This window comes from Gymnoscopelus microlampas, assembly GCF_963454915.1.
Source record: "Gymnoscopelus microlampas genome assembly, chromosome: 13".
Taxonomy (NCBI): Eukaryota; Metazoa; Chordata; class Actinopteri; order Myctophiformes; family Myctophidae; genus Gymnoscopelus; species Gymnoscopelus microlampas.
In genome coordinates, this window is record NC_139950.1 from 38850656 (window position 1) to 38994834 (window position 144179).

Here is a 144179-nt window from a genome sequence, read left to right on the forward strand (position 1 = left end):
AGTCACAGCTCCACGGTCTGAGGGAATCCCTCTCGGCGGTGTTGGACACATTGTCCGAGAAAAAACGAAATCATATGCTTCCCCTGGGAGTTTTGCGAGAACTCTGTGTTCAAAAGGTTATCCCTCTATGGAAAATAAAAGCCATTTTCTTTATTCTTCTGAGAAGATTTACATTATACATTCAGTTTTACATTCATACCTGCGCGCGCACGCACGCACGCACGCACGCACGCACGCACGCACACACACACACACACACACACACACACACACACACACACACACACACACACACACACACACACACACACACACACACACACACACACACACACACACACACACACACACACACACACACACACACACCATTTAACTGCCCCCTCCTCGCCACCATTTCCCACCACCAGCGCCCGTCTCCAGTTCCGCCCACTTCGACTCACGCACACTGCATTTAGCAGAGAGAGCACGAATGCACGCTTGAGGCGACCCTCTAATTCCCAGTGAATCCACATTTCCTTCATTAAGATCTACTTCTCTGGCGCAGGCACCCTGGCTGCAGCCTGTTTCAATAAGACCCCAACAGGCTCACGCCTGGCTCATTCATCACCATAAAGGAAGTGGAAGGGAGCCCCGGACAGGTGCTGAAACCTGCTTAAAAGAAACCGTACCGGTATTTTGACAACAAAACACCATCACATCACACTATGATGCACTGAGTGTGACAGAGTACGTTCTGATCTGAAGGTACCATGCAGGATGCAGCAGTATATCGTTGCTGTCTGTATAATGTATAATGTATAATAATGATATTATACATGTGCTCATTTCCTCTCACCAGTTCATTTCTGTTTCTATACACCACCATGGAGTGGCTTCACGTCAGTGGTAGGAAGTACTGTAACTAAATACATTTACTGAAGTACTGCACTTACGGTATACTATATTTTACTTGAGTATTTTTTTTCTTTTTTCAATACTTTTATACATCTACTCCACTACATCTCTTTACTTTACTTAGTTTGCAAATTTAGATTACAAAACCCTATGTTATACCATGGCTATTCGGAAATAGCTGATCTACAAGGCAGCTATTTTCAACGTGTCACACATTGTGACGGAGTAGCCTACTTTTACTTTGGTACTGTAAGTACATCTTGATGCCTATACTTTTGTACTTTTACTCAAGTAACATTTTGAATGCAGGACTTTTGCTTTTACATTGCGATATCACTACTTTTACTTAAGTAAAAAAAAATAGTAGGTTTCCCCCCACTGTTTCACATCATCCATCACCACTTGGGCTCCTCTGCCTTCTCCCTCTCTAGGGTCAGGCTGCAGCATGTCGTCTGATCCACTGGGAGGATTACTGGCTGTCAGCAACCCTCTCTACCCTCCATCAAGACACAGTGCAACTGCCCCCCCCCCCCACCCCCCCCCCCCCAGACACCAGTGAAAGAAGTACCCAGATTTTTTACTTAAACAGGGCTAGACCACACAGATAGGTAGAGGTTTGGGTTTAGGGCTGTAACGATTATGAAGTTTTACTTGACGATTAATTGTCATACAAATAATTGCGATTAACCATTTAACTGTGTGGCTTTTACCGAAAAAAACGTAGATACACAAAGAAATGACTGACAATGGTCAATACCAATAATCAAAATAAATGATGTATTATGGCCAAAATACGGAATATTTGATATTTTATACAAAAGATTTGTAACACAATAGTTGAAATAGACTATCTACAAGCTCACAACGAGTCGCATCACAACGCGTTGTGAGCTTGGACCAAAGTTTTCATGTGTAGAAAGTTTTGTGCACATTGCTAAAAATAATCCTAGGAATAGATGCAATTACCGTATATTGGTTTTTCATATAATTCAAAATGGTGGGAGATCTAAGGGTCAGAGGTCATATGTCAAAGTGACAAATTTGTTCTTCATAAGGAGACACATACAGTATGTGTATTGAAGGTTTATTGCTGTCGGTCAAACGGTTCATGAGCTATGCCTGTTCAAAGTTTGCATTTTTCAATTGATTGCTATAGCGCCACCCTTTGGCCAATGGTTGTGAGTTTCGTGTCTTCGCCGTTTAGCATAGCCCTCTACCATATTGCTGGGTTTTGTAAAAAACGACTGCACGGTTAGGACAGAACTGCAAAAAGTGCCGGAAGAATACAAATAAATAAAATCAATAAGCGGAAGGGACCACGGCACAACGTGCTTGGCCCCTTATAGTAATTACAGTCATTTTGAACTAGATTCCGTACACGTGTGACAAAAAGTGTATTTTCCGATAAGAATCTGACCCATTTAAGACTGCAGGCAGGTTAAGAAAATACACACAAAAAAAGAGACTGTTTATAAAAACTCCTGACCTGGGTCTGTTTCATTGTCTCACACACTAACACATGTATACACACTCAAATGCTTGGAAAATGAAGAGCAACCTGTTTTCCATTTAGCCACTTAATTTAACTACTTAATGGTTCCTGGATGTTTGAATCATCTCTGCGTACATTTCTCTGTTACTCACATCGCCAAACGGCCCCTTTCCTCTGACATTCCCTAACAGGCGTTAAGCTGAACGTTTGGCCTCTGCCTTTCTAAAGTCTGATCGATTGACAGCATTTAGAGGCCAGTCAAGGAAGTAAAAGCCGGAGACATCTAAAAGCTAAGGGTTCCTGTCACAACTTGCGCCCTGTCTGAATTCTCATTATCCTGATGAGGAAAAGTGATTGCAATGTTTGCTCTGTTTTCTTTTATTTGAGTCGACTTGTTGAAAAGCCTAAACTTGCTATAATACCCTCAGCAGACAGTCTGTGTTTGTGTGTGCGCGCATGTGTACACAAGTCTGTCTGTGCGTGTGTGTGTGTGCATGTATGTATGTGCAACTGCAAATGTGAGTGTTTGTGTGTGTATGATGTGGGGCCCTGGGGGTTTGCTCCTGGGTTGAATGCATGGAATCCACCACCCTCTAGAGGTAAACTTGAACCCGGCGCCCTTTCTCCATGGCAAAACCCTCACCTGGACCAGGTGTGCTTTCCTCCGGGGTCACTGCTTAAACCCGGCATGGGGAGGAGTGCTCGGGGGTTCAGGACGGCTATGGGTCACCCATGCAGCCACCCGGTTCTGCTCCATTGCTTATCTGGTCCTTGGCCTCTCCACTACCCCCCCTCCCCCCTCCCCCCTGAGCAGGCAGCCATGTAATGAAGCCCTAATGAGCCTGTCACTCCAACTGTCACTTATCTCTGCCTCTCACCTGGGGGGTGAGGTGAGAGAGAAGGCAGGTTGAGAAAGAGGGCAAAGAGTCTGGAGAGATATGTATGTCACTATAGAACTATGGATTCATAACAGTTAGGTAGTAGCCTATGTTTCTTTAGGTGACACATTTTTTAACCTGCCATTTTGTATGCTATATCTGCCACACAGAAACGCACAATTGTATTAGAGGGCCACAATGGAAATCAGCCTGTGACTTTATTGTGTTCATCCTCAAGTTTCGAATCATGATCGCATTGAGTATGTGGTCTTGTTTTTAAACAGTAAAATAAAGAAAAAAACAAAATGAACACTCAGGATCTTACTGTGTCGGTAGATAGAGGACAAAATCTGTATCAGTGTGAGGCAAAGTGCAATCAGGTTTGTATATACATCTCTACCACTATGGGGAGCCAGTCAGCATTCTTTCGTTGAGAGGAAATGTTTAGAATGGAGGAAAAGCAGTGGGGTGGGAGAAGACAACGAGGGGCGCGATGCAGCCATCTGACGAAGGCCGAGCATGGTTGATTAAAAGCATGTGTGAACCCCCACATTCACGAGCTAGACAGACAGACCGACCGACCACGTCCGACTCACAGACAAAGACAAAGAAGCAAGGACCTCTAGCTCCCTATATGAACATGTACAGTGCATGCACACTTTTGGGAATACACACATGCTTGCCGAAAAAACACATTTGGAAATGATAGACGAAGTAAGGGGCCGTTCACGGGTGAGTTGTTAAAATGTTCATACTGTACCTCAGCAGGGCTACAATTGTTCACACCGAACCGTCAATTTAGAATAACAACCTATGAAAAGCCCTGGATAAATTAGTTACTTGTACCATGTGTGCCACACATATAGGATTTAGATCCTGTTCTTTCTCAGACACCCACTGAAACGCACACAGACGTTTTCAACAAGGAGCAGGACCCCTGTTTGGAGAGTTGGTTAATGATAACAAACACACTCTTGAGAGTGAAAAGACGAGCGAGGAGGAGCAAAGGTGTGTGTGTGTGTGTGTGTGTGTGTGTGTGTGTGTGTTTGTGTGTGTGTGTAACACGTAGGACCTCCAGCGGCCCGTGACGCTTGCAGCTGAACCGAGCCAGGAGAAAGCAAACAGGCAGAGAGGTGGAGGGGATCGAGACCCAGAAAGAACAGCAAACTTCCAGGCCAAAGAGAAAATAGACATTACAGAGGGCTCCACATAAAATAATAATATCTCAACAAACACAGGGCCGGGCAGAAAACCCTAGTTACACAATGACAACATGCATGACTCTTATGGAGCTTGGCTCCAACGCCGAGGCTTTGAAGCTGACAATTGATGAATAACAAAAAAGATGGGGGGAAAAAATCATGACCATTATAAAATAAATTGTTTTTTCCCCCCTCTTTATTTACAGTTTGCATGCACTTTCTATTTCCCTCTGCTTGGTCTTTGGTGTGGCCTGGCGATGGAATATCAAATATTTATCCATTCCAAGAAGCAAATCGTTCACACTCTTTTCTCACTGGTGTGGGTTTCAAAAACACATGCAGATGAGTTTAATGTATTTTTACATGCCCCCCCACCCCCTTCCCCCACCTCCACCAAAAATAAAGGTCAATCTCAGAAAGTCAGCGGTGCCTTGACACAACAGGAATTTCAAACGCTGCAAAACATTTTGCCAACAGCACCAGGAGGAGCTTTCTACAGGGTCTGTCTCTCTGCCCAGGCCCAGAGTAGTGACGACTGGGGCCCAGGAGTCGCTTCTGAACAGCCCAGTCTGGTTCTCCCCCTTATCATTTTTATCCGTTTCCCAGAATCTAGTGCCAGCAGTCACGGAGAATGTTACAGTCCCCCTGTCACATCTTATTTACACTAACTTTGATTAATAGCCCGTGCATTCGCAATGAGAGGCAAGTTGGTCGAAAGGGGAAAAAATCCTTGACTTGTTTAATTTGAAATGGGCTCTAATTCATTCCCACTCATGTTGGGGAGTTTTCCGTCCAGCGCCACATGGATGGCGGAGGACGCCAAGGCGTCCAGCCTGTATACATCTGCAAACAAACGCAGTTCCAGCTGCTTAGTGGGGAGATCTTAAAAAGATCCTTTAAAATCCTCAGTCATCTATTGATTTGTCAAAAATCCAATAAAAAACACCAAAGGAAAATGCATGTTGAGAGCTATTTTCCCAGAGAGAGAGAAGCTATTTCTCCAAATCTTGACATTTTTCCAAATTGAACAAAATTATGTCTGGGGGATCGTTCAACATACATTACTGTACTATGTCTCAAAGAAACAAAAGCTAAAACTAAATGTGATTCCATACATTATTCACCATGGTATGCATTGATTGAAACCATACCATATAACCATAATTGTATTATTGATATCGTGATCTACAGTATTGTGATTTTTACTTGTGATCTGTTGTTGCGATCTATATTTTTCAAAGCAAACCACAACAATGAGAGGAAAGGCAGTAATAAAAGTATAACAAAACTAAAAATACATGAATTAAATTAAATAAATAAGTAAGTAAGTAATTGGCGTATTATATACACACGGTGTAACAGTTAATTAATTATTTACACACAAGATATGCAAAATAAGTACACATACAGGATAAATAATCCATATCCAGTTATTAGGGTCCGGGCAGCTAAACTGATTTTGCCTACAGGGCATCAAAAGGTTTTACTGTAAACTTTACTGTAAACAACTACAGCAAATCCTCACTAAGGAAAGCTCCAATATTCATTAAACAAATTTCATATCATGGTAGATGCAGTGTGCCGAGAATTATAACTACAGTATTTGAATTATATTCTCAGGTAGACAATTGCAGTCAATGCATTATATAGCATCTTAAACATCAGTTTTCTTTCTTATAGAGCAATCAATCTTCGTACAAATGAATTACAGACATGTCTACAGTGTATGTTATCTACAAAAATGGTCACAATTTTGTCTTGATAACAGATTTTTTACACTAGTTTGAAATCTGCCATTACATGCAACATAATAGAGAGTGAGGTATTAGCGTTTCCCAGTCTTATTTGTCTTTACCTTGGCCAGATCATTCATGTGCCTGGTTGTACAGGGGAAGAATCTATTTAGCAATCTACTGCCAATGGCCTTGTGGCAGCGGAGGCACTTTCCATGTGGGATTGTGGCATCATCTGAACCATTTCGTGGCTAGAATGACAATGATCTTTGATGATTCTGCAAGCTTTGCTGACACTACGGTGTTTGGAAAAAGGATCAGGCCATGACACATTCGTATGCCAGGGGAACACACTGTTTACTCTCTGCTTGCCTCACACTCATACACACAGAGCAATCGATCCCAGAACTTTAAGACATAAGCAATAGAATGCAACACTAACAACACTATAGGCATGGCACGATTGCAGCACAATATAACAAAACACTGCAATAGCTCAATGTATCACTGATGACCCAGTGTGCAGACATAAGACACAACGCCCTCCGTATGTCTTGGATGGAGAGAAGCTCACATCCACTGATGTGCTTGGCTGTCCGCATGGCCATTTGTATCGCCTTGCGGTTGAGGTCAGTGCAGTTTCCATACTAGGCAGTGATGTAGGCCAGTCAGGAGGCGGTGGCACCTCTGTAGAAGGACCTTGGGATCCATGCCGAACTTCTCAACTCGTCTGGGAAGCAGAGGCATTGTTGTGCTTTCTTCACCACCCATCAGTGTGTACTAGGGATGCCAAAAAACGATCTAAATCTTTTCTATATTCTACTGCGGATTTTTCGACGATTAGACCCCCCACAGGGAAAAAAAGGTCTATTTATTTTTATTATTATATTTTCTTTCCCTCCATTCCAGTAAACAGAATGCATTTTTTTCCAGTAAAAAGAATACTGTTTACTGGAATGGATTGTTAAAATGAAAGGGTACTGCACAAAAATAGGCAGTTCAGAGTAATCCTTCATGACGTTGATTGGCTCAGTTGTCCGGGCAATAAATCAAAATATACTCACAAGTCATGGTGACATAATATTAAGTGTTGAGTGCTGTCAATGCGCCTGTGGTTAGAGCTGTGGGACAGTTGATTAAACTTATGTGGAGTTTTAGTCTCCTAGACTGTTTAGAGCCAATCCTACTCTAACTCTAGAGCTTTTCAATTTGAGTGGTAACGTTTTATGGAACCGGGTTGTGTATTCCATGGTTCCATCTAGCATGTTTGTGATTAGTGGTAGCACCGTTGTTCCACATGCACGTTTCAACACAGCGAACCCGCAGTGAATTAATGCATGGCTGGATGTTTCGTGTCACACTGCTTAAAATTTGACTTTGTTTTTTATTGCAGGTTGCAGCGCTTTCTGTGCAATTTTGCCTAGAGGTCTCGATTGGGGAGACAAGCATAAATGAGAGGCGGGTCTACAGCATGTTGTGGGCACAGGTGTCTGTGTTGACTGTGGAGAGACTACGACGAATATTCAGTATTTCTAAATTCCGTTGGCATCCCTAGTGTACTGTGTACGTCCCAGGTGGGTTTCTCAGTCATGACTCATGTGGAGTGGACTCCAAGGAATTGGAAGTCACTGACCCTCTCCACTGCAGCGCGTGGAGTGGGTGTACACGTAGAGAAGGGGGCTTTAATGGTTTAATGAAAATTTTGATCCAGACACTTCTACTGATCTACCCCCCTGTATTTCTCATTTGTCTTCCTTCATCTTGCTATTCCATATTTCTTATTTTCCCCTTTTTTCCCCACTTCCACTTCCAAGTACCACCAGGCCCGACCATTGCTGCGCAGACAGCTACAATTTATGAGTTGTTCTCACGTTGCTCTTGTGCAACAGAGGCTTAAAGCTTGTAGCTGAGGGCTTTGCATCCAACGGTACACTGTAAAATCCCGAGTGCTCCTTTAACTTTGAGAGTGTACAGATGGACCCGTTTGCAGAGTAGGAGAGAAAGGCAAATCGTGCCGGAGTCATAAAACAAAGACCTGTGCTCGGTTCAGATGCATTTCAACAGAGGCCTCTCCTATTCAGAAGCCTTGCTCAACTCCTTGTGTAAACTTTGCAACAATCACACGAGGCAGAGGCGTTTGCGCCATAAAGCATAGGTGTACCAGTCCCAGCATGAATTGCAATGAGAACATCAGATAATGCGGGGGGGGATGTGTGACTTAATCTGGCTTTAGGGGGTTGCTATAAATACTCTACCAATACATTTCGTTACCAAGCGTTTGAGCATGTAGACACTGGAGGCATACAGTAAAACTAATTGCCTGGTAGAGCAGATACTGTACAGGCTGGGTGTATCCTGCTCCGACATGCTACATTTTACAGAGAAGTTCAAAACACACTGTTGCACAAGAACAAAAAAGTATTCAGTATACATCGCTCCCATTAGCAGTAGATCCAGTCCAGACTACAGTGGCTGGCTGTGCATATAGGTGGAACTATGGCGGTCAGTGCAGCTGTATGCAATGCTCTAGTTTAGCCCCTCATGACTGCTTTGCATTAGGGTATTCCCTCATTCCCTGCAGTGAAATTTGCTATCTATCATGTGACTGCCTGGGTTCCATTAGGCCTCACACCTTCATCCAACGTTCCCCCCCCCCCGCACACTTTCCCATCTCTCTCGATTTCTCCCGCACTGGCTGGCGGGAGGCTGTCGGGGAGGTGGGGGTGAGGGTGGTTCTGATAGATGTTGTTTCTCTGCATGTTTAGCTTTGTGTGCTGAGGTCCTGGCCTGGTGTTTATTTGCACAGGCTCGAGCTCAGCAGGGGCCTAGCTCTGTCCCATTGGCACCACCTCCAATAAAATGAGGGTAGTGTGTGTGTGTTGGGGTGGGGGACTTCCAAGACATTAAGAAGAATCACTTTACTGTCCAATTTGAGTACATATACATACAGTTTTTGGGGTGAATGCCTTGCTCAAGGGCATAGTAGCAGAGTTGGTTGGGCCCCTATGGATATACAGTTATATACAGTATGTACCAGCCGCCCTCCTGTCACCTGCTGGAACACCCCCTCCTGTCAGTGCGAAAGGATCAAACTAGTTACCGTTGCGTCACTGGTCGGCCTCACTACGCCGGGACATTATCCAAAATATCCAATAAAATCAGAACTTTGGCTGTCCACATCACAGGTAATCCCCCTGTGAGCTCAGCCAAGTCATACTGTAGGTATGTGTAGTATTGCACATGCATGATAACCCCAATGTGCACGAAACCTATCAGCCTCCATGGGCCTGATAAGAGCTTGGCGCCACTGGAGCGCTGATATCACATGACGGAGTGAGTGAATGAGAGAGAGAGAGAAAGCATGTGAACCAGCTAGAGAGAGAGAAGAGAGAGCCCGAGGAGAGTGAGAGAGAGATAGTCTGTCAAACATCTGACTAAAACCAATTACCCCACCTCTCTCCTCTACCTCCATCATTCACTCTTACTGTCCAGCCCTCTAACCCCTACAGTTTATCTTCTCTCTACATATAGCCACCTCCACCCCCCCTCCCTCTCTCTGTTCTTCTTCTTCTCCCCCCCTCTTCCCACCTCCTCCCCAGTTTGGGGGTGAATGCTCCACTGGGCTGTGGCTGCGTCCAGATGGGCCCTGGGTTTGGCTCTGTTCTTGTCTTGAGTGTCAGGGTGATGGAGTGGGGTTATCAACTCAGACACCTCCACTCCCCTTCGCTCCTCAGGCCTCGCCTCCCCTGGAACGAGGCCTGCATGGGCCTGGGAAGGGAGTCACGAGTAGAGGGAAGGAGCTCTTTACCCTGCTGGTGTGAATAAAAGCAAAGCCGTCGGGCCCGATGGTAGAATGGAAGAATGAGCTGTTTCTCTGTGAATGAGTCTAATCTAGCTGGCTGTTAGAGTGTTAGAGTGAGACAGGGTCAGATATGGGCATCGGTCCGACGAGTGCTGGATGTTCTCAGACAGGTCGTTTATAACAGCGATGTGTTATGTTTTTACAGGATGGTATTAGTGGCATGCTACAGTGGTTTTTTACAGGTTTACACCTGAGACATGAAATACTTAGTACTTATTGTAATAATACACCATCAAGACACAATAGATTGACACCAGGATCTTGATACTAAACGGTCTAAACTAATTGTACAAACAGCTTGCAGGTTTCCTCTGTCACAAAGGCAGTAGAAGGAGGAGCTGCTTGGTGTTTATAGACTTTATTTTAGACTCATTTGTTTTCAGTTACGTAGTTAGCTCAAACTGAGGGATCACCGTTGTACCCTCGGAAAGTCCAAGAATAATCACCCATTCATGTTCATATCCACACACACACACACACACACACACACAAATAGGTCACCCAGCTGTGAAAAGAAGCCCTGCAGTAGTGAGCGCCAAAAGTTTTCCAAAATACACTTAACTAATCTGCTTCATCTAGCAATTTATTGACGATGAAAACTTCAAAAGGTCTGAAACTCGAGCCGCTTGCGTCTCTTAAAGCATGGCCAATGCAATTTCCATGAGCGGGCATTGGGGGTGGGGTGGGCAAGGGCTGGGTGGGAAGGGTCTGGACGGTAGATGGGGCTTTATTGGCTGTATTCACCTCAGCATAAAACTAATTCACCCTCGATGACAACCCATGGCAAGAGGCGAAAGACGAGATGCATTCTTTTTGCCCCCCCGCCCCTCCATCTCAACTACCCACTTTATTAGCCGGCCTCTCTGTGACAGAGCTATTCATTCTCTGCTTTCCCCTCCAACACACACACACACACACACACACACACACACACACAAAGACATGTATAGACAAAATGCATACACACACGCAGTCACATTATAGTCTTTCCCTCTCACATACATACACGCACGCATGCACACACACGTGCACACACACACACGTGTGCGCACAGACGGACACACGCACATGCACGCACACACACACGCAACCTAAACATTTTATATTACCGCCAGACTGGGGAATTTATATGGCTTTCGGAGTGAAATAGCAACTATGCTTCAGACGGGGCCAGGGCTCCATCCCTCATCTGGAGTGAGGCTGGCCTTTATACATGCACACACAGTAGTGAGGTACACCTCATACACACCGGAGCTTAAAGCACACTCTACAGCCGTGAGACACACACTGGGAATTTCTGAGGGGTTGCAACCATGAATTATCACACGTCATCTTCTGCACACACTTGGAATAAAGAACTCTTTATGTGGCTTTCCCTGTGCATTGGATGAATGGATGAATGAATGAATGAATGGTGTGATTGGATGGGAGTGAGTGAGACTTCCACGTTGCACAGAAAGCAGGGATATACTCTTTTCTTTTTCTCTCACACTAAACAAACATTTATCGCGGAGCAAAGTTAAAAAGCAGCCAGCCTTCAATAAGTTGTGCCTCGATTTCCCTTGACTTCGTTTAAGACCATCAAGTCCAGGGAATAAAGCTTTAATGTGTTATATAACATTAGGCTTAATGACGAAAGAAATATTAAGAGCTGGCAGGTAGCCATGCTGGACTTCAATAAGAGTTTCTTTATCTCCAGCAGCCACCCTGCCACGTCTGTATAGCAGCCACATGCCACTCTCTCTCCATCACTCTCCCCCAGGGTCCGCCTGAAGGCCAAGAATGTTGACCTGCCACAGATCTCCAAGCATTGCAATGAGCTCCACATTATGCTGGGGGTGAAGGTACCCGTGGGTCCAGCTGGGCTTTACTAGCGGCCTTGCCTGCGGCTAGGCTCTGCTGTCCTATCAAGTTACCACCATTCTGGGTCAACAAAAGCCCCCCCACCCCCCTCCTGGTTCTACTTAAGAGCTCTGTTTCATTATTTCAGATTTATCACTGCTATGTTTGCCAGTTGTCATGTTTTTCTTACATACGTCCCACAGTGTAATTCATAGCATCTAATAATGCACAAAAACCCAGACGTTTTAAGTGACTGTGGGCTGGAGTTGTTCCCAGGCTGGTCGGTGGAAGGGATAAGGGGGTCCCCCCAGGGAGGTAACAGGGGTTAAGCTGTGGCTCGGGGCCCAAAGGAGAGACAGACAAAGTCCCTGGAGAAAGGACACTTCAGGACCTGATACCCAGTGTGGTAGCACGGCCTTATATTGGCACGGGTCCAACCTGGCGTCTAGTACAGTAGATATCTTGGCACACACCGGCAGAGTGGCACTGTGGCAATGCTGACCGAGTCCCTTAGGGACACGTAATGGCCCAAAGCAGTGGCATGGATGATTTCAAGATCCTCTCGGATCTTCAATGACTATAAACAAAGTATAATATCCATAAGCAAATCACAAAACTGTCATAACACATTTAAACTACTGTGCAGATGTAAGTAAACATGAGAGGAAGATAAAACAAAACCCCATGTCATTTCACCTTTGAGCCTTCTCTCTTGAGTAATGTCTTTAATCTCCCAGGGTTCTCAAAGGGGGGTCCAGGGACCCTCAGAGTTCCTTGAGGGGGTGTGTCCGAGTGTGTTGGTAGGGGGTCGGCAACCTTTTTGACATGAAGTGCCATGTTTTAATGTTCTTAATAGTGAGTGTGCCATGTCATTAATTATGACACCACATAAAAATGTTATATTGCCAACTGATTTTGATTGTCCATAGGCTATATACCATAACACCCTTTTTTTTCTTCTTCTTAGAAATATTTCTTTTACATAAGGGTTTAATGATCATTAGACTCAACAACCCACCTATATCCCAGACTCCCCCCCAGTCAGAGTTATCAGTTTGAATGAATGTAGAATAATGTGCAGGATGTAATTTGTATATAGATGTGAGTGGACATAATTTAACTGACTGACATTTCTTGAATATTGAATTTTAAAAGAAAAAACCTCTCTCTCACACTTATGCCAGTGTGCCAGTGATAACCCTCCCCTGTGCCAATGTTGGCACCCGTGCCTATAAGGTTACCTACCCCTGGTATAGCTACAGGCGTGTTACAGCACAGGTCTTTAACTCTGAGAGTGTACAAATGGAACCCAATGGGTCATTTGGTTCCATTTGTACACTCAGTTATGGGGGGCATTGAAGTGAAAAGTTTGAGAACCACTGCTCTGCTCTAGGTGCCATTTTTATTTAGCTGTTGTGTTGCGGGATTGGAAGCTGTGGGGTGATTGTGGTGGGGGTGGATGGGAGGAGAGTTGTGGGGGTGGGGGTGGTAGGGAGGAGAGGGATGGGGGGGTGGGGGGTGGATGGGAGGAGAGGGGTGGGGGTGGTTGGGAGGAGAGGCGGGGGGTGGATGAGAGGAGAGGGGTGGATGGGAGGGGAGAGGGGCTGGGCAGTGAACAGGAGATTCAAAACTAGGATGTGGAGCAAGGAGGGATAGAAAGCTGGGATTCATCCCCACATTACCATAATAGAATTAGCCTGGCGAACAAAGCAGGCATTAGTGCACCCATGGTGGCATTTGGAGAAGATCCATCTCTCTTTCCTCCGTGGGCCTGCCTGCCCTCAGAGCTCAAAGGAAAAGGCCAAATCTACTCTTTGTTCGCCCTTTTATGGCTCTCGCAGGATTGCAACAAGCGGCTCGACAGACACCCGTACACATAGACACCGTACACATAGACACGCACAGACTCACGTACGACTCTGTGCTGCCACACACTTGTCTGTATACGCGTGCATGGCATGCCTATAGCCCTGTGCTTTGGGTGTACTTTGGTGGTGCCGACAGCTTGACCTGCCCAACAGAGGGGATTACATCTACATATCTCTAACAGGACACCATGAGCACTTAACAAGCTACTCACCATCCCCTCTCTCCTTCACCCCCCGATTACCTGCCTCTCCTCTCTTTTGAGTGTGCCGGTCCCCCTTCTCTCCTCTCTCCATCCCAACTTTCAAATCCCACCCCTCACCTCCCACCCTCTGCTCTTCTCTCTTCTGCCCGTCTATTACTGTAGGTCTGCTGTCTGCTCTGATGTAATACAGTTCATTTTGACTGTGCTAGCGTTTCCCCCAGCTGTGCTGCATCAAGCAAACAGCACGCCATGCCCCCCCCCACCCACCGCCCAAAGACATCAGGCAAAGCTGGCTAACAATGAGTTACAAATATGCAACGTCACACACTTATAATCCTGAATGTTAACTTAAATCAGTGTAAAAACGAACACTGAGATTTTTTCTTTTCTTTTCACACAGCATCCCTGGAGACCAAATCATTTACAGTATGTGTGTGTGACTGCATGAGAATGAATGCATGGTGGACTGGATGCAAGCGTGTGCCTATAAGAGGTAGTCGCTTCACACTGATTCCCTGATTAGGCTGTGTGCAGTAGCGCTGGTGTCAGATTGTCTCGGCGATAGAGGCAAATGTGGCGCCGACATGGATAAACACAGCAGGCTGTTATGACATGGACCTGCAGTCTCTCTGTATGGCTCTCTCACTGCATGACGTGACACCCCCCCCCCCCCCCCCCAAACACACACACACACACACACACACACACACACACACCTCAGCCACTGACAGCACACCACAGCAACCAGGATCCAGCAGTTACACTGGAATGTGGAGTCTCTTTCAGTGGGATGCAACTTTGTAATCCATTTAATCAAGGTCCTGGAAGAGAAACTTAACTTGGTGTAACTTGATGTACCTAATATTGGCTAATGATTTAATTTCTTTGACCATCATGACTATTCAAGAGCATTAGGTATTCCCACACAAATGCAATGCATTCTTAAGCAGAAACCCCGTCTCTGCAATCTCATTATTACAGAGTAGAGTGCTGAGTGGTCCCTGAATAAAGAGGAAAACTCACACTCACTCCTTCACCACTATCATCCCCAGACCTCTGCTGCCCCCTAGTGGAATAACAGCACAAGTCTCGTCTCGACAACAGAATCCAATCCAGCCATCGAATTCTCTGAGAAATACTCCACAAGTATGCACACTTGCATATATGATTGATGACCATCTTGACCGTATTGTGCCAAGGATGTTTTCCTTTGAAAACCACGGGAGAATGGCCAGGCCCCGGACCCCCGTCCCCTTTGGCAGAGTAGCACGTGCATTTCCCCAGGAGGGAGGCTCTAGTGCTGGGCCACGGCGGAACGGCTCACCACTCCTGGGCCCCGCAGTGCGTCCCCCAAGGTCCCTCCTCGCGCACACAGCGCTGGTGCGTCCGGCCGCCTGCACATAGAGGAAACACACATACTCCGCTTGACTAGAAACAAAAACATGCCGCTCGGCAAGAGACCGCCCGCTCCACAGGATACTCACCCTGCGCTAACACAGGAAAGAGGCCAGTGCAGCCAGACAAGGCTCATATGGACCAATTGTGCACACGCGCGCGCACACACACCATAGTCACGGAACATATGTTCGTACAGTCACATGCAATGATACACAAACACATCCATGTAGCACCCACATTAAGGTACATACCCTGCGCGCACGCGCACGTGCACACACACACACACACACACACACACACACACACACACACACACACACACACACAGGAAACAGGTCAGCTGCAGCCATTGGTATCCCATACAATCTCCCTTGGCTCCTGTTGTGTACCACTGTAAGGGAATACTGCCTTCTTTCCACCCCTGGGCTTAGCTGGTCGGGCTTACAGCAGCCTTTAAGAGGCCATTTCCTTCATAATCATCCCTGCCTTCCCCTGGCCTAATCTCCCAAAGGACAGTGGCAATTAGCCCAGGGGGGCCCTCTCTGCAACAGGGACATCTCTGGCATCTCCGTTACCTCACAAGCAGCCACTGTGACCAACTGGCTGACCAGCATCCAAGGGGAATGCTTGACCATGCTTGAAGAATCATTATACGCTAACCATTGTATTAAATTGGCTAGATAAACCAGTTAATCAGTTAGGGGCACATTTTCACTATGAACGGGTATTCCCTTTTATTTGGACTTTTCCTTTAGCGCTTTGGTTTAGCCTGTGTAAAGATACCTTTTGATATGACTACTACAATTTGTTTGGATGATAGAATAAAACAAAATAAAGAGATAAGAAGGTCCTTACTTGCAAAAAGTGAAACTGCAGGTATGCATACCAGAATATTTAATATGTAGCCATCTACAGCATTATGTTTGTCACCTTCTCTACATGCAGATATTGCGATATGTGCACTCTTTCACAGCTTATTTTTCTTGTACCCATTACACTTTTATAAACAATTAATAATGAATAACCATATAACCTATATCCCATCATAATAACAAACTAAATATACTTTTAAATCGTCTGTATGCTAATGATGAAATCAACACTGACATTGGTATTTGACTCTTACTTGCACTATTATGCCTGAACGGCACCCACTGTACCCAATCTGCTGTATGTAGAATTAACTGTGAAGTTGTTTACACAAAGTTAGGTGGCAGCTACTAAAGGACAAATGCTGTTGGTGTGTACAACCAAGTTTTTTTCTTTTTATGCACATGTAGATTTGATGATGCTCTTTTCATTCTCTTCTCGCTCTTTTTGCAGTCTTTTCTTTAAATCTTTTTAGTTTTCTATCATTATTCTATTGTTATTACCAATGCTGCTGCATTGTCTGAGGGACATTTTTATTTTTTGCTTTAATTGGTTTCGTAACTGTTTTATTTTCACCATGCTGGGTAGTTGGCCCTGCGATGGCTAGTCAGCTGGTGAGGCTGAAAATGAGATGCCGCAAGGGGTTATTCCTAATAAAGAATTTCTATAATTAATATATATATATATATATATATATATATATATATATATATATATATATATATATATATATATATATATATATATATATATATATAATATATATATATATATATAGTTTCATTTTTTTGCAATCAAGGACCTACCAATCTCTTATCTTTTATTTTGTATTATACTCAGGGCCACTTTGGATATTTGGATTCTACCATGCATGCATTTCCTTTACCCCTTCACCCTCCATTCCCAGTTTGCTTGCTGCCAGCTTAGTTTAACTGTTTGTTCATGTGTTTTTTTCCCTCTCTCTCTTCCTGTCTCTACCTCTTTGTCTGCTTGTTATTAATTCACCTCACAGTCTTTAATGGGAACCCTCTGTGTCAACTTCTTGTTTTCACATAGACATGCACACACACATCCAGAGGGGAATGAAAATGTGTTGTTTACAGATAAAAAATGCATGCACATGCACACACACACACACACACACACACACACACACACACACACACAAATGCACCATCGCGTGCACACAGCCAGACACACACAGAGGGTTCTGGCAATGGTGTAAGCTCAGTAAGTGAGAACAGTTAAGGTGGGGATCTTTCAACCGTGAGACTGTGTCGGGACTGTTGACGGAGCAGCTAGGATTCCTCTTTGTATGCGGCATTAGCATCATTAGAGGTGGCAAAAGCTGCTACACTGCCGTGTCTGGAAATTTCTCTCCCGCCGCATTAATCTGTCCGATGCAGTCTGCACATCTCCAGTGTCTGAGGGAGAATTAGCCTGGGTTGGATAACCCTTTGTGTCGCCAACACAAACACACACACACACACACACACACACACACACTCATACAAGCATATACAAAAAAAGAAACAGTCCCTCTCTCTCACACACAGATCATTCTGTGGAGGGATTAGCTGTGTAGAATCAGGTAAAAGCATGCCTTGGAGCCATAGACCACACTACAGTAATTGACACAGGCGGCTCACATGCTCTTGACACAATGTGTACATTGATTCGCCCCGTGCTTCTGTAAATAACGGTTGTGACCGCAGCATGCAGGCGTGGAGGGCCACAGAGGAGCTGTTTTAGAGACAGCGCACAGGACACTTTTTTTCCTTAAAAAAAAAAAAAAAAAGATTATCCTGTCCTCGAGTCATTATGGGGAGTCGATAACAGCATGTCATCGCACGGTAATGTTCCAGAGATCCTGTTGTTCCCCTATGCTGCCCCCCCCCCCCCCCCCTCTCTCAGGTCTTGTTTTAACCCATTTAGACCGGGAACGCATCTGTGTCATTTTAAGATTTCTTTGGGCTATTAAAAAATAGCAGATATACAAGCTTGTTGCGCGGCACTCTATTTTTGGGGAAAAATCTTGGAAAATGTATGCAAATCTTTGAATATATATATTTTTAAAGCGAACATTTGTAACTCAAATCTTTGCTTCTGGGGATTCTAATGTCTTCTAAATCCTAATAGTTGTTTTGAAAATGTATTTGGCCGTGGACCCCAATCTCAAAATATTTTGTTCGAGGGACCCCCAGAAGTTGCAAAAGAGTAAAAATGTTCGCTTTAAGAAAATACATATTCAAAGATTTGAACAAATGTGTTCCTGGTCTTAAAGGGTTAAATAGATCCAGTGTGGTGCTGTGCTGTGCTGTGCCGCGGTGAGGTGAGGCCATGGTCTGCCGAGTACTGTGACATTCATCTAAATGGAATCAGATAAAGCCGGGGGGACCTGAATACCTTCAACATAAACATCACCTGGGGGCCCCTCGCCGGCGCACAGCCCTGAACCGAGTCACAGCCAACCGGAGACGGCGAATGCTGGGGGCAGCCAGGCAATAGCCAATAGCAGAGCAGCGGAGTGGAGAGAGCGATGTCAATCCCGGCCAATCGGAAGAGAGGTTTGGGGCTGCGGGTGTATCAGATGAGATCAGGCCTGTGGGCCCTGGTTTCCTGCCATGCCAAACGATACCCCCAGATGTGGGCGACGGGAGGTGATGTGGCGGTGAGGCCGATAGAGTGTGAGAAACGGATATGACCTTTACATGTGTGGATCAGGTTCCCCTGCAGAGAGGCTGGGGAGGAGTGAAGAAATGTTGATGGAACTGGTGAAAAGAGAGAGACACACACAACTACATTGACGGGCAAAAGATTGATTGATGTTTAGGTTTTTTGCACTGAAAAGGAACAAGAAACACGATAAGATGTGGGTCAATTTGGAGGATAGATAGCACAGGGAAGCAAAACTTACCCGTTTTGCCTAATACAGTTAACAAGACAAGCTAAAAAGTACAGGATATTGTTATAGCCCTAGTCAATTCAGTGAAAACATCAGAGAACATTTTCTGTGTGGTGTATTATATGCATCTTATTGACAGCAATGTACTCGGGGCTCATAATGTGGTCCTACCGTACCACGTTTTATAAGTTATAATAATAATAATAAACTTTATTTGTATAGCACCTTTCACGACATGAAATGCAACTCAAAGTGCTTTACAGAGCAATAATAAAGCACAGAAAATGGTTAATGTGAAGTGTTACAGTATGTTTTTATGAAACGTTTTTTTATATAACGATTTAACCGTACATCACTTCTCCAAAGTGTTGTGGCTGTAGTACTATCGCCTATCGGTGCTGTCTAGTGGGAGCCTCGTATGTCGGAAAGCATAGAAAAATAGGGAAAATAACCTACAAGCTTGGCTCGAGATGTGAGCTTGTAGATCTGCCATTTCTCACTATTTTTGTGCGATACTCTTGTATGATGAAGTAGGGCCTTAATTTACACAACAACATAAAAAGTTGAAATATGGAGATACGAGGTTTCTGCCAGGCAACAACGTTATAAGCTGCAGAGGTGAAATGGGCTCAAATGAGGGGTTGCAATGAATACAGTGCACGAGGGGATAATTAGAGACAGAATGAGGAATAGGGCGATTGGTGGCAACCCTCGCTGAGAATGAACACGCACACAAATGAAGAACGCTAGCTCAGAAGGGGAGAGTGGGATTCCTTCCCATGTTGTGGGAGGCAGGCTTCGACTTGTCCATTCTTAGATAAAGCCATCTGTCAACAGCAGAGGAGAGACTCCTGTATGGGAACTGCATGATCGACTGCACTCAATGACTTTACCACATAAACTGGGTAGTGTGGGCCGTGCCTCTGCTTGCCATAAACAGGAGCCTGTGTGTGGATGGCTCAATCGTACAGGTGACTGAGGTTACACGACTGCAAGCACACTATGTTGCTTGAAATGAAGCCGTTTGCCTTCAAATAAGAAAAAGTGCCGCACACACAGTCCATGACCCAAATGCATTTAAATCTGTATTATTGGATAGACCCGAATGGAGTCTGTGGCCGTGGGGGTACCGAGAGGTTAAAACCAAGAAGCAGATGAATGGGTTTCTTTAGATGTCTGTATTACAAAGTCTTCCAAAAAACAAGCAAAGGGAAAATAAAACCCAATTAAAGGTATTGTACGGCAGAACAGTGTGTTGGCCCCATGCCTCCCAGCTGTCCTCCAGTATGAAATAGGCAGATATTGGAACACAGAGTGAGGCTAGGGAACCAACGAGCTGGAATAGCTGGGGAACAGTTAAATCCAATTCATCATAGACTACTCCATCGCACGACCGTGTCGCTCAATGTGAATGACTGATTTTCAAGTAAAAAAAACGCAAAGGACCATTTGTTTTTGTTTTACTTAAAAAACGCAACAGACCATTGTTTTTTCTTTTACTTAAATACTGGGCTTTAATACAAGGGTGATTTGGCTTAGATGGGAGGCGCTGTCCAAACTAAAAGGCACAGACTTGAACTGCTGGGGTTCGGCCCCTGCAAACTCCATGCATACTGATGTCCTGGCTGTTAACGGCTGGACCTGAGCTCCGGCAGTCATTCATTAAAAGCCATTAGAAAGAACACAATCGGCCCATTTGACTGGCCTTCTGTTTCAGCCTGCTCACCCCCCCTCCCTCCCTCCCTCCCTCTCTTTGTGTACTGGCTTTCGTGAAAGGGAGAACGGAACAGAATGGACGTCAGTGAATAAATCTGAGGGTAACTGTTAAAGCGCGATTCATGCTTCGGCGTAAGACGGCGCCGCGCGGCAAAAACAGCAGATCTACAAGCTCACAACACGTCACATCCGCAACGCACTGTATGCTTGTAAATCGGCCATTTTGCGTGAGAGACACAGTCGTACGATGGGAGCATGAATTGGGCATTAAAGACCTGGGCAGTGAGCTGTTGGGCCAGCTGTTGGCCGTCCCACCGGGCAGGAAAGGAGTAATTCATTCTTGGAACAGGTCAAGCGGGCAGGAACCAATTCACTACTTCTGGGACAGTTTGATAAATGGATCTCCATTCCCCCATTCAGTCTACCTGGCCTGAAATTAAAAGAGCATAACTCCACACAACACTTGATATAATGTGTGTTTTTTAGCAGAGCTGCCGTCACTGAAAAGCTTTGTCAGGGTTTACAAGGCAAAGATCTGCACTGCAGCCACACTGTCTTCTGCTTCTTGTATTTTAAGAGCAGGAGCGACATCTTGTGGTGAGATTATTAGATAGGAAAAAACACACCCCAGTGTATATGCATAAGTAGTTTAAGATTTTGTTTTATTGCTATCCATATATACATATATCTTTTCCCCCCAGAATATTTATAAAGCTGAAAGCAGGCATATGGGTCACTGTGTAAACAATAACATCAAAAAAAGACACTGAAAAAGGTCAAATCGTTTTTTGTTTTTGGACCCCATTACAGCAATTTGCTGTATTTTTTTTCTGTATTTTTTTTTCATCATCTAACTACAAAGCGAAGCAAAACAATATGATCAAAAACAGTGACTAATGATTAGGAAGGAGCACAGTACACATTGCTTTTACAATACTGCACAATATGATTGAGGCTGAAGGTATACAGTGACATGTACACAGTACTTGATTGGATTAACAGTTGGATAGTGTGAAACTATTCTAGGCCTCGTGGAAATCCTGTGTTACAGAAAACATTATAGGAAATGGGTATATGGGCTAGGGCTGCTATGGTAACACCGCCTGGGGGTCACAACAGTATTATAGAGAAGAATAGGTGTTTCTGGAACAGAACACACTGAGGTCCCATGGATAAGGAGGATGCACTTACAATCTGAATGCACAACAACAACTTAACATCTTAATTATGCATTTAAACACACAATCCACCATTCACAAAATATTATTCACATTGCCTGGTCCAACAGAGATAAGTTTTCTTTTTTTATCTTTAGATATTTTCCATGTTAATTCTATACAACACAGAGCAGAGGAAACGTTGGCTCCAGTTTGTTCATTGTGTTGACTATGGATATGATTTTGCTTATGTAAATTGTAGCTCAGTGGTCTGATAAAAAAAAGAAAAGACATTACAACAACTTTCCTCAGGACGCACGCACACACGCACACGCTCTCACACGCTCTCACACACACACGCTCTCTCTCACTCACACACACACACACACACACACACACCACAGAAGTGCATTATTCTTTTTTAACCAGCATTTCTAATAAAAATGTAAAAACTAAATTAACAATGACAACAACGAAACCCTCCACAGCTAAACAAAATAATGTGATTGTTCATGGTGCTTTTCCACTGCAGGCTACCGGCTCAACTAAACCCAACTCTACTTGCCCTTTTTGGTTTTCCATCGGGCAAAAGTTGTACCAGGTACTTTTTTCTGTTTTAGAAAACAGCGGTCCCTCTCCCCTGTGTGTGTGTGCATGCGTGTGTGTGTTTTGTGTTTGTACAGCGGAGCCAGGCTGAATAGAGGACATTGCGCTGCATTACCAAAGTAACGGCTGCAGCAACCATGCTGTGGTCCCTCACATGTAGATATAATGTATACAGTACTAACTACTACTATAGATCAAATGTTATGCCTGATCTATACTTAGTTGGGTGTGGGTGTCGCACACTGAAAATAGCTCTACCAGCACACAATGCCGTGTTGTAAGCTTGTAGAGGGGCTATTTTCAGTGCGCGACACCCGGGCACAACTAAGTACAAATCGAGCCGTATGGTCCGCCTGGGCAACATCGTTCATTGTCATTCAAACAATGTGGATGTGCATTTGGTTAAAATAAATGTGCAAAAAAATATAAATTCTCTTTCAAATTCAGTCACGACGTAGGCTAGTGATCACACTAGAAGGGAGTGCATTTACAAAATGAAAAGGGAGGTGGTAATAGAACTTTTGGGGTTGAAAATCAGGGCACAACATGACCAAGTGAATACACATCTACACAACAAGCAAACAGTAGCACTTTGGAAATATTTTTTCACACAGTGGCAAGATATTTAAGTGAATAAACTTTGAACATAAAGCTTACAAACAGACCATTTTAAAATGTCAAACGACTTTGCACAAATCCACAAACAGACACTGGATAGTGTAAGGGTCCATTTTAACACTCATGATTTTACAGTATGTGTGTGTGTGTGTGTGTGTGTGTGTGTGTGTGTGTGTGTGTGTGTGTGTATATGTTGCCATATATATATATATATATATATATATATATATATATATATATATATATATACACATACACATACACATACACACACACACACTGAGGAAATGATCCGTTTCGTTTTGATGGACACCACTGGGGACACTGTTCAAATCAAACATCAAAAAAACATCAAGCTCATTAAAAGCCACAGGCAGACTCCAGTGACAGACTGACAAGTCAACATGAAGGAAATCCCTCCTCAGCCATCTCCTTCCTCTCTTGATATAAAGATGAAGATCACATTGCCCTCCCCGATGAGGATATCACTGACGACACAATGCACATTTCTACGCTCTTCCTCTTCTAACGGCCGAGGCAAGGATGGAAAAGGATGATTAACCTACGCCCTGATCCGCAAAACACCCAACTGCATATCGTTCACTTCTCCTTCCAAAACCTACCCAACACCACCTTGTGGTCACTCGATGCTCTCTGGGCACGGCTCGGCGTCCTTTTCTCCGGACACGGCCTCAGGCGTGACCGCCTCTCCTTGGAACAGCTCTTCCATGAGCTTCTCCCCTGCTTCGCCGGCCCGCGACGCCCACAGCGCGGCGCCCTCCCTCAGGCCCAGGGTGCGTAACAGGCGGGCGTAGTCCACGAATGCCGCGCCTATGAGCTTATGTGCACGAGTGTGTCAAGGAGAATAGATAGTGACGGATAAACACGCACACAGTACATCCTCAAACAAAAACATTTGCTAGATTCTTTTTGCTAGATATCAGTTAAGGCTTCATTAAACTATATTTTATGAGGCGTTGCTCACCAAAAAAAGCAGATCTATAAGCTCGCAACGCATTACGCTGCGACGCGTTGTGAGCTTGTAGATCAGCTATTTGCTGTGCGTGACACCATCACACAGCTAAGTATAAATCAGGCTTAAGAATGAGCTAGCTTTCACAATTGAAAAAGCACCCCTATTTCATGCTTTCAATCTCACTTGAACACATGATGGAACTTAAGAGCTTTGATGACACTGCGCTATTGGGCTGAAATAGATTTTTATTATACATTGCACTCTGGGGAAATGATAGCGATAGTGAGACAGGGGAGGTGTATTGTGCATTGTGCAGGCTAGGAATGGACCTTGGGGTCCAGTAATGGGTTTGCTAAAAAGGATATTGGAGGAATCATTGGCCTCCATCACCCCATACTTCAGGCAGGCTTCGATGAAGAGCGCAGCGCGATCAAAGTACCTCATGCTGCCCATGGGACGGAGGGAGCGGAAGACAGAGATGGAGGGAGAAAATGAGAAAGCTATTGTCAGAGTTTGGCATCATCCCTTGCATTTTACCCGAGAACCCTAAGGCATATACATCAGCCCTGCTCTTCAATTCACCATGAAAGCAAGTCTTTCTGCTGCCAAGGGCTTTTCAGAAGGAGAGCTGTCAAGATGCAGCACACACAAGACACTAGGGATGAAAACGTTAAGTCATTTACGTGTTCAAGTACTCAAACTCAAGAAACAGATATGATTCTTTGTGCGATGTCAGCTCTGATTTGGTGTCTGTGCAGTAGGCTGGCCTAGGCTGTGTGCCACCCGCCTTGCTCAAGTGTGCTGCTGTGTAAGTCTGCCTATACATACAAATGTTTTATTAATTATTTTGCTATATGGATCAGTCATAGATAGCAGATACAGCAATGTGTCTCACTTTTAATATAGAACAGTGTTGTTTAACATTTAGTTCACATTTAGATTTATGTTTTTTATTTTTATTTTCAACAAAAGAGATAAGGAAGCGTTTACTCCATACATTGAACAAACACCGACGTCTAAATCGAGCACTCATGCCCATCCCTAGTTGATGCACACGCACGCACACACACACACACACACACACACACACACACACACACACACACACACACACACACACACACACACACACACACACACACACACACACACACACACACACACAGGCACAATGTGAAGCTGAAGGACATCACGTAGGACTCGTTTATGGTTGCGTGTGTGATGAGGGCCAGAGGTGACAGAAGGAGGAAAAATCAATCAGCGGAAGGACGAAGAGTTTCAACAAAGGTTTACTATGAATGAGTGAATAGAAAAATGTGTGCCGTTGTAAAGAGCAGAGAGAGATGATCAGGGCATCGGAGTGATAAAAAGCGTGAGAGGGATGGATACAGCAGCCAGGGACACAGAGAGAGACAGAGAGAGAGAGATGGATATTACCTGTGCAGCATCTCTCCTACTTTGTGAAAGCATCCCAGGGACAGGAGGACCAGGATAGCCTTGGACTTCTGGTTGACCTGAGGGGAGCAGAGGTGCTCCGCCCAGCGCTTCAACACGTCCGAGCTCTCCGCTGGGTTCAGTCGAACCTGGAGCACATGTACACACACACATAAGCATCAAGGGCTCAGCAAACACACGCACACCCCCCCCCCCCCACACAGACACACACACACCAATGCGATACGTACCTTGGCCAGCCACGCAGCACGGTTCCATTCCCCGTAGGTCTGCAGGTAGCGACACGCGTCTACCGCCTTGTCGATCAAACACAACAGCTGTACACCCTCTGACAGAGAGAGAGAAAGATAGAGAAAGAACGAGGCCTGTCACAATTATTACATAATCGCCTAATTGCAATTATTTGAGATGATCGCAATTATTTTGCATAATCGTCACAATCGTTTCCATGTTGAGAAAGGTTCATAACTTTTGAAACATTTTCTAAAATAGTGTAAATAGCCGATCTACAAGCTCACGTGTCGCATCGCGACGCGTTGTGAGCTTGTAGATCGGCTATTTACACTATTCTATAACAAGTATTGAGTATAAAATATTGAATATGCTGTATTTTGGTAATAATACAATAATTGTGTATTTAAGTTCTTGTCATATCTGCCCCCGTGCATCTCTTGTTTACAAGGCCTAAATGCCACACAATTAAATCGTTAATCGCAATTATTTGTATGGCAATTAATCGTCAAGTAAAATGTCATAATCGTGACAGCCCTCGAGATAACACACACATGATGAATAGCTGATGTCTGAACGCAGATGACGGTAACTAACTCTGTGGATATTTAGACCCCCCTCCCCCCCACCCTGTTGCACCCCTATAATTGAAAGAACTGTACGGTACCTGCCAGCTTGCCGTTAGCGATCATGTTGGTGGCCACCAGTTTGATGGTGGACTGGGAGGGCCCTGAGGAGGTGATGGTGGTCACCAGGCAGGCCTTCAGCGAGTCACAGTAGTAGCTGCTGTTGTCGGCGCTCGTCTCCAGAAGCAGCTGCACTGCCCGGTCCGTCTATAATAATAATAATCATAATCTTTATTAGTAGAGCACTTCTTTAAAACAGCTACTGTACAAAGCATCCTACTATTAAAGCTGAGCTGCAATGGTTTTTTGTAACCTTTATTGTGATTTTCTAAAAACTTTTGACATGAAAATACAAAATACAATTCTTTCTTTTGGCATCTATTGTTAATTATATCTCCATTGTGGCCCTCTATGCCCTATGTGTGAAAAACATGTTTATTTCAGCTTTAAATAAACAAAACTCTCAGTGGGTTGACCAGTTTATCTGAAATTGTACACGGGCATTGACCATTGGCATATGCAGGAAGTGAGGAAGCCGATTCTTCACTTTAACAAACTTTAAGCCCTTTATTAGCATATCGGCCACAGGCTATTGGATCTGTAGTTGTTGCAGGAACAATTGAAGAAAACAAGCAGTACAATTTGATGAAAATATTAAGATGAACCAAAGAATAGTAAAAACTAACAACACTTTAAAACAGGGCTGATAGGCTGTTAGACTTGTTTTAAAGCTTTGTTCTTTGTTTTAGCCGTTATGGTTGTGCTATTCCCAACACCCCAGATACAGTAGCAGTTTTCGAGATATCTTGTGTGTGACCAAAGGGTTGGATAGGAAAGTGTCATGGCACTCTGCCCATTCCATTCTAGATACAGTGTCTTTCGTGCAGAGATGACATTTTGGCCTGAGGCTGGTGCTAAAGGAAAGGTCTTGGGGTCACTCAAATCAATATGGTTTATTCTCCAGGGAGCATGGATACACTAGTTTCATGGCAATCCGCACAATACATTTTGAGATATTGTTTGGGACAAAACTGCTGTATTGACCGACTGACTGACAGACAAACTGACTGACCTCACCACCCTTGAGGGGGCTTACAGTATGGGTCCCCACACATTTTTAGCAATGAATTTCCAAAACTTTTCCAAAACTTTTCCAGAATATTTAGCCCAATTTCCAGGCCTATATAACAATCATTCGGCGCAATAATGTGTCTCTTACTCCTATGTAGAATGCCCAAAGATAGGCAGTGTAGCAAAAATAAAGTTTGAGACATACATTAGGCTGCCGTCACACAGCCCGTTCGGCGAAAAACTACTTATGTTACATATTTCGTGTAATATTATTCATGTTTATGAAAATGTTTTGTTTTAACAAAATCAATAGCCAAAAACAATGCATAGCCAAATATTTTTCCAGGACCCTTGATAAATTCCAGGACCTTTGATGATGTTTGATCAATTTCAAACCTTTTCCAGTACTGGATTTTTTTATTTTTTTTTCCAAAATATTTCCAGGAATTTCATGACCGTGGGGACCCTGAGTATAATAAGTTGCGTGCTGGTGTCGCACACCGATATTATCTCACAATGCATCAAGCTTGAAGAACAGCTATTTTTGGTGTGTGACACAGCGAGCAACCGAGTATAAAATAAGACATTAGAGCCTCGCTGCTAGCTAAGGGTAAGACAAGTAAATAAGTAAAGATAAGTAAAAAAAAAGATAAAATCAGGTGAAATCAAGTCTATGAAACTGGGTCTCAAAAAGCGATTTTAAAAGTTTTGACACTGAAAGAGAAAGATTTAATTAGGAGAGCAGTGGGAGAAATAAGAGTTGAGGTACACAGGGAGTGGGACACACATGGAACCATATGGTTCAAATGATGATGTTGTTGTTGATGTGTTGTGGAGTGAGGGCAGAGGGACAGGTTCACGGAGGGCCCGCTGTGCACACTGGCCCCGAACAGGCTGCCCATTAACCCTTTAAAACCGGGGACGGCATGCATCTCGGTCATTTTAGATTTTTTAGCTATAACCATTATTTTATACTTTGGGCTATTCAAAAATAGGAGATATACGAGCTCATAGCGCAACTTGTAGATCTGCTATTTTTTGAAAAATCTTGTGGTTTTTTTTGAAAAACATTTTGTGCAAATCTTATTTTGAATACATATATTTTTTCAAACAACATTTTTAACTCAAATCTTTGCTTCTGGAGGTCCCTGGAACAAAATATTTCACAAATGTTCGCTTATATTCAAAGATTTGCACAAATCTTCACGCTTTTTCAAAAATAGCAGATCTACAAGCTCATAGCGTGGCACTCGGTGCTACACTATGAGCTTGTAGATCTGCTATTTTTGAATAGCCAAAGAACAAAATAATAGTTATAACTAGAAAATGTGCTCCTCGGAGCACAGGTCTCCTCCGCCAGGCGAGGTGGTAAAACTGTTCCTGATTAATTCTGTCTTACCAATTTATATTACATATTGTGATGTCACGTGAAGCTTGACCAATATTAGGTGTTCACAGACCATGTGCCCATGTATGGAGCTGGACGGACACACGGACGGACAAAGCTGGACGGACACACACACGGACGGACAAAGTGAAAACATACTCTCCACCATGCCTCAGCCTGGCGGAGACAAAAAATCGAATCTAAAATGACAGACGCTTTCCCGGTCTTACTGGGTTAAGGGGACTGCACTCTTCAGCTTTTTGCTGTGGCTGACCTATCCTCCTCTCTGCTGTTAACAGGTCCCTCTGAACCCAGACGGCCTGCTGACTGCAGCAGTGATTAGGAGGGATGGCAATGAGATGGGTGAGAGGACAGTGAGTGACTCCATTCTCTATGGGAGTGAATTACAGGAGAGTATAGAGGGGGCAGCATTCACTCCCCCATAATAGGATGGGGTCTTATTATATTGCTATCACAAGGCTCTCATGATACACAGCTGAGGAGGTTGGATGTGTGTGTGTGTGTGTGTGTGTGTGTGTGTGTGTGTGTGTGTGTGTGTGTGTGTGTGTGTGTGCGCGCGCGCAGAGAGAGAGAGAGAGAGAGAGAGCGAGAGAAAAAGAGAAGCATTATTTCCATATGTAGCCGGCCTTCATTTGAAATATTTATGTGTTCAAACAGTCATGTAAGAAGTTTGTGAATACATCCTCCGTACATTCCTTATCCGTCTCTGTAAATACAGTAATATCCAAATAGGGCTCCCAGCGCGCTGTCGTGGAATTCTGGATCAATCAGCATTTAGTGGGGCACATAGGAGTCGAGACAATACTCTAGGTGGTGATGATTATGCTTTATGTACATGATATCATGGTCAGAAGTACATTAACACTCATGTCAGTGGTACGGTAGTTCTGCCTCAGGCACAGGGCAGAGATCATAGTTATACTGTATCTGCCTGAAGGACAAACTGAACCATAACAAGATAGGCTGTACCAAGACAATAGGCCTAGTAGGCCTAGTGGAGACATTTAGGCTCTTAAGCTGTCAAATATCATAATGCATTGTAGAAGTATTATAAGTGATGGTAACATATAAAGGTTAGATATAAGCAGCCATGAAATTTCTTCCTCAGCCCGTTCCTGGCATGCATGAAGAAGTAAAAAAGCAACAACACCTGCTCAACCCGTTTCAATCCATCTGATCTGAACACAACACTTACTGTATGCTCAGCAATAGAGGTGGCATTTCAAGCACTTAATGCTTCATTAATCCTATGAAATAACAGAAAAGGTTACCGCCGTTATGCCTGTTAGACGAGCAGTATGGAGCGCCTCTATTATAGTAGTTTGTGTGCCGTGCGCATGAAAATATCTGATCTCCAAGCTCAAAAAGCATCGCGGAGCAATGCGTTGCAAGTCTGGAGATCAGATATATTTGTGCAGCAGTAGCGCCCAACTAAGTGAAACATACAAATGTCTCTCAACTCGGTGTGCTTTTGGAGAGCTCTGTCAGGCTGTCACGGTGAGGAAAGAGAAAGGGGGAGAAACATAACACATTGGGATGCTTTAATATATAATAGCCAACTGAGAATGTGAATATTAGTTGATATGTCAAGATATCACAGATGTCTACTGAACATGAGGCATTAGGGCGGGCCATACTCAGGTGCTAAAATGAATATTAAGGAAATCCAAAAAAGAGGGGTGTCTATTTTATGTGTTTTTTGATGGAGAGTTCAAATATGACATAATTTTTTGGATAGGACAACTCTTACCTACATTTTTTTGCATTTTTATATCGCTAATTGTACCCGTTCTAATTAATTTATAAGATATTAAAATCCAAAGGAAATCCTAACATGTGGGGTGTCTAAATGATGTGTTTTTATATGGGGAATTCAAATGTGACATTATTTTTTAGGTGGAATAACTCTAACCTACATTATTTTGTACTTCAAAATGACTAATTTTGCCCTTTTTAGCCTCATTTTAGGATATTAAAAGACATAAGGAAAATACTTTATATTGACAAAGCCAAATCAAACTTACATATTTATTCACAATGGAAGTGCATGTATATCACTGGATACAATTATGAAGATCAATTATCACTTCCTGAACTTTGCTAGGTTGTACAAGTCCTGCTTTGACGCTTTGCCTTAGACATCAGTCTCCTGCTGGTCTCCTGAGTCCTGATCCCTCCATCCCTCTTTTCCTTAGAGAAGTATGTAGAAGAAGCCTCAGTCACCATTTTGACAACCCTCTCAATGCTCTGAGTGTGGCAGGGCCAGTTGGGCACCTCCATGGGATGACAATGAAGTTTTTCATCTCCGATGTGTTCAGTATGCAAGTGAGAGGTGGCTCTGACACACCTTCTGACCAGCTAATCAATCCACCAATGCTGGAAGCATCATAATTGATCTCAGTTGTCCCTATGGTTCTTACAGAGGAGTCCCCCAGCTGAGTGTCTGGGTCTCCTTCTCCCCTGATGGCCAGGATTCCCTCCACCCCCTCAATCCTCTCCTTCTGATCCTTAGCGCTCAGCAGTGTTTGGAGGGTGGATTCATTATGGGCATACCAAGCAGATCTTCTAACAGTTGGCATCACAATGTCCAGTACCTACTTCCTCTGGGACTTCAGGCAGTCCAGCTGAAACAGGATGTGCCTAGGCCCTTCAATCCAGGACTCCTTGATCTTCACATTGAACCAACATGGATAATACACTCCAATGATGTATTCCACAATGAACTGCAGATTTTTCTGATTCTTTCCTCTCAGTCCATGCTTTGACACCAAGAGCCTGAGAAGTCTGTTTGCTGTGGTGAGCCGGTGGCTGTGGTTTACTGGCCCATTGTGGCCCAATATCCAACAGATCCAGCCTTGTAGGAACCACTCTGTCTCCGAATGCACAAACAATTTGATAGCCATAGTGTTGATCAGTCGAGAAATCTTGAATGACCTTGTAAGGCAGCTTGATCAGTGAAGGGCCATCAGAGATCCTGGTAAATTTTGGATTGATATCCAACTCTGTAGCTGAATCAAGGAGCTTTAGTATTGGTCCAGATAATTTGTTGACAGAGTAGGACCTTCAAGTTCAACAATGAGCCAGCGGAGGGGCAGTTCACCAGTGTGTAAGTTGCACACCAACCAGACCAGGTGTCTTCCCATGTGCAGCTCCAGCTTCCTCACAATACTCCAGCTTTTACACCACTGTTGACATTTGTTGAGTCTCCTCCAATGGCCCACAAGGTCTTATGAAAACCTTTCTCTCTCAGCCAAGCAAAAAGGACCTTAGCAATCTGCACTGCATGTGACTCCTCTTTAGTTGCTGTTTCTGGGGTAAAATGGAACATATAGTTGCTGCCAGGCTCACTGACAACACTATGTTCTTCCCTCATCTTTGCAGGAAAAGATTGGTCACTGCCCTCAGCTTCCATCATTACATTGGTCAGGTCAATCCGTCCATCAAAGAGGATGCAGGACTCACACGCCCCCCCCCCTCCTTCCTGCACTTCTCCTCAAATTCATCCCCCAGCTCTCGTATCAACTTCTCCTGTGCTATCTTGACCTTGTTTTTATCAATCACTTTTCATAGGGTGTCTTCTGTGATGATTCAATCAGAGCCGCAGTTGCTATTGCTGCAGTTGGCCTGAGCGAATTAATTACAAATTAATAAAACAATAATCAACTGCAAATGTATGTAGGTTAGGTTTATCAGAATTGAAACATTTCTTCAGATTTGTGTTTTACACACAAACATCTGTTATTTGAACAGGAATTCTTTATAAAAGCCTCCCATCTTAAGTTCTGTCTTCGAGAAGAAAATCGCTAATTAATCAAAGAAATGGACAATAATCAATTGCAAATTGATGTAGGTTAGGTTTATCAGAATTGGAAAATTTCTTCAGATTTGTGTTTTACATGCCAACATCTGTTATTTTGAACAGGAATTCTTTATAAAAGCCTCCCAAAATATTTTTTTCTTCTAGAAGAAAATCGCAAATTAATCAAAAAATTTACAATAATCAACTGCAAAAAAATGTAGGTTAGGTTTATCAGAATTGAAACATTTCTTCAGATTTGTGTTCTACATGCCAAAATCTGTCATTTGAACACCCCTCTTTTTTGATTTTCAAAAAAAAAAAAGTATGGCCCGCCCTAATGAGGCATGCCGATACGACTGCTCCCGCTCGTATGCTTTCACAAGGATGCTAGGAAAGCATTCTGTGCTCCTTTGAGCTCGCCACTTAACCCATTAAGACCTGGAACTGTGTGTCATTTTTAGATTTGAGCTAAAAAGCATTATTTTACACTTTGGGCTATTCAAAAATAGCAGATATACAAGCTCATAGCGCGGCACCGAGTGCCGCGCTACGAGCTTGTATATCTGCTATTTTTGAAAAATCGTGAAAATGTGTGCAAATCTTCTGAATATATATATTTTTAAAGCGAACATTTTTAACTCAAATCTTTGCTTCTGGGGGTCTCTGGAACAAAATATTTTGATGGGGGTCCGCGGCCAAAAACATGTAATTTTGGGGGTCCTTGACATGAAAAAGATTGAGCACCACTGATATAGAAACATACGTTTTTCAGAATACTGTTGAGATTTAGGGACGCGTAGAATCGGCTTCAGGTCTCAATGGGTTAAATGCACGAAAGATAGCACTGCATCTCGTTGTTCTTAAAGGTAGGGGCGGTCAACACTCTGACTGGTTTGATTAATGTAATGCCCAAACCACACCTATGAATAATCCAGGGCTGTTTAGCGTCTAGCACCGGTGTTGCGATTGGCGCATGATAGCTAAATAGCGCTGGGACACACCCACCATGGCACAAGGTAAGACATAGCGCCAGACGCTAAGTTGCGTCCTGAAAATAGGGCCCCTTGTGTCTATAAGGATTAAGGAAGGAGCATGGGTAGTGTGGTACCAACCTGGCCCAGAAGGAGGAGCTGGTCAGCACATTTCTTGGTGTGTTCATAACTGGACCTTTTCACCTCCTGCAGGTGAACTCGATCCAACTGGAATTTCTGCAAAACGGGAGTTAATCAAGATGATGTCACTTCACACTCAAAACTAGTCACTTCACACTCAACACTTTGTCACTCAAAACTAAGCATTTCTAGACACATGCCTGTTTTTTCACCCAAATTTGGTATCACCAAGGACTTAACAAAAAAAAAAAAACATTAATAGAGACATATGATCAAAGGTGCGTGCTTGGTTGAGGGAATGATCACATGTGTCAAGGTATAGAGGTGTGTGTGTGTGTGTGTGTGTGTGTGTGTGTGTGTGTGTGTGTGTGTGTGTGTGTGTGTGAGAGAGAGGGAGAGATATTTGAATGAATATCTTTTGAATATTTTTTTTGGGGCATGTGCCTGCGGTAAGAGGGGAGACTTTTATTATTTTCAGTATTCTACAGTATTGCGTGTCGACATAATCACATTTCCTATTCCCTCCTGCTAGAGAGCGGATGGAATTCAAACAAATGAGTGAACGATGATTTCACACAACAAAGCAAAACAATAGTACTGTAACAAAATAAAACTGCAGATTTTTACAAAGCGTGAAGTTCATGACAGGACTGGGGCAAAGACATAAAAGAGAAGTATGTGTGTGTGTGTGTGTGTGTGTGTGTGTGTGTGTGTGTGTGTGTGTGTGTGTGTGTGTGTGGGTTAAGAGTAAACTTTGCCAAAGACACCAACACCCCAATTAAGGGGGTGAGAGACAGGCAGGCCCTATTTTTTGTTTGTTTGTGTTTGCTTGTGTGTGTGTGTGTGTATGTGTGTGTGTGTGTGTGTATGTGTGTGTGTGTGTGTGTGTGTGTGTGTGTGTGTGTGTGTGTGTGTGTGTGTGTGTGTTCATTTGAAAATCATGAAGCAGAAATGCGTTATTATTTTGTGAAGATGAATTCTCCTCTGAGGCACAGCCATTGTAATAAATCCTCACAGAGATACCAAATGAACTTAGTTTAACTTTGGAGCAGCTTGTATTGAAAACTTGTGTTAGTTAAAACGCTAGTGTGTGTGTGTGTGTGTGTGTGTGTGTGTGTGTGTGTGTGTGTGTGTGTGTGTGTGTGTGTGTGTGTGTGTGTGTGTGTGTGTGTGTGTGTGTGTGTGTGTGGAGACTGCCATCACTGACAGCATTCTGGGTAGCTCTTTGCTAAATACATGTTTCTGTTCACTGCATGTTCCCTCATTAACAGGGAGCAGAACATTCAGGAGGAATAAAGTACAGCGCAAACACTTCAAGTTTTGAAAGGCCAGAGAATCTTTTTACAAAGAATAAAACACTATTATTTTAGAACATCCATTAACAGAAAGACCTCTAAAAGCTTAAAGAAATCAAGTGGTCCCTTCGCTGTGAATTGGAAATTTGAGTGTTTCGAAGCAACTAAAAGTAACATTTCTTATTCATGGCCATCCTTTCTCATGAAAAAAAAGATAATAATCAAAATGCTCTTTCCTAGAAAACCAGGGTATGCTGATGGGCGTCTGGTGGAACAAAAGCCTAGACCAACTAGAAACCACGGAACATTCGAAAAATGTGAACTTAATTATTGGTACATTGTTCAATTTCTTTCTGAAAGGGAGCCGCAATGACACTGCATATTGAAGAATGTGGGGTTCATCAAGACTTACGACAGCTCCACCAACCCTCAGATCTTTGATTAAAAGCCTCCACTGTCACCTAGGCAACAAACAGGGTGGAAGTGTCCTGTCTCCACTTGGTTGGCTGCGTGGCTGCCATGCCAACAGGCAGTCTAAGGCAGAGAGACAAAACTGAGGAAGGGCCAATCAATCGAGTGTTCTATTAAGGTAAACTTTTGCCAACACAGTGTACGGGGGGAGCTGCTGTGGTCGATATTAAGTTTGAAAAAGTCACGCTGCATTGTTTATCGAAGCTCTACACTCTACCAGCCTCTCTCTCCCCATTTCCAAGCCGACACAGCTGTGTCATCGATGAGGGACATTGATCTTTACAATGACGAAACCCTGCACAAACAAGGACATTTCTTGTTCTTTTTGTTTCATTGCTGCGACCATAGCTGGGTATTGACTTGGGTCAGCGTGACAAGGGAACAAATTTGGTGGGAGTATGGAGGGAGATGAAATGCTAAATTTGACCGCAAAAGGCTCCTTCAAGAACTGGGCTTAGTGAGAGACTAGGAGAAAAGCAGAACCACTTTCAACCTGGCGTCCCTATTTTGGGCATGTCATTATAGGAGAAAGATTTCAAAACATTGAAATAGGTTTTGAAATAGGGCTTAAGTAGTTACGCCACATACACAAACCAGGTATACCTGAATGCGCAAACGCACACACACACACACACACACACACACACACACACACACACACACACACACACACACACACACACACACACACACACACACACTCTCTCTGCTTACTTGGAAGTAGGAGCTCTCGCACAAGGTGTCATGGCAGATATCCAGATGGCTCTGGTTGACAGGTTGGGTTCCTTCACCCTGGCGTTCTGCCGTGGGTACGCTCAGTTGTTGAGCCTGGGCAAATGACTGAAGGTAGTGGGCTGCCACCGTCCAGAACTGGAGGTCTGACTCATCCCCGAACAGCCTGCGGGGTGCATACACAACCACCACAGCAAGGCTTTAGTTGAACCCAGTGTGGATAATGATCTCCATTAAATCAGTTAGCTACTGTACTGTAAGTATAGGCTGCATTTTTGTTGTCGTGCTGTGTTGTGTTGTACCATAGCGCTTTGTTCTCTAATGACCACAGATCCCCACACGTCCATTGTCCAAGCCCACGCCTTGCCCCTGGCATCATGCTAGCTTTAGTTTGGACGGACCTTTTATTCCTTTGGTAATTGTCAGAGTTTGCAGATTACACAAAGCTGTTGCTTGGTTACCTTTTTCGATCGAAAGAAAGGCAAGGAAGTCCAAATGGGTAGATGGGGTGACGTCGCAAGAGCTTTCCGAAGACAAATCGAAAGTGTTATTCTGTACAAAGAAGGACCTTGGGTGTTCTCAGGTAAATTAAGGGTTTAATAATGCAATGAAAAAAACAGGGAGAAATTACAGTTCAGCTCAGAATAGCTCTTCTAGGCATATGTGCATGCCCGGTGGGAAATTAAAACTGGGGCGCAGACGCAAGAAATGAGGGCTTGCTGACATTTCCTCGCCTGTCACGCATTGTGTTGAGATGCAGAAGAGTGGTGTACCACCACGTCTAGTTTATTACATCCCAATCTGTCAGGCAAAACAAAGCAACTGACAAGTGACTAGGCTTGAAAAAGTACATTATAACTGCCGCACTTCTCAAAACAGACAGCCCAGCCAGTCAGCCAAACAGGAGGACAGCAGAACACAAATCACTCAAGTCACTGTCAGACATCGCAATGTCATGCTTTCTGACCGCCCAGAGAGTTGTTTGTGCCACACCGTGACCTGACACGAGGCGGTGCGTGAAGCGGGATTGACACTTGGTGTCTCATATAGCAGATCTACAAGCTCACTACGTATCACGGTGCGATACGCTGTGAGCTTGTAGATCTACTATTTTCGTGAACAACACTGGTGTGCAACCAAGTGTAAATCAGGCATTATTGTGCTGTCTTACCTTCATGGCAGTGGTGTAAAGTACATTTACTCTAGTATTGTACTTAAGTACAATTTTGAGGTATTTTTACTTTACTGGAGTATTTACAATTTTCAATAGTTTTACTTCTACTCCACTATATCTCAGAGACAAATATTGTACTTTTACTCCACTACAATTATTTGAAAACTTTAGTTACTAGTTACTTTGTCGATTTTTATTATTATTGCAAAACATAGATTACCACTTCAGCCCTATATATATTTTTGTCATTTGAAAATAGCAGATCTACAAGCTCACAATGCGTCGCATTGCGAGCTTGTAGGTCTGCTATTTTCAAAAGATATTCTTATACATTTTGAACTTGTGTGAAATGGGACATTCTGCACATTGAGTAATTTTACTTTTGGTACTTTAAGTGTATTTTGATGCCAATACTTTTGTACTTTTACAAGTCAATTTTGATTACTGGAATTTTACTTGTAACCGAGTGTTTCTACATTACAGTATTGATACTTTTACTTAAGTAAGAAATGTGCGTACTTTTTCCCACCACTGCTTCATGGTGTCATGTGCTTCAATGTCAACTGGCCCAATCATTTCACACACAATTACCCATGAGGCCCCATATACTGTAAGGGACAACGACTCACCGTGAGACGAGCAAGCAGCGCTGCAGCAGGTTGAGCTCGGGGTCCTGCAGCACGCTCTTCAAGTCGCTGGGGAGCCAATCAGAGTCACGCAGTCACAACATGGTTACAGCCAATTACGCTTCTTGCACACACAGCACATACAGATGCCGATGCTGGGAGGGGGTCCGCTTATCTGTCAGCTGCCTGCAGAGCTCATGCTCAGCGGGCATCGTCGCTGTCTAAAGACAAAGGATTGCTGGGGAGGGAGCCTAGGACACCCGTCTGGAAGGCATGAGTTGTGAATGCAAAAGGACACAGCTTCTATCACACTTCTATGCCCATGCACAGTACACCTACCGCAGACAGACACCCTGTGAAGGCACGTGCTTGCATGGTTGCATACCTGTGCATGCATGCTTGTTTGAATTTACTAAAGCAAATACACAACCACAAGCATACAGTAAGCAGGGGTAGGCAGCCTTAGGCAGGGGCGCCACTGGCATAAGTGTGAGAGAAAAAAAATCAATATTCAAAAAAGGTTTACTCACATCTATGTGCAAATTACATCCTGCACATAATTCTACATTCATTCAAACTGATAACTCTGACTGGGGAGGGAGTCTGGGAGATAGGTGGGTTATTGAGTCTAATGATCATTACACCCTTATGTAAAAGAAAATATTTCTAAAGAAAAAAAGGTTGTTGTGTTATATAGCCTATGGGCAATCAAAATCTGTTGGCAATATACAATTTTGATGTGGTGTCGTAATTAAGCTTAATGTGGATATGGCACACTGACTATCAAGAAAATGAAAACATGCCACTTTGTGTCAAAAAGGTTGCCAACCCCTGCAATACTATAACCAAACGTACATAAACCCACATTAACCCAATGTGCACACACACGCACGCGCGCACACACACACACACACAATCGACAAACACACCAACTCATGCTGTCACATTCTGGCCAGCTCTGAACAAACAAGGCACAATCAGACTCCTCTCCTAGCGTGCGCCAAGAAGCCCTTGTGCTGCAAGAAGACAACGGAGTCATAACTCACTTAGACATAGCGTTGAGCTGCTCCTGGATCAGGCCCTTTATCTCATCTTTTTCAATGTAGTCCCTGGAACAAAGAGAGGGATCAATCTCAGCACATGATTAGAGAGACAAAGCCCATCCCGTGCTCCCTAGCATGTAAACCGTGGGCAGAGGTTCGTTCCATAGGCAGCTCAGAGCCTTTTCTCTGTCAGAAATAAGTCAAACTGAGGTGGTGAGAAGTAATAGATAGCTCTCATCTCATATTTATGTTGAGGTTAGGAGGCATCCACAGAGCGCTGGTAATATAACTTAGATCTTCATTATAAGCTAGATATTGGGCAGGAGGGTGTGTGGTTAAGGAAGGAAACGCTCAGTAATGCAAAAGGTCTGCTAAATGGGGATAATACGTCAAGTTGCAGTTAAACAGTGAGGCATCTCTCTCTGAGAACCCCAAAAGCCCAGACCTCTTCAGCGTAATGTTTTTTTTGTATTCCCATGATGACCTAGCTTTATGGAGGTGAGCGCTTCACACTGGTAATTGGTATTTCCTTTATGGCCGCATTAAACTGAGTGTTAGGGTGTGTAGCATGGCACCATCTCATCTCATTTGATAGCCCATGACGGCCGTGACATCAATACTGATGTTGAGATTGAAGACACTTAACCGCTTCCTGGTTCACAGGTCCCAAGTGTCTGCGTTTTTAATTGTAAAATAACAAATAAAAACAGAAGAACTATTCGTTTGTTTCCCAGTGGGTGGGGGTGGGTCACTAATCAATAATATGGTAAATTATTAGTGAAACACTTGAGTAGGTGGGGGACTGTCTGTCCATGTTAAGAGGTTATACGTACACTTGAGTGATGTCCATGGTGAAGGATCCAGACCATGGCTGTAGCAGCAGGAATGCCTTGAGGGTGAGGGCAGCTCGGGGGAGCAGAAGGTAGGGACACCATACTGGGTCTGGCAGAGGTCCCCAGACGCAGCAACGATTAAAAGCATTAGTCGATGGCTCGTTAATGTCTCCTTCAGTGATAATTGCATGTTAACTTAATCAATTTTAATTGCGTCTAATGCAGGGGTCTTCAACAGGGGGTCCAGAACCCCTAGGGGGTCCTCAGAGTTACTACAGGGGGTCCGCCAAATCTTTGTGTGATATGATTTTTTTTTTACCTTAACCACTTGAACCCTAGCATCCCTTTTCTGAGAACTTTAGCCAAAAATAGCCGATCTGCAGCGCGAGGCGTTGTGAGCTTGTAGATCGGCTATTTTTTGGCAAAGTGGTATAGTTGTAGAGGGAAAAAAGAGCAGACCATGTAAACAAAAAAAGTTGAATCTGAAACACAATTTTACACAATATAGAGGGGGGTCCCTGCTTCATCTCTCTCTCAGCTAGGGGGTCCTTGGGCTGAAAACGTTGAAGACCCCTGGTCTAATGTACAATGCCATTGTACACACACACACACACACACACACACACACACACACACACACACACACACACACACACACACACACACAGAGCTATCGATTGGTATCGATCCCTCTTCCCGTCCACTGCCATTTTACCGGTGAGGTCCTGTTCGTCCATGCGGTAGCTGGCAGACTTCATGGCCATCTCTAGCACTCGGATGCAGCCGTCGTCTGAGGCCAGCACCACCTTGTCCGACGTGCACCAGTCTATGTCCAGGATGCGGTAGTTGACGTTCCGACCAATCCTGATGCTGCTCACCATCTGCACCTGCAGGAGGGAGGAGGGGAGGGGGAGGGATGGGGCGTGGCGTTAAAACCACTAAATCCATCTTATGTGACGTGACCCCAATCAACTCCTGCTACAACCCCTTTAAAAAAATCAGATAAAATGACAACGATAATGATTTTGATTGAATACAAGTGGGCGGTGCGGGTTGATTCATTGAATGGAGCGTTAATGCTGGACGGCAGGAGAACACCTTGTCCAACACGCACTGCCAAAATTCTGGGGCTTACGGTGCAAAAAGAGCCGCAGTGGAGCAAACAGGTCTCCACAATGACAATTATCTTTCTCTGCATCGCCTCAGGGGAGCCAGTATCCCAACAGAAGACCTTGTTGGCTGTCTATACAGGATATCTGAGACCCAGCCTGGAATGCACTGATTTAGCACAATAAAACTCAAGACGATAAATCAAAACAAACTTTGAATCCCATCAGAGTGAACTGATCGATATAAAAGATCCATGGTCCGTTTCATCACATTTCTCATGAACAACTGGGTGAAAATGGACTGACGCACTGCGGAAGCCTTTTTTAAACATATTTTAACTGTTGATACACTGCCTTAGAGTTAGGAATTGTTGGACTATTTATTTATTAAGTTATTTAATTTATTTAGACTTTTAAATAACCAATGACACTGCTAGCAATCATAAAATGTATTTATGCATATCTATGCGTTTCCTGTAAAAACATGAAGCTAGATAGGCAGGACATATCATGGATGTTGATTGGCATTTACAGTAGCCAATGGGACTCCATAAAACCAGGTGTTTCACCAGGGGGTGGTGCCTTACAACTCGCTGTTGGTTGTCTTGTCATGCACACTAAGCTGACAAAACCAGAAGCAAAAACCTTGCTTAATAACCCAATCTTTGCTTTAACCCATGTTTAAACCTACAGGAGACACCACATGTTTTTATGGGTGGGATAATAAATTGACAAGTAACACTTCTCCTCCTTGTATCCTACTGCTGCAGCCTGGTGTCATTGTAGATGTGTTTATGCAAACCACAGATCTCTTCCTGTACAGAGGGGCCACTGGCAAATGCATTAACTAAAATCTATAATACCATTACAGATACCCGAAAAACTACTTAAACATACATTTTACTATACTGTATGTAATGCCCATGCATTGAGTCTAATGATGTGTACCTCTACCATGTGGGTAATAATAAACCTAAAGACAAGCTCCTTGTGGACAAACAGTCATTCAGAATGACATTTTCAAAGCCCCTTTCTCTGGCTTATTTAGGGGGCTGTATGGGAGACATTACAATGCAGCTGTCAGCGAAGCACTGGTGCATTTCAGATATCTCTCCATTTGATTCTCTTGCTCTCCCTTTCCCCGCTTTTGGCTGTCGCTCTCTACTTTTCTCTCGGCAGCTTGCCCACATCTGTTGTCTGCTTTTACCACAGGGGAGAGGAGATCTCATCCCGGCTCCCCATAGAAATTCATTTCTCCCTTCATACGGCACGACTCCATAGGGTACTCCCAACACACCCACCCCAGCCCCCATTTCTTTATTTTCCCCACCTCCGTGCTTTGCTAGTCATCCACCAGAGCATCCATCTTCGTCCAGGCTCATCTGTGCCTCCATATATTTTAAGTGTTCTCTAAGCTTCAGGGTAAGCTCGCCTCTTAACTGGGTTTGTTGTTTAGCATGTGAGGGAACAGGGAGAGAGCCTGGGCTATATTAGATATTAGATCGAGTGATGAGTTGGAGAGCCTGGAATACAAGGTAGAAATGTACTTAAGTGAGGTATAATGAAGGCTGTGCCGAGAAAGAAGTCTTTCCTGAGAGAAAAAGACCATTGAGGTAAACAAATTTAACCCATTAAGACCAGGAAGGGAACGCATCTGTGTGTCATTTTAAGATAAAAAAATAGCAGATACACTGTACAAGCTCATAGCACGGCACCGAGTGCCGCGCTATGAAATAAATATACATTTCTAAAAACTGTTTTTATTTTTTTATTGGATTTAGAAGACATTTGTAAGCAAAATATTTAGCAAAGATTTGAGTTACAAACGTTCGCTTTAAAAATATATATATTCAAAGACCCACAATTGTCCACGATTTTTCCAAAAAATAGCAGATTTACAAGCTCATTAATGAGCTTGTATATCTGCAATTTTTGAATAGCCCAAAGAAAAAAAAATGACAGAGATGCGTTCCCGGTTTGAATGGGTTAAAGAGAGAGAGTGTATAGCCCTATCTATTCTTGTTATGGATAATTCTATGAGTGTCCGCGGAAACAGTTTAACCTTTAGCGTGAGAGCTTTTGTGACATACTGACATTGCTGTTTAGGGACGATTACAGTCCCACCGAGAAACATCCAACAAATACAAATCCATACATCCTGAAAAGAAAGAGCAAGAAACTTTCCAGACCATTTTTGTTTCATCTGAGTTATGTGGCACTGCTCTGCTAGAATGTATCAATTATGCAGGGGGTGGGGGTGTCTGTCAATGCCCCAGGCTATCAAGTAATTACACATTCTTTTTTTATTTTAATCCCGTTGATTTAGGGTCTGTTCATTATTTAAATTAGAATGAGGGGTCATTGGAGGAAGTTAAAGCACTCTGAAATAAAACGTTTTGACCCTCCTGACAGAAATATATTTTCACTTTCTTCAAGTGAATGAACAAAAGAAGAGAGTGACCCTCCCCAACCAAACAATAAAAAAAACAACGGTATAATAAATAGCATTTTCAGAGCATGTTACGATTTATCAATACAGGAGTAGATTGTGTTCCGAATTGGATATACTTTAAGTTCCTATTTAGCAGGATCACAATGAAAATGTACTTTTCAAGGCTTTAAAGAAGATGTTTTATTATCATTAAAAGCTTAGTGTTTTGGCCTAGGCCGTGGCGTTGCGGTCTAGGCACCCTTGGTTGAAATCCCTTAACAGACAGCGTGCCGCGGGTTCGCGTCCCGTTCCCGACAGCCTTTGCTGCGTGTCTTCCCCCATCTCTCTCCCCATTTCCTGTCAGACTACTTTCTCTGTCCCTCTCCAAATAAAGCAATAAAAGCCCCAAAAAAAATCTTAAAAAAAAAAAAAAAAGCTTAGTGTTTTATCAAATATTTGGGGGCACACTTGCAATATCCTCACCGGCCACCAGTGGGCCCGGGGCCTACAGGTTGAGAACAACTGAAATGGATAACTTGAGCCATCCACATGGTTTGTGGCCATTGCTGTGAGACAGCAGCAACTCATCCGACACTCATTTTATTCATCTCAGAATATAAAATAGTTGTCTTCCGTTCTCTCCAAATAATTTTCAATTTTCAAGAGACTTTCTTCAGCAGAGAGAGACTGCAGCACAGTGCGGCGCCAGGATTGTCATTTTGGATGGCCACGTCAAAGTGGTGGGTGGGCGGGCAGAGTATGTGTGCATGACTCAGACCAAACCCCCTGTAATGTACTGTAGTTCTGTATGGCTGCACTATCATAGCCAGCATGACACGGACCACTACTGCTGCGGGAAGTCAGAGGAGAAGGCACTTCCACAGTGCAAGGTTTTCACTTCGCCTAAAAGTTCAGCCAAAATCTAGCTTTCAGTCCAGTATTTCTTCTGTTCTCTTTCCACCAAAATAAAGAGAACTGCAGTCAAATTGGACTTCCTGTAGATAGTAGTCAGACTTGATGAATAGGTATGAATAAGACTTCTATTTTGTGGGTTCTACTGTATTATCTGAACTGGGCCATGATTCAGAGGGACGGCTGGAAGGATTTGTATTGCACCGTTGGAGATGAAATTCTCTGAAAAAACAGACATCGGTCCCAAATGCCTTACACCGCTGGCATTGAGGGCTCTAGCTCTACATGTTTTTGATTAGCAACGACTTTTAATGGAGGAAACAATCTATAATCACAACCAGCAGCGAGCCGCCGTACGTGGAGAGGACACTGCTTCAAAATGCTGAACATCACCTCTAACTCAAAATGAATTTCCTATGAAGTCACTGTGCATACCTGTATGAGCACACAGCAGAGCTTAATTACCAGAAATGGTGGAATATTAGGTTTACATTTCTTAAAACTTTAAGTTATCTAGCTAACGTGTAAGCAGTTAGCTCGATAACTCCCCATCATCCCGCCCAGGTTCCCCCAAAGCGGTACATCTAGGGGGAAACACAAACTATTGGGAGAGAAATATACTGTACACATTGCACTGGTACCCCTAGGCAGTGGACCATCCCATACGTTCAAACTGTCCCTTAGTGCTATTGGACTGTGTTTTGTATGGTTCTCTGCTAATGTACCTCTTTGGTGTCCCAGACTTCTGCCCCATCTGTGTACATGACCAGCAGCTTCTGGTTGCCCTTTCCTGGGGCAAAGCGGATTTTCTTTACCCAGCCACGGTGAGTAGGGATCCCCCTGGAATAATAAGTCAAGTTAGTCAAAGCTATTTGTTTACATTTCATACAACAATTGAGGGAAACTCAATTTGTAAAACAAAAAACAACAAAAAACAACTGCACTAGTTAACCTTCTTTATTGTTTTTATATAATTTATTTTCTATTTGTTTGCCTTCTTTTGCTCAGAAGCGGACATGATGAAAACAGACATTGTACACTGGAGAAAAGACTGATTACGTGAGCTGAGTACATGGGAGCTTAACTCCCATGTATCCTATTTTAAAATCCGCCGATCCATATCCAACCAATATGCCCATATATGGGCATATACTGATGACATCAGGGATCACCATATATGGGCATACAAGGGACAAGGAACGACAACGAAACAAACATCTCCACATCTGGGCACAAAAGGGACGGGTACAACGGGTACTCTGACAAAGCCCCCAACACTATGACTCAGACACATTAGTCGAAAGTGTGACGTAGGTGTGAGCCTGAACCTCTAGGGTGCGTTCGGAAATTGCGCACTGGAGCGCACTCACACATTAGTTTGTATTGGCCAGTGCGCTCAGTGCTGTATTTCCGAACACACCCGTAGTGTTTTACATTTGAACAAGCTTGTTGTGTCCTGGAACAAGTCACTGAACCCCTAACGGATCATGACGAGCAAGTTGGTGCTTTGCTGTCGACGCCATCCGTGTGTAAAAAGAATGTGTGTGTGAATGTGAAATGTAAAGCGCATTGGGAAACGGTGCTATAAATGCAGACCATTTATAATTAGACTGCTTGGCTGACAGTCAATCGGCCCTCTATGAGATCAATTAATAACTGGTGTTAGCTACTACATAGCTCCTCCATAGATCTCCACCTGCAGCCTACAATGTTTATAGAACATATAAACCACATAACAAGACCACAATGGAACAATTTTGTGTTTCATATTTTTGTCAAATATTTGAAAATATATGATTATGTACAGCAGTGATTCTCAAACTTTTTCATGTCAAGGACCCCCAAAATGTATTCGGCCACGGACCCCCATCTAAAAATATTTTGTTCCAGGGACCCCCCTGAAGCAAAGATTTGAGTTACAAATGTTCGCTTTAAAAGATATATATTCAAAGATTTGCACAAATTTTCTCGATTTTTCAAAAATAGCAGATCTACAAGCTCATAGCGCGGCATTCGGTGCCGCGCTATGAGCTTGTATATCTGCTATTTTTGAATAGCCAAAGTGTAAAAAGTCATAATTATTCTGATGCTATATTTACACATTTTTCTGGGTACCCCCTGGAACACCCTCAAGTACCCCTGAGGGTCCCCGGACCCCACTTTGAGAACCAATGATGTACAGTATATGCAGTGTATGACAATAAAAACAAATACACACACACAAAGTGTTTGTGTGCATGTGGTGTGGATATGAACCCTGGCATTGGTAAGATGATGCTGCAATTAACCCAGCTAAATGTAGTAACGCTGATTTGGGTTAAAGTCAAAACCATTAATCACTCATGGCAGGGACATCAATTCTTATCATTTCTAAAAAAAAATAGACGCATGAGCTGTTACCTGGACAAACGGGCCTTGAGGTCCCAGAAGTTCAGATTGCCATCCACATCTCCAAGAACCAGTGTGTCACCTTTCCAGGCAATGCATGCAATGCTGCCCATGCTGCCCTGCAATACAGGAAGAGATTACAGACACGATGAAGGGGCATACAATAAGCCAGGGACGTGCACAGATAGACTCTAGATGGAGCTAGAGCACCTGCCCTTTGCCCTCTTGACCAGAAGTGCCCTTTTGAAAAAAAGGAAAAAAAAGTTGTTGTTTTTTTCAGTTTACAGCAGGGGTCTTCAACAGGGGGTCCGGGACCCCTAGGGGGTCCTCAGAGTTACTACAGGGGGTCCGCCAAATCTTTATGTGATATGATTTTTCTTTTTACCATAACCACTCGAAACCAAGCATCCCTTTTCTGAGGAGAACTTTAGCCAAAAATAGCAGATCTACAAGCTCACAACGCTTGTAGATCGGCTATTTTTGGCAAAGAGGTATAGGTGTAGAGGGAAAAAAGAGCAGACCAAATAAACAAAAAAAAGTAAAATTTACTTGAGCACCTGCCCCTCAAAATGTCTGTGCACGCCACTGCAATAAGCCATCAAAGAAGGGGAAGCCCACTAGCAGTACACTCTCTCACATTCCCATTCAGCCCACATCATGTTAAACTGTTAACGAGCCCACCCAAAAAGTCTGTTTTGTTGGCCATCTTTTACCGTTTTGTTTTCTCTGCCTGTCAACACGCTGCATGACAACAGGAATTTAAAACGTGCATCAACTGCAGACTGGAAGACAATCCGAGACATCCCGGCTAAAACCCTAAAACTGCCGGTGCGTATCTAGGTAGACCGTGATCCTGAGGGAAATTCAGGTGTCATGGCAGCAATGCAGTAGGGATGAAATGCAGATACAGGTAAGAGTAGAGAGATACACAAGAAGTCATAAGGCAACAATAAATAAATAATACAAATGTATTTAGATAATTAAGCATGATCCATTAACACATTGAGTGCCAAAAACGGTCTGGACCGTTTTTCATAATCCAAACAAGGTGTGCCAAAAACGGTTATGGCCGTTTTTGAAAAAAAAAAAAAAAAAAAAACATTTTTTTTTTTTTTTTTCTCCTTCACAGCACCAGGAGATATCATTTTACGAAGATTTAGACTCCAATCCACTTCCTGGTTAAGTTATGACTTCAAAAGCCTGTATCTCGGCTCCTGTGTACTTTTTGTTTTTACGATGTATTTTCGACTATTTTCAACTGGCTGCAACTATGGAACGGATTACCGAATGTTTTTAATCTTTTTCCCCGGATTGTACGAGACCTCTATGTGTGTAATGAGGGTATCACCGTGAGGACGCCAGGACTGTGATCACTGAAAATATTTTGTGACTACTTGAAAAAGGTCCAAAAATGGTTAAAATTCCAGGCACTGGAGGTACCCTGTTTTGAAAAACCCCTGGCACTCAATGTGTTAATAGATACAAATATATATGCATAAGTATCATGTACAAACAATCACCAGTAATATGGGCATATAAAATAGAAGACTTAAGTCTGAACTGGACATCTACATTGGACTGAGCGGGTTGGCAATTAGTAGATATACAATAGTATAATCTAATTGATAAAATTATAATATAGTGTCATGTACAGTCAATCACCAGTAATATGGGCTTAAGTGGATATATACTGTATGTACAGACTATCGGCAGTGATGTGAAGCTGATGTGTGCATAGTGTCAGCCAACTAGAATACAGATACAAATTCATAAATATTTACAGTCAATCAGCAGTGAATATATATATATATATATATATAGTGAACAATACCTCATCTATTGATGGTATCTATCAACAACCCATGATTATGTATAAAACAAAAGATCATCCCCATATTGTGGGCAAACCACCACAAATACTGATGTTCTCAAGTTTACAATGCAGTCAGTAGAGGCCAATAATTGCATTCGTTCCAAAACAAATCTCAGCCCATAAAACAGCTATTCCTGATTACATAAATAACAAACCATCCCCACAACATTTGATGTTTGTTGTGTCTGGATGTGAACGGGAAAAGGAATAAACGCCAAGTGGTAAAAACATCAGAATAAGTCAAAGCGATAGCAGCAGGGAAAGACAAAGTGCTGGTGTGACATTATATGTCAGATCACCTTCAGAGCACTACTGGTGCTGAATGATGCGATAGAACTTTAAGGGAGCAATTTCATCAGTTCCCTGACAGAGATATGAAGATCCTACATCACCCGGCTACAAAACCTATTGGGATATGCAAATCTTTTCAGCGTAGAAACTTCGTCCGTTTCACTAATAACGCTTTAACCCATTTAGAACGGGAACGCATCTGTGTAATTTTTTGATTATTGAATAGCCAAATATATCTAAAATGACAGAGATGCGTTCCCGGATTGAATGGGTTAAATCCCCCAGGTACACCTTCCCTGTCAGCCTGATAGGCTAAGAGGGCATGCAAGCGGCGCAGCTAGTGGAATAGACTTTTAATCAATATAAGCGAATGCTCAGAAAAGGACAACTTCATATAATTGCCTACACAGTGCAGTGATTCAGTACTCTGTCGGAATGACACTGAAGACTGAAAGACTACTTGTTCATGGATGTTTTCCAACCAAAAGCGTGTGTGTGTGTGTGTGTGTGTGTGTGTGTGTGTGTGTGTGTGTGTGTGTGTGTGTGTGTGTGGGGGGGGGGTAAGGGGGTTGTGAGCGAAATTGTGTTGTATGGTAGTCAACAACATACCACCATATGTGATGACTCTAACAAAGGCAAGGTGATGAAACACAAAGGACACAAAGAGTCAGTAAATGTTCAATTAAATGCCTTGTTGTATCTAATTACAGCCATGAACAATAGGTTGGCAGAGAGACTGACGAGTGATGACATCTGCCTATAATAAATATAAAGTCACAAACACCAGGTGTGCGACCATCATAATGTCATGTATGTACATGCATGCATGCATGTATCATGGTAATAATACTCAATTATTGAGGTTACTTAGTATCCCTTCTTGTCAGAATGTTATTTGGATAGCATGTTATTTAGAGCAGATAAAAGCACTGCATTCAAATGTAACTAAGCTGTGCAAGTTGTTGCTGTGTAGTCATCTTGACCAACCAAAAGCCCAAAAATGTATCCTTAATGTCAGACGGTTGATGAAATCCTGATGCTAGGTTCGTTGATAACCTGGTATCCTAGTTTCACAAGGCACTAAATTGTTCTCCCTGCACTGATCTCGCACTTGCAAGTCGCTCTGGAGAAAAGCATCTGCTAAATGCCTAAATTGTAAAATGTAATTTAAATTATTGGTGAGTTACTGGCAAAGTTATTATAATGAATACAACATTAATTAAACCAATCATGTAACTCAGCATGGCACATAAGGTCTTGTTGTTGTGCTGTAACATTGCCCCCTCCCCCACACAAAAAAAATCCACGAAAACACCTAATGTAGCCTGGCTGATGCTTTTCATTTTTTGCAGATGAGGCACATGTGTCTCCGAGGATAAAGAAAATGAGCGGTGCGACGAGAACAAAAACCTAAAAGGTGTCATTCATATGACACCTTTTAGGCACGAATTTCTTTCAAGGTAGTAAACATTTGGAACGTATCAGCAGCACACCTGTGTGTCACATAAATGTACCGGCACAGTGGGACACTGGTGAAACCACTGCAGGTGCAGCTGTTGTGACAGTCAGGTGTAGGATGATACCCTCTGCTTCAGCTGCGCTGCCTTATAGTGCTGTTGCTGTTTTTGTGGTTTTATTATTATAACCTTATTGTGGAGATATCATATTCATCACGGAGAGAGGCACATGATGATGTTTATACTCGTCGGAGCTACAGTACACTATTGTGTCCTCACATATTGACCGTTAGCCACTGAGGCCGGCCCTTCTCTCCCCTTCATCCCTTTCCCATCTTCCCTTAAAAGCAAAAACAAGCGTTTTTCATTCTTTCCTTTTCATTTTTGCAGGATCCTATAATGAAGGTGCGTGACTCCTTCCCCATTGTTGAAACATCCATGCAAGACATCTCTCCCTCACCCTGCTGCAAACAGCTGGTAATGTTCCATTTCCTTATTCTGCTTTTCAGAAGCTGAAAATCAACCCGGAAACGTATAAGTAAACGTTTGTAAACGCTTACAAACGTATGTTTCTCCATTATATAAATACAGTATTTTACTTGCAAGTTCATTCAAACCTGTCCAGTTATTTGGCTCATCAAGTAACTGGACAGCAGCAAAAACAGAGAAACGACTCTGAAATGCCTTCTGTTTTTGCTGTTTACTTCCCAAAGGTATCAGTAAATAATTGTATTAGTCCTTCATTCCTACTCTGTACTTCAGGGCATATGCTCGCCCGCTCGCCTTGCGAGAGTGGTTTTGAGAGCATTACGAATGGCTGTAGATGGTAATTATCATACAATCTGCACTCAGGCAGCTTTACTAGGTGATAGCTCACTTTCATGGGGCATCTGTGGCTCAAGAGGTAGAGTGGTCATTTGGGAACTGTTAAATTCCAGGTTCAATCCCTTCCTGGTTTAGTGTCAAAGTGTCCTTGAGCAAGACACTGAACCCATAACTGCTTTCGATGAGGGTGGTTCCTTGCATGGTTGCCTTCGCCATCAGTGTGTGAATGTGTGTGAATGGGTGAACGTAATGCCCATTGTAAATGGCTTTGGACAAAAGCGTTTTAGAAATGCAGACCATTTAACAAATGCATGCCATTTTACTCTTAAAACCCAGGTTAATGCTGAGAATGCATTTATTTTATTTTATAACTTAGTTAATGTCCCGCTGTCGCCACCACCTTCAGCGAAGAAACAGTTCTACAAATTGCTAAGCACAGACGGTGCACATAAAAACACAACGTACACTACACCACCCCAGTGACCACACACACAAAAGTATATGACGGCCCACCAATGTGGAACGTTTTTTTCAGAAAGCCTATGGATGAATGAAATGTAAAAAAGGAAAGAATCTGTTGTAATTCTAACATCCACAAAAGTAGACCATCTGTATGTCCCCCCCCCAAAAAATAGTCTGATCACTCATGCTGACACATGCATACAGCACCAATTACAATGCAGCTCACACACACCTCACACAAAGCTCACATTAGCATATCATTGGTAATGCATTGTGTAGGCATTGTTCAAGGTATATGCATATCACTGTAGCCCAATGCAAAAGAAGGAAGATAAGCAATTGTCCCAGTGCAATAAGTCTGAAGACATTTTTTGAATTTACATTTTAAGATGCAAGGTAGGCAATTATATATAAAGGTTTCAAGCCAGATAACTTCTAATTAATTATGCTATCTGAAAGCCTTTTCAAATTGCACTTGGAAGCCATGCTGTGTCGGATGCCATCAACTTTAAGAAGTAGGTTAAGCCCGGCGTGAAGCGCAGTCCTATGAAGTGGCGGAGAGCAGAAACATCTGCAGTGCTCACTGAAACTGCGTTTATATGGACCCTAATATTTCACTAATATCCAGAATGACAGCCCGAAATGCATCCCGTAAACACCTCAATTGAAAGAGAATATTCAGATCTGGACTCATCGGAAGGAATATTCATTCTGGTTGAGAGGGGTGGTTAAACCTTTTGATAGTCAGATCGACAGGAAAATATCAGCATCTTAACACTTATTCCGTTTCTCTCTGGTTAGTATTACTTCTGTGCATCTTTGCATGTTTGTTAATGGTGTCAAATTAGAATAAAATGATTAAAATACTATAGGACTGAAGTCCGGAGCTGAGCGTGCTCTACTGACTGTAGTTTAAGGAATCAGGGACAAATGCAGACTCACAGCAAACAGTCAAGAAATTGTCAGCACTCGCAAAATAATTGTTTGTGTTTCAGCAGCAGCAGTCTGACAAACGGACACGTTTCGGCTGCTCTTCATCAAGGCCTGGAGGCCTGAGGAGTAAGGAGCGGAAACGCATCCGTTTGTCAGACTGCTGCTGCGGTAAATTAAAAGACTCGGCATGTCCCTCAAGGTAAAACTTCCTCCTTGTTGTCACATTTCTCATGTATCTTAATATCAACACATTGAGTGCCAGTCGCGTAGATCTACGCGAACCTATTTAAAGACGCCACGTGCCAGTCGCGTAGACCTACGCAAAGTGGTGCTTTTTTCTTTTTTTCAAAAAAAAGTTCACATTGCACTTTTTTCTATTTTCGATACGGCACATTTCATTGTAGCACCACCGGAAACGGAATTATTCGGGATCCGGTTTTGCCGATCCCGTCGGCCTCCGTTCTGATGAAGAAACTGAAACGCCATTTTCTCTTTGTAGTTTTTCTCCTCTCTGATCACTGTTTAACATAAACCGTTCCACCTACAACATGGTGGCTCCGTTTGACATGTGGTTTTCACTGGTCGAACCAGGCAGATCTCCGCGATGTTTACAAACAGTGCAGAGCTCAATCTTAAGGATTTTAACAAGGTCTATGGCGACGTGAAAAAAACAAAAAAACAACGATACAACGTTGGCACTGGTGAGTATATTATGAGAGTAACCTGTGGCATGGAATGTGTTAAATAAATGTTGCAAAAGTTCAGGCTGAAATGAGATCGTTTTATTATAATTTCCCGTTTCATGTCGATGTAAAAATAGTTCCACCGCAGCACGTCACTCGGAGCAATTCATGCCAGTTCACTGGACAAGTCAAGACTTGTATTTAAACCATTATACTGTATTATATAAGCTTATTAAAATGAGGCTATAGCATAAGACAACTATATAAATTTGTGAATAAGAGCAGCCTTTTAAGTTATTAGTGATTCAGAATATGCAGAAGTCAGTGTTAATTTACTGTTGATTGATTGATTGCACACTTTATTAAGATGATTATTAATATAATATAAGCTTCTTGTTTATTTCCCTGTTGGCTCTTTACAATCCTGGGAAATATGTTGGCAGATACATGTATAACCTCACATCTCGTCATCAATAAAAGATAATGGAAGTAAATGCATCTGTTTTTTTTCATTATGGATAATTAGAAATGCACTTTGGTTTAATTAAAAGTAACAAGTACTACAGTGTAGTACTTGTAAAAATCATATATTGAAAATAAAAATGGATGCATCAAGATGCATTGATTTATCATCGCAGCCCTCTGAATCGGAATCAAATAGTCAGAAGCCTAGAAATTGGCTGCAGCCTGAAAAAAGAAATACCAATAATTGCCAATTGGTTACAATTGGCAAGCCCCCCCCCCACCCCAACACTCACATTTTCAAAGGTTTGTTGACAATTGCAATGGATTCATGAAGTGTGTGTATAAATGGCAAAATCCATTGTGGCTGGCTAGACACAGGTTCACTCACGTGCCCATGGCGCTTTTCTGGATTTTACGGTGGATTGATTAACGTGACAGCTCATCTACACCAAACGATCGCCTTTTGATTGCCGTTTGTGATCAATAAAAATACATAATTAGATCTACCCTCTGATTGGCTGTCGCTGCTCACAAAGTGCCGTGCCATGTCGTTCAGTGTACTGTAGCTCAGCAACCACTGAAAATGAAAGGCTTCCGGCCTCTTTGTTGTTTTTTGCCGCTGCTGGTGTGAGCCCAGGATTACACGCTAACTTTCATGTTATTGAGAATGCAGAATTCAATTGATCTAAATGAAAAGAAACTGGTGCAATAGAGAGCTGTGGTGTATGGACTCACGTCAGGGGGGATCCGCGCTCCATCTTTCACTGTGTTGCCTTCTACAGTGATGTGGTACACCTGTCCATCAGTGTCAGTGAACACAAAGTGTTCCCTGGCTGAGATGTTCTGGCTGGTCTCCGACTTACTCTCTGCATCCTGCAGGAGACTGTGAGGGCAAACCACACACACACACACACACACAAAAACATTTCTTCATCTCCACCAACATTTTAGGTTGTGATTTCTTCAGAAAGGGATCTAAGATATCAAATCAAAGAAAGGTTGTGATTTCTTGACTGACCTGACCTTTGCCTGATATTCAAAATAATGCATATTTACGTACACTATAAGGCTGGGTATCAACCAGGGCATCTCTGTATATATGAAAACTAGAGTTTCGGGGGGCTACGCCCCCCTCAACCCCAGCGGCGCACGGGGCCCAGCGTGGCCGCGTGTATATTGGGGTACTGAAATTGCTGGAGTAAAACTGTGGAAAAGTAAAAAAAAAAAAAAAAAAAAATTGAAAAAAATATATTTTTGATGTTTGAGGGGGACCCCCGCGGACCCCCTGCTGGTCGACGGACCCCCTGTGGAGTGTTGGGACGCGCGGGGACCCCCCTGGAACATGGCGGACCCCTTCGGTGTTTTTTTTTTTTTCATGAAGGTGGTTGCTTGTTTCTGGCGCTTGTTTTTAGAGAACCTGGCATGCCAACCTGAACTTGGCAACCCGACTGACATCAGTGACGTGTCCTTGGTATTTGTACTTCCGGGTTGCATAATGATGACATCACCCCAGCGCATGCTGGCGGTGGCGTTACACCAGAAATGGTTCCTGGAGAAAATGGTGACCAAAAAAATTTTTGGGAAAAAAAGGAAAAAACCCCCGCATCGGCTTGCTGTTGTTGTGGTGATTAGGTCGTGCGCACGGTAAACGGTACGAAGCTGCCTCCCCTTCCGTTTTGTCCGACATTTGGTGAGTAGAATTAATTATGTTGCGCGGTGGAAAAGGTGTAGTGAGCAATGAGATGTCCCCTACGCGACGCGTAAATTCAGCGCGGCCGCCGTGGCGAGTCAGTTGGCGACATGTGGTCTGGCGGTGCGTTGTTTATTCGATAACAGAGCTGTGGGGTGTCCGCACAGAGGGTGCGGAAGTCGGTCGCCATTTATATAGTTAGATTAGCAATTATCAAATAGCGTTTTTAATTGATCAATTAAAAAGCTTCCCATACTGTTTTTAAAAGGAACTGCTCAACTTCTATAGGTCTCAAATTAATATCTAATTCACTCCCACTGTAAAATCCTGAACTCTCAGAGTGTAAAAAAAGGGACCATATGGGTCCTTTTGTGCACTCACAGAGTTAAATTAGACACTCTTAACTTGATTAACTCTGGCGTCCCTATGTGGGCATGTAATTATAGGCGGGCATTTGGCATACATACTTAAAGTCATACTGTGTCATTTTATAAATTAAACAAAAGTTATTTATGATATACCGTAATGTTGACTGGTATATTTTTCACACTAACAATTCCCCATAAATGTGTTTAATGACAACTTTTCTAGACACTATTAAATACTATTGTCGGGGGCCGACACTCGCCCCCAAATAATATTGTCACAGAAATGTACCGGAAATTATTTATGTTTTGCAACGTATTGTGTTCCAAAATATCCTCTGGCACTAATGCTGTGGAGCTATCAGGTGTCACCAATTTATTTTTTAAATAATGCTACACAGCATGACTTTATTTATTTATCCCAACGTGATGCGATGTATTGTGAGCTTGTTGATCGGCTATTGCCGCCGCGTCAAGTAGAAATAAGGCTTTAAGTGGTAAAATTGTACACAGTGGATTTCTCTTTAAGCCGTTAATCTGGGTTTATAAAATATGATATTCCCTAGCGAATCACTTAACCCATTGAGACCTGAAGCCGATTCTACATGTCTCCTAAATCTCAACAGTTTTCTGAAAAACGTATGTTTCTATATCACTGGTGCTCAATCTTTTTCATGTCAAGGACCCCCAAAATGATATGTATTTGGCCGCAGATATACAAGCTCATAGCGCGGCACGGTGCCGCGCTATGAGCTTGTATATCTGCTATTTTTGAATAGCCCAAAGTGTAAAATAATGCTTTTTTAGCTCAAATCTAAAAATGACACAGTTCCAGGTCTTAATGGGTTAAATACGCCAACATTGTTCATGTGAAGCAGTTTGCTCATGCTTATTCATGAAGATTATAGAAGTCGCTGGGGCTGGGCCGGTGTGGGCGGATAATCAACAGGTGGTTTGGTCAGGCACAGAGCTTGGCAGAGCGCACACAGGCCAGGCGGCTCTCTGAGGGCGGCTTGGAGCAGACAGCCGTGGAGGTGTAACTGAGAGAGTGCGCTGCAGCACTCTCGCTGCTTGTTTGTAAACAGCCTATTAACCCATTAAGACCGGGAACGCATCTCTGTCATTTTACATTTCTTTGGCTATTCAAAAATAGTAGATATACAAGCTCATAGCGCGGCACCGAGTGCTGCACTATGAGCTTGTAGATCTGCTATTTTTTTTAAAAACATTTGTAAAATATTTGTGAACATGTGTGCAAATCTTTGAATATATATTTTCTAAGCGAACATTTTTAACTAAAATCTTTGCTTCTAGGGGGTCTCTGAAACAAAATATTTAGCCAAATACATATCATTTTGGGTGGTCCTTGACATGAAAAAGTTTGAGAACCACTAATATTATAGCAACATAAGTAAACAAAAACAATACAAAAACTGTTAGGATTTAGAAGACAGAAGCAAAGATTTGAGTTACAAATGTTTATTTGAAAAAAATATATATTCAAAGATTTGCACACATTTTCACAATTTTTCAAAAATAGCAGATCTACAAGCTTGTAAAATGTTTGAATAGCCAACGAAATCTAAAAATGACACACAGATGCGTTCCCGGTCTTAATGGGTTAATTTTAGACGATAAATAAGTGATGTAGTTGTTGAATACTGATTAATATTACATCTACAGCTGATGGTTTAAATTTCAAAATGTGCTACTTCATACAGTCCGTTTGATCACCTCGATAGGGCAGACGCAAACCAGGCTGTCACTGATATAATCTCGTCCCATTGGCTGCTGTAATCGCAAATCAATGAGAGTTACTGGATTCACAGGAATCACGTGATATGTAGAATCGAATATGAAGATTTCTGGCCCATATCATGGGGTATTTAAAGTGGTTAAATGAACCCTGAGGAGTTTACAGTGCCCTTGCACTTGTCTAGGTTTTCCATGACTTGACTGCTAATGCGGCGCTGTTGGCCTGTGATGCTGACCTGATGACAGATGACTCCACACTGCTCTGCTCAGTGTCAGACACAGTCTGCCGAGCCATAGCCTCCCTGGCTGCCATCTGCTTCTTCTTTAGACTCTTCAGATTATGAGATGGGGACCACTCCTGTTTATATGTATAAACAGATTGCGCACACACACACACACACACACACACACACACACACACACACACACACACACACACACACACACACACACACACACACACACACACACACACACACACACACACACACACACACACAATTACAATACAAACAAATATTGAGATAGAGACAGGAGATAAAAAGCTATTTCTATAATAGGTTCATAACAACACTTCTATAAATAAAACCCACAAAACAGCTTCTCCCATCGTACAGTGGGAACATAGAGGCTGCAGTCCGTTGGACCGCAGGCTGCAATCAGTATGGAAATGAGGCAACGATGAGGGAAGGCAGCATGCACTATTAAGGTTACTGGGCTGTTATTTGTACTGTGGAGGAATTTACTGCCACACTGTAAAGTTTGTCCAGCATAACTCTTCTTTTATGGGCCTTTCTTCAGCCTAATGAAGCTACTGTTCCATGCTGAGCCAAGGAGATTTTTTTCCAGACTAATCTTTCAAATGGCCACTACAACCGCCGGTAGGGAGGCAGAGTACACACTCGAACACTATCACCCAAATGGAGAGGCAAACAGCATGGGAGTTCTGGACCGATGGATTTTTATGGCGCTTATAAATGTATGATATATAATGGAAGTGTGTGTGTCGCTATGAGTTTGTCATTACCAGTGCAGTGACGGTGGGGAAGTTTTTGGCCATCTCTCGAAGCAGGGTACCAGTCCTGACGTCCCAGAGCTCCAGGGGCTTCTCTCTGAACACCACCACCAGGTACTGCCTGAGGACGGACGGACGGACGGGACATGATGAGGAACTGAAAGAGCTTCTAGAGATGCTCGCTGCCAAATGAAACTGGACCCTCTATAAGGCCATTTATTCCAAATGACCACACGCCACCTACTTTGATAGAAACATCTCATCTCAGTAGCCTAGCAACACTCTTCAGTCAGTTAGAGTTTAACTGGAGGCGCGTGTGGCTTGGGAAAGTTTCCAAATGACCATTGGGAATGGGACTGCAGGCACAGGCTCAAGATATTAATTCCACTGAAATTGAAAGGGTAGATGGCAGCTACTCTTGCCGCTTGGATGAAGTATTGACTGTCCACACTGGTTTGGTTTGAGACCACATCGTGTACAATAAAGGCATGCAATGATTGCCATTTCTCCTGCAAGTACTGTACATAAACACCATAAATAACATAGTCAAACACCAAGGTAACTTTCAGTGAGGGCCAAGGCCATACAGCAATAATAATAATAATAATAAATGCTAAGTGTTGATTCGGGGGTACAATGCAGACTGTTAGAAGTTGGAAGCTAGTCTAGACCTTTGACAGTGTCCTCAGTTGTAATAAAGATAACTACAGTAAGATCTTTTATGGCAATCGTACAGATGCTCATTCATTTATGGTCAAATTATGGCAGCTCATCTCAGACTAGGCACTCTCAACTCAAAGAACTTGAGGTCAGACTGAGTGCATATTATTGACAACATAAACAACAAAGGAACCGTGACATGACAATTTTTAAAACGCTGATTTTGAAAAGAGCATTACTCAGGTAATTGGAAACCTGGAGGTGAAAGCAGGTTTGTGAGCAAAAGATCGGCGGTTCAAAGCCCCGAGCTGGTTGGGAAAGTTGACTATGCCTAAATGTCCTTGAGCATGGCATTAAACCCACCAACTGCTCATGTCAAGCTGGACAGAGTGTACACTGTGTGTTAAACATTGAGCAGATCCCTGGAATGATAGTGTGTCCTTCCCTTCCCTACATACAACTTCACTGGCCAGCTTAAGTGATGATAAAACATAGAGAACTGAAGCTCTACATACGGTCATCTACACTTTCCTTTAAACTTCCATCAAGGTTCCTTCATCACACAGCTGGCTTTGTGTCTCCCTGCAGTCTTCTCCTTTCCTCCCCACCTCTCTGTCTTGATCTGTCTGTCTGTCTGTCTGTCTGTCCGTCTGTCTTGATCTGTCTGACCGTCTGTCTGTCTGTCTGTCTCATCCCTCATTCTTGTTCTTTTTCCACTCGAATGCAATCCGCATTCCTTTTGGTTGCCAAGTCAACAACTCAACCTCATTGACATTTGTCTCTGGTTATCGGCTTACGACAAAGATGGTGTTGTGGAGAAGGGTTCTGCGGTGTGGAGTGAATGGTGTAGTGGTGTGGTGTTTAAGGGCGAATTCAGACTATGGTCCCGGGTGCAGACCCGGGACCACACTTGCCAGATGTTGTGATTAGTGTGAACGCTGCGTTCCGTACCGGCGTTCGGAACACCTTACCGTACCCGAGTACGCCTGGAGAGGTGGTCTGGAGTACGATTCGTGCGTACTTGGCTAAGGAACGTTGCAACGTGAAAGCCATCCGTACCAAAAGAAGGAAGTGGACTGATCATTTATGTATCACATGAGTGACACATTATTTTACCTGGGTTATACCTTCTGATAGTTCCATTTAAATATTGACATGAAATAAATAAATAATCCTGCTCTAAACTCTGACAAGTGACTCTTCTTCTGTCACATGACATTCCCTATCTCCCAAAGCCCCATAGTCCATAGCACCCCCCTGAGTACCATTACAGATGAATATAGTGTAATCAGGTACGGAAGAATCATGGCCAATGTGAATGCTGGCCAGCGGGGAGAGGGCAATTGTGCTCGGGAACGATTCCAATCAATCGGACCCAGTCTGAATCCGCCCTAAGGGTGCTGGGGTGTTGTTTTGAAGGGTGTTTGGTTTTGGGTGTGGTGTTGAAGAGTGTTTGAGTGTGGTGTTGAAGGGTGTAGTGGAGTGGTGTTTGAGGGAGTCGGAGTGTTGTTTTGAAGGGTGTTTACAGAGAGTGGTGTTGAAGGGTGTAGTGGTGTGGTGTTTAAGGGTGTTGTTTTGAAGGGGTCTTGGAACTCACTTGAGATGAGACACTTTAATCATCTCAATGGCTGGCTCATCGTTCCCTCTCTCCCCTCGGAATGCAAAGCACCTGCCTGAGAGAGAGACAGAGAGAGAAAGAGAGATAGGAGGAGAAAAGGTTGAAGTTGGGGTAAAGATTGAAGAGAAAAACTAAGAAAATAGACTGGTAAATGTAATAACTTTGTACTGATACTGTAGAGATCGTTTCATTTTAGTGATCAGGCGGTCTTGGTTTAATCTCCCTGCTGGAGCAGGATTGAAGAAGCAGCAGTTGGTCTGATCTCTTCTTTATTCATGGGGTTCCACCGGCCGCAGACGACATTATGCAAAATGTCAACGAATATTAAACGACCTGCAGGGTGTTTTGCTTTTACCGCACCCTTGTAAGGAAGTGCTGATGTACTTGGGAGAGGACACCTCCCGGTGGTCTGTTTAAAATGCATGAGAGGGGAAGCAGACAGGTCCCAAAGGTGATCTAGGGACAACAAAGGCAAAGAGCAACAGCAAAGAGCAAAATTGACCTCCACCAATTGTCTGGGGACCGGTATGATGTGGAGCATTGTGGCAAAATACCTCAAAAAAGTTAGTGTTTTGGGTGTGTGTGTGCGTGCGTTACTGTAATCAGGCTAATACGGACAGAACATTTCACATCTCCTTTTTAGTTTTCCTCTGACAATGGCCGGTGTCTAGCGTCCTGATTACTGGATGGCCATTAACGTACGTGTACCCCTAGAGATGATCAGCCGGGGCGACGGGCCGTTGTAATCACAGCGGTGTCTGTCAGACACGCGCGTCTCAAGGACATACAGCATAACCAGTAGTAGCAGCACACACACACACACACAGGGATGTGTATGGGTACAGGTAGGAAGGCACGAGCATTCCACACATACACACACAAAATATACATTTTGAGAATTGGTATGAAACAATAAATGTCAGCACTTTACAATTCAGGCATTTAGCAGATGCTCTTTGCCGGAGCAACAATAAATGGCATGAATCCTAGTAAGCAAACGACAGGGTAAATGTCAAATGCAAATAGAGTTCAAAAGTAAAACAATTAAACGCTACAAAGTAACAACTAAGTAAACATCTAACCTAGCATGTGTCTAAACCAGTGGCAAACAGTACTGTATACAGTATGTCTATCGAAATAATACAACCTTGAACCTATTTGAACAAGAACCAGTGGAAAATTGGGAGTGAAGCCTAATTAATACTTAGTTACTGTATGTGCCGGTGTCTTGCACAGAAAATAGCAGATCTAGAAGCTTGCAGATTTTCATGCGCGACGCCGGCGTCGAACAAAGTATAAATCAGGCATTAGACTGCAATCCTGACTGCGGGGGCGTGGGGGGTGGAGGTCATTCCACACCTTGGGAGGCAGGAGGATGATGCTGCCAGGACTACCCAAACTCAGTTATCTCTCCACGGGTAGTAGCTAAATTTAAAGTCAAGGTCTCCTTTGACAGTATAGTAAGTCTTTTTAACACACATGAACTTGTTTTAGGAACTCAGGACAATTAGGAGTGTGTGCTATAAAATAGCCAGTAACCTAAGCTAATGCTGTGGACTGTTAACTTTGACGACTCTTAGCACAAAGTCATTAAGGAAGTGGCTCGCCCTTTGAATGAACTGAGGGGAAAGAACATTTACTATCGCTGCCATTTTTTAACCATTACACTGGCTGCCTATTTTATGTAGTCAATGCAAAGTTCATAAGCCAAGGCAATATAACACTATGGGGAAAGACAGTTAGGCAGCCATGAGGACAGTGATTGGAGAGGAAACATGGGAGGGTTCTACAATGTAATGTTGGGCAAGGAGCACAGTACAGACATTTTACCCACTTTGTAAAAAAAAAAAAGAAAAAAAAGGAAATAAACTGAACAAGTGGTTCGATTGATGGGTAAATTATATTTAAGAGCCTATAAAAGGAGCAAATAAAAATCATGGCATATGCCATATTTTATTCCCAAACTCATTCCCCTTTCCTCGTTCCATTGACTTTTTATAGCTCTCCCCTTTCACATTTTGTCGACTAGTAACGCCATCCATCTCTTCCCAACTTACTGTCATTTGTCCTCTACTTAACTCTGCCATGTGCCCTCTTTACCCCCTCCAGGATCTATGGCCACTGGTGGGGAAATGATTCTATTGACACAGCAGGCAGGCTACGTCAACCAAGTCCCCAGACATGATGAGAGCTCATTTTCAAAGTCAGACACCCTTCAGTAATGCCTTTTTAGTTAGACTATTTAGTTTGAAGTTACATTTTGAGGAGATTGCCCAGCAACTCCTGTAGAACAAATAGATTAGATGATTAAAGACAGTGAGAAACAGAGGTAAGGGGATTAACAGAGAGAATAGAGAATGATATACTAATCTCACAAAGGATTCAATCGTCTGAAGTGAACCACATGATCAGAATGTAGTGGGGCTAAAACTTAAATAGAAAATTGTATGGGGGCACATAATATCAAATATTGACCATGACGGAGGCGCTAGAGGAAAGGCCATAAGGTTACCACACTAAAATTGAGCTATTTTTCTGCAAATCTGACATTTTGGCCTGAGGGTGGCGCTAGAGGCAATGTCAGAGCATCCCTCAAATGGTTAGGGTTCATCCACCACACTCAGGAAGTATATCCGCCAGGTTACAAGGCAATCAGGCCTTGGAGGAACGGCTATGGGTCACCAAATTCTCAAGGGAGCACAAAGTAAGAAAGCAGCATTGGGAACCAATGGTACCTGAGCCATGTGGTCCAAAAGTCAGTAGCCTATCTGCTGTTTCCGTAGCATGAGGCAGCTTGATGTACAAGTACAGCCCCTTGACATGACACTAGTATATCTATATCAGAGGGACTGACAATCCTTGATGCTTGATGCCGAGTACCAAGCAGGGAAGCATTGGCCGCCATTTTTATAGTCTTTGGTAGGACTTGGCTGGGGACTGAATCCCCAACCTCCCAATTAATGTCAGGGCGGATACTCTAACTAGAAGGCCACTGAGCTGGTGGAGAGCATGAAGGTGCACGGCCAATTCTATTGCAATCCAGCCAGTTTTGAGACCATGTTGTTTGGGACCAAAGTGTTGGATGGACCGACCGACTAAACGTAGCCAACCTAACCCTGCACTCACATCAAAACGACAACAAGAACGTTGTTCTTCATTTCCATTGGTAGCTGACAAAATGGTGACACATAAAAAGTTGAGGATATATTAAACTTTATGCAAATGAGCAGTGACAGAGTCGAGCAACCCGCGCGACAGTCAGTCAGGGCAAACGCTTCCCCTTCTTCTGCTGTGAAACATTCCTGAATTGATTAACTATTAAACTAGATGTTATGAATCTGAAAATGTGAAATGAATCAATGTTGAGCATGGCCTATTTTTCACTTTTTTTGATAGATGCTAAAATAGTTGTACTATGCAGATACACAGTATGTATCACCCCCTAGGTCTTCTCATTCCTTGTGTCCCTTCTTGTCGAAATGTTTGTGATAGATGCTAAATAATTGTACTATGCAGATACAGTATGTTGCTTACTTGATACACAGTATGTTGCTCACTTGTTCACGTATGTTATATTATTTAGATTTGCCTGGCCACAAATGCTACTGTAAGAATGTTATTTACAAAATGTTATTTTGTAGATAGCATGTTGTTTAGTCATATGCTAGGTTTGACGTTTACCAGGTTTCCTAGTATCTTTGTAGTACTTAATTGCCTTTCTTTGCACTTTACTTATGTGACCATTTATCCTGTTGTTTGTTGAATAGGGTTCATGCCATTTACTCTGGAAAAGAGCATCTGCTAAATGCCTGAATTGTAAATTAGAGTAGGACCCCTGGATGGAATCTTCACTGAAGAGAGAGAATTAAAGTGAGTGAAAGAGGGACAGAAGCAGTACTCACCCAGTGTGTGGGGGCACACTTGTGCGTGTGCGCGCGCGTGTGTGTGTGTGCGTCTGTGTGTATGTGTGTGTGTGCACGCGTAATCGACTCACCAGTGGGCAGGTCTACGTGCTGCAGTTCATTCCGCACCATGCCCATGTTGTTGGGGGCAGAGGTAGCAAAGGACAGGAAGCTGGTAAGACTCACCCATTCAATCCCCCTGTTGTGCAAGCATGCATGCATAAATGCGCACACACAAACAAACACAAACACACTCTTTATTTCAATGAGTAATTCTTCTGCCTACCTCTGAATTCCACTAAAGAGTTTACAATGCTTAGCAACTCAAGCCAAGAGAAGTCAACATTCTGGGAGGTGAGCCCAGTATGGGAAGCAAGCATTGCGCCATAATGAGATGCTAAATATACGCATGATTAATTAGTCAATTTCCCCACAAAATGTAGATGAGATGCTAATTATCTGGACCTCCCTTGGTGTGGCTAGGCTGAGGCAGAGCCTGCTACACTGATTTCAATCCTGTGTTCCTCGCTTCCAGCCAAACAAAATATATGGTTATAGAATTTAAGACACAGTTTAGTATATATATTTGAGCATCGTTCCCGAGTAGGGTGGTGCCCGTCTAGTTAGGAAAATAATCAGAATTGGGTTAGGATTAGGTATTTACAGGTTAGGTTTAGGGGTTATGGTCAAAGTTAGACCTGATTAATACGTAGTTGACACGTAGGCTATTTTCGGTGCGCGACACCTGCACACAACGAAGTATAACTCAGGCTTTAGGATTAGGGTTAAAAATGGCAAAATAAATATCGTTGTCCTCACAAGTATAGTAATACAAACGTGTGTGTGTGTGCGTGTGCGTATGTATTATGCATGTGCTTGTGTTATTTGCCAATGCATAGTTTATTTCACAGTTTATGCGTGTGCGTCTTCACCCTGGTGTGCATATTACTTTCATGTGCTTATTTGTTCCGAGTTTTTTTATCGTTTAATTTGAGTAACTTCTGACGTAGCGACATAAATCAAGTCAACAAATCAAAATGCTGAAGACAAGCTAACTGAAGGGATACACAAGTACCAACACGGGGATGAGATGGGGGCTTATGGAATAAGTAAAAGGCACTGATATTTTTAAGTGACAGCTAACAAGCAGTGTCCATGTGTTAAGTGACAGCTACAGTAACAAGCAGTGTCATGAATGGAGAGGGAACGACAAAGCACTGCTTTCTGAAGGAAGCAAAGCCAATCCAGGTCTGTCTGTGTGTGAATCATATTCTTTGAGCTGTAAATCTTACAGAAAAATAACAAAAATCTCTGGGGAAATAAAGTAAAGATTGATTTGCTGCATACTGTAGCAGCAGCTGAACACCATGCAGAATCCAACTGCTTCTGGTGGCACGCTGGACAGGTTGGCTAAATTGTGCACGAGTGTTGGCATAGCAACACTCTATAATATCCCCCCCCCCTCCCCACCCACCCGAACACAGCCTAAAGGGAGTCGTGACAACAACCCGCATGATAAACCCAGTTTAGCTCAAAATTAAATTCTCTAAAATACACCGTTTATATACTTTTGCAACAGGGGAATCGTATACAGCACCTGTAGATGAAAAATGGCATAATTATATCTGGCTGCATTAGAGTTGGTCATGATCTCTTGAAAGTTTCTTAAGAGTTTGTGTTTATGGAGAGAAACTTATCTCTTTGGGGGAAAGCCTGGTTCTGCTTGCAAGGATGATGTTCCCTCCCAATCGATCTCTTAGCGGTATAATTGATTCAATCTTGCGGCTAATTAATCACGGTGAAATAGTTTTACTGCTCGTTAGAGGATAATAATTAATGAAGCGAGGCCTGCCCTTTTTGCTGGTGTTTGACCCTTTCATTGTATGGTGCTGCGGGGGGACTACCACTCTGACTTTAACTCTCATCAGGGTTGGCTGCCCCTTAAACTGCAATTAACCTTCACAGCGGTACAGAAGAACAGCAGGGGAATGAGGCTGTTCTGGAGCATGGTTGAACTGGAACAAAGGTAATTGTATTACCCACTCTATTACTGCTTATACTGACTCTATCACCTCCTACATACTTCATCAATACCAATATTAGCAGCAACTCTAATCTTCTAGTAGAACATGGCAGCCCAGTTAAATAGATGTTTGTGAGAATTTGACCATGCAATTTAAAAGTTCTCTCCGCGTTCAGAGTGGTTTCATGTTATTGAGCTTCAAAGTTTTTTCATTCAATAGGGAGTAAGCAGATATAACCATTTTAAATGTGTGTGTATGTACTGTATTCAATAAATGTTGTGTAATACCTCACATATATTTAGTGCATTCAATGAACAAAACATGTACACATTTTTGTCACAAATGTCAGTCGTCCAAACTATGTAATTTTAAAAGGTCTAGTGACTTGATGCCATTGGTGGAGAGTCTATTGTTTGGATACACAGACTGACCCCTGGGATTTACATAACACAGTTTCAAGGCTTTGATCCCCTAATCCTGGACAGGGCTACTGCTGTGCTCTACAAAGTAAAATCCTCAGTGGTAATTGAACTCTGAGAATGTACAAATGGAACCAAATGGACCCGGTTCCATTTGTACACTCTTGAGTTAAATTAGCACTCGGGACTTTACAGTGCACCCACTGAGCTATACCAGCACTCTTACCTGACTTCACATGAGTGGACGCTCAGCTCCTTGTGGAGGAGACCACTGGTGAGGTTGTACACCAGCACTGACCCGTTACTGGTCCCTGTGGAGAAAACGGAGCAGAGGGGGGGGGGGGGGGGGTAAGAGAGACACACAGACAGACGGAGAGAGAACACAATAAAGTTGGTTGCTATGTTAGAAACCAGCAGTGTTGGAAAAGTACTCAAATGTTTTACTTAAAGTAATGCTAGGTAACTTTTTCAATAAAACTAAAGTTAAATTGTATATCTTTTGTGAGTGGCAAATGTTTCACAACACCCACTCCATGAATTTCACCCCCGAAAGCCTTTTATTTATATATTTTCTATTGAACGGGGTCGGGGTTGACGTTCCCGCGATAATGACGTCATCTGGCCGGAAAATGGAAGCGGAAATGCACCGGTTTCCTGTTTGGCCAGGAACTACCGCGCTAATAACAAAAGGAAACTCACGCTGATTTTAAGAGATTGTATGATTTGAAGAACGAAAAAAAAAACAGAAAAAGAAAACACAGCTCACGGTAACTAAAGCTCCACTGGCTAAGAGAAACGATCCACAGATCGTATAAAACAATTAAAAGAACGCTTTTTGAAACACTTCCGTCTTCCGGTGAAAACGAATGGTAACGCAGTAATAAACAAACGGCCTGCAGTGACGCTAATGACCAGCAGAGGCTGCAAAAAATCGTTTTTTTGAAATTTGCACAGTACAACTTTAAGTAAAAGTATCAATACTGCAATGTAGAAGAACTCTGTTACAAGTAAAAGTCCGGAATAAAAAATGTACTGGTACAAAAGTATTGGTATCAAAATGTACTTAAAGTACCAAAAGTAAAAGTACAAAAATGTTTGAAAACAGCAGATCTACAAGCTGTCTACAAGTTCACAAAGCACACGCGTTGGGAACTTGTAGATCGGCTATTTTCAAATAGCCTACTTATAAAATAGGGCTAAAGTGGTAAATGTATGTTTTATAATGTAATAATTTATACTAGAGTAGAAGTAAAAGTGCTGATAATTGGAAATACTCCAGTAAAGTAAAAGTACCTCAACATTGTACTTAAGTACAGTACTTGAGTAAATGCACTTAGTTACTTTACACCACTGGAAACCAGTGGTAGTGATGCTGCAGCCTCTCCAGTGGATCAGGTAGACAGCGTTGTCAGCATGACACGCTCTTGTGTTCTCTGTCACTATACAGCAGTTAGAGGCAACGTGTCAACGCCTGTCACTAAGCACACAGGTCTCACGGCTCTGGAACATTACTCAATTACCCCTGGCCTGCCACCGGGAATATCACCCCCCCACCCACCACCATATACCTGTGATTAAATGGAAAGCTTCTGCGACCAGGTGTTACGGTACATGACAAGCTCCGACAAGCAACCTCGGGGCAATTTTGATGAGGCCAGGACTTTTCGCAATTGTTAAAGGGATATTTCACTTTCAAATAAAATAAACATGAAAAATATATATAAAAAAAAAATTGAAAAATCACGGGCCCCTCACACATTTTATTTTGTATATATATTCTTTAATGCTTATTTTATTTGAAAGTGAAATATCCCTTTAACTGTGTTGAATGTTGTCCATTTCTATATGAACTGAGCCATCACTGTGGAATTGTGAAAACTTTATTTATTATATTTATTATTATTGTAACGAATCAAACAATAATAATCACATTAGAACTTCACTCTTTTATGATCTTGTTTTACAACTGAAGCAATAAAAACAATCTATTAACCACAGTAATTAAATCATCTTTTTCAGCATGAATAGTGCAGAAAAGACTGATGTAATTTAAGTGTTTCATGCTGAAACTACAAAAGCAGGGAAAAAGATTGAGAAACCGGGCTGGGTTAATGGTAGTGAGTCAGCTAACGACAAAGATGCGGACTGGATCCTTGTGAAAAGGCTCCTTTTTCATTAACACATGGAGGCGCAACGGGGACAGTAAGCTCTATAATTAGCTTGTGCGATGTTGGGACTGCAGAAAGGGCATCTCAGTCAACACAGGGAACCAGAGTGAAGACCACATGCAGACAAAACATCTGGAGCCGGTGCATAATGTGTAGCACAGACATCTGTGAGAGAGAGAGAGTGTGTGTGTGTGTGTGTGTGTGTGTGTGTGTGTGTGTGTGTGTGTGTGTGTGTGTGTGTGTGTGTGTGTGCGCGCCATGCCGTGCACGCCTTAGCATGTGTTTTTTGTGTTGTTTTTTCTCTTTCATTCACCATTTGGCAAGTAGGCGGAGATGGTGAAGCGGGGGTGGTTTGGGGTGATGACTGCATCCACAGGCATCTGTCCTGCTGTGTTCTTTGTTTGAGGAGAGCAGTGGGTGGGCTCGGTGGAGAAAAAAACTGATACTAATGTTTCCTGCTTTCTCTTAAACCACCTGGTGGCGAAAATAGCGACGCGTTGAGAGCTATTGGAGAATGGAGAGCGGCTATTTTCAAACATATTTTGAATGGACTGATTTGCATTGATTTAATGAATGTTCACCTATAATGATATGCCCAAAATAGGGATGCCAGGTTTAAAGTGGTTAAATTATTTCATATATGCCTTCCTAATGATACTGCCTACCAACATATCCTTCTCTGAATCATGTTTACAGTACGTGGCTGCAGTACTGTTTAAAAAGCACATTTCGATTCGCTTTTTAATTTTCTGTTCTGCTTTTGTAATCTGTACAGCCATCTGCCATTCTAAGGAGAGCTAAACTGTACTGAATTATCCCTGTGAAGCATATTCAATATACATACACTCATACAGTAACACAAATCAGTGTGTAACAATTACTTTTCTGCCCAGATTTGCTGGTTCAAAACAAATCAGAGCTTAAATTTACCCTCTGAAGTGTGATGAAGCCAAATAAATTGAGCAGACGAGAGATTTTGTCTCAAACTTGCTGGGAGAGAAAACAGTTGATATAATATTTGGCAGATCACTGAAGCGTTCAAATGGGTCTGGATATTTGATAACAGCTGGTTGCATGACCTGCTTGCCCCGACGTCTGCCTTCTTATGAGAACATTATAGTTTTGTTAGTTAAAAGTCCTTGATTGTTGCTATTCGAACAAAGCGTTGACAATGTTCTATTTTGTGAACCCATTATACAATGCAGAACAAGCAGGGATGAATTTGAGCTGCGCTATTGAACTGATTAAGGTGAATGCTGTTCTCTCTCTGTCCATCCATAAGAGGGGGGCGGGGGGGCTGTGCCTATCAGTTATGGAGCTGACAGGTCCCACACACAGATTACAGCATTTCAGACAGGGAATCCAGACAACTGCACCCATGGGTGTGCTACGGTCTAAAGACATCAATTTCAACCCCCAGTGCTTTCACAATGTCAACACAGAGCCCATCCCTGCTTTATTTGCAGGTATTGGGTATGTTAACCCATTAAAACCGAGAAAGCATCTGTGGAATTTTTGATTTTAGCTATATATATAGAAACATAAGTTTTTTTTTTAACTCTTAGGATTTAGAACAGTAATTCTCAAAAATAGCAATAACAACCTCACTTCATACCATGCTTCATACCACGCTGCAAGCTTGTACATCTGCTATTTAAAAAAAATATTTTAAGTGTTTGAAAAATGTTGAATAATTTAGAATTTTTTACACAAAATATTTTCTGATGGGGGTCCGCGGCCAAATACATAATTTTGGGGGTCCTTGGCACAAAAACGTTTCAGAACGACCGACCTAAATCAGGTCGTAATGGGTTAAAAAAAGGGGGGAAAGGGGGGGGGGGCGGAATCCATTCCTCTTGTGTCATATAACTACCCCCAATCATCCCCAAACTCAAGGAGAATCCCAATGCATGGAGGGACATACTGTACAGTAAAGAGGGCGATCTCTGTCTGCCCGCTAGCATTCATTATTGTTATTAGACTGGATTCATTGATCTAGGCGATGTGGTGAATCCAGCCCTTGGCAGAAGAGTGGAGAAATAATTTATGCCCACACGACAGCTGAAGTGCTTAACCAGTTTCCAGAGCTGATATCGGTTGTGTTGTCTGAGGGAAATATTAAATTATTCCCTGGACTCAATGTCATTATGCCAGAGTAATAACAACAGATGTCGATAAATGGTAGCAATCATGTCATCAAAGTCTGACAGTTTCTTAAATCACATTAATGTACCTACGTGTATATGCAGTAGTTTACATGTACACACACCCATTACATTATCTGTGGCTGATTCCGATGTTTTTAAAGGGTTGACTTGTCAATACCAGTTTTTGGCCCATTCTGATTTTCTAAGAACGATAATTGTCAGCATACACACATTTTTGTAACTTTTCTTTAATGGAAAATTTAAATTCAACTTTATGTTCCATTTTTCATAATGACACCTTGATTAGATAACTTTTTATGACAAAGTTTTAAGAAAGCTGTATTGCTTTTCAGTTATGAAGTAAAATGAATGAAGATGGCAAATGAAACATTTTACCCCATCATTAAACACAACTCATTACTAAGCCCTTGTAATAAATTATTATTCTATCAGACAGAAGGTCATTTGGTAAAATGTTCTTAATACTGAAGATTTTTTTTGTTAAAATTACAATAATGGTTTAGTTTGGTGTTGGTTAATGCCTGTACTGTTGCTCCCAATATTTTAGGGAGTGGTACATTTTGCTCTAAATACCACATGACTTGTGGTATTTTGTGCAAAATTGACCAGTTCTGCACGCACATTCCCAATAGGCAAAGGAAAAACTGCCACCCTACATTTTATCAAATCCGACTCATTGTGTCACTATAACAGGCCAATTCACATTTTGGCCTATAATTCTTGACTACTCTATTTCCCCCGCAGCTTCTTCGTGTCCTGACGGCTGCACCCCACGACTGACACAGCCCTGGGTAGGCGACTTAACCCAATTGCGCTGCGCGTGCTTGTAAATATGTGCTTGAACTTTCTGAGACTGACCATGCTGTCGCCAAATCATGGCAAAGTAGCTGAAAACGGGCCGATTGATGATGCCATTCTGACCACAAATTCAAATGCACCAATCTGGCGATGCTGCAGGCATCTGACCTCCTTCCCCCTTGCATTTGGACCTGCCAACACCAATCTCACAGGAGCAGACGATTGTAACTTTGCACTGAGTGGGAGCAGGCTGTCAAAAAAATGCAAACTCCCAGGTCCTGGGATTTAGCTAGCGCTAACCAGAAGGATGCTCACAGCTCCACCTGCCCACACATCTTCTCCAGCTCCACCCATACAGGTTCTCAACCTGCCCACACAGCTTCTCCATGTGCACACACACCGCTATGTGCTAATAGGGGATGGGAGGGGGGATGGCAGGTTAACCAGGGGGATGCATTTTTTATATTTCGGTTGACATCCAGCACCAACTGCCTTCATGAATAATAGGATATATTTAAGCAATAACTTACTCCAGGCCAAGGCATACTGTCGTTATCGCACAGCTACGGATGCTTGCAAGCCTTTACTTTCATAGAATGGAGGTGAACAGGACGCTGATGCTTCTGATGTGTATGTGTGTCCGTGGCCGTGCCCTTAAATTACACCTCAATACACCTTTTAAGGTTGAGTGTTTTCCGGAGACATTGCTCTATCCACGTCCTGCATAGTTAGGCCTCACTGACATCGAAGTTCATCTCAAATTATGTTGGATTTCACTTGGACTAGTAGCCTATCCACAGAGTGGATAGAACAGAGTAGGCATAGAACTGTACAAAGACATTAGACTTCATAGACATTTATAAACCACACCTAAATCAACTAATGAGATTGTGTGATTTGACCAACGCGTTGTTAGTATCTTAATTACAAGCTGGGCCTAAAGGTTAGAGGTTCCCGGTTAGATTCCCTGGACCGGCAGGAAAATTCTGGGTGGGGAAGTGCATAGCCACCACTTACCCCTTCCCCCAACACCGCTGAAGTGCCCTTGAGCAAGGCACTACAGTGGAGCTCTTCAGTGGCCAAGAGTACAAGACTGGGTTGTACTGGTCAGTTCCCAGGTTTAAATGTGTAGGTGCCTGACTGTGCATGTCTGTATGCAGGGTGTTGCTGAAAATGAGCATCTGTGCTCAGCAACTTTCCAGGGTAAATACAGGGCAAAACACTAAGCCTCAAGAGATCTTTATATTGAAAATAAAGCAGCTTTCAGATCATTTGGGCATCGTCAGCCAGCAGCTGCGACATGTTGCGAGTTTGTAGATCTGCAATGCACGACATGATAAACAACCAAGCATAAATCAGGCAGTACTCCAATGTGATCTTCCTGATGTAATGACCCAGCCACAAGAGCCTACTCAACACCAGCCAACTCTCTCTGGCAGGGTGTTTTAATAACGCAGAATGATTAAGCACTTGATAGTGCTTGGATGACTGTGGAGACTAGACAAATGATGTGAACGGAAACCTGATCGGCACGCTTTGGTTTCAGATTCAGAGCGTGGCAGCGTAGGGAGCCAGCAGTGCAGAGTCACCATGGCCCATCTGTGGAATGATAAGCCCTTCACAGCTCCAGCGTCCAACACTCGCCCATGCTGACATAGAACGACACAATCTCTCTGACAACACGAGAAAAATGTCTTGGAAAATTATGCTATGGAGTGCCAGTTGCCCTTTTCTACAGATGCCCTTTCACTTTTGCGAAATAAACAAAAGAAAAGAAAAATGAGCAATTCATAAATCACTGAAGAAGTGGTAAATACCCCTCAAGGACATTCAGACAGTAATTGGATTCATTATGTCATAATGTGCTCTGAACTTGTAGACCTTCACAATAACTGCAACATACGCCTCCCTATCAGAGGTGAAATACTCATAAATGAGGGGAATAAAAAAAAATTAAAAGATGACAACTGCAAAAGGTTGGGGGAGGGGGGGGGGCAGTTGAGGGAATCATTATCCATCTGCTTGTCGGTGGGTCCGCAAGAGAAAATGTGTCTTTGCCGTATGATTAATTTATGTGGACTATGTCAGGAGACTGAGAGTAGCCAATTTTTCAGCTTGACAGCTAAACTGAAGCTAAGCTGCTGAGGGAGGGCAGAGCAGTGTGCTGGAACCCTAAAATGAGGCGCAATCACATAAACTCTGTCAAAAAGGCAAACAAAGACAAAGAGAGCGGCTGAAGCCGAAACACATACCCATATTCTGCATGCAATTCGGCCTCTAATTTCCCCATTCATGTTGACACGGTCATAATTTTTACCATTACTGCAGACAAGATAAGGGAGCAGCCTTTGTGGAAAGAATGATATGCTGATTTAACCCTAATAAATTCATTCTACTGTCTGGCTCTCCCTTCATCTACCCACACCTATCAATTTATTTCTCTCTGGTTGTCTTTTCTGTTGCCTTGCAGCTGTCTCTGGAGAATAATAATAGAAGCAGATCTTTCAGAACAAGTATCTGCCTTTTGCATCATTTTCAGAGATCACAGCTAAACAGGATGGGCTGCCATCATCTCCCTCTCATATCCGCCCCAGGTGGAGAAATTCACAGCTACAATTTCCGCATGCAGACATGATATGCATTTCATTTCAAAAGCCGTGAGTCCTTAAATTCGAGTTTGAAAAGCTGTGCACTGCAGCTTATCAAATAGGCAAACTAGAAGCACACAATGCATCTTGAGCATAATAAGCATGAGCTTGTAGATCCGCTATTTTCCTTCTAAGCAGCAAGCTACTGTATATGCGTCAACTAATTTGATTTACAAATTTACGCACTGGATGGGGGACATCCGCTGCATTTTCTGAATGACGAAGCATTTGAAAATCTCAAGAGACTATGCCAGATGAAACACCTTTGACAGGAAATAATTAATATGACTTTTGACATAAAAATACACATTTGGCATCTATTGTTAATTATATCTCCATTAAGACCACGGATATACATGGACATAAACATATTTTTAATTTAATTTAAATGGAACGGAACCTTAATTAAAAATATCATTAGTAACACCTGTGTTTACCCTACTATTTTTTGTTATGGCTGCCGTGAAAAGGGTCTATTCTATGGCAGTATCAACATTAATTAAGTTACATCTGGCAGAGCCTCTCGAGACAGACTGTTGACTCACACAATTTTCAAATGCTTCAAGCATACAGTCCGTTTCGTCTTTGCAGTCGTGTAATTTTGTCCTACTGTAAATCAAATTAGTAGATGCATATATAGCTTGCTGCTTAGCAGAAATGTTAAAAATATATTGTAAAGATACAGTATTGTTTAACTATATTTTCACAAACGAAAATGACAAACAGCTTCCGTTTGCGGCTTTCAGGATGCGTAGTTACAGAATAGCATGCTTAGATTGTGGAATGTATTGTCTGGCTTGAGAGACTACATCTGGCACAACAACAACCAAGACCTGGTAAAAGCTCCACATAAAAACAATATATATTTCAGGAACTTTAACTTTACTTATTACTGGGTGGTTCTGACGGGACGTTTTGTGTACTCTTATTATTGATGCAGAAGAAATTGATTCACTTTTACAGGCTACCGAAGCCAAGAATGAATCAGCACATCTCATCATGATTGTGTTGCTTTTCTGAAGTAAAGGCCTGCTTGTCTCAGTAGACCCCCCCCCCATCCCTTGTTTTGTGGGTGACCAAATGACATGGTCATGCTCTGCTGCTGCTCAAATAAAGTGTTGGCCGTGTCTCATCGCAGACGCAAAACAATATGCTGTCAGTGTCAAACAAGCATGGCTTAATTAATTAGATGTGTCCCAATCAATTTATTATTATTATTTGGACCTTTACACTACAACAAACACATCTTAAATTACGTTATGCTACAAAGTCCCATAAATCAGAACAGACAAGCCAATTATGATGGTCGCAATCATTTTTAATGATGGTATAACACTATAGAGAGAGAAGCCTTTCACAAAATATATAATAAATAGTTCGCTCACATATCTATAAGAACCGTACGCAGGTGAGAGTGCAATAGTCTTCTCTTTTGCATTATGATAAGTATTTTTCACCACAAACCTTTTCGGCTCTAGTAATTTCATGACTAGCTTTAAAGATACAGGTAAATATTCAGTGAGGTGCAGTTAGTGTGTGTGCGTGTGTGTGTGTTGGTGCAAACCATTGTGCAACTGGGCTACAGGTGTAAGCCTGGGTCATGTTCACAAACTGGTTGTGAGGGGCCTCCAGACAGCTGGTCAATCTAAAAGGTCCAGACAAGCAACCGTCAGATGCGAGTACAATGGGTGCCATTGTTTATTACGGCTGCAGCCACAGTCAATTGGACGCGTCAAAACCGGTCGAAGCATCTTTCAGAGCTTCCCTTCTAGTTTGGAGCATCGACATGTGCCACAGACCATTCAAAATGAGTTGGAGCAACAAAGAAAGGTAACCACTTTTTGTTTCTTGACACCCATCGGAGAGACAGTTATTCTAAAACCGCGGGGTGTGTGTGTGTGTGTGTGTGTGTGTGTGTGTGTGTGTGTGTGTGTGTGTGTGTGTGTGTGTGTGTGTGTGTGTGTGTGTGTGTGTGTGTGTGTGTGTGTGTGTGTGTGTGTGTGTGTGTGTGTGTGGGGGCAGCACTACTCACCTACAGCCAGCAAGGGCTGGTAGTGGTTGATGTTCTTGGTGGTGAGTGGTGGACACATGCGGATGGCAAACGGTGGCAGAGGCAGACCAGAGAGCAGGCCAGTCAGGAGGAACTTCAACTGGACCTCCTGTTGGTTGGATGATGGAGGAGGAACTTCACCTCCTATCAGGGTCTGTCCTGGAGATCCACACACAACATCAATGTTAATGTTCTGTCCTGGAGATCGACACACAACATCAGTATTCATATTCTGTCCTGGAGATCCACACACAACATCAGTATTCATATTCTGTCCCGGAGATCCACACACATCAATGTTAATGTTCTGTCCCGGAGATCCACACACAACATCAATGTTAATGTTCTGTCCCGGAGATGCACACACATCATCAATTTTAATGTCAACAGAATAGCTTATTTAGTTTGTGCCAATTACATTTTATACACCATTTTTAAGTGACACCTTTAGATTAAATTAAAAATGTTATAGTTTTAAGAGCCAAAAAGCTGATGCAATAAAACTCAATCGTTTTCATGGATTGGATTCCTAGTAATGAAAAGAAATATTATGTACAGTTTCTTTTTTTTTCAAGTGAAGAAAAAGCTGCAGACTCATGGCCACGATGCAGAATAATTTAATGATAGCCAACATTTCGATCTGGAATGGTCTTCTTCAGGGACAATCCCTCACTTTTAGACTTCTGCACCAAGTTCAGCAGCACCTCAGCAATACTGGTGTGCGCCCTTCTCCTGTTTGTTTGCCTGTATCTTTTTTTTAACACTTTATCATCAACGAGGAACATGACATGACTCATGTCATCATAGTCTTCAGTACAAGGGCCATAAGCAGAGGGGATTGTGAGGTGCAGTCTAGACGCACAGCCTTTGCGCGTAATTCCTTTTCAGTTCAAGGAAGCGCAATTTGGAACAATCTACCCACTAACACAAGAGTGTCCATCCTTTAATTGAATTTCATGGCTCTCTTGTCAAAGCAGGGCCATGATTACACGGGGACACAAGAACCAGAGAGAGTTTGACCTTACTCTCCATTTACAGTATATGGTCAAAAACAAAAGTGTACTACAACCTGAGAGTCTCTGAAAATATCCTTTTAAATAGCCTTGAAGTTGGGGAAAAAAAGTTAATAATACCCCAATTCCACCGGCCCCTCAAACCAGGGATCGTAAACTGAATACCGAAGCCAGAGTCGACCACTGCTAGCAATACAAAGGGAAATTAAATTGTTTGCTACACAGCAGAAAACCCATCAGATAACATTATACCTATACATCTACTTTAATTTATCCATTTAGCTGATGGTCTTATTGAGGGAAACGTTACAATAATGGGAGATAGTAGGAGTGATTCCCATCTAGATGTGCCCATTTCATTTCAACAGTGTCCTGAAATGGCTCCTGGCACACATCTAAATGATGTGCTGACTCCAAATGAAGCTCATTAGCTTTGCTTTACCAATACGACTCTGAAGTTGGCTTTACCAACCTGATCCAAAGTTATTGCATTTGATTAAATTGGAGAAGCTTAATTTGACCGCAGCAGCAGCTGGCAGAAAAAGGGCAATATTATGTTCATTTCATTAAGCTATGGCCTATTAAGTTTTTATTGTAATGTTTTTGACGGCGAGTTGAGGCAGAGGCTAAAGACTGATGCCTGATTCAGGGTTTCGGTTATTGGCAATGTACCTGTTGATTCAACGTGACAATGGCAGATCAAATTACATTTAAGACCACTAAAACTGCATATATACTGTATAAGACCTTTTAAAACTCTTTAAGTACCGGTGAACATTGTAATCTATTGCTAAGGAGTGGTTTCTGATGTCTGTGCTCAATGGAAATCAGACACCCTCCTCCGTAATTAGACAGATGATGACTATACATTTCAACCTTGCAATTATCTCATTAGAGGCTTGGAACTTCTAACTTGGTATTGATTGGTATTGATTGCATGGGTTTTCACTCCATGCAACGTGATAGCATGTTAGCAATACAATAATGCACAGTATACATCTGCTGCTATGCTCATGCACCTTTATATCTCATCTCAGGTACCATGTAAATATGTAGATAATTCGTTTTTAGTTTTTTCTTGTTTGATCTCCTTTCCCCCCCCTCTTCTTCTTCCCTTTCTTTCTTCTATGGAAATAACGATACGATGGGAACTATGCACGAAAATGAATTTCACCCACTTCTTTACCTCTGTAAACCTGTGATGTGACAATAAAGCTGATTCTGAATACTCATTACATTGGAGAGATTATGGTCACCTGAATGAGTGGTATTATGGTTTGTGCAATAACATGATAGGAATATAAAATGGCTACTATAAGAGGCATAGTCATAAACATAAATAGGTAGACATTGCCTAGGGCTGATTTTACAAATCATTGCGATCAACGGTTTGTGTTTTTGGCATTGAACATAATATATAAAAATAAAATGTCTGTTTGGCTTTTAGCATTCGTAAACAAAACGTGCACAGGCCAGGATAGATATGACAAATCCTATATTAGAATTGGCTAATGTCTTTATGTTTTACAACTGCAAGTAGCATGCCCTCTCTCTCTCTCTCTCTCTCTCCAACCATGGTGCTGTCAGTGTGATTGACAGGTGATGAGATTAGGAATGTCAGCCGACTGATACTACTTATTAGGATCACTGAGAATGGAGGGCAAAGAAACAGGTGAAGGGACTTCTGAGGGAAAAGAAGTTGAACCTCATAAATGAAGAGCTGAAAGAGATGCTTGATTTCTACTCGGGTAAAATTAAAATAATACTAGGCTGTGCGTCTAGACTCCAGTCTATATCTTAAACTCCCCCATCGTCAAACAGTGCATTGGTATTCTTTGTGTTGTTTGATTGCCCTTGGTTCAAATACATGAAATAACATTTTTCTTTCCTTTTTAAAAAGGTGGATGAGTTCTGTGGAAAGCCTGGCCTCAACATGATGATGTTGGACGAAGACCCAACTAAGTATAGATATGTGATTAGGATATTAAATGTCATGGCCACCAAGAAGCATGTCCAGTACAATCATCATACGCAAACAATGTCTGTATTTGTGGATAAGGAGGATGAAATATATGAGACAGATGTTGCTACTGAGGATGTTTTCATAGTGGTTGACCTACAAGGCCATTGGAAGACTCCAATTGCCTACTACTGGACCAAGTCACCAGAATTGGCTCCCATCTATCTCTATGTGACTCTATATCGTGACTACTAATTGAAGCCGAGGCTGAATTGGGCCAAATCGCATGGATGAGCCCTGACAGCACATGGTTGGTGCTACAGACTCCAAATTTCGCACACAGATAGCTCAGACCTTTGCCTACGATCTTAGCTAGGCCTCGACCCGACCCGATATGCGGTTTTCCGGAACCAACGCGAAAGGTTCGGAATCTCCATATGCGGAGTCCTGACTACTAATTGAAGCCAATGGACGCCGAATCCAAATTGGCCCGAATCGCATGGATGAGCCCTGAAAGCACATGGTTGGTGCTACAGACTCCAAATTTGAGAGTAGAGTTCTTGTTGAGAGCAGGGCCGGACTGGGACCAAAATTCAGCCCTGGCATTTTGGTCCGGACCGCCGGCCAGTTTCCTGCTGGGTCTTTGTCTGGCAGAGGAACGGTAAATAACTGATTTCCAAATGTATATAGACAAATTTCACAGTAAACATTTTCAACTGTAAATTTCCAATGACGTACAAAAACACCAGCAAACTGCGGGTTCACTGAGCAACTGCAAATGCCAGAAATTGCCCATTAATGCCTCTTTTCATGCAGTGTGTGTTCACATATTCAAGCTTTTCCCGTTTCTGTTCTAATAATGTTCCTACTGTAGTTGGTTTAGCGTCCTTGAGATTAATCGTTTATTTCAAGGACCCTAAACCTGACATTGATTTATACTCCTAAGAAGCATAGGGATTTTGCAGTACACTTCATTTACCAAGTGGAGCAAAAATATCTATTACTGTTACCATTTATTGACGTTGACCTAGAATGCCACGCTGTGTTGTGTCACAGCTGTCTGTGGATAAGTAAATTTCCAACTTTTAGAGAATAAAATTACTTGGTACTCTCAAGGTATCTTGTTTTTGCCGTGATCATATTAATGATACATTTTCTTTTGAAGGTACCTGGAAGTCATGGGCGTCATCAACATCCTTTCTTCATAACACCCTGATGCTCATGATTCCTGAACAGGTGCAAGTGCAGCGATACATCTAACAAGTACTGGTTTAGCCAGGATCACTTGGAGCTTCTCTTCAATTTGATTAGGGCATCAGGTAGGGATTTCACGTTAATAAAAGCTTATACATTAACCCATTAAGACCTGGAACTGTGTCATTTTTAGATTTGAGCTAAAAGGCATTATTTTACACTTTGGCTATTCAAAAATAGCAGATATACAAGCTCATAGCGCGGCACCGAGTGCCGCGCTACGAGCTTGTAGATCTGCTATTTTTTTTTTAAATCATGAAAATGTGTGCAAATCTTTGAATATAAATACTTTTAAAGCGAACATTTTTAATTCAAATCTTTGCTTCTGGGGGGTCCCTGGAACAAAATATTTTGATGGGGGTCCGCGGCCAAATACATATCATTTTGGGGGTCCTTGACATGAAAAAGATTGAGCATCACTGATATGGAAACATACGTTTTTCAGAATACTGAGATTTAGGAGACATGTAGAATCGGCTTCAGGTCTCAATGGGTTAAAAAAAAAAAGTAAGTCAGAAAAGATATCAAATATGTTGTGTGGTTCTGCGTCGTTAGGTGGCTGGAATAACAACCGAGGGCAGTTTTTCACCGTGTCCCTATCAGCTGTGGAGATGTCCTCTGCTAATAGCATATATGATGAGCTTCCATCCCCTTTCATTAACATTGCAACAATAGTGTGACCATAGCTACCTGCCAACCCGTGGTGTGGACAATGCTCATCTCAGGGTTTGTCATTAGACTTATGGAATTGCAATTATGGTGGGTCAGATATATGTTACTGTGACATATGTTTATCTCATGATCAATAAAGATATCAATCAACGACAGATCTTTAGAAAGCTGTCCTGTGATGTATGCCGTTATAGCCGGGTGAGGTGACAGATGCTGTACGCACATTGTTTGAGCAGAGCTACCACTTGCTTGCTTTGAAGAATAAGGTCGGGCTGATGATTCCGTCTGATGGTACGGTGAAGGTGATTAGAATAGATGTGCAGAGCGGGTAATTCACCATGCTCAATCACATTGTCCGGGATGAGACAGGTTCGGAGGATGTGTTTGTTCTCAGGGAGCACATCGAAGAAACCCGGTTTGGTGTATTATTGTTAACCATCTTTTTATTTTGTGATCAGTTGTGCGTGTCTTTTACAAACTGAAATTGAACAAAATTGCCAAACTGAGCACCCTACAATTACAGAGTGATACACACTGTAATTTGCTGTGCAAAACAGTTGTGTTTTTCTCATGTTACTATGCTATATTAGTACTGCTGTGCTTTTGTACAATTATATTATATACTGCTCCGAGAGTTGAATTTTCCCTCCAAGGATTTTAGTTATTTTGTACTATATTAGAGCTATTTTGTTCTGTTTTGGGGGGATATGTTGGAGTAATTTCATTAAATATGGAACACAGATTGACTGCCAGTGTCTGACTATTTCATTTGTATTTTCCATTATTTCAGTATTTCAAAGTTGAGTTGAAGTTGAACAAGCTGTGTTCTGACCAGAATAGCTAACATGATGGATTCTGACTGTGGACTGCATATTGAATATTATCTATTTCAGTGACTGGAGACAGAGATTATGTTTTATAACTATTACTGTTACATGGTTTAGATTAAGTATTTTGGTATGAAAATATGCTTTTTGGATGTAACCAAGTATGCTGGATCCATAACTCTATGTTTGGCATTTGTAACAACAGTTTGAAAATTGAAGATTGAAAATTCAGCAAGTTATGATAATTGTAATTGTGGAGAGACCTCAATTCAATAGACATCCTATCTTACAATTGGGAATCGTGCGCATGCGCGACCTGTGCCTCGGCCGTCTGTGTCGTTCATCCGGGTCCTGGCAACCGTACCAAGTCGAGTGCAGCCGACAAGAGTCGAGCGAAAACGAGGCGCCCGCCATTGAAAACGCCGCCAGCCTACTACACGACAGCCTCGTTCCCGTGTCTGTCGAGTAAAAACCGTGCATCAACTGTGTGTTGTCAGAGCTTGTCACACGCCACTTAATGCAAGTAAATGCACGCCTTTAGAGCCTCCATCCAAGGGCGCCGATACCGTGGGTGCCTCGGGGCTGAAGCACCCACCTGAAATGAGGAGCACCCACTGGGTGCTGGTCCCAAAAAAAAATAAATAATATTTTTTATTTTTTATTTTTTTATTTTTTCAAAATCAGTAGTGGTGGGTGCCCGGATTTACAGTACCATAACCATTACAGTAGCTACTAGCTGTCTAACTCGGAGATCCACTCATTGGTGGGGGGGGGCGCCGCGCGCGAGTATGAGGGGGGGGGGGGTGCACGCGCTCATACTCGCAGTCAACGCGCAGCCGCTCGTACTTGCAGCGCGCTCCCATTTGTTTACGTTTTGCCGGCTCTAGACAGTCTTCACCTAGCAGGTAAATTAACACAAAGTTCACAAACTAAGAGAGAGAGGCTTGCCTTTACTGCACTAATAGCAAGATGAAGCCACCAGCACCTTCAGCAAAGAAGAGATTCACCCAGCAGAAAGAAACTAAATTTCTTCAAACCCGCCGAGGCCGCCGAGGCGAACAGCACAGTCAGAGTGAGGAGGAGGAGGAGGAGGAAGCGGAGGATAGCACAGCCAGCTCCGCTGCTGGTGGTGGTCGTGGTCGGTAAAGTCATGAGTGAGTCTGAGTTGACATTCATTGTTGTAAAATCATACCAGTACCACTGTACTATTGGCAAACTGTTAATGAAGTACCCAAAGAAAAAGAATGCCTTTTCTTTCGGCCGCGGGTGGGGGGGCGGGGGAGTTTAAACATACTCAGTTCAGAGTAAATTTTGTGTACTGAATAAACCGAATTAACCGAAATAAAGTTACAAAACCCCCCAAAAAAGTTAATTATCCGACCCAAACCCGCAAAATTTTTCGGGCCCCACATGCACGCGCGCTGCGCGCGCGCGTGCATGTATGGCATGTTGGGCACCCGCAGGTGTTTATAAATATCGGCGCCCTTGCCTCCATCTAAGTCTGGGGAAGAACATTTGAACCTTACTGCGGGTGAGCTACTGGGAGCTAACGCTAACAGCCCTTCAGCTACACACAAACACACACGCACCATACATACATAGACACACACACACACGACTGAGCGCTTTTGTGGGTCTTTGTGAAATCCCGAAGTGGAGTTTTGGTTATTGGAACGGTGATGCACGCCACCCGTTTGTGAAGTGGGTATTTTCAAACCATGGAGTGGATTTAGGAGAGCGTCAGTGAGAGCTGGATAAATGAGGCTGCCGATAAATCAACACATGACGAATAGGAGATATTGTGTGTTTTGCTGCAGAGTTCATGTGCAACCTCTTGCATGCGTGGCTGTGGCTTTACAGCTGGGGTCCGCGATGTTTCGTGGGGGTCCCAAGACTCCAAGGCCTGTTTTTTTCATTTTTTCTTCTTTTTTTTATCCCACCATTTTGTAACCCCAAAATAAGCCAGCCCTCACTAGAGCCCCGTGTACGGCTAGGGGGCAGGGCGCCCGTAGGGCGCCTGGACCTCTATTACAGTACAATTGGGTCATACATGCATTAGGAGGTATGGCTGGCCATTCATAATATGGCGGCCGCGATGATGCATTCATTGCTCCAGTGGACAGCAGTGGCCAATGAGGTATCTATGTTGTGTATTTATCTATGGACATAGTGAACAAAAACAAATGTTATCATTTTGAGTCCCAGCCTAATGTGTGTTCGAATTCAAGGCTACGGTGAGTTTGAAATCAAGCCTGAGATTAATTTAATTAATATTACATTCATCTAAATGATTATGTATGGCATGTCAAAATGGATATGCCATGGATTTTTGTGCTATCATAAGGGTAATCCAAGGTAAATGTACGTGCAATCCCAATGTCAGACTATAACCACTTGTATTTAGTGTGGCCAGCCATGTCCCTGCTTTCATAAAATGTCATAAATCGGATAACAATCACGCACTATGACAAACGCATTAGTCAGCAACTCAACAAAAAGTAGCAGCCAACTCCTACACCAACAGAAAGAGAGAGCAAGTGAGAGAGAGCATGTGTGCGTGGGAGAGCTAGAGAGAGAGAGAGAACAGAGAGAGAACAAAAGGCCCTCTGCTGCAAACATCACAATAACTGTTCTATACCCCTGAGGGCTCACACCGCTCAATGGCAGGTCGACTCTTGCTGAATACAACTCTCACGGACATTCATTCATTTTCTGATAAGCAGTCCTATTCCAGTAGCAGAGAGGAGGGAGCGAGAGAATGTGGGTAAAAGAGACTGGAAGAGAGGACAGTGAGAGAGACAAGAGAGAGCAAGAGAAAAAAGATAAGTGAGCAGAAAGGGAGAGATGACGATAAAGACAAAGAGAAGGAGCAGAGGAAGGAAGGGTCAGAGGATGTATCTCTGGGGGAGTGGTCTTTGCGAGGGACCGTTCAGTGTGAGAGATGACTCAGCTCTGTGTGGCACACGGAGGAGGCACTGGCAGAGATAGATTAGATGAAGGGAGCTAAGGGGCGACCTCGTGTCCCGCACGCTCACATGAGGCCAATAAAAGACCATTAACAGGGCTTGACACACACAGACGTAACACAAGCCCGCACATACAACGTGTACAATCATGCACATGTAAAAAGGGTCAAAAGGTTCAGACAGCTTTGCAATAAAACACTACGTTACAAGATGCTCTCTGAAGGCTGTAGGAGAATGTAACATTTATTTAAAAGCAGAACTAGCAGCAATGCAGGCGATGTGTGTGTGTGTGTGTGTGTGTGTGTGTGTGTGTGTGTGTGTGTGTGTGTGCGTGCGTGCGTGCGTGCGTGCGTGCGTGCGTGCGTGCGTGCGTGCGTGCGTGCGTGCGTGCGTGCGTGCGTGCGTGTGAGAGTGAGTGCATGCATGCATGCATGTGTTCAGAGACCTACCGATCATAGTGTTGAGGGACAGGTCCTGGATCCGTTTCTGGTTCAGAGCCAGTGGAGCCCCACAGAACGACACAGGCGAGTAGAGCGGAGACAGGCCCGAACTGAGACAACAGAGGAGGGACCATTTATTTTAAGATTAGATTTGTTTCATGGCTTTTCGCCTTTATTTTTCGATACAACAGTGGAGAGAGACAGTAAACTAGGGAGTCCGGGAGTGACATGTGGCAAATCCGCCGCTGGGCTCGGGAATCGAACCTGGGACACGCTGTCAGGCATCAAAGCCTATCTGGGCCATCAGCAGTGCACCCATTATTTTAAGGGTCCTTTTTTTTATTATTATGTGTGTGGATTAACTCTTAAGGCTGAGCATAGGTTCGAGGTTGTCGCTCATTCTCTATTCACAGGATTCGTGATTTATTCATTTATGTGGTCGGCAGTCTGCTCAAGCTCCGCATGCGAGTGTGGGGAGCTTGAGCAGACTGAACAGCATCGACCACATAGTCAACACCTGTCCCCTGTATTAGACCACCTTCAGTGGAGGGCCTCTTCCTGGTGGGACCAGAGACGAGGGCGTGGCTGCACGTCACAGAGTTGGACATTTGATGCCGATACACGAAAGAACGGAATGCATTTTGTTTTATTTCCGCAATTAGATTCTGGGGCAAAATTACTGTTCCAGCAGTGCATAGAGTAGGCCAGTTCAGCACTCAAAGCAGACGCATTGAGTATAAAACAATTTTAACTGCAGAAAAGTTGTTAGGTAGGACAAAACGTATGTTTTTGTCTTTGCATGTCTTTATGTATGTATTTGTATTTTGTTGTTTTCTTGTGTCATGTCAAATGTGTGTACTGTTATATGTTGCATACATGGCTGTTTCTGGGTCGCAAGACAAATTTCAGTGCAAACTGACAATAAAGTATTATCGTATCGTATTATCGTATGTTGCCAATTTTAGTCTCTGATGTTAAGTTCCATTTTCATAGAAGAACACAAAAGTTCTCAATCATTTCTTATCAGGTAGTTTTCACACATATCTAGTGAACCTAGACCTGTGAGTGTGATCCTTTCTTACCCTCAGTGAAGAAAGTACCTGGGAGGCAGCCACTGCTCACAAGGTTGCACACAATACTGTACATCCAATGCATGATGCATGATGGCAGCCTTCCATGTGTCACTGAGGGAAATAAAGGACCACGGGCGTCCGGGTAAAGCACTCACCCACCACAGTCGAGACTGGGGATTTGATTTGTCCACGGTGCTTCCACCATGGCAGCCGGCAGGGATTTTGAAAAGAAAGTGCCTTGAACACACCAAGTGCCCGATACTGTAGCTTAAGTCTTACATTCTATGGAGCCAGGAATAAGAATGCTTCACTTCAAAAGGCCTGCAGTGCTGATATCGTTGATATCGAACACATTATTACAGTTTGAACATTTAATAGAATGTGTGTAAACAGATTCAAAAGATAGTTTCAAAGATCATTTTAAATGCCAAGTGACAGCCCTAGTATGCATCTGCGTGTTTGTACTGTATGTATATAATATATCTATCCATCCACCATGATTCTATTCATCTATACACACATACAGTGCTGTACTGTACATATGGCATGGGACATTTACATGTTTAACCATGTACAGTACATATACCAAAATCTCTCCATTTAGGCCTAAATAACCACACATTTCAAATTACTCGGATAAATAGTATAACTTATTAAATCTTACAAGACTCTAGCTAGAAGGGTGTTCTAAAAGCAGAACAAGCGTGTAACACTGTTACACGCTTGTTCTGCTTTTCATAGTGACCGTCAGCAGTTCTCAGTTCTACAAGTGCTTCATTTTAATATGTGATGAACGCTGCTTTTTTTCCAATCTACTTGTTCCAGAGACACGATTAACATGAACTTTTATCATGTTGGACTTATCCAACAAATGTATCAAATATGTAACGTGGCTGGCAGCTATGAAACAATATATCATATTAACATCAAGCCAATCAGCACATGAAGGGCAAAACAAGCCTTTGTATTCTACATATAAACCCTCGGTAAGATTCACTTTCAGTTTTAATTGCTTGGCTCTTAAAATTAATGAGAAGCTTTGCTCTGAAAGCGCAGCTGATAGAGAGACTACTAGGAAACCAAAAGGAAGTGGAAAACATTTTCACAAAGAGATGATTATACTCGGGAGTCGGGACATTCAATAACATCTTAGTATATATGATAGTTTCTATTTTCTTATGTGATAAATGACACACACATACACGACACATATACTGTATATCTATATATACAATTTGAATCCTGCGCCATGTCGGTTGTCTGTAACGTTGTATGTAGCCAGTGTGACGTCATATGACATCACGGTCGTGACATCACGATGAGACACGCCAGTGTGACGTAATCTCACGACAGCATGACATCACATCCTACCTATAAATAGGTAGGATGCACCAGTTCGACGGCTTCCATCCTCAACACAACCCACGCCGACGACCCTTTACACAAATAAACTGCTAACTTCATCTCCTGCGATTTCAACTATCTTTTCACATTGTACACCACTGCACACTCCCCACAGGTCTGCCATACCAGGTCTGAGTAATCACAAAGTGGGTTTTGGTCATTGGAGAGGTGATGCACGTCACCTCTTTCTGAAGTGGGTACTTTCAAAGCCTGCCGTGGATTTAGGAGAGCACAAAACTCTCTCTCACACTGTGAGGTGCCTGTAAGGTGGCACTGCAAAGTGAACGACGCGTCACGCTAGACGTTCTAGTACTGTACATTTGTGTGTGTGTGTGTGTGTGTGTGTGTGTGTGTGTGTGTGTGTGTGTGTGTAGGGCTGTCACGATTACACATTTAAGTTGACGATTAATTGTCACTCAAACAATTGAGATTAACGATTTAATTGTGTGTTTGGCATTGAACATTGGAACATATGAAGCCTTTTAGGCTTCGTGATAAAGAAAATTGCACAGGGCAAATATGACAAATAACTGAAATATATAAAGAAATTATTAACATATTTAATAATTTGTATTCACGTAAAAATAGCAGAAATAGACGATCTACAAGCTTACAACGCGTCACAACACGTTGTAAGCTTGTAGATCTGCTATTTCTGTTTGAAAATATGCGAACATCTTTCAACATTACGATTATGACAATTATGCAAAAATAATTGCAGTTATCACAAATAATTGCGATTAGACAATTATGTAATAATTGTGACAGGCATGTGTGTGTGTGTGCGTGTGTGTGCGTGTGTGTTATGTACCTAGGGTTGGTGGGGGCCCTGCCGGTGTGGGCTTTGAGTTCCCATAGCATGACCCTGCCATCGCTGACCATGAGGGCGGCGTTGTTCTCGTTCACAGGGCAGATGACCATGCGGTACGGACGGACCGTCTTGGTGATGCGGATGGCGTCGCACTGGGAGCGCAGATCATACACCAGCTCCTGAACACTCTGCTCTGGGTCTGACAAGAGGGAGAGGGGAGAAAAGATCAGTGGTGTAAAGTAACTAAGTACATTTACTCCAGTAATGATGTACAATCTTTAGGTACTTTTACTTTACAGGAGTATTTCCAATTGCCTACACTTTTACTCCACTATATCTCAGATATATATATATATATATATATATATATATATAAATTGCAGATATCAATTATTACATTATAAAACATACATTAACCACTTCAGGCCTATTTCATACAGGCTATTTGAAAATAGCCAATCTACAAGCTCACAACGTGTCGCATCGCAACAGAAGTACAGAGTACTTCTACATTAAAGTATTGATACTTTTACGTAAGTAAAACATTTGAGTACTTTGTCCACCACTGGAAAAGTTTAAGGGTTAGAGAGACAGAGAAGGGGAGAAAGCCCGAGCAGACGGGAGTGGAAAGAGAAAATAGAGAAACAGCAGGAGAGAAGGGTGGAGAAAAACTGTGGGAGACAGGCTCTCCATCAGCAGTTAAGTGGAGGATAAATGAAAGATAGAGGGACTAAACAGCTAAGCTGCACTTTGTCCAGATAGATGGACAGCAACGGAGATGCGGTGTGGTTGCCACTGGACAGTGTGGGAATGATTTTTTCCCCCCCTTTTTCTTTTTTGGGGTTTGATTGGTTGATTGATTGAACATTTTGTTGACAAAAATTACCATATATATCTGTCAAAATGATAGAACTCAAAGTAAAGCTTGAGACATTTCTAATGTGGTCCTTTGAGTGCAGATGTGTGTGTGAACTGAGTGTCAGATGTTTGGGGCGGCAGCATGAAGAAAAATATAATCAATAAATATATTCATACAATTTCAACATACTAGACTAGGTAAAATAGGGGTTAAATTGTAGCAGGTGGTCCAGCTACTATACAGCCAGCTCTTTATGGAGGACTGATACAACAGGTTCTCTTGATGCAACTTGGGTGTCGTGTGCATGCATGTGTGTGTGTGTGTGTGTCTGTGTCTGTGTCTGTGTCTGTGTGTGTGTGTGTGTGTGTGTGTGTGTGTGTGTGTGTGTGTGTGTGTGTGTGTGTGTGTGTGTGTGTGTGTGTGTGTGTGTGTGTGCGGTGTGTCACCTGCTGCCTCATCCGCTGTGGTAGTGGAGCGGCACACTCGCAGGGTGATGCAGCCGTTGTCGTGGAGACAGTACAGGGCATCCCTCTGGGCACACGGGATCACCTGCACACGTACAGAACAGAACAGTCAGGGAAAGACACAGCATCCTGTCCTCCGCAGGGATTTAGTGATTAACCCATTCAATCCTGGGAACGCATATATGTGTCATTTTAGATTTTTAGCTGTAACCATTATTTTATACTTTGGGCTATTCAAAAATAGTAGATATACAAGCCTGTAGCCTACGAGCTTGTAGATCTGCTATTCATTTTCTTAAATCGTTAAGATTTGTGCAAATCTTTGAATATACATTTTTAACTCAAATCTTTGTTTCTGAGGGATTCTACAAATTTCTTCTAAATCCTAACAGTTTAAAAAAAAAAAAAAACATATGTTGCTATAATATCAGTGGTTCTCAAACTTTTGTCCAAAAATAGCAGATCTACAAGCTCATAGCGCGGCACGCTCATAGCGCGGCACCGCTTGTGTATCTGCTATTTTTGAATAGCCCAAACAAATCAAAAAAACGTACACAGATGCGTTCCCGGTCCTAATGGATTAACGAGGAGCTTTTTATGACACTGATGAAGGAGCTTAAACTCTAACCCCCTTTAGATCAAACACGCATGAATCAGAGGTGTCAGACAGGTACTTGGGGGTACTTATGGGTTGCTGGCTTTACACTAAGCGCCCACAGAGGCAAGCGTAGTTTAGGACTGCACAAGTATGGCTAAAATGTCCTTGATTGCTTTGCTGAATACCGCAATGACAACTATTAATCACAATTATTGGTAACGGTGGACCTTTGGTGGAAAAAACATTTTTTAATAACTTTGTAGCTCATTGGGCGTATCGGTAGTCGGTACCATATACAATAATGGTATGTAATGGCCTCTGTGATTTTACTGTTCTTTTGTGACCCTGAGAGATGGGTAGACGGCTTGTGCAGTATACAGTATATTAGTGTTTATCTGTGTAAAGGTGAGGAGTCAAGGGGAAAGGTGCCAAATTTCATCATGATTACATAATTATAATAATGTTTCGGACTTACTCGTGCAGTCAACCCTTTGCACACCGGCACGATCTCGACTATACCGACTGAGGCTAATGCCAGAAACACCCGTCTATTACTATAATGCCTCAATTAGCGCTGAAAATAGCAGTTCTACATGTTCACAATGCCTCTCGACTCATCCGTGGCACGCTGTGAGCTTTTAGATCTGCCATGTTGGTGTGCAAACATCGTCAAAGTATAAATCAGGCTTAATCTGACATAGTGGAGTCAGAGTGAAGTCATGCTGCATCCTTCTCTCCTTGGAGCGTATCTCTGGGCACCCACGGAGAAACCGCAGGCTGGACTATTGCTGGAGCATATATCATCAGTCATGCAAATTGGCTATCTGACAAGCACTTTATAACACTTAGAGTGGGATGTGTTGGCTGGACAGAGCCTAGGAGGCTGAGTAATGCTCACACCAATACTGGCCAGTGACTTAGAGCTGGCCCTGAGCCAATCTACATGCTACACGTCGCAATGCGTTGTCAGATTGGCTATTTTCACACATTTTTACAATTTCTGTTTGACAAATATAAAACCAAGCAAAGACAACACTACAGTATTGTGATATAACATAAAAAAATCCCAGACTATATTTAGTCTCAAATCACAAATTTGATATCCCAGCCCAGACCTATAATAGACCACAATCATTAACATAGGAAAGATAAAGGGGCATTTGCATATTTTGCACTATAAAACTACTGACGGAATATGGTCCATTAAGGTCTGAATGGGGTCTGACCACATCTGAGATCTTCAAAACAAAGTGCCAATCTCCCACAACAACCTGATCAGGATATTGGAGGGGACACCAAACAGCGAGAATGGGTGGAATTGCTCCATTCCATTACCGGCTCTCTGGCCACGGCAACTCCTTCATCGGACACCATCCAGCTTTCATTACTTTACAATTAGAATTCAGTCTCCGAAAACAGGGAAATGTGCGCTGAGAAGTCAGCGGTAAATAGGACAACCAAGACAAGCAGAAAGTCTTATCCATCAATGTGTATGGTGATTTCCTGCCGTGGCTAAAGTCTGTGTATTTCTTCCCTGCTGAGCTCCAACCAAGAGAAGGGCAAGAAGGAGCACAAGAAGTGAACTTTATCATCCACAGCAGGAGGAATTGGCTTCCTGGCAGAATCATCCATAAAGAAAACAGATAGTGAATGCAAGCCAGCACAGCAAAAGGAGAAAATAGAAAGCCTAAATTGCGTCTTGAGTTCAAATGAGGCGAAGGAATCTGTGATGATGATGAAGGGAGGCAGCCAAAGTTTCTAGTGAGCTAAACTGAGACAGTGTGTATGTCAGGGAACCAGTGTGTGTGCGACTGCGTGTGCGTGTGTGTGTGTGTGTGTGTGTGTGTGTGTGTGTGTGTGTGTGCGCCGTGCCTGTGCTGGGTTTTCCCTGTGTATTAAATTTGTAGGCAGCTCACACAAATATCTTATTTTTTGGCAAGCTGAAGAAGAATATTTAAACCCTTGTGATGTCAAACAAATCAATATTATCCTTGCCTTCTAGTATATACATTCTGTATAAGCTACAGCTGTCTTATACTTGACAATATATACATTCTGTATGAGCTACAGCTGTCTTATACTTGACAAATAGTTCTAACAGCTTCAGTCCATGCCAGAGGCTTTTCTATACAGAAGTCTTCAACAATCCCCAAATGACCTCAACAAGCCCCTATCAAAATCCAGCTAACTTTATCTTACACAGCAGTGGTTCTCAACCAGTGGTCCCGGGGACCACCAGTGGTGTGGTCCTTGAGGGGGTTGCAGGTGGTCCCCAGCTAAATGATGGAGAGTTGGAAAATGGACCCTTATAAATCTTTTACTCTTGAGAGCGTAAAATGAAACCAAATCGCTCTCAAGAGTTAAATTATTGTTAAACATCTGCATTTACTTAACTATAGAATTGTTATTTTGATCAATGTTTGCCTGTTATCTCTCCTACGGTACCAACATCAATACAGCATGGAATTGTGGACAAAATCTTATCCAACGATAACAAAATATTCTTAGTCTTGGATCTGAGAGGCTAAATCTCATCAAATGGTGATGAATCCGTGGCTCAAATGCCGAATAAATAATGGAATGAAAAGGGTTGTACAATAACATCTCATCATGCTCTGTGGCAATGACATGTGCGTGATGCAATCAGACTGTCAGCAAGAACAACTACATACTGTAGAGAAGGATGCTACAGTAGTGTTGCAGTGCATAAACCCCTCATTACAAAGACAAACGCACATTTGAGAGTCCAGTGGTGCAAAAACCATAAGCACTGGTCTATAGAGAGATAAAGGGTATGACTTTTTCATGTCAAGGACCCCCAAAATGATATGTATTTGGCTGCGGACCCCCCATCTCCAAAATATTTTGTGCCAGGGATTTTTCAAAATTTGCAGATCCGCTTGTACAATATATCTGCTATTTTTGAATAGCCAAAGTTAAAATGATTGTGACACTATATTTACTCAATTTAGCTGGGGACCCCCTGGTACCCCGCCAAGGACCCCTGGGGGTCCCCGGACCCCACTTTGAGAACCAACGATGTACACCAAGAGGCCTGAATGCTTGTGACCCTCCCTGAGCAGGGGCCACATTTGTTGTTTGGTGCCGTACATTACAGATGATGACATTCATTGAATATATTATGTGCTTTCTGTTCCTGTAAATTATGTTCATTGATGGAAGGGAAGACAAGGCTGTATGTGAGTGATGTTGAGGAAATACTGCAAAAGATGCCATAGCGCGTTGACTGCTCGTTATCTGTTTGTGCTCCGTAACAACACATCCAACACCTCGGACACCACACAACATAAAAAGAATGTGGGCTGTGTTATTCCAGCTGTGCGGCTATTGTATACTGAAATGTGAACACATCAACAATTGGGTGTGCCATAATTTAGAGTAAAAATACTTGAAGGAATTAAAGTAAGTAAAAAGTATAACTACTTGAAAGTTCATGAAATCATAAAAAAATACTTCAAAGTAACTAAATAAACCTAAATTGCACACATACTGTATGGTGCGCTACATCAGTGTTACAGCAGTTTTTAACACTTCAAATGGCCACAACTCTGTGATCATTGCTCTGATAAGCGCGAATCGAGAAGTACCGCCTGAATACCAGCACCCACACATCAAATAAGAGTAGTAACGCCTGAACAGTGAACACCAGCACCCACAAATCAAATAGAGCAGTACCGTCTGAATACCAGCGCCCACACATCAAATAGAGTAGTACCATCTGAATACCAGTGCCCACAAATCAAATAGAGTAGTACCGCCCGAATACCAGTGCCCACACATCAAACAGAGAAGGCACCGCTTACCCACAATGGGGTGTGATCACTGTGATGTTTTCTTTTGATTTCTCTTCTGCACTGTCATTGTATCTACACCAGGGGTGCAATGCTCAGTGGACGGGGTTGCACGTCGAGCAACCACTTATTTGGCCAGGGGGACGCGCAGGCACATGCACGGATGTGCACGCGAGGTGCACAAGCGTGCATGCAAGAATGCGTTCCACTCGATCCGTGCGCCGAGCGAGTACCTGGCTACTTAGCATATCAATAGCGCAGGTCGTCAGGTGTGAGAACTTGGCTGAGAGCCCATCAGGCAGCTGAGAACAAGAGAGAGAAAAAAGCTAAACCAAAGTACAAGCCCCAAACTAATTGGTGGGGGCTTGCTTGACTGTTTTGAAACTACTGTTAAATTAGATTGAAAAAATGTAAGTGATGTTGTGTAATGTTGTTCAATCTCTGAAGCTTGTTTTTTTTCCTCAAAATAAAGTAGTTCAAGTAAACAAGTTGTCTGATTATTTTACGTTCGCTTTTGTGTTTGTGTGTACAACAATGTCTTTAATTGAATTAACTTAAACTAGAAAAGTAAATACAAACTAAATTAACAATGTAACTGACTACATTTAAAACATTGTTTTTCCACCATATCTGTTGACATAATTTCTTTATATAGCCTACATCCTGCCACCCTTTTCAGCTTCTCTATTTCAAGGCAACATTTACAAAAACTAAACTAAAAGTAGTCATTTCCTATACAAACATGTTTCCTACTATTTATGCACATTTAATAATCATAATGCTGGTCGGAGCTGTTCTGTGAGCAGTGCGCACTGAGCACATGAGGGAACATTTATGCGCATGCGCGGGAGGGCGCGCACGTGCACGTGCACATGCCGTCATTAAAATAGAGAGCAACCACTTCTCAAATGAGCATAGCATCACTGATCTACACTACTGTTATTTTTTTACTTCTTTTGTTTTATGCATCCTGATATCATCGTATAATTGTGTTTCCTTCGCTTGATGTTCTGTGTAAAGCACATTGAAACGCCTTGCTGTTGAAATGAGCTATACAAACAAAATTGCTTTGCCTTCAATTTGATCCAGATACTAGATAGAGTAGAGATACAAGGAGCTTGACTGCTTGACCGGGGCTGGAAAAGGAACTTTCAAGGTCGTCTTTGATTTCTTCCAGCAGAGCAATTATTGCGTGAAATGCTTAATCTACACCTTTCGATGATTTCTTGTTCAGGGAGTTGGAATAGCGTGACTTGTTACCAAGGTTCTCTCTGTATTTAAAGACCTTCATTTGTCTCTCTTTGCTGTTATAACGATCACCACAACCCTCCTTTAACCCGTTAAGACCTGAGGCCGATTCTACAAATGCCTTCTAAATCGGTAGTTCTCACACTTTTGACATTTTTCAAAAATGTAAAAAAAAATTGCAGATGTACAAGCTCACATCACAGCACAAAGTAACACGCTGTGAGCTTGTACATCTGCTATTTTTGAATAGCCAACGCAAAAATCTTAAACGAAGATGCTTTCCCGGTTTTAATGGGTTATATAGCTTACCTGTGCTTATTTGCACCTTAAATGTCCACACAAAACTGACCCTTGCAAATTCTGTGTCGATAAAATTCTACAGAATGCGTTATCAACCCCAATTATATCTCCCATTATGTGTGTGATCCTCCCTTATACGCGGCATATGCATAACAATGCAAGGTGTGCTTCAGATGACAAGCAAACTGTGCTTCTAGACTGAATGAGTCTGAAACTAGGTGTATGAAGCTGTAGTAAATCTAGTCCTCAGTGCATGATGTAATGCATGTGTGCATGTATATGCATGCACGCGTGCCATCGCTGTCCCCACCTGGGCGAAGGGCACCCCAGAGCGCTCGATAGCCACCACACCGACGGTCTGGCTGAGCTCCAAGTCTAGGATGAGGATCTCCCTGGGGTAGAGGAGCAGCATATGGTTCCTCTTGGACGGCAGGTAGGACAGCTGCAGACAGTCATTGAGTGTCACCGCCTCCGCACTGGGCCGCCACCGCATGGGAGAGGAACATGCACAGCATGGAGAGAAAAAAAGAAGACATACAGTACGGTAAGTGCAACACATCGCCTGGAAACTCTCACATACTCTCAGGACATTTTAACCCATTTAGACCGGGACCGGAACTATACCTTTCAATCCGGGAATCCCTGGGGTTGTGCAGGTATATAGCAACATCTTTTTTTTTTTAAATTTCTTTATAAATATTTGAAGTCTTTCAGAAAACTTCAGGATTTAGAAGGCGTTTTTTAGAACCCATTAGGTCTAAATGGGTTATAGAGTGTGATGAAAATTACCCCAGTTCTTCCTTCCATATTTAGTTATTGTCTTGGATTTTTCTCTGTGACGTTTGATGTTCTAGTATGTAATGACCTCTCTTGGGTATTCAGAAAGGTTTCTTATCTCAGATGTATCATTCAGATTTTGTTGTTCATTACGGGGCCAGAGCTCTGCTCTGGACACGTATTGTTATTCGCATTATTCTGTCACTTCTGCCACTTTTCGCAGTTCTGGCTGAACCGCGCTGTCGGTTTTTACGAAACTCGGCCATATGGTAGATGGTCATGAAAAACGATCAAAAAATAATTCTCACAATCTTTCGTCCAAAGGTGGCGCTATAGCACTCAATTGAAAATGCCAACTTTGACCAGGTACAATTCATGCCCTGTTTGACCTACAGCCATGAAACTTGGATACACATATGCGTCTCCTCATGCTTAACAACTTTCACACTCTGACTTTTGACCTCTGACCTTTAGATCTCCCACCATTTTGAATTATATGAAAAACAGTCATTGGCTCCTAACTTCTGCATTTTTTCACTTAGAAAAAATCCACTCCTATCGTTTTGTCGGCAGAGGTCCAACGTTCATGTGTAAAAGGTTTCGTGCAAATTGCTAAAAAATCCCAGGATTCCATAGATTTTAACTATTACAGTTTTATGAAAATTATTCATCTGTGCCTAAAACATACATGCAGACTCACATTTCTTTGAAACTTTGCAGAAATGTACAGGGTCATTCCAAATATCACTGAAACCAATCTTACTCCAATTGGCCAAAAGGGGGCGCTATAGCAATTTTTTGAAAAGGCAGACTTTAAACAGGCATAAGTCATGCCTCGTTTGGCCGAAAGTCGTGAAACTTGCTTACACATGTGCCTTGACTCATGAGGAACACACGTATCGATTTGACCATTAAGCTCCGCCCTTAGATTTTCCGCAATTTTGAGCAGTTTGAAAAATACTTGTTTTTGCCAGTTCTGGCTTAACCGTGCATACGCTTTTTACGAAACTCGGCCATATGGTAGATGCTCATGAAAAACTACCAAGAAATAATTCTCACACTCATTCGTCAAAGGGTGGCGCTATAGCACTCAATTGAAAGTGCCAACTTTGAACAGGTACAACTCATGCCCTGTTTGACCTACAACCATGAAACTTCGATACACACATGCGTCTCTTCATGCCCGACAACTTTCGTGGTCTGACTTTTGACCTCTGACCTTTAGATCGCCCACCATTTTGAATTATATGAAAAACAGTCATTGGCTCCTAACTTCTGCATTTTTTCACTTATGGAAAATCCGTTGGAAATTTTTGTAGGCAGTGGTCCAAAGTTCATGTGTAAAATGTTTCGTGCAGATTGCTCAAAAATCCCAGGAGGAGATAGATTTTAACTATTACAGTTTTATGAAAATTATTCATCTGTGCCTAAAACATACATGCAGACTCACATTTCTTTGAAACTTTGCAGAAATATACAGGGTCATTCCAAATATCACTGAAACCAATCTCACTCCAATTGGCCAAAAGGGGGCGCTATAGCAATTTTTTGAAAAGGCAGACTTTAAACAGGCAAAAGTCATGCCTCGCTTGGCCGAAAGTCGTGAAACTTGCTTACACTTGTGCCTTGACTCATGAGGAACACATCTATCGCTTTGACCAGTAAGCTCCGCCCTTAGATTGTCCGCAATTAACTTAAACCCAGGATTTTTCAGCTATTTGCGTGAAACTGTATCATCTGTGTGATCTCCTTTTTCACAGTTACTTGTCTGTTGGGCCAATGGCGTCTCCCTTAAATGAATGCCTCACAATCTCAAGGTCGCCAGTTCAAGCCTCACTTGATGCAGACTTAATTTAAGTTGAATTGCAAACAACATGACTGTATCAATGAATTCATGTGCAAATGGTAAAGATAACCTGAAATGCTTATTTGAGAGTACGTTTTTTCAACGTATGACATACTTCATTCTGAAAATAGCCGATCTACAATCTCAAAACTTTTCAGATAGCAACGTGTTTCTGAGCTTGTAGATCGGCTGCTTTCACTGTTTTCGGTAGCGAGGAGACATACAATTTCTCTATTGGTAAATGGTTTGTGAACGAGTGATCTTAGTGTTGGCTTGGTTCATGACAGAAGGCAAGAGTTTATGATCTTCAACAGACAACATCAGCCTGGACAAAGCTATAGCACTATAGGTAGTGTTGCAGCCTACTAGCCTATCATGGGGCGGCCATAGCTGGGTGGTTAGTGAGCACGCCTAGGGAACCAGAGGCCCTGGGGCCTGTTCCTCAAAAGGTGAATAAACTAAGCCTGGACTTAAGCCAAATCCAGACTTGACAAAGTCGGGTCCATATAAGCCTCGTTTATTCCGTTCCTCGAAGCAAAGCCAGGCTGAAAAGGAGCGACTTTGTCGAGCTAGGCCTTGTCAAGGCAGGCTATGTCCAGCCAGGATAATGAAGCCAAGCTTCACGTATTTCTATAAAAGACCATGAAAGTCGATAGCAGAATCCTTGAACTTGACCAATCATGGAGCCAAAACCAGAGTGGCGTTCTTCTCTGTGGCTGTACAGCAGCACTGCAGCAGCTCATGAAATCGTACAAGGAAGTAAAATGTATGAAGCAATAAAGGAAACGCGACCGCAATAAATAGATCCAGGGAGAAAGCGTGGCAAAGTGTGTGTGTGTGTGTGTGTGTGTGTGTGTGTGTGTGTGTGTGTGTGTGTGTGTGTGTGTGTGTGTGTGTGTGTGTGTGTGTGTGTGTGTGTGTGTGTGTGTGTTTGCGACGGAACGGGGCTCGGGTGGGCAACGGGACGCCCGGGGACGAGGGTTGACCGCGACAGGACGCACGGAGAAGGGGGGGGGGGGCGCGGGGGGGTGACCGCGACGGGGGCCGTGACGGGACGCGCGACGGGACGCACGGAGAAGGGGGGGGGGGGGTTTGACGCGCAATAACCCCACATTTGCAAGACCACTTTGGTCGAGGTTTGGGTTGTGTAGTTACCTTGCCATCATGATGTAACTCCAAAAGTGGACAAGAAATAAAAAAAATGTTCCTCCATATTGACTAGAAATTGATAATTTAAAATATGCTCCTCACTTACATTCAGTGAAGAGGCTCTTTTAAACCCGTAACTAATAATTACTAATACTAATATATATATATATATATATATATATATATATATATATATATATATATATATATATATATATATATATATATATATATATATATATATATAAAATCTGTAATATATTATCAAACATCTAACAACAATATGAACTATAGTGTTAACAGAGTGACAATGCCATATCACTTGAGTCATTGTGAAACAATTATGATTCATGGTCACACACTATTTCAGTAATATAATTCATTTGATTATATCTTATTGTATTTATTTCATTTTATTTGAATGCAGGGTCATTCAAATTAGTCCATACAAACACATGTGTTGAATTAACTGTGGAAAAACTTGAAGAACAAAGGCACTGGATTAAGTAAGCTTGGCTGTTAGCCTGCTCCTGACCAGGCTAACTTCACAGCTAAATTGCCATGGTAACTAAGGTAGGCTTGCTTCAATTCTCTTTTGAGGAATCGGGTCATGGCTAAACTTAGCCAGGGTGAACTGGCTAAACTAATCTTCAAGCTAATTCAGCTTTTGAGGAACCGATTCAGCCCTAATCCTAACTAAATTAAGCCAGGATAGGTGTTAAAGCCAGGCTTAAGCTCTAATTCCCTTTTGAGGAACAGGCCCCTGGTTGCCCCAGGTTCGATTCCAGGCCATCCCAGCATATGCGTCGATGAAATTAAATTTGTCCTTGAGCAAGACTCTTAACCCCTAATTGCTCACAGGTTCTCATTGGAAACAAGACCACAAGGACTTTCATGAACGACCTGTTAAAAGGAATTATCCTTATCCTAGTCCGAAGGTTGAGAGTTCGAATCTATCCATTCCGTTTCCATGGCTCTCGCTCTCTCCTCTCTCTCTCTCTCTCTCTCTCTCTCTCTCTCTCTCTCTCTCTCTCTCTCTCTCTCTCTCTCTCTCTCTCTCTCTCTCTCTCTCTCTCTCTCTCTCTCTCTCTCTCTCTCTCTCTCTCTCTCTCTCTCTCTCTCTCTCTCTCTCTCTCTCTCTCTCTCTCTCTCTCTCTCTCTCTCTCTCTCTCTCTCTCTCTCTCTCTCTCTCTCTCTCTCTCTCTCTCTCTCTCTCTCTCTCTCTCTCTCGTTTCCATGTCTGTCTGTCTCTCTCTCACTGGCCCCGTATTATCGCTGCTTGCAGCTATATTTTGCTTTTGTTATTCGAGTGCAACTAAGCCAAGAAAAACTTAAACTAAATTTGCCTGAAGCGAATTTGCTGAGTGCCAGGCGTGGCTGAATTTCTAATGCGCAACATGCAACGAGTAGGCCTAGATATACGCTCCACATACTTCAGCCTCATTAATAAAAAATCAATCAAATCATAGCAGAATCACAGGAGGCATTATTACAGAGAGACCAAAATAGCTGCCTAACATGTGTTGAGGCTTAGCTATGAGGGAAGTATGTGAATATGAAATATTATTTAGGCCTGCATGATAATATTATGGAAAAACTATTTTCAACAAAGTTAATATTGCATTGACATTCTCATTTCTCTCTTTATTCATGTCTCCTCATACAGCAGGCTGGGTGAGTTCGAGGCAAATGAGGGTGAGCTGCAAGTGAACTCTTTAATGATGGGACGGGAGGCTGATGAATTAAGCAGGAATTGGGCAACTTCAAAAACAAATCCTCTTTCTAGATTAAAATGTCTCATCTCTCAACTGTTGTTTGCCAAGCCTTTTAAACAGTTAAGCCTTATTGTATACTTTGTCATACGATGGTGCCACATTGCGATGAGCTGTGAGCTTGTAGATGGGCTGTTTTTGTTGCTTTTTTTTTATCTTTGAAGATTTTTTGTATAATGACATGCCCAAAATAGGGACCGCAAGTGGTTAATTTGAGCTAACTTCATCAAAGCATGCACAGGTGTTTTATTGAACTAAGCATGCTATTGGCTATCGCACACAAAGAGCCCCATCTCTCTCTTGGAACAAAGCAGTCACAGATGCTTAACCGTTAGCACAAAAAACCTCAGAAGAGACTTTTCTTTATTCAAAGAATCGAAAAAAGTCAGCGCCCATAACTCATTCGTACAGCTGCATTCCTCTGGTCCAAGATAAAGAAATAAAGACAGATTGACTACAGGACAATGCAGATCATTAATCGTTGGCAGATGGAGGCAGTGACTGCCGCTATCTAAAGTTGTCTAAGGACAGGAGACGACGCTTCAGGACGCACAGTTTCTAACTCACACCGGAACAAGTGCTTTGTGGTCAGAGGCGCCCAAGTTAGGGGCTGGAACTGCTGGCCGACAAAAAATGAGACATCAGAGGAAGGAAAAAAAAGTAGTAGTAGTAGAAGAAGAACGAGAGGCCAAAACAGAATTCTATGTCTCAGCTTATCTGACAGAGAGAGACAGCAGCAAAGGCATCACCTCTGACTTTACACCTGAAGTTACCCCACACTACCATCATTAAACCAACAAAGAAGAAGAACAAAAAAAAGCTCCCCAGTTCCCAAACCAACAGACTCTCCTCACCTCTGCCTTTGTTGCTGATGGGGTTATGAAGTGTACTGCAGTAGATGATGATGCACAAAATAATATAATGACACTCTGACACATGCACACAAACTAGACCCAACGTATTCTTTTTAGGCCTTGCAGTTATTTGTTAGACTAGTCATTTGGGTATGGAGAAACGCGCACACATCACCTTATGGGTGTTTCTACAACTTATGATGTGCTCAGAGAAGCAGCAGGTTTGCCAATTTTCCTTGTATTTATGCAACAATCTATCATTTGTTTATATCGAGCTCCAAAGGTGAACACAATAAATATAATTGAGTTCCCTGGCAGTTGTGAGTTAATAAGATTTAGTCATTGCTGTTACAGCACTTTTGTGGTCGTGCTCTTTGCATATTTCCAAATAATATAATGTTTTACAACTAAACTCTTGTCTCAGGCAAAGCAGCTACAGAATCCAGGTTTGACGCAGGGCACGCAACTTTGACAGGGAGTGATGTCACATGCTGAACATCAATCTAAGTGGTACAATAAGAGCACTCCTCCGTTCCTGACACAACTTGTAGATCAAGAAATGAAATGAAATGAGGAAATGAAAACCGATCAAGAAATGAAATGAAATGAGGAAATGAAAACCAAAAATGTATATAGCCAAATTTTGATTTGTAGTGTACCGATATATGAAACAGAATCATGTGCTATCAGCCATTTCTTTTTATTGTTCAAAATGCAGAACACTTTTCTTCCCCAGGTCTGAATTTTGACAATGTTGTTTTCTGTAAAACAGTAGTTAAAGTAAAAAAGTTGTCTTGTGATTATATAAACTCTACTTAATGTGTGTATGTGTGTGTGTGTGTGTGTGTGTGTGTGTGTGTGTGTGTGTGTGTGTGTGTGTGTGTGTGTGTGTGTGTGTGTGTGTGTGTGTGTGTGTGTGTGTGTGTGTGTGTGTGTGTGTGTACATGCTCATGCAAAGGTACTGTGCATGCGTGCAATGTCATTACAACCCTGTTGAGCATATATGTTCACATTTGTGTCGGCCTGTCTCTGTGTGTGTGCGTGCTTGCGCGCATGTGTGTATGAGACTGTGAAATCGAGCGTGAAAGCAAATCATGCCAGCCTTTGGAATAGCAGCCTTTGGAAAGGCAGCCAATCCGGACAACACCGTTCAAATCAATCCAAAGCACCGTGCTGGCCAATAGAGTAATGTGTGCCAGATGAGTCACAAACGTGCATGGTACAGTCCTGTGTTCGTCTTAGAGCTTCTGATAAGAGCCTGGCTGAAAGGGAGCTGCCCAACCCCCCTTTCCATCATCCAGATGGAGAGAGAGACAAAGCATAAGAGATTACACCCGACTCGGGGTATAAAGAAAGACCCAACACACGGACAAAGCCAGAGAAATTGAAAACGTAATTCGAGGCGCCATTACAGAAGAAGAGACTGAGAGGGGAAGAAAATGAGAGGGACGTTGGGGGAGAGAGAACATGATTAAGAGAAGGACAAATAGCTTTCAGAGAGCAAGAAGAGGGACATGATGTGAAATGCAAGAGGTAGACTATAGACAAGTAAGATTAATGGGCGGGTATGTTATTACAGCTAGTTGGGTGGGTGGAGAGGCTAGGGTGGTGCTGCTATAAATAAAGTAGACTGACACGACAAATACAACCACTCAGGGAACTAGCTGGCAGCACATCAACCTGGATCTGGGCTGGATCGTTCCTCGACTTCTTCAAAACTAATGCCTTACTTACATGATATTAGGAGCCAGCGTGGTAATGGTGCAAAAATGAGGTCAGGCATTAATCTCTGCACACTAAAATATGTTCGCTGTCAGGGAGAAACCTTGCATCTCTAGATTTCATCTCTTTGTTTTTGCATAAATGAAAGCCCTATTTTATCCGCTGTCAGGTGATTAAGAGCAGAGAAAATAGCAGATCTACAGACTTGTAAATCTGCGATTCTCAATATTTTTTTAAAGATTACCCAAAAAATAAAAAAAGTTTAAAGATTTTGAAAACTACTAATAATTACATGCCCAAAATAGGGATGCCAGGTTTAAAGTGGTTAAGTCTGTATGTGGGTTTCAGAAATAATTACCAATGAAAGGTATTAACAAGAGCTTGTGACTAAATAACAACTACATTGGATCCATTGGAACGCAGGTTCCCCCCCCCCCCATTTCCTTAAAAGTAACAGTTTTGGACAAGGTTTCTGTCCGATAATATACATCACTGCACAGATAATGGTGTAAATATGGCAATTGCGAGTCAACCTCTTCCCTGGCTGCTGTAAAGTTTGACTCTTGCTTGTCTTGATTTATTGTGCAATTAATGGTCTTAAAATAAAACATGTGACAACCCGCCGCCGCAAAGCACATTTAGATCTATAGTCCTCGCTGCCAAATTCTCTCCACCGCCAAGTATCAATAATTAAGTTCAACATTCTACCCAGAGTTAATTTCTTTAATTCAATGCTACACAGTAAAATCCTCAGTGTTGATGGTTCATTTGTTCCATTTAGACCCTTACAGATCCATCTGGTTACATTTGCACACTCTGTGAGAGTTAAATAAACACTGAGGATTTCACTGTGTACCGTTTCTCCCACCAAATAGCTTGTAACAGCGTGTACACGGCGAGGTAAGCGACCACGCATCAAGCTCTCTACAATGCAGTGGGAGATAGGATGCTGGTTTGTCTCTTCCAAATGTTAAACACTATTATTGGGCGTTTAAGCTTAGACCCTAATTGGCCTGGCTTCAATCTGAAGCATCGGTGTTGTGGCGGGCTCTGGAACATCGATTGTGAAAACTGCGGTTCTTTATTTTGAGAAAATACAGAAAACATTTGATCACTAAAAAATATGTATGTATACTACATCATACTTATGTGTCCTCCTTGTGCGCTAATGAACATGAAGTTATTCTCTGCAAATCATGTTTTATTGCCGGATTAATTGCCTGCTTTATTTGATTTGTTATCCTGCTGTTTCATTGTTGGGAATCACTTTGTGTTATTGAAACATGACATTATCATCAAATCCTCTACGCTTGTCATTTACAAAAAAGAATACCGAGGCCTGTCATTTTGTACTCTGGCAAATTCATTGCATAACCATTAAACATAGCAAATTATACTGACGAATAGCTTTGCCTGACATTTTGTTCCTTCCAAAACAAACAACCCTGCCACGCCACGGGTCCCCTTCAATAAGTTAGTTAGATCACAATGAATATATTATATGAGTAATGGGCAGAGCCAAGCACCACAGAGGGAGCATGTCTCTCTGCAAGCTGCAGTGCGAAATTGATGCTAACTAAAGAGCACCTGTGGATTTCATTGTAGAGGACGTGGGTGTGTGTGATATTGCGCCCCCGAGACTGCCGTTTCAAATTGGATTTTGCACTCATATCGGCAGATTAGAAAGTTTAATTAAGCAAACAAGGCTAATTGCTCACCATAACCATCTTTACACCAGAAATTGGTCAAAGTTTTAATAAGTGTATGATGAATGAGGACCACGGGCTTGTTCCACATTATGTCTGTAACGGACAAAAAACATGACTGTGCCGTGTGCTCACAACGATTTACTTGGATTTCATGTTGTGTGCCAGCCTACCTGCAGTATGAACTCAGCACAGTAACAGCATTGTTGTCTGGTGTCTACTCACATGGTACTGAACTACTGGATCTCCACTACCATTCAAGCCTGAATTATGTAAAAAAAAAAAAGGTACAACTAGCTCTTGTAGGCCTACATGAATGGAATCTGCTTCATCTTGTACTCATCGTTTCTCAAGCATTTGTCATCGATCGACAAAGCCAATCTTGTACACTTTCACATGGCATTCAGTGGATTATGAGGCTAATTTGCTGGGTCTTACGTGGGCTTCTCGTTGGTGATGAGCACTTTGACCTTGTTGAGGGCCTTCTTGGCACCGGTGGGGGCAGGGGTAGCAGCAGGAGCAGGCTTGGTATGGGCAGGGCTAGCGTGGGGGCTGGCGATGTAGACCTTCTTCCCTGTGCTGCCCGGGGGCTTGGAATGGGAGAAGTCATTGATGAAAACGATGCCTTCACTGGTGAGCACTGCCAAGGGGAGAAGTTGTAACAGAGAGTATAGTAAAACACTGTGGATCTGGGTCAGCTAGCTACTGGGGTCCCCCCCTAGCCCTTTCTCTTAAAAAGTATTAGACCAGTGGTTTTCAAACCTTTTGTGCCCAATGGACAACAGCGGGCAAGACAATATTCATATCCATGCAAAATCTCTAATAACACGTTATCACTCTGTTAACGTTTATTTCTATTTACTAATGTCAAATAAAAGGTTTATCACTTATAATGTGCGTGGTTGTCACAAATCCCAAGGCACACCTGGACTTGTCTGACGGCATACCGTTTGGGAATCACAAGGTTAGAGAATATTATCTCACCAGTTGGTGAAAGTCAGTTGGAGATGCACGTCAAAGCTGGTGGTTCCCTCAACATTATGTTAGCAACTTTGTAACCATTAACGTCTTTAATGGGCTAAGACAATTGCTTCCTCTGTCGATTTTCTAAAATGAGGGGCAGCATAGAAAACTACCACTAAGGGACCAGTCGAAATTTAGAGAAGGGGGGGTATGGAGGAAAATAGGGGAGGGTCATGCCTTTTTAATTTTGGTCTAAGGGAGGGTCAGCTAATTTTACTTTGAATCCAAGGGAGGGTCATGCAATTTTGAATTGATGAAATAGTCCGTTTTTTATATACCTTTTAAGTACAGCAAAACAGTGGTCAATGACCCCTCTCTATTTCAAATGATACAAAGAATCCATGACAGTCATTAACAAGCCATCAACGCACAGCGAGTGTGAACGACCCAGTCAAATCTATTCAGCGTCTTGACGATCGTGTTTGAACAATTAAGCAAAATCCATTCTGCTACCACTACTGTCTACAGTGCATTTAGCAAGACTGACTACAGCAATGTTCTAAATATTAAGTATTTAAGTAGCCTTAGATAAAGACTCTCGCAGATGTATTTTATCGATTTTGAAATCATTTTATAACTCTACGAGAGTCGTATCTACCACCCCACCCCCCCCAGATTGCCCTGAAATGTCAGCTCCAAAGCCCGTACTTCTCCAAACATGTACAAATGCTAAATATAATGTACTTACCCGCTTGCCCCAAATGTTAATTTGGTGTCCGTTGTATTTGTGTAATGTATTAGTCCATATTTTCCAATAAATAGGTGTTTTGTTCCCGTCTGTGGCCGAACGCCATTTTCCTCCCTCGTTTACTTCCTGTTTACATTGAGTGTAATTCCGGATTTCACCAGATGCGCCCCGTCATCACCGCCCATTGGGAACCTCCGACAGAATTGGCCACAGACGGGATCAAAACACTTATTTATTGAAAGATATGGACTAATACATGGCACAAACACGCCTTACACCGAGTTAACATTTAGCATTTGTACATGTTGGGAGAAGTACGGTCTTTGGAGCTGACATTTCACAGCAATCTGGGGGGTGGTAGGTAGATAAGACTCTCGTACATGTTAAAATCGATAAAATACATCTGCGAGGGTTTTTTTTTAATCTACATTAGATAAAGAGCGAGAGGATATGAACAGTATAATTATTTTTCATCCACAAATACCTACTGTATCTGTCTCAAATTAAGACGGATCACTGATTGTCTGCGCTTCTCTGTGTGACATGTGAGTGCGTGCGCCCGGCAGGGTTATAGGTTTCGATTGGACACTTCGTTGCGCGCTGTATCGCGTACCGAAAATAGACGATCTACAAGCTCACAATGCTTGGTGCTGGGACGCATTGTGAGCTTGTAGATCGGCTATAATTCTGTGCGTGACACAGCGCTTGATTAGTATACTCAAGCTTTACTGGAGATGCGGCGTTTAGAGAGTAAGAAAGGGCACATCTCTTAGCCTTGAATGCTGCCTTCGAGTAGGGCATTTTTTTCACCATTTATTTTTCACCATAATAAATGCTTCATTCATGGTCTGGAGAGGGCACCTTTTTTACCAAGGGGTAAAAGGGCAGGGGCTCAAGCCCCTTTCATGTCTATAGTGTGCACGTGCATGGTTCTCAATGTGAAAAGCAAAACATTGGACATATCAGTTTTAAATGTCATGTTGTATTTGATGGGGAGGGTTAGGGGTGTCAAGAATTTCACAATACAATACATGTTGGGCATGATATCTATATGATATATTATACAGCAAGTGTTCTCTATTGATGATGCGTCGCGAGCAGTGCTGAGCGCTACTTTGAAAAACCCAGACGGGCGGTACTAAAATCAACTCTTTCTGTAAACTCGTTCCTTCTATCAGGATGGGTAGCTTTTGTGTAAATCGTCGGACTGTGGATCCGTGCGCTCCGTAGTATGCGGGATCGAATCCCACTCCAGTCAGTACTTTTCCGCGATGCAACGTTACTTCTTGCGGTCAATTTATTTACTCGAAGTTAAGGTTAGGAATAAGATTAGGGTATAATAGACATCATTTTACTGAGGTAAATGTCATTGATATTTTTAGGGGAGGGTCATTCTTTTTTTTTTAATCACTTGGGGAGGGTCATCGATTTTTTTTCCCATTCAGAGGGAGGGTCATGGCATTTTAAATTAGGGCACATATATTTCCTCCATACCCCCCCTTCTGTAAATTTCGACTGGTCCCTAAAATACCAGATACCAGACTGCGTGTCTAATACAGTACAGGAGATATGGGCAAAATGTCCTATGATATTTGGACAAATGATGAAATATTCAGACGATGGGTAGACATGAGTGAAATAGAAAATGTGACAGACTGGATGATCAAGATCCAAGTCTGACATTTGACACATGTGCACATACGTACATGCCATGTTGGAGGGGTCAAATGGGTCGAAGGAGAACGAGAGGATGTTCTCAGCATAGCTTTTCTTCCACAGCTTGGTGCCTGTGTCTCCATTCCACAGCACGATGTAGTTGGGAGGGTGCACGGCTAACAGGAGATCACGAGACGCATCCTGATTCCACAGCCACTCCAAGTCTGAAAGAGAGTGAGTGTTTGAGAGAGTGAGTGTTTGAGAGAGAGAGAGAGAGAGAGAGAGAGAGAGAGAGAGAGAGAGAGAGAGAGAGAGAGAGAGAGAGAGAGAGAGAGAGAGAGAGAGAGAGAGAGAGAGAGAGAGAGAGAGAGAGAGAGAGAGAGAGAGAGAGAGAGAGAGAGAGAGAGAGAGAGAGAGAGAGAGAGAGAGAGAGAGAGAGAGAGAGAGAGAGAGAGAGAGAGAGAGTGCTTGAGAGAGACGGAGAGAGAGAGAGAGAGACAGACAGACAGACAGACAGACAGACATGGGTACAGGGAGAAGTGAAGAGAAAAGGACTATGGTATTATGGGTGCTGCTGTCCTCCTAATGTTTTTTATGTTATGCATGTCCTTTTGGTATTGGTTTGTTTTGTCTTGGTTGTATAATATGCATATTATATAAAATTATTATTATCATTGCAAAAGCAATAGCAAACAGCATGTTGCAATCTGTGAAGGACAAACACACATGGACGTGCACACATTACACCCACATAAAGGGATACAATGTCTACATAATAAGAAGTGATTTAATGGGCACAGATATGTTTGTTTGTGCAAGCGCTCACACCATCAAAGGGACATGATGTTTACACAATAAGTGGGCTGATGGCCACACATGAACACACAGAGAAGATAATATAAAAAGATCGTCTATCACAGCAGGTTGCTGTGCAGGTCTTTACCCTGGATGGGTTTAGAGTGTTCCTGGATCTCACAGTGGGCTGTGCCACTGACCACATCCCACACAATGATCTTGCCCGCGGCATCTCCCGAGGCCAACCGCAGAGAGTAGGGCGAGCTCAAGCTGTGGTGGTAGTTTTCTCTGGACCATTTCACCTACACACACAAACAACACACACACACACACACAGTGGGGTTGTGTTTAAACAGCACACACATGTCTACAGCGAAACTCAAGATATCTTAATATTTCACTGTGAAGGGGGTTGCAAGATACCGACAGGAAAACTTTGTAATCGTCATTTTTCGGAATTCTATGACTGCGTCCTGCATTTAATTACATGTCAACAGATGTGCCGGAATACATTTTTATGGGGAAAAAATGCACATCGTGACAAGGTTCCGTGCAGATATCAATGAACCAGCTGAGTCACACGCAACGTTTACATGATAATTGTTTTGAGCAATTCAATTGTAAATGAAGTCACAAACCCCAAAATTATTCCTGCAATGATTGTATAAATACGTTTGCAGCTCAAACGTTCTCTCTCGCTCTCTAAATCGCACACACGCACACAGTCTACCATACCAGCCTGTGAGAGCGAGGGAGAGAGAAAGAGCGAGCGGCTGCTGTGTTAGCACAACGCTCTCAAACGGGAGAAAGGAAGGGAGCCTCACAGAGCACATGTTTAAATAAGAGTATATGCAGTATAATAAATACATAATATAACAGGTTGGTTGTGACAACGTGCTGAGGAAACATTAAACAATCTCGACCTCAGCTTGTCATCTTGATGTGGGCTGTCACAACAGAGGCGGCCGCGTTTATAAAAATAATTAGAATTACTGTAACCCTTGAAAGTGGACCAAAGGTCCCCTTGCCCCCCTATTCCAGCGCATGTAAACACAGCCCATGCAAAAGACATTTTCAGTACAGGTACATAGAAATGTCCCAAAATTAGAGGCTGCTAAGGCTGTGGAATTATTCCTTGAACACAATGGACAGTGTCCTCCGGAATGCAATTTGATTTGCACACAGAACCCTTTTATACCTTGTTTGTTGTTGAAGGTTGTTGTCAGAAACACATTTCTCATCTAAGAAATAAAATGAAAGCTCTTGCCGTTTGAAAACCGCAGTAGGCATTATTGCTTTGATATATTCTTTTAATTAACGGTTCCACCCTTTAGGGACATTTTATAAACTGATTGAAGCAAATTATTACTGCCAAAGTCTGCACACATGATTATATTTTTATTCACAACACAACAGGGGCTAAGATGTAAGGTTTCCATTATGATGACTGACACAGGTCTAGTTATCATTTCAGCTAGTCGTTTCTTTTTGTAAAACTCTGCCCATACAGTAGGATAGCATAGTTGAACAGTTACAGGACAAGAGGAATAGAATGCAGAACTCCAAACAACAGAGAATAAACTATGACCAAATTGGACGTGAAAATGTGCGGGAATCCATTGGCTTTACAGTACTGATGAGCTGGTTGTTTCAATAATGGAATATGTCTGGCTTTTTGTTGTGAGTAAGGCATACACTTTGCTCTGGCTACCGCTTTATTTGCCCATCTTCTTCTTATCCGTCTGTGTGTTGAGCAATGGGCCGGTACTGTAGCCGTGGTGCTTTACAAGATTAAGTGTGCTCTGGAGTGAGGAATGAAAGTATAGGATTGAGCCCAGGCACTGATAATCACTGTGGAGTTTATTGGCTATTATTCACCCTCTGACAAACACACCAAGTAACACACACTCCTCACACAAGCATGCACACAGGCACCTCTCAGAATGTACACACACACACACACACACACACACACACACACACACACACACACACACACACACACACACACACACACACACACACACACACACACACACACACACACACACACACACACACACACACACACACACACACACACACACACACACACACACACACACAATAACGGTATTCTCCATCAGGGCTGAAGCAACTTTTATCGTTGTACCACCTTGGCCAAAACACAGTAAAATAGATAGAGGAAGAAAAATTACTTTGCTCAATGCCAAATGATACCAGTGTTCATACAGTGTGATAATAAAATATGACTTCACCGCTGATTGAAAATGTATTTTAAACTTTCCTCACAACCAACAAAATACTGTTATTTAAGACAAGCTATTGTACTTCTTGAGACTATTGTCATTAGCTTGAGATTAACTAATTTAAGCATTTCTCCCAATTCATTCATCCCAATCGCCATTAAACCATTGCTTCTTTTCAAGCATTATTTTAATTGTCTCAATGTTGATTCTGATTGGCTGTTATAAGCATTTAGGTATTTGGCATAGGCTATACTGTATGGACAGACCTCAGTCTCTGAGTGTCTTGAAGTGCAGGAGAATCAAAACAGGCCTGCAGACGACACTCACCTTTACCACATTGGCTTTGTGCCTTTCCAGCACCTGGATAGTCTGGGAAGTTTTAGGATCAATGATTAGGATGCTGGAGTGACATCCCTGAGCTATCAGCCCCTGGCAACCCCTAGGGAAGAGGACAGAGACATGGGTTAACTGAGTAAAGAGGAAAAAATGAGAAAAAGAGGAAAACTGGCGTTGAACTGAACATTAGGAGGCACTGCGTTCTGAGATGTGGTGTGGACGAAAGATTGGATAAAGTGAGAGAAAAGTGTTTGAAATTGGGAAGAGGGAGATAGGGTGACTGGAGATGGAAGGCGAAGACAACAACATTATCTATTACAGAGAACAAGGAGAGAGTACGCTACTACGCTTATCTAACCACCACCCTTCAAGGTTAAGACCCAAACACCACGAAAAGACTACAGTGCGATTTAGGAGGCTCATCTAACAATTATTCACAAAGCTCTATAAATTGCAGGAATCACTTTGGCTTAATTTTTTTTAAATCATTTTATGTAACAGCAGTCTGGCTGATTCATTTTGATATGTTTGAAGAGGCTCCACCAGCAACCAGCTTGTGAGACATTTTATTATCCAGCCAGTTTTCAGTAACTGTGTCATCACATATTCTCCTAACTCACACAATATTAAGTGAAGTCCATTTTTAAGAAACATCGGCACATTTTAAGTTCAGATCCTGATTTGTTTCATTTAGAAGGGGCAAATATCTTACTGACCAGTTGGCCACATTCAGATGTTCTATCTCCGAGCACTGTGACACAGAGACGGTCACTTTTGGCTCCCCTGTCTAAGTGGAACTATCGGTGTGCAACAACACATCTAGAACTAACTTTTTCAGTCACCCTCACACAGGTAAAAAGTCTCAGATCAAAAGTACTACTTGTGCTTCCACTAGTGTTGTGAACCTGATCCTTGTGTAAAAATCTCAAGTCTAGACAACTCAAACACAGGATTAGTGAACATAAAAGTTATATTTGTAGGAATGATCGGGACCATCCCGTCAGACTCCATTTCAATGATTTTAAACGTGATGCTTCTAGTTTTCGGTTCATTGGCATTGAACAAGTCCGCCTATCCAAAATAGGGGGTGACCTTGAATAAGGGATGCATATTGGATAGTACACATTACAGACTTTAACCCCAAGGGGGCTTACTGTAATGATGAGCTCTTGCTCAATGTGATGTTGTAGCCATATGATTTGTATTAGCCTACTGATGCTGTTCTGTTGCTTTCTATCTTATTTCTTCACTCCCAGGCACTGCACATAACCCTCTGCCTGACCTGATGGACACGTTGACGTTTGTCACACCTTTTGTATTTGTGTGTAATTTTTTCATGTGTAATATAATTACTGCAGTGATTTTTTTTCTAATACTTTTTTTAATGAGTTGATTGACGATGCTTAAATTTAATTGATTTATTTACTGTATTTTTATTGTATTAAGAATTGTCTTGTATTGATTGTATAGATCAACGGTGATAACGGACATTATTATAATGTGATCATGTCTATACGTGGTGTTTCCACATGTCAGTAGATGCCTGAGGATGGTCTTTGACCGAAACGTTTTTCTTTATAGAGCATGTGAAGACAGTGTGCAGGTAGGTGTCTATCCTTCTCCTTATAAATGTTGCGGCTGCTCCACCAATGGATCTGCCGCTGAGCCTTTTTTTAAAAGGTGTGCAAAAGACTTTGATTGCCTACTATCCAGCCAGAGAAATGCCTTTATTTATTTATAGATTTATTTATCTAACCTGGCTTTACGGTATAAATGATTCAATATTTTTATATTGAAAAATAGTAAATACAAAGAACTGTAGTGGCCACTGGCCACTGGCCAGAAGAATCTTCCACCACCAAAATCCCACTTTAAATTGAAAAAGTACAGTATAGGCTAGTCAGTGACCCACTCATGTCTTTGTTAATGCAAAATTATATTTATCAATAAATCAATTATAAATTATCGGAAATTTGGCTAAAGGTGCAAAAAAAAAATGTATTCAATCTGCACCGGTGCCATGTCATTGTTCCGACGGCTCATTGTTCCGACTGTTACTAACCCTATACCTAACCCTAACCCTAACCTTAACCGCACGCGGAAGCCACGTAGTCGGAGTAATGGGATGTCGGACTTATGGGCAGTCCCCTCTGCACCTACATCACTTTTTACAGTTGTCAAACTTGCCCATAGAGGCTATAGCGTAATATACAAATATAACAATACAATTATGGTTGGATACTGATATTTGGCCACATATTGGTGCCAGCCAATGAATAAGAATTAATTCATCTTGCAGAGAATTTTTCTGCAGGACATTAGATACCTTGTTTTGGAATGCAAGACTATATGCACCAACACACCACACAGTTGTTCTGTTTTATAGAAATGCATCATACAGATAATGTTTAATGATACATCCTTTATTCACCTGATTAATGAAAGGGTTTCTGTCACTGCACCCATAACAACTACATTATTTGATTTGCTGAAGAAAACAACAATATACTGTATAGCTATTATATTATTACTATCAGTCTACGCTTAAATTGATACATTTCATTTCTCAACATATTTCATTACTATCCAGATATGCAATATTTTCCTCACATATATTTATTTAGGCTATTCTGAATCTGATTGTTGTGCAAGTTAAATAGCTCGGTTAACTTAAAATAAAACAAAAACGTGCATGTATATCCGGTGGTGTAAAGTAACTAAGTGCATTTACTCAAGTACTGTACTTAATTTACAATTTGAGGTGTGTACTTTACTGGAGTATTTCACATTTTCAGTACTTTTACTTCTACTCCACATCTCAGAGGCAAATATTGTACTTTTACTCCACTACAATTATTTGCAAACTTGAGTTACTAATTACTTTGTAGATTTAGATTATTATTACAACACATACAGTACATTACCCACTTCAGCCTTATATACATTTCGGCTATTTGAAAATAGCAGATGTACAAGCTCACAATGCATTGCTTGTAGATCTGCTATTTTCTAAAGAGTTTTATACATTTATAGATTTGAAAACCTGTGAAACGGGACATTCTGCATAATGAATACTTCCTACTTTTGGTACTTTAAGTACATTTTGATACAAATACTTTTGTACATTTACTCAAGTAAATTTTGAATTCTTGACTTTTACTTGTAACAGAGTAATTTCTATATTGCAGTATTGATACTTTTAGTTGATTGATTGAATACTTTATTAGCAGTTTGCAAAAAAAATGCACAGGAAAGACCAGTTCAATACAGGTCTGCTAAGATGATTTTAAACCCAAGAAAGCATATGGCTTGTTTCCATTGAGTACTGCACGCACCACTGTACTTATAGGCTATTCTCAGTCTGATTCTTAATTTTCGTGCACGTTAAATAGCTCGGTTAATTTAAAACAAAACAAAAACGTGCATGTATATGATGTATGTGTATCCAACATGATAGTGGAGCATCTTCCTAAGACAGCCATAGCTACCAATGCTAAAGCCAAGATGCTTGTGGACTCACCAGTCCACAGCGGGTTTGTTCTGCAGGTTTAGCGTGCCAGTCAGAGTCCGAGCCGCCAGTTTGATGTTGACAGTGTAAGGAATCATGATGTTTGACAGATAAATCCGCTACGTTCGCATTTGTAGACCAAATAGTTCCACCAAAAACACTCAAATCTTCCTTGGCTCGAATGCGACGAGTAAACAGGAAGTGGAATGGTGTTCTGGTGATAGAATTCCGAGTAGAAATCTCGTTTTAGAGAATTGGTTCCATATGCGGTTCCCACGTGATTGAGTGAAACAATCACCTGTGCGTCCAGTCTCAATGTTAGTAAACAAATAATTGGTCTATAAAACAATATAACTGCGTCGTCGTTGATTCATCAAGAAGATAGAAGAAAGCAGCTTAAAGAAGAGGATTTTTTTGAGGTGTGTGTTTAATGGCAAAGAATGTGGCTTTTGACGTTACTGGGTAAACTTTATTTTGGTCATTTGCGATTTTGTACCGTGCTTTTGTCGTGTAGTCTGGTGGCTTTGAAGACGGTGATAATGGCTGTTATGGATATTAAGTACGTGAGCCTCCCATGTGGCAAAAAACACAGACCGTATCTTGATAGGTATAGCTACAGTTGCCCACATGATAGTATTATTAGAACTAGATTTTGTGGCTGTCAACAGAGTTAAACAACTGTCAACCTGGCGTCCCTATTTTGGACATGTCATTATAAGTGAGAATAGGGAAAATATCCTATTTACAGTACAACAAGCTCACAACAACGGTAGCATAGTGACACGTGAGCTTGTAGATAATCTATTTAGCTATATATGGTGGTTCTCAAAGTAAGGTCTGGGGGTCAGTCAAGGGCTGTCAGTGGGCCCCAAGCAAAATGAGTTAAAATAGCATTAAAATTGTTTGACCACCATAACCCTATTTTATAGTCACCCTATTTATCTATTTACATTCTATTTACGTAAAACTGAGTAGGTATTGGTATGAAAGTGTTAATGCATCACATTGAAGATTATTTAGGCTAGTGTTTATTTTATCCATTGTGTTTAAACTGAGGTACCATGGCTAGATTTTAAGTAAGTAAACCGCCTATATTCATAGCCCACTTACCTACAAATGCTCACATATTATGTTTAGTTCTACTTTCATTGGTTTCTCATAAGAATAAGCTATAATATTAGTGGATTTCATACATTGTGATTGCCTCCTAAAAACAGAGTTAAGCCTTTTTGAGATGCTGATGCAGATTATAATAGTAATTTCTTTAGCTACTGATGATTTTATTATTTTATTTTAATATAAATGAGCATGCTGGTTATATGGTTATAGGCTAACATTCATCCTAGTTAGTACAATAATGTGTTAATTGCCTTCTTATTTATCTGTACCCAGTATTACAGTTACTGTAAGAGGTGTAAGGTAAACCTTATTGGACACTTGTATTGCAATAACGGTATTGTTATCGATTTGAGTATGCAATTGATTGTTAATCAGATATCAGCCAAAATGTTAATATTATGCATCACTAATTTGAGTTGTAGTGTGAAAGTAGTTGAATTTGCCTTTCAATTAAATGTGAGACAAGATGGTTAATGCTATTCCCTTTTCCCCAGGGCCAAGCTCAGACCAGCACTTCTGGCATGTCAACACCAATGCAGTATGACCACATCGTGCTAACATTGCATGGCCAGGTGATCACAGATGAGAGTGAGTACATCTCCATGGTACTAGGACTCCTATTGTGTGTATATTTAGTGTTCAGAATCCAGTACCCTAAAGGATTGAACAAGACACTTCAGAATCTTTTAAGCCCTATTTGGTAAGAAATGATCAATATTTTTGAGTGGAAGTGTGATTTAGAAGCATATTAAGTAATCTATGTTGGTATCTGGCATGATTTAATTGCCGTACTATACTGTAAACAATATAGTGCTATTTGTATCTATTTAGCACCAAAACGGTTCCCTTATGATTACGAGCCAAAGAACTGATTTTGGTGCTATATAGCACCGTTTGTTTTTAGTGTGTACAAGCTACTATGCGTTGCATTGCGAGGCATTGTGAGCTTGTAGATCAGCTATTTTCAACAGTTTTTATACATTTTCTACATTTGAAAAGTTGTGAAATGGGACATTCTGCATAATGAGTACGTTCTACTTTTGGTGCTTTAAGTACATTTTGATACCAATACCTTTGTACTTTTACTCAAGTACATTTTGAATTCCAGAATTTTACTTACTTTTAACAGAGTATTTCTACTATGCAGTATTGATACCTTTACTTAAGTAAAACATTTGAGTGCTTTTTCCACCACTGAGTTCGCATCACTCAGAGCGAATTGAGCTCTGCCATCACTCATCGCTGATGTGTGTGTAAATCAAAATGATCGTGGTTGAAACAAAATGTCAAAATGACTCGCAGCATAATATTTTTATATTGATAGCCATCAAAACTGTCACCACCATTGACTTCTGAAATAATACGCCTTTCCAACTAAATCAATGGTTGGAGATTTGAACCTAATGATTGCAGTTCTAATTAGTGCTTCTCAATTAAAGGTAGGGTAAGTGATTTTCTTTGGTTAAAATACGTGTTAAATAGATTTACATTCTGATGCCTGCTCATTGCTAGAGTGTTTGCTCAGTAGCAGGGGTCTCCCTGTCTCACTCCCTGTCTCACTCCAGTAAACAGAAAATGCATTTTCAGGTCAGGATACAAATTTTATCCAATCAGGATAGTAGAGAACTCAGACAGGATACAGATTAAACAAGTGAAATTGGAAGTGATGATACAAAGAAAAGAGCAGACATAATTGGAATTGGAACACTATAAAAATGAAGCTGGTACTCTTTCCTGACATTTTGTCACCTACCTGAAAATGTGTTTTCTGTTTATTAAAGAGCTGGAGAGACAGCTGTGACTGAATAACTACGTAATGACAATAATTCAGAATATAGTGCTTTAGACAATCTTTTGACAAAAAACATTTAGTTTTAACCAAAAAATATGACATAATCGACCTTTTAAGTTTTTTACATGTTGCAAAGTGTGATTATTCCTGCAGATTATCCCCCGCTTTAGCATTTTTTACATGAATCTGCAAAACTTAAATAAAAGCATTGATAAATTCATATAAATTGTCACATATTTAATTTACTTCATATAGGCTAGTATTTTAAATGATGAGCCTACTACCGTATGTTTATTTGTCTTGATTTCATCTCATAAAATCACACAATTATCTCTTGTACAGTATATTGTGGTCCAACACTCCCCAGGTAATGTAGCATATTAAAACATTTAACGTGAAGGCAATAGGCAATGTTTTCCACAAAGCTCTACCGTCATGGAATCTCCACCCGCTTAATGAGAAGTACAATAATATTTATTTTATTATCAGAATATTCTGTTTTGTTCATTTATTTCCAAACACGCTTTTCACTGCCTTCTCTGTGTGACATACTTATTGAAAGAAAGGACGAAAAGAATCAATACCTGGGGAAAGATTCGCTATTAACTGGAAGATTATATTACCATGAAATTTCACAGCAGCACTTTGAGTAAGATTGACTATGACAAATTGATTTATTTATTCTGACCTGAAGCATTGTTCACACCTGCTCCATAGGACATATTTAGGTCTGGATGTTCTTAACAGTAATAGTTGTAAATAGTAAATACAGCAGTATTGTAAATCAAACTGTCACTCTCTAGACTCTTTGGGAGGATTGTATAAAACATGCATACCATTTACCTAATGGGGTACATTGAGCTCATAATATGAGTTCAGAATCAATATTTCACAATAAGCATATTATGCGCATTGATTTTTTTGGAATAAATGAGATTCTACAGCTACATTAGGCTACTTGGTCCAATATTTCACACTAGCAATGGAAAATATAATACATGCGTAGCCTTAATGTGGCTCCCACATAGCAGGCTGACTATGTAATAGACTGGCTGTTGCTATTTTCTATATGGTTATAGATTTAATTAACAATTTTGCTAAACTATTTGCCAGATTCCTGGTTAATTGTCCATTGCTGGATTCAAGATTGCATGCCAGCTCATCCATCTGTATCATGGGTGTTCTTCCATCCATTAACGTTATCTCGTGGCTAAAGCTTGCTGCACCCTGAATGAACACAAGAAGGGTTTTACCTATAAAATTCATCATAGGCCTCTGCTGAGCTGATAAAAACAACACACTGTAATGTTGCTGTGCCTAATGTTGAAGCACACATTTTTAAATTGCAGTGGGACAGCTATGCATGCCAAGATTGACATGACAGATAATAGGATTTTGACAGTTTATGTCTAAAAGAAATTTGGTGACCGTGACACAACCTATATACACAATCATGGCACCTTCAACAACAGCTAATTTGTTTCCAATATCATCTACACTGCCCACAAGGGACAGGCATTATTTGACAGAGATGAAAGGTAATAAATCATTCTTTAGTGTTTTTATTCCTATAACAGTCTCCGTTGCTGTGTTGGCCAATGGACCTGGGCGGTGATGTGTAATGAAAGTTCTGTAATGGAAACAGAGAGCAGGAATAATCACACTTTGCAACACGTAAAAAACAAAACTAATTAGAAGCTCACTGTTTTGAGACAGTTTGCGCTGCAGGCCTGTAAAATATCCCCATTGCTATTGCTACCCATCTACAGCATACACCTACGCTTGAAAGCTCGCTCAGCACTTTTTTTGTAAAAGTACACAAGGATAATCATTGTTTATATGGTATCCTGTTGAGCATTGCACTTTCACAACTTCTCAGCACACAGCCGCTGTAGCACTGATTGAATAAATTAACTGAATGAAATGGTTCTATTAAAAAACTAATTTTCAAAAGCAGTAATTTGCCTTGCCGGGGCAGAATGGGTTACAAAATAGCAATTTGCCATTTATACACTGTATTTTTTGCAACTATTTTTCATGTCTAAATACAATTCTGAAGAGATATGGTTTCAACAGGCCTCCAGTGATAGAGACCATTTGTTTCCAAATTGCTACAAATCCATCTGTATGCATAACTGCCAATGAACTTAGAAGAACCTTGTTATCACTCTAAATATATCTGTCCCTTCAACTGTGAATATTACAAAACAAATCTATATCTGTGTCTTATCAGAAGACAGTGAATTAATGAGAAGCATAATGCCTCATTAATTTTTACGACAAACTGAACCGAAAATAGCAGCTCTACAAGCTTGTCAGCTTATATATCTGCTATTTTCAGCATAGGACAATGTTGTATGACAAAGTAGACAATAAATCACGCTGACGCTGGCACAATGAGCCTACATGCTCTCATTTCTGCTATCCCACACGCTGCAATACTCGTGATCTTCTCATCAGCATTCCCTGCTGGGCACGGGGACAGATCAAAATTAAACAGGGGCAATAAAAAGGGCTATAAAATCGTGCAGATTTTCATAAAACCATAGCAGCATTCCCTGTGTTAGTCTTCCATTTCATTTCATACTTGTGTGACATGTTTACTGAATGTATACATTTCACACAATGTTCATGATGATCTGTGATCATATATGCCTGGCTGACCACATGGAGCTTACATAGCATGTAGGATCAGGCTCTTCAATCATGCCACAATGTGCCAATGTACTTCTTCCTCTGCGCCAAACACTCTGGTTTGATGGTTACCAGTACTGGATGGCTGCCAGTGCCACTGTGGGTTATGGGCTCACACCTTCAGATGGACATTTCCCAGACATAACGTTGATTTATTGTGTCATCATTTTGGCGATTGAACATCTGCTAGATTGCTACATGACTGCTAATGAAACCATAAACAAGTCATACACATTACTGAAGGCATTTGGATCTGTTTAATTAGCCACAATGTTCCAATCTCTTCTGCTAGGATGAAACAAACTCACGATTGTTGGTTTGAAAAAGACAAGTACATGTACTGTATACATATTATATGTACTGTACTTTCATTTAATAATAACACAAGCGTACTGTACACACGTGCACACGCGCGCACACACGCATGCACGCGTGCGCACACACTATATCGATTTGTGTATTATGGAACAATAGGGATGTCGTTCATTATGAATGTTACATCTAGAAACTGAAAGAATACAATAAGCACATACAATGGGTATTGTGAAATGGTGTACAACTGGTGAATTATGGTATGGTAAAAACAGTACTGTAGATGTAGCCTGGAAGCCAGGTTATTGTAGATGGCCCGTGGGAACTGTTTTACAATTGTATAGCATTAATCATATTTGCTTTTTACTGACAAACAAACTGACACTGGAACTAACATGAGACCCTGTCCCTAAATGAAGCTCTAGAACCCACACATATACAGTATACATTTTCAATATCATGGTCGAAACGTTACATGAGAGAACAGAACTTTCATAACATTTTGAAGTAGTGAAGGGCACTTAATTCATAAAGACTATATCTCTACAGAGCAATAATTACGCCTGAACTATGCGTGGGTGCAAAGTACATGAACCTTTCTGATATGGGTTCTCATATTAAAGTAAAGTGACTTCAGTGCACTAAGAAAAAAACTATGACAAAACAATAAAAAAGATAAGTGCTTGACTAAAATATATAAAAGGTTAAGCATGGCTTGAGAGACTTCTTAACTCAACCTCATTTGGGAAACCTCATTTGGGAAAAGCTATCTTGAAGAGGTGGGTTTTGAGTGTGGTTTTGAAGGAGAGAGTCTTTAATCTGGAGTGCGTTCCAGAGGGAGGGGGCAGCAACAGAGAAAGCCCTATCACCCCAGGTTTGGTACTTGGTCTTGGGGATCTCCAGGAGGTTGGCTTCACTGGACCTGAGGGAACGGAAGGGGACATAATGGTGGAGGAGGTCAGAGAGGTAGGGGGTATTCAGAATATTGAGAGCCTTGTAGGTGGTGAACAGGAATTTGTGTAGTGGATTCTTTGTTTGACAGGGAGCCAGTGTAAGACGTGGAGGACGGGTGTAATATGGTCTCTGGAGCGGTACTGGTGGGCAGGCGAGCAGCTGAGTTCTGAGCGTATTCGAGTTTATATATTGAGGACTTGGGAGGTGGTGCAATTGAGGATACTGTTGCAGTAGTCGAACCGGGATGTGATGAATGCGTGAATGAGTGTTTCGGCAGCTGGAAATGTCAGGGAGGGCCGGAGGCGGGCCCACTCTTCTTGGGCTGACAACCAAGAAGAGTACAGGTCTTCAGTATACACAGTATGAGTAGATGGGAAAGCAGTATTTTTGAAAGCCGGTTCATTTGAAATTTCACCTGCTCCATTATGCGCAGCCTCAAAGTTTTCAAACATGAGGAATAAGAAGCCAATGTAGACAGCAGTATCAATGTTGCAGCGGGTTAAGGACTGCATAAGGTGCTGTTTAAAGTTGCATTCACCGAGTGTTGGTAAGGAGTCATAGAGACAGTGTTTCATTTAATGTGTTACTCGTACACAAGATGTAATAAGTCTGAACTGTAAATAACCTCAACGGTCACCCTCTGCCTTGTCTGGAATGTCTCTGATGTTTAATTATGTAACACAAACAAAATTTACAGATGGTTGAACATAAAATACCTTTAAAGAAAATTAGCCTCTCTGAAGAGACATAAACAACACAAATGTCCCCTGGGACGTGTTGTTTCAGTTATAGAGGTTATATTCTTATATGCTGGGCTGTGTTGAATATAGGCTACACTTCACTGTCTGTGTTAGCAGAACTACCAAGGGACCTTGGCAACTAAGCTATGGAAACTATTTTTAAATTGTATTTTGGAGTTTAATGTTTAATGTGATGAGGATGTTCATAAAGCTTTAGAAACATAACCATACGACATACATTATATTAAGTGAATTCTGCATTTTCTGAGGCAATTAATAGTTTGTGGGGGGTGGGGGGGGGCTAGGTTATGTGGTGTATTGTATTATCTTTATATTGTTTTACGTTTGATGGGGTAGGTGTACATGGTTAAGAATACAAATTTTGACTCTACAATATGTTGTATTTGTCGTGTTTTTGGTTATTATGTGGTTATAAGTTATTGGTTGTTTATGTATGTTTATTCTAAAACCTGGACCTTTTTGAGGAATGTTTGAATGAGGAAAATACACAGTCAATTTAATTCTGCGAGCGTACAAACGGAATCAAATTGACCCGTAAGATTTTGCTGTGTAAGTTACAGTCAACCAACAAATATATTCAGTGCAATCTACAGCCTGCAGTACTACTGCTGACGGATACCACGAGGGCGGAAACAGAAGTGACACTCATGGTCATTAAAAGCCTCGGGCTCACACACAGCCATCCACTAGAAATATTCTCATCAGAAAACCACACTGAATATGAATTTGCCCTATTATAACCTCCCACCCACAGCACTTTTCACATGATGGTTTTAATAATGAACGTCATTGTGCATGGAAACCTAATGCTGCTGGATGTCCTAATTGACCATGGCAATTTAATGTCCAATTGTGGCAGTTTTGACAATGACAACTTTATATAACCGGCAAATATAGCCGTTGCCAGGCTTTATTAATGGCCGGATGCAGTGACATTGTGTATTGGGCGTATCTTTATTGAATCTCATTGCATTATGACACATTGGCTGTATTGATCATCCAACATTTATGACAGTAAAGAATATTGATTTGAATTTAAATCCATGCGAGCCGTAGCATATTGAGAGGCGAGAGAAAATGTGAAAGAGTGCAGGAAGGCCTGCCACTCATGTTGATATCTGTGGAGGAGGACAGAAAGGTGAGGAAGCATTCAGAGGCTATACTGTACACAAGTTGTCTTGCATGACAGAGTTAACGTTGCTAGATTAGTTTGCTTGCTCGTGAGTATCGAGACGAATGACAACATTTTTAATTGTACATTAAGCACAGGAGTTTTTGTATCTGTTGTTTTTTTAACCTACAGAAGACAGCTTAAAATCTCTGTCCTAAATGACGCAACTGATAGTAGGGGCTGCTAAGTGAAAAATCGTTACGCGGCGGATAAAAGCATGAAATTTGATACAGATGTCCCTTGGGTCATCCTAAAACATCCTAGAAGGGGTGCCCAAAAAAATCTTAAACAGGAAGTGAGTTATGGCCAAAATCCAAAATGGCCACCTAAACTGTTGACCGTTGACTCAAAAGACACCAAAAGAATCTCCAAAAAGCATAAAATTTGGCACACATGTCCCTTAGGTCATCCTAAGACATCCTACAAGGGGTGCCCAAAAAAATCTGAAACAGGAAGTGAGTTATTGACACAATTGAAAATGGCCGCCTAGTGTTGTCGATTGACTCAAAAGACAACTAAAGAATCTCCAAAAAGCATAAAATTTGGCACACATGTCCATTGGGTCATCCTAAGACATCCTAGAAGGGGTGCCCAAAAAAGTCTTCAACAGGAAGTGAGTTATTGACAAAATTGAAAATGGCCGCCTACAGTGTTGGCGATTGGCTCAAAAAGCCTATAGAATCTCCAAAAAGCATACAATTATGCATATATGTCCCTTGGGTCATTCTAACACATCCTAGAAGGGGTGCTCAAAATAATCTGAAACAGGAAGAGAGTTATTGACTAAATTGAAAATGGCCGTCTACAGTGTGAAAGATGATGCAAGATACCTAAAGAATCTCATAAAAGCATGAAATGTGGTACAAATGTCCCTTGGGTGATCTGAACGCATCCTACAAGGGGTGCCCAAAGAGGTTTTAAACAGGAAGTGACCGCCTAAAGCAGTTGACACAAAAGAAAACATAAAGGGACGTCTTAAAAGTGTACCATTTGGTACGTACATTGAGTGCTTCTTAATATATCCTAGAAGGGGTTATTTATTTGTTTGTTTGCTTGTTTATTAAACTTTTTAGGAAGGGACCATGTTGAAGAAATTCTAAATGGCTGTTTAAACAGTTGACCACGGCAGTCTGCATATTATGCAGACTCAATATGACAGGTTATGCAGTGCATAACCTGCCGTATTTTGTAGTCTACCTTCTGTTTTCATTTCTACATCATCTTATTTATTTTACTTTCTGCATTATTTTTTTTATTTTACTCTTTGAATCTTCTTTATTTATCTAACTCTCTGCATATTCTTATTTATTTTACTCTGCATCTTATCTTACTCTGCATATTCTTATTTTACTCTCTGCATATTGTTTATTTTGCACTCTACATCTTCTTGCTGGTTTTACACTCTATCTTCTCATGTATTTTCTTCTTGATCATTACTGTTTTTTTGTGATTAGTGTTTAGTAACTACATGTATTCATGTGTGCCATTTCGCAATTACCAGCACATTGGCATAATGCTCTGCAAGGTAACCCAGCATCCCGGCATCTACACTTTCTCGAACAGAAGGGCTCAGCTTTGCAGCCACACTTGAGTTCTCTACAAACTTTGGCAGCCTCTGGCAAGAGTGTCCATAAAGGTGTCCACGAATTAGCGACTTTAATCCATACATATTTGTCAGGAGATGGTAGAGATTGCATAGCTTTCAGGCTTCTGGACCAAATGCCAGATTGGCAAACTGCTCGATTTGAATGTTGTAGCAGTGCAGCCCGTGGGGGAGGAGTGTTTTCCATTGAGAGACTATTAAAACTTTTTTTGGGCACCCCTTAAGATGCATTCAGATCACCCAAGGGACATTTGTACCAAATGTCATGCTTTTATGAGATTATTTTTTATGAGTGTCTTTTGCATCATTATGTCAACACTGTACACGGCCATTTTCAATTTAGTCAATAACTCACTTCCTGTTTCAGATCATTTCAGGCACCCCTTCTAGGATGTCTTAGGATGACCCAAGGGACATGTATGCCAAATTGTATGCTTTTATGAGATTCTTTAGTTGTCTGTTGAGTCAATCGACAACACTGTAGGAGGTCATTTTCAATTTTGTCAATAACTCACTTCCTGTTTAAGATTTTTTTGGGCACCCCTTCTGGGATGTCTTGGGATGACCCAAGGGACATGTATGCCAAATTGTATGCTTTTATGAGATTCTTTAGTTGTCTTTTGAGTCAATCGATAACACTGTAGGCGGTCATTTTAAAATGTGTCAATAACTCACTTCCTGTTTAAGATTTTTTTGGGCACCCCTTCTAGGATATCTTAGGATGACCTAAGGGACATATGTGCCAAATTTTATGCTTTTATGAGATTCTTTAGTTGTCTTTTGAGTCAATCGACAACACTAGGCGGCCATTTTCAATTGTGTCAATAACTCACTTCCTGTTTCAGATTCCTTTGGGCACCCCTTCTAGGATGTCTTAGGATGACCCAAGGGACATATGTGCCAAATCTTATGCTTTTTGGAGATTCTTTTGGTGTCTTTCGAGTCAACGGTCAACAGTTTAGGTGGCCATTTTGAATTTTGTCCATAACTCACTTCCTGTTTAAGATTTTTTTGGGCACCCCTTCTAGGATGTTTTAGGATGACCCAAGGGACATCTGTATCAAATTTGGTGCTTTTATCCGCCGCGTAACGATTTGGCCATTTTATGTGGTTAGCAGCCCCTACTATGAAACTGATATGGCAGCAAGTAAGGCCTGCCTCTGTGTGCTGAACTGTGAGTGACCTCACTGCGGAAGGAGTTCTGCATGTCAAACTTTAGGCTACTGCCATGGTTGCTGTGTTGATTCAAATTCTATTTTTCAAATAGCTTTTCTGAATAAATGGCTATGATGAACAAATTTGGTTAAGAATGTCACGTGCATGGATGCTTCCGGACAAGCACGTTCGTCCTTGTATGTTCCTTAAATTCACCGCTAGGGCAAGTCTGTTCACATTTCTGTGTATCTGTGTGCAGAGCGCAGTCATGAGCCATGGTTCATTACTCATCCTAACAACACATCTGTCGTTTTGAAAGCTCTAAGAGTTGTTATTATCGAATTAATTAATATCGTAGCATCCTGGGATGCACGTTGTACAGGAAAGGGACTTCCCAGCATGACTTGGGGCACACAGTCATGTTTTAATTGTTGTGTTATTTTGTTGTTATTTGTTCTGGGAATGAGTTTATGTGTTAATGTCATTGGATTGTGCTCAGTTAACCATTTCATGTGTTGTGATTTTGACCGAAAGTAAACCGCAACGCACACTTAAAACACTGTGCAAGTGTCCAATTTTATTGCGGGCTTTCGGTCATTTGACCCTCTTCAGGCATCAACGCTTGCAGAGTGTTTCGAGTGTGATGTTTTCTTTCACTCTGATTTTATTCAGCTCCAGCACTTCAGTTTTTAGCGGTGCCAGCCGCTCTACACCTGACTATGTCCGTCCGTATGTCCGTTTGAGCCCGGATGTCCGTTTGAGCACGGGCTTTAAACAGCTATAACAGTAAGTCCATATTTGGTATGTGGACTTAGACCACCAATAGGGACGAGCATTGACTGCTGAAGCCCCCCCCCCCGCCCTATTATAGCGCCACCAGGAGGCCACTACACTTGACTATGTCCGTCCGTATGTCCGTTTGTCCGTTTGAGCCTGGATGTCCGTTTGAGCACGGGCTTTAAACAGCTATAACTCCAGTTCGCAGCATGCCAGCAAGTCCAAATTTGGTATGTGGACTTACACCACCAATTGGGACGAGCATTGATTGCTGAAGCCCCGCCCCGCCCTATTATAGCGCCACCAGGAGGCCACTGGCTTTAAACAGCACTTTACACAGCTATAACTGCAGTTCGCATGCCAGCAAGTCCACATTTGGTATGTGGACTTACACCACCAATTGGGACGAGCATTGATTGCTGAAGCCCCGCCCCGCCCTATTATAGCGCCACCAGGAGGCCACTGCCTTTAAACAGCGCTTTACACATCCATAACTCCAGTTCGCAGCATGCCAGCAAGTCCAAATTTGGTATGTGGACTTAGACCACCAATAGGGACGAGCATTGATTGCTGAAGCCCCGCCCCGCCCTATTATAGCGCCACCAGGAGGCCACTGGCTTTAAACAGCTATAACTCCAGCTTGCAGCATATGCCACCAAGTCCAACTATTACCACCAATAGGGACCAACTGTAATTACATAAGCCCCGCCCCCTCTGTCTTCCCATTGGCTGGGCTTTAAACAGCCATAACTCCAGTTCACAGCATGCTACTGAGTACACATTTGGTACGTGCACTCAGACCACCAATAGGGACGAACTGAAATGTAGTAAGCCCCGCCCCCTTTGTATTCCTATTGGCTGGGCTTTAAACAGCCATAAGTCCACTTTGCAGCATGCTACCAAATACACATTTACCACGTGAACTTAGACCACCAATAGGGACAAGCTTTAATTGCTGAAGCCCCGCCCCCTCTGTATTGTCATTGGCTGGGCTACAAACAGCCATAACTCCAGTTAGCAGCATGCCACCAAGTCCGAATTTGGTTTGTGGACTTACACCACCACTAGGGACGAGCATTAATTGCTGAAGCCCCGCCCCGCCCTATTATAGCGCCACCAGGAGGCCACTCATCAAAGGCACCGCTTCCTTCACACAGGGTGCGATTTTTTTGTTAATGGATGGATGAGCGGTAGTTTAGTTCACGTTTATGTGTTGTATTTTTGAAAGAAACCCCCTTCACTTTGAAAGTGATAGTAAACATTAACAGTATTTGTGTTGTCTGAGAAACTATTTTTTATTGCTTTTCAATTTTGGACAAATAACACACTTAAAATAATCTTAAACGGGCATAACAAACCTTGAGGACAGAACATGTACCAACACAAGCAATATCATACATACAAGAAAAACAAAAAAACAGCATGAGCACACACATGCAAAGAAAAACAGTTCAACATTTATAATGTACACAATGCCGGAATCACAGTGAACTCTGTTTCCATTAAATTGTTAATACATATGACAACAGTAGACCAGAAATCGTGTACCATTTCACATTCATACATCATGGAATAATGTTCCTCCAAATGTCCAATAAGTCCAATAACTCTCATTCATGAGGCGTTCCGCAGGGCTCTATACTTGGGCCTCTTCTCTTTCTCATATACATTACTGGTTCCAGGGGAAAATGAGTCTGAGATCGAGAAGACAGTGAGTGTGGAATTAGAATTGGTCAGTGAATGGCTGACAGAAACGAAATTATTTCATCTTGAAAAAAAATCATGTTGTTTTAACATTAGACCAGTCTTTGTCAGGGGAAGACATTCCGACTAAGGTGATCTCAAAATGTGCAAATAAACTTCGATTTCCGTATTCAAATACCAGACATTTCAATTTGAAAACAATGTTTTTTGGTGTCACCTCCACTATGCCTTTTCTGCTTGGTACAGTGGTGTATCTGCGAGATTAAGGGATAGGTTGCAGATGGTACAAAACAACATCATTAGATATCTGTTGAGTGCTCCTCCTAGGACACATATGGGTTATGACCGGTTCAGGGAGGTAGGGATGCTGCCTGTGAGGTACAGGGAGCATCATAGTTATATGCACAACATTTTTTATGGTAATGCCCCTGACTACCTTAGGAGTAATGCTGTTGATTTCAGTATGAAACTAGGGCGAACCAAACGGTATATGAGATACTGAGAGTCAAAGGTTGTGGCAAGAGTTCTTTTATATATACAGGTATTTCTCTTTGGAATAAGCCGTCTCTGTGTCAGGCAGTCTCATATCTAAACAGTCTTTTTAAAAAAGTGTGAAATTACTGTTATGGAATACAGTCTAATAATGTACTTTAGATTTGTGTTTTTATGGTTTGATATTTGTTAGGGATTTTAGGAAGTTTTCAGTGTTTTGTATTTTGCAGTTCATGTGACGTGTTGCGTTTATGTATTGGTGCTATGCAATGTACTATTTATTTTTATTTTGTGTTGCAGGACCACTTTGGAAACATATATTGTATTATGCTTTTATGTGTATATCCTGGGTTTAAGTTATATTGTGTTTACTCGTATTTCTTTTACCCAAATCAAATCAAATCAAAATCTGATCTGATGAGCTTTTCGCCAGCTCTAGATGGCTACATATTTAAACTGATTGAAAAATGTGCTCCTCGGACCACAGGTAGTTTACAGGGGGGTAATGTCTGCATTCCGACATCTCACTACTCCGACTAGTGGCTTCCGCGTGCGGTTAGGGTTAGGTATAGGGTTAGTTAACGTTGGTAAGGCGACATGTAAGTGTTTACAGGGACCCGGATGTTTTTGGACCCATATGCAGCAACTCAACTTCAAAGTAAAGGCAGGAAACCAAGGAGGACAGTTTAACAACGATTTTACTTAATAAAGGTACTTAAGGTGTACCTGTGTCTAATAATGCAGACACAGGTACACCTCACAGGGTCACAGATAATACACAGAGACCCGAAAGCAAACAATGAACCAGTTCAGAGGACTCCAGTCTGTGCAGTCACAGACAGTATTAAATAGTCTCTGGCCAACTAGGCAGTCATTAGGCGAACAGCTCGCAGCTGTGAAGCCGGGTGGAGTTCTGTCTCTCAATCAAGGACTCAAAGGGGGGGAGAAGGCAACCAGAGCGTGGGGAAGGCAGGGTACAGAGTACAGACCCAATTCATTTATTTTTTAAGGAAGAAACGCCGACATCATGCAATTCCATTCGGCAGATTCGTCACACTGGTTGGCAGACTCACACCGGAAGTTCGTGAAATAACATTGGAGTCTATGAGAGCCAAGTGGACAGCTTATGAACAAACACTATTTCTGAACGATTGAGACCTTTATAAAATACTCGGCTCGGGAAAATAAAGAAGACATATCACACATTGTCTTCTGCTGTGTTGCTTTTCGATGTGTACACTGTATACTTTTATAGAGGTATCTAAAGAGCACAAAGTAAGTTTCTGAACGTGCCAAGTCTCGCGAGACTGTCCACCATTTCCTGTCTGGCAACCAAATCTCACGATACCTCCGAGACAGAAACGATACCTGCCGCTGTTTAGATGCCTCAATAAAATTATACAGTGTGCACATCGAAAAGCAATCTGTGATATGTCTTCTTTTATATACCAACCTATTATATGATAAAGGTCGCAATCCTTCAGAAACGGTGTTTGTTCACAAGCTGGTCCAGCCGGCTCCATTCACTGCAATGTATTCATTGTATTGAACTTTCGGTGCGAGGTTTGCCGCCCATGAGTATTCAGCACAACTCTTCCTTTCAAAAGATTCTTTGGACAGACCCAGGACGTGACAGTAAGTTGTTGATCTACGGTTCAATAGTTATAGGCCAATACATGAATCTGCCTGTTATAGCGCCGCCATGAGGCCGATTTGAAAAATGCAGGGCGGCATTTCTTCCTTGGCCTATAGTGCAAAATGTGCGTGCAAAGTTTCATGGGAATCGAATGCTGCGCTCATAACACACACACTGACACGCTGACACACGGACGGACAGAGGCAAAAACATAGTCTCGGCCACGCCTTCAGCCTGGCGGAGACTAATAGAGATGGAAAGGTGTGCTTATTGAACTATCCTTAGTGCCTTAATGGTGTTTCATCTATTACTGTTGCAGTCACTATACTCCTGCTTGCCTACTACTTGGGGAACAGCAGTATTTCAGGTCAGGTCAGTCCTAAATGGAAACTTAATTAAATTTGCTAAACGACTAATTGACAAGGTTATAGAGCGAGTAGAAACAGGTATCTGCACCTGACCTGACTTCAGTTAATTCAATTTAGTCAATACCAAGGCACTAAGTGCGGCTTTGAACTCAAAGCTAAGAAGTACTAAATCAACTTGGGGCTGACAACCATGTCTTGGTCAAGTACTCTGAATGTAATTTGTGTTAAAATAATGGATGGATATGGATGTTAATGGAAACATGACTCTAGTAATATCTTACTTCAGTAAACATTTTCCTAATTAGCATATGTTTTCAATCACTAGTCTTATTCAATATACTATACTTTCATTTTGTAAGTAATGGTCCCATTTAGAGTATTATAGATAAATAAAGCAGGCTATGATTTTGGGGCGTGGCTATTGTGATTGATACATGGCTATCATAGACTGCCACAGCGAACCGGATAAAAGTAGAGCAATGTTTCTCTACAGCATCACCCATTCAAAATATGGTCACTTCTGGTCGCAAAGAGCCATTATGGCAGCATCCTATATCCTATCCTATATGTACAACATAACATGTATATGATCATTTTGTATGATCCCAATTTCCAATTTAGGTATGAATCAGGTGCTTTTATCTAGATTGTCTTACAGTGCAGGAGTAAGTGGCATGAACCCTAATGAACATCAACAAAGTAAATAAATAGAGTGCAAAGACATCAATTAAGAGTGACAAAGTAACGGGATACCAGGTTTTGAGTACTTTATTAGACAGAAATGTAAACAGCACAGGGTACAGTCAGACATACAGTATGAGCTAAAAGGATAACAAAAAGTCCTTAGGACTTGTTTAAACATCAAAAATGCCATCTGTCTAAACAACATGCTATCTAAATAACATAATTAACATTTGTAGAGAAGCAAACATTATGTCTATCAGTGTTGGCCAGGGTGTAGGGAAGGGAGGGTACAGATGTCCAGTGTTGGCTGATCTAAGCATGTGGGAAGGGTTGTAGTGGAGGATATGCTATAGGGGGGCGCCATGCCCTTGATTGCCTTATTATAGGTCATTATCAGTGTTTTGAATTAGAAGTGGGCAGCAACCGGAAGCCAAAGTGAAACATTACAACGAATTGTGATTACCAATTGGGACCACATTCTCTTTGGAAAGACATCCCTGCATCTCTTCTCTTTTTTGCCACTATATCGTAGAACTAGGAAGGGGTGAGATGGTAGGATTCTCTTGACACTTGATTGGAATGATCAGTAGGCTGGCCATAAGGGATGATGCGGCCACAATCCAGGTCAATAATCTGTCTATTTGTCTCAGATAATCTGTCTATTTGTCTCAGGGACAGACAGATGTAGAGCCAGAGATTTTGTTTTGCGAACTGGGTTTGTACCTCCATGTCAAAGTTGTAAGTGGTTGCAGTGGACTGTATCTGTATCTGAGTCTCGTTATGAATCTCCTTTGGAGCTATGGTACTTGTCTGCTGCAATTCTTACAAGCAGGAAGAATGATCTTGCACTTAATTGCTGAAGGGGATTCTGTGCCTCTACGGCATAGTATAGTCAGGGAGACTATTAATTAATGTAGAAAGAAAGTTTGGCTGAAATATCTAAGTCTCAAATGTATGACTCTTTTTTGCATTGGTGAGGTCTACCAGTGCTGGACTTGAAGAGAGCTGCCGTGTGGGTAATAGTAGAGGTGCCTGGGTGCTGATGGGTAATCAATCACTGGCAGGCAGGCAGGCTGGCAGAGACAATAGGCAGGCAGAGACAATACGAAGAGAAAAGGGATTCTGAGACACAGGGCAGCGAAGTGGAAAAGACAAAGAAAATATTTGATCTTGATGTCTCCGGCCAAAGGGTACAGGCTGTAAACACACAGCCAGTAGGCCCGCATGGGAGATGACTAATTGCCCAGTCAGGATTTCACCTGGGGTTTATTTCTAAACCTTAGCTACAGTGACTGAGGATAACTGATATTTTTGTATAAATTAGTAGCTCTTGTAATTTACATTTACAACACGTTTTATTGTGGTTTGTTTGTGTTTGTGTGAGTGTGCTAATGTGTGTGTTTTTGACTGGAGAATCCAGTCCTCTATCTCCTCCTTCAAGTTATGCTAGGAATTTCCTCTTAGCCCCGCCCACCTATAAAGCTTATTGCCGAGTGCACGCCTACAATTCAACGTCAGACATTCCACACACGCAGAATGGCCATTTGAGTTGCAGACACTGAGAGAACCAGAGGTCTTTTTCACAGCTAAGGCCGGCCTAGCCCCACCCCTTTCCACTCACACACACACACACACACACACACACACACACAACGGCCTGTGCAAGCAGATGCGCATTATAAAGTCAAAAATTAACAATAGCAGCTGTAGATGAGAAATAGGTCTATATTTAGTTACTACATAACCTATTTATGGAAAACAAATCAGCAGAATGTTTATAAACAAGCTGCTAAATAACTGAACGGGCCGTCTGGTCGCTACCCCCCCCACGCTGCTCTCCATGAGCCCGTCATAGGCCACTCTGTGACGGGGAGCACCACTCGGTGTTTCTCCATGCTAGAAATGACCAAAGCGAACTTAATACATCTTAATAAAAAAGCACAAACTACCTACTTCACAAGAATATGGTGTAATTAGGAGATTCGACAGGGAATCTATATTTTATATACACAAATTAACAAGTTAAAGAAAAAATCATGTTGCCGTATTTCCTGTTATTTCGCGGACGTTCAGCTCTCGTCTCGCCGCTCAGCTGCTGCTGTCTCGGGCAGACTGAGTGCGGGAGTCCCGCTCCCTCCAAGGCCGGAGCCCGTAGACAGACAGATAGATATATATATATATATCTATGTGTCTACGGGCATCCCTTTGATGCTTCGCTATTAGTTGAGCGACATATACACTGACTATTTAGGAAGAAGAGAGAGACACACGTGTGTGTGTGTGTGTGTGTGTGTGTGTGTGTGTGTGTGTGTGTGTGTGTGTGTGTGTGTGTGTGTGTGTGTGTGTGTGTGTGTGTGTGTGTGTGTGTGTGTGTGTGTGTGTGTGTGTGTGTGTGTGTGTGTGTGTGTGTGTGTGTGCGTGCGTGCGACACACATGCCGTGCTCCTCTCCTTTGCCCAATGCCCGAGGAGAGGGTTCGAAGGACAGCACGTACATGCCAATTCAGAGCTCCTAGACCAGTGGTTCTCAAAGTGGGGTCCGGGGACCCCCAGGTGTCCTTGAGGGGGTAGGGGGTCCCCAGCAAAAATGTGGTAATACAGCGTCACAATAACTTTAACCTTTCATACTTTGGCTATTCAAAAATAGCAGATATACAAGCTCATAGCGCGGCACCGAGTGCCGTGCTATGAGCTTGTAGATCTGCTACTTTTGAAAAATCGTGAAAATGTGTGCAAACCTTTGAATATATATATTGTTAAAGAGAACATTTGTAACTCAAGTCTTTGCTTCTGGGGGGGGGGGGTCCCTGAAACAAAATATTTTAGATGGGGGTCCGCGGCCAAATACATTTAATTTTGGGGGTCCTGGAAAAGTTTGAGAACCACTGTCCTAGACCTAGACTGAGTTTAACAATCTTCAATACTTTAACATGCACAGCTACTAAATAAAAACATTCATATAAATTGCGAATGCTGCGGGAAAAGCACCAGAGAACCTGCTCTGCTGCCTACACCAGCTTGAAAATAGCAGAACTACGAGTCGCCAGTGGGGCATCTCCTCACGACCGCATCGCGACCACCGGGCGGCCGACTGGAGCTGTGTTTAAACTTCTGTTCTCAATTGTTTAGTTTGTTGTCTGTCTATAGATGTACATCTGATAGATTGAAAACTTTAATATTCTGTTATTGTGGGCGTGTGTCGGCGTTCAATGGTTACAGGGGGACAGTGACAGAGCTAAAGTAACTAAGTACAAATACTTAAGTTAAGTACTGTAGCCTACTTAAGTACTTGAGGTATTTGTTTTACTTTACTGGAGTATTTCCAATTTCCAATACTTTTGCCTCTACTCCACTACATCCAGAGGCAAATATTGTACTTATACTCCCAGGCACGCCGACTTTTGTGCGTGGCCATGGGGGCTGAACTTGATCGCCACACTTTTAATCCGATCGACGGCCATTTCCTCATACAGTTACAATGTATCAGAGTGCAATACACCTCCCAACCGCTAGGGTCGCTTAGTTGAATGCATGGAGAAAATTCGGAGAAAGAGGCCACTGATCGCACTTAGAATGCTTTTCATTGAACAATACAGAAGACACGGGTACTTCTGACAGCCCGTATATAATTGTAACATCCATGGCCATGTGGTTAGCACTTTATATTTGAAACCTGAACGCTTATGTAGATGTACGGGTTGTAATGGAGAAAGTGCAAAAAACAGGTTGACGTTCAGCCATGACGCTGATGACGGACGATGCGATCGTGTTTCCACACCACAGTGTTTCTTTTTTTCTGTCTAGTTATTGTTTGGACAATGTGTCACCTGAACTACTACAGTACTAGGCTAATGTTAACCTTGCTAGTTATAGTGTTATGTGCACACTACAGTAGGTCTATTCACATTATGTGAAGGCCTGTTATGTGCGCAATAGGCCTACCTTTATTTGACAACTTCAGTTACTAGTTCCTTTGTAGATTTCGATTATTATTACAAAACTTACATTAACCACTTCACCTTCATATACATTTCGTCCATTCGAAAATAGACGATCTACAAGCTCACAGATCTTGTAGATCTGCTATTTTCAAAAGATGTCATACATTTGACAACTTGTGCAATGGGATATTCTGCATAATGAGTAGCCTACTTTCTAGTTTTGGTACTTTAAGTACATTTAGATACCAATGTTTTTGTACTTTTACTCAAGTACATTTTTAATTCTGGGCATTTACTTCTAACACAGTATTTCTACATTTTCTACATTAGTATTGATACTTTTACTAAAGTAAAAAATGTGAATGCTTTTTCCACTGACTGTATCCATGTCCAACGACCACAAGGTTAGTGCCAGGGACCAGCATAACATTTGTGGTCTAAAAATGTTTGCAAAAACATTCCACGTTTTTTACATTTTGTCAAAAGTTTTTGTAAATCGCAGATCTACAAGCCCACAACGCGTCACACACTCTCACATTGGATAATATGTCCTAGCTCTCCAGTCACAATGACATCTATTGTATGTCATTCTTTTCTTGTTGTGATTGGTATGGTGTGCTCTAAACCACACCAATGCAACTATTCGCAACTCCTTGCAACAAAACAGCCATGTCACACCAATGCAACTGCCATTGGGGATAATGTTTGCAAGCAGTTGCATGTTGCAAGGAGTTGCATTGGTGTGGACTGGCCTTAACACCTCACATGAATCCACAAAATACTCTCACTGGCAGCCTATGTACAATACATTTAATTAGTTTGAACACAAACTTTAACACATTACGTTGAACCAAGATGTTTAAAAAGATATAATCCATAAAACGAAAAATACTTAACAAAGGTGAAATTGTCAGCACTAATGTACGTGTGAATACAGTGAAATTCTATTACCTGGGCATGATGATAGATTTATCTTAGTAGAGTCAAAAATGGAGGTTCCATGACCATCCTTTGGCAAGTAAGGTTTGACGATTGATTTGACCTCTATGGACCCTTTAGAAAAGATTTAGCCCCCAGGTCCCTCCCAAAAATCCTGGCATTTTTTGCTAGACAGCCAAATTCAAAATGGCGCCCGGCGCCATCTCTAAAAATTAACTTTTGATCTGAATGACCTAGAATCATGTATGAAGGCACTTTTCCATACAAGTCAACCATGAGGATTCCAAATCTGACACAATTTTAATTGTAAGACCTTGTTTTGACTCCGATATTCAAGATGGCCGACATCCAGTAGAGTAAAAACTTATACCCAGGGGGCAAAGGGGGGTATGCTGCATTTGCCCTGCCATAAAAGGTTGGCCACCAGAAATAATATCTATGACCCAGTAGGATCACAACCTATATGGACAACCCGGTCACCTTGCTGCTGGAAATCCAATATGGCCGCCTCAATATTATCAGAAAGTAGCTTTGGCAATAACTTTTGAACCAGATGGGCTAGAAATAAAAACTTGGTGTCTATTTCATGGTTTCAGAGCATGAGAAACTCAATGGAATACTTATCTTTATGATTGGGTGTGTCTGGACCTTTCATTTGCATATTTCCAAGATGGACGCCACGCGAAAATGAGTTTTACTATGACTTTTACAGTGACAGCTGACTGTTATGGCAACAAGTCTGCTTTTTAAGCAATATGAACACATTTGGTCAGTTTGAGCTTTAATTTATATGTTGTCAATATGGCAGACCCACACCATGAGTCTGGTCAGAGTCGTGTAATCCGGGACACAGAGATGGTAGTCAAGGTCATGGCAGCAGTGGAGACTAACCCATGATCAACATATCTACAGGACAGTGTGCTGATTCCACAGTCAAGGACGACTTGATGAGTGTGAAAGAACTGGGAGGCACTGAAGGCACTGTGTGAGTCACTGTCCAGTGAACAGAAGAAGACAAGCATAATGAAGCTTAACACTTTCTACACTCAAAACACATCATCTAAAATATCTAAGGGGAAAACCTCAGCACCTGGCAAGAGCAATGAAATTACTGCCCTCCTGCGCATGACCCAAATCATAGCCAGTGGTGGAGAACTCAACCTTGTCTTTATAGGCAACCACGAGTGCAGTGACTTCCCCCCTTCCCTCCTCCAGGAAGATGGCAGGATGAGAACAGGTACCAAGGCAAGCCTTGTTAAGGTCCTGAAAGAGGAGACCAAAGTTGCATGCATCCCTGACCTGCCTACAGAAGACATAAAAACAGCAGTAGTTATTGATGCCATGTATGCCATTGGTCGTTCCTGAAAGGTGAAGCATTTGGAACAATCGCTGAACGATACCAACGTCTGCTGTTGAATGATGTGCCTGCTGGCACAGAGATCATTCACTTCTGTTTTGACCGGTACAGTGGACCTAGTCTTAAGACAGCTGAGCAAGAACACAGATATGCTTGACCAAAACCTGCCAAAGAATATGAAGTCAGTATGCATTACACAGCTCCAGATCCTCAGGAGTTTTTTGCTGTGTCAGCTAACAAGGCAAACCTATTGAGTTTCCTCTGTGACGAATGGTGTGAAAATGAGAAACTTAAGGCGGCCCTTGGTCCAACACATCTTTACCTGGGTGGGGGGGTTAAAGAAGAGACAAGGAGTGTGGTGATCAATGAGGGGTCTATTGAAGATGTCCCTGCACTAGAATCCACACAACAGAAGGCTGATACAAGAATAATACTCCACACCCTGTACAGCGTCCAGAATGACAAAGTTGACAGAGTTCTCATCCATGCCAATGACACAGACAACATCATCATGTGCCTTTACTATGCAGCAACCCATCTCAGATGCCTTCCAGAGCTGTGGGTGAGAACAGAGCAAAATTCATACCTTCCTCTCCATCAAATGGTATCAGCACTGGGGCTCGCACAGTGTCGTGCCCTGCCCTTTATCCATAGTTTAAGTGGCAGAGATACTGTACCACCAGCTATCCCTTCTTCACTGGGAAGAAGGCATGGTTCAAGGCCATCATGCGTCTGGATCTCTGCACTTGAGGAGTTTGGTGAAAACTCTTATGATTCCCTCTCAGATGACGTCCATAAATCCGGCACGAGACCTCACAATTGCTGTATATACATCCAAAGAGGACCACCAGGAGGATTTTGACCTGAGTAAGCTTAGAGTGTACAAGTTCCTCAATAATAGATCAACCCTCTTAAAGCTGCTGCCCCCGACAGAGAATGCCTTTGACCTGCACCTGAGAAGAGCTGTCTCTCAGTGCTAGCAATGCAGTCCCCCTTGCATCTACCGAGCCAGCCTGGCCTGTGTCAATGAACAAGGCAATATCATGCAGCTGTATCAAAGGCTGCCAAAAAAAACTGTTCCCGTGCAAAGAAGGCAATTCCATGCTACTTAGGATGCCGTTGCCAGGGACTGGAGACACGATGCAGCAGGATCAGTGCAACACATGACAACAGTGACAGTGAATAGCATTGTACCATAGTATCATTGGCTTTAGAAGCAGGCAAGACAGCACCATAGAGGTCAAAATGAACCTTTTGTAGGCAACCTCAATTCCGCCTTTACTCTATTTGTCACTAAGTAGTCTATCTTTTGTTATGTTACTTGAATGCATACCACTATGTTAATTTGTATAGCCCTAAAGTTGAAGTTTATGGCAAGTCTTGGAGTGTGCATGTGTCGGTTTATATTGTATTTAGTTTATTAAAATGATACATAAGATACGTTGTGGGCTTTTTCTCCGATTTTCTCTGCAATCATCCCCACAACTATAGATCTATAAATCAATAAATCTGAGGGGAAATGTAATACCATACATTATTTATGACTGCAGCCATATTGACAACATATAAATTAAAGCTCAAACTGACCAAATGTGTTCATATTGCTTAAAAAGCAGACTTTTTGCTGTAAAAGTCATAGTAAAACTCATTTTCGAGTGGCGTTCATCTTGGAAATATGCAAATGAAAGGTCCAGACACACCCAATCATAAAGATAAGTATTCCATTGAGTTTCTCATGCTCTGAAACCATGAAATAGACACCAAGTTTTTATTTCTAGCCCATCTGGTTCAAAAGTTATTGCCAAAGCTATTTTCTGATAATATTGAGGCGGCCATATTGGATTTCCAGCAGCAAGGTGACCGGGTTGTCCATATAGGTTGTGATCCTACTGGGTCATAGATATTATTTCTGGTGGCCAACCTTTTATGGCAGGACAAATGCAGCATACCCCCCTTTGCCCCCTGGGTATAAGTTTTTACTCTACTGGATGTCGGCCATCTTGAATTTCGGAGTCAAAACAAGGTCTTACAATTAAAATTGTGTCAGATTTGGAATCCTCATGGTTGACTTGTATGGAAAAGTGCCTTCATACATGATTCTAGGTCATTCAGATCAAAAGTTAATTTTTAGAGATGGCGCCGGGCGCCATTTTGAATTTGGCTGTCTAGCAAAAAATGCCAGGATTTTTGGGAGGGACCTGGGGGCTAAATCTTTTCTAAAGGGTCCATAGAGGTCAAATCAATCGTCAAACCTTACTTGCCAAAGGATGGTCACGGAACCTCCATTTTTGACTCTACATATGCTGACAATGTGATTGCATATCTTCTCAGACCCACTCAGAAATAATTACTCATGTACTCGTGTAATCATCCACTACCAGGTTTTCAGGGGCCATATGATTTTCTCATCAAGAAAGATGGACTTAATTGAGAAATTATTGCAAAGTTAGCAAATACCGTATTGGGTGTGTCAACAACAATTTATGGCTCATTATGGAGTTGATAGGGTGTGGAGCTAGAAATTGCCCTTTGTACAACATTTCTCTGATTGTCATTTATAATAAGAAACATGCGTATGGATTGTTTATGCAGCATTTTAGAAAATGAGCTCATCCATGTTTTACCTGATTATTATCCCTGTCTGGACATGATGCATTTGGCCCTGTCTGTCTGTTTGTCTGTCTGTCTGTCTGTCTGTCTGTGTGACTGACATTGACTGACTGACACTGACACTGACCACAGCTAATTATGCAAACTGCTAGTACAATGCAAGCAGATCAAGGACCTCAATTCTCATATATGTTTTCAAATCGGCCAACGACAACTGTCATTTTAAAAATACATAATCGCAACTACAGTATAAACTAACGCTCCTGTCCCTCCGGCGTATGGGATGTACTGGATATAGCTAATCACAGGAGACATGCAAATGCACCATTGCATGTCTCATTGCAAATGCAACCATTATTGCAGATGAGCAAGTGGGTTTGACATATAATAATTGCACACCACATGGAGTTATTCTTTTTTTTTTAAACAATATATTTATTGGCATTTTCAGGTATATAACACAACAATATGGCATTTGTAGTAAATGTCTATAACAAATGATGGAGTTATTATTTAATACAGATAATTATGTTATGTTTTTGTTACACCACATTGCAAGTTGTGCCAAAGGGGCACTTTCTGCAGTGATCAGTAATTTGTGACCTACTTTACATTATCTAGGCAAAATATTTGTATTTGTAAGGGTGCACAAGAACCTGAACTATATTGTGTCATTATTGTATTGAAAGTGGCAGTAATAATGCAAAATGTAAAAAGTGGCTCATCTTACCACATTATCCCATATAGTTTTATATATTTAGGCCCAGTTGGGTGAGTTAAAGAAGAGAGTATCCAAAACAGTGGAATGATGTGGATCCAATTTATTTGAAACCCAGTGGAGAAAATAGCATTTCCTCCAAAAAGTGTTTCAAAGCACACTGAGGAATTCAGCTTGAGTTTGAGAGCAACACAACAGTATACAGTATGACGAACTGGAAGGGAATGAAAACGTAAAGGCTGATTTATACTTAGTCTCGTGCCGGTGTCTCGCACTGAAAATAGACGATCTACAAGCTCACAACGTATCGCGCTGTGACGCATTGTGAGATTTTCTATTTTCAACGTGCAACCAAGTATGAATCAGGCTTAACCCATTCGACTGAGATGCTGGAACAGCACAGA

The 144179-nt window shown here is 42.1% G+C and overlaps 1 protein-coding gene across 2 annotated transcripts; it reads right to left on the reverse strand.

The window, feature by feature from the left end:
* Positions 1-21515: 21515 nt before the first annotated feature.
* On the reverse strand, positions 21516-117172 carry wdr11 (WD repeat domain 11). 2 transcript variants are annotated; one of them, XR_014602080.1, is made up of 30 exons: positions 117003-117172; positions 113474-113585; positions 111046-111199; positions 110153-110326; positions 107174-107375; positions 97220-97385; positions 90934-91036; positions 89629-89827; positions 86350-86450; positions 77191-77367; positions 67603-67687; positions 65026-65132; positions 61011-61086; positions 58766-58874; positions 57975-58096; positions 54664-54811; positions 46952-47058; positions 45277-45391; positions 40815-40986; positions 40100-40208; positions 39270-39332; positions 38227-38292; positions 36406-36589; positions 33926-34021; positions 26577-26742; positions 25909-26006; positions 25661-25806; positions 24586-24668; positions 22417-24087; positions 21516-22359 (listed from the first exon to the last, which is right to left on the reverse strand). XR_014602080.1 is itself a non-coding variant. In XM_084076315.1 (29 exons), the coding sequence occupies exons 1-29, from the start codon at positions 117086-117088 to the stop codon at positions 23888-23890; spliced, it is 3726 nt and encodes a 1241-aa protein (XP_083932441.1). In that variant the 5' UTR covers positions 117089-117172; the 3' UTR covers positions 21516-23887. The 2 variants fall into 2 exon arrangements, 1 of the variants encoding a protein (XP_083932441.1); XM_084076315.1 differs by having other exon boundaries at positions 21516-24087.
* Positions 117173-144179: the final 27007 nt, after the last annotated feature.

What these genes read in the sequence shown, in the direction of transcription:
- wdr11 (XM_084076315.1), bottom strand. Translation starts at nt 117,088, where the DNA reads ATGATTCCTTACACTGTCAACATCAAACTGGCGGCTCGGACTCTGACT. An exon ending in TGACCCCTCCAACATGGCAT is followed by an intron (nt 107,376 to 110,152) that starts GTACGTATGTGC and finishes TCCCCTTGGCAG; the next exon opens with TGCTCACCAGTGAAGGCATC. An exon ending in CAGCTCAACGCTATGTCTAA is followed by an intron (nt 38,293 to 39,269) that starts GTGAGTTATGAC and finishes TTGGCTCCCCAG; the next exon opens with CGACTTGAAGAGCGTGCTGC.